Source organism: Labrus mixtus, chromosome 19 (genome assembly GCF_963584025.1).
Source record: "Labrus mixtus chromosome 19, fLabMix1.1, whole genome shotgun sequence".
Lineage (NCBI taxonomy): Eukaryota > Metazoa > Chordata > Actinopteri > Labriformes > Labridae > Labrus > Labrus mixtus.
The window spans coordinates 7,841,602-7,945,000 of NC_083630.1; the positions used below are offsets into that span (position 1 = coordinate 7,841,602).

Sequence of the window (103,399 nt, forward strand, 5' to 3'; positions counted from 1 at the left end):
AAACAATGCCACAACTAAGCTCATTACGTCTTTGTGCATTCATATTGATTCCGCAACCTTGTAATATTGTTGCCTAGTCCCTGAATTCACATTGCCTTACAGCCTTGCAGTCGGGTGACTTGCAGAGAAAGAGGGGGAACATTCAGACATGCACATCCACACAGCGCCGTTCTCTCCCCCTCTGGCTCCGCCGATCTTGCCCTTGCATCGCCTCTCTTATACCTACAAAGGCGGCACAGGGGTAAGGTCACTTCCTCCCTCCATTACGCCTCTGTGACAGTCACAGTATCGCTCTTCTAACTGGCAGTCTGTATAGGGCTAAAATGGGCATTTTAACATAAACACTCAACATAAAAGACAATCCGACCTCACTGGGCTTGACTGACAAAGTACTTTTTTTTTTTTTTTTTTTTTTACAGTTCAGCTCCATCTTGCCAGAACTGTTTCCATGGCCAGCTGAAGGCATGTCCTTCTAATTAACCTGGATTTAATATGTTGAGAAAATTTATGGGGTCAGCCTGGAATTAAATTGTACCAGCCCAGATCCCATCCATCTTGCAAAAGGTCAGCCCGCTCACACACACACACACACGCACACACACACACACACACACACACATGCACACACACACACATGCATAGTCTTTTTCCTCCAGTTAACATAACATTACATATACTGTAACCATTCATAGCATCATATATAAGGTAATTAGAATTATAACAGTGAATTGGGCTGGCAACTGGAGTGTCACCGGTTCAAGTCCGGGTGTGGCCCAAAGCTCGGTAGTTGGTCTGGCTTTTGGAGCGGTGCCAGGTCACTTCCTGAGTATACTGTCGAGGTATGCTACGTGCGTTGCAGTGTGCAGTCCCACTCTGGCATCTCTGAATTACAGTAATGCATGTCCACAGGTCCTGTTGGTGCATGCGCGTCATTCAATGTGGGTCTTTTTAAAGAACAAGGTGATCCTCTTTGACATTTTTCAAATTCAGCTCATGTTTTCATGGTTTTAAAACATGTTAAACAGCTTAACTGCAAAGACTTGAAAGATCTTACTTTCACGGCATGTTTTAAAACTGAAGCAAAGTTCACCTGGCTGAGTGTGTTTGTTCGGGGTCACACTACACTCCTCACATCCAATAGCATCTCTCGGGGGTGTACGAGCCCCCGGTGAGATAATGGTGTGTGATTGCTGCGGGACACACTGAAAAAGGAGCTTTGATCTCAAACTAAGCACCTCGGCTGGCCAACACCACGCAGAAGAAGGACAAAGTTCAAATCCAAGCAATGAGCAACACAATCTAAAGTTTTCTGCGCTTCTAAATTATACCCATTAGTGGACCTTGATAGCCTTTAATAGCATCTCATTTACTTATCCTGGGCATCTACTGTAATTAAAAACAGAAAATAGATTGCAGTGGTTGTGGATTGATGTCTCACATTTAAATGGTGCATTGTTGACAACACTATAATTTTCCACGGGCGAGTTTTCTCGCAGGTCATTTCTCGCTCTGGGGTTTGATGGACTCCTTCATCAGGTATGTGGGTGATGAAAAAGAAAGACATTTATTTTCTCCCGTTGTTTCTCTCATATGGACTGCTACTCACTCATCAACAGAAACATCAGACAGGACAGATCAGAATCAATACTGATGATGAACAATCCATCGTAAAGTACTGAAAGGGAATATCAGACGTGCTGAAGCCAACGTGCTTACCAAGCAAACAACGTCAGAGACCAGTCCAGAGATATAAGGAACAATAGAATAAAAGAGAGCTTGTTAGTGTATCCCCAGTTGCCAGGGTACACTGCTGCTTCGACCTCATTACTGGGGCTTATACTGGTCACACAGTTGACAAGAGGCGGAGCGGCACAGCTAAATGCCCTCTAAAGACACGACAGCACGAATGCCAAGAATGCAAACTCATTTGGCATGCAGCAATGAGACTGACCCACGCAAACTCCGCTTGTACATTGTCATGAATCTTCTCTAATATCAGCAGGCTTTTGCAAGAAATGTTATATTATCTTTTGAATTAAGTGGGTTTTTTGGGGGCAGATTACATAAGATTACTCTTCTTTCGGCTCCTTTTCATGCAACGTTTGAGATTTTATTTTTGCATTTAATTGTATTTCTTGGTCGATGAATGAAATAAATTTTACAAATAAATGAAATAAATAGTGTACAAATGAACCTCTGAACATCTTTCTGTAGACGTTAACATTTCCATCAGCTTTTGATGAACTTTGTGTTTTTTTTTAAGGGCTGCAATTGTTGGGATTCTAACAAAGCAAATTGGACTCTCGGCAGCAGTAGCTCAGTCTGTAAGTACTTGGGTTGGGAACCAGAGGGTTCAAGTCCCAGTGCAGACCAAATCTGGAAGTTGGTCTGGTAGCTGGAGCGATAGCTTCCTTAGCACTGCTGAGGTAGTGCCAAGGCACCAACCCTCCCCCACCACCACCAGCCCAGGATCACCCACCATGGGCAGCTCCCTCACTCTCCATTAGTGCATGCCCATAGGATCCTGTTTGTGCATGTGTATATGTCAGCCTATGTGAGTGTAGCATGACTCATTAACAGAGTGTAAAAACAGAATTTCAATAAAGTAAATCTTCTTCTTGAGAACCATGGCGAAAACACACAGTGCAAACCAACAGTTACGTTGTACACACAATCTTATGGGCCAATGATGTTTCCTCTAGAGACACAGTGAGGAAAAAGGTTTAATTTTAACCCACTTCTGGTGGTTCTAAGAACAGAAAGATGGTAGCTCACTGCATCCGGTCATAACTCAACATTCCACTGTGGGATGTATTAAAATAGGATCCTGTAGAAGCTATAGGGAGGATTTAGACTTTAACTGACTGGAACTTTAAGAATAACCTAGATAGTGACGGATGAGTCAATTGTAAATCTACATTCTTCTGCTCTTGTATGATGATGTGATGATGTTTTCCAGTTTGGTTTTCAGGCACCCTGTCTCTGTTTTTGTCATGTTATAGAAACTTGTGGTTGCCCATGCTGTTCAGCGTAATGCCAAACCCATGTATGCAATGTCACAACCTCAAAGGCGTGCTGGGGCTACATGGGTTTTCTTGTGCATCCAGTGCCAAATGGAATTGCCATCGAACCACTCCTGAAGTGCTGGAGAAGCTGGTCCTGCTTAGAGAACATAACAGGCTGTAATTCTGTCAAACCCAAGAGGTTACATTCAGAGCAGCAACATGGATCTCATGATAAACTCTCCCAGAGTAAAAAAAAAAAAAAAGGGGAGTATAATTTTGCTTCATCTTACTCAAATAAACCATAATGGAATATCTGACAACAATACTGACCCATGCAGGGGTCATCGGGCATTTAGGAAGGAGCGCAAACACACATACAAAATATTGAGTCCTCATATGACTTGCTGTGATTATAGTTTGTTAAAACTGCTTTGAAAGCTTTAACTTCAACAGCTTCTTTATTCATTTAGCACAAAATCACAAATTACAAACTATTCCTTAAGGCATCTATTAGCTGAGGCTCTGCATACAGGACCCTCCATGCCAAGACATCTTGTTTTATAGAAAAAAAAGGCCACAACAAAGAAAAGGGGGAAAAGAACATTGTAAAGAAACGTAAAGCTGCTTAAAAGAATATTTAAAATAAAAACCGTCAAAATGACTTCATTTTACCTGGACAGTTCAAAGTGAGGTACCAACAGAAAATGATCATCTTGCACTACCTCTCAACTTTTTTTCTTCTACATTAAGTTTATTTTGGGGCTTTTTATGCTTTTACAGTACTTAGAGACAGGGGCCACACACCAACCACTAGGCTAGATTTGATTCTGATTCTTACGAAAAGTTACAAAAAGTTTCCCCTGATGACAGGGAGCTAAAGCAATGTCTTAGTATGGATATTGATTGGTATTTACATGAGCCAATAGAGCTGACTGTGTGAATACTTAAAACACTAACATGGTGATGACCTGAAACCCCAAGTTAACTCTTAAGTCCAGTGCGTCATTGTTGTGGGACAAATACATTTTAGAAGGAGTTTGATTAGACAATGAAAAATATAGAACATGTTCTCAAGCAGGGGCGTGTCCAGACTATTTTTAAACTGGGGTGGCCCACCTGGGGCACTGACTTATTCAGTGTTGCCATGACATTTGTGAGAACTCGCATGCAAATGAATACATTTTTTTACCCTTTCTACCCCCACTAATGATATGTAAGAAACACAGTTTGGCAACATAGATCGTCTAAGCTGGACTCTTTAGGGACGCAAAAACAAAGATGTATGTGCAAAGTCACAATTGTAAGTACTTGCATGCAAACGCTTGTACACTGTCTGCCTGCAAAAATACATCTAATGGCATCTGAGAATTTCAAGTTAGAGAGTGTGCATGATTTTATTGTAAATTTCAATGGAAAGTGCAAAGTATTTATGTACAACTGAAAAGTACTTCTGTCATACACAGCCAGAATAGTTGATTTGTTCTTGAGTCCTCCTCTGTTTTGGCAAAAAGCCAATCATAGATTTGGATTTTGGGGTGGCACCTATGGGTGGCCAATCAGATTTCAAGGGGGGCCTATGCCACCCATCTGGACACGCCCTTGTTCCCAAGTTCAGGAGGATCTTCAGAATTGTTTATGTTTTCTAGGAAATGGGAAGCTCTAAATAATCATCCTTGTTTGGCCAATCCAAAATAGGAAATATGACTACTTCACAAGCTAATCACAACTATAATACTGTGTGTGTTGTGTTTACAGTTACATTTGTTTATCCAGATTGAAGTATCTTATTCAGGCTGCGAGAAAGAAAAGGTGAGAGGTCTAAAGAGAATGAGACCATGCAGTATCTAAGAGCTTTGAAACAAACAAAAAAGAAAAGTAGGACACCATTGTACAAATTGTATGCCTGCCTGGTGTCTTTTGGTTCAATTTGCTCTGAAACATGCAACACATTCTGTTCACTATTTACTGACACACTGTAATCTGATCTGCACAGTAACAGCAGAAGGTCATTTCTCCTTGTGTTGTTTTTCTGTCTGCTTTCTGTGTGTCTGATTTACAACTTTCACATCTAATTACTGGAATTTATGGAATGCCCTAAACTCAACATAGCTGTCATCATTTTCAGCTCGGTGAAAGGTATTTGGGAGCAGCTCAGCAGCAACAAAAGCATAATGTTGGGATTCCTCTTTTGTAAACAAAGAGACCTTTATCTTTCATGGCTAATACATGATTGAGATGCCAAGATAAAGATTACATTTGCAACCACAGCGCTGCATAACTTCGAATATCATCCCACTGCACTGAAACTAAAACTTAGAAGCCTTGTTAGCGACCTACACGCCCACCGTCTCTGCTCCCAATTAACTCTTCCTCTGTGTTTTCCATGTGGCTGCTGCTGAGTTTCATGTTCACTACAGGCTCATCAACCATTCTGACTGTGGTTAGGAATCATTTGTTTGCCCTTGGCCTGTTCCCCTTGGCAACATGCTTCAAAAAAAACTCATCACCTTGGAGACTATTCAAAAGAGGCAAAGTGAACAAAGAGAGGCGGCGACAAGTCAGTCAAACAAAGTGGCATGGTTACCTTTCCACCTCAGCAACTCACATCTGATAGAGTACAGAGACCCGAAAGTATGTCTCCTCTCAGTCAAACCACTAGAAAAGCGGATCTGTTCACTGCCAGCCTATTCCATTTTTACAGGCACATTAAGTGAAGGATTCAGAAAGAAGCAGCTCCAACATGTGGTCCAATCTCATGTTTATCTGGGCTTGCTTTTAATGGACAGGATGCGAGGACTGTTAACTCGGCCATTAGAGCAGACTGAGAATTGATTGTCCATTGCACTGCGGCTGACCCCATAAGTCACTGCAGGAACACTTTCAATGTGTTTGTGTGCGTGCATGTGAATCGCAGAGATACAGGAACCAGTGATGGGAAAATCAACAAGACTAGAAGAGAACAAATATTAAAAAAAAAAAAAGTTTCATTCTTTGAATCACCTCTTGCTTTTACAATTATTGACAAATACGGTATGAATCAAAATGAATCAGCTCAGGACATTTCATGTTAACTTGTTACTATTTTGCATTTTAAGAATAAGGTTGAAACTACAAAACGTCCCACTCTTTTAAACATTCTTACATTTTTTGCAATTTCACTAAATTTCCATGATTTAAAGTTTTTTTCTCAAGGTGCATGCAAAAACAAAAAAAACTTACACCCACACTACTTTGACTAAACGTTTTTGTCACCTATAATGTGACCACTGGATATTTAAACTGGATATTTTTTTTAGTAAATGCACAAGACAATGTACCTGCTGTGTTCACCAATCGTACCTTTTATCACAAATATGTGATCATGCTCATGCAGGGACTGTGTTTTGATTTAGTTTAATATTGTTCATATTGTTATATGTTGTATTTATTTATGTCACACTTGTTAGGGACTGTGTCGAGTTGATTGGACAGTCCTTAGGAAACACCTCACTCTGCATTGTTCAAGAGTTGCTTTGCAAAATGTCAATAATTTTGATTTGATGATAATGAAAGTTTGACTTTATTCTCGACAGTTTAGCTATCTTTGACTATTAATAGTCATAAATAGCTAAACTGTCGAGAATAAAAACTCTTTAATGCACTTTAAATGCAAAGACTGAGGACCTGAAGTACGCATGGCTGATTTATTGTAAAGCTAAAAGTAAAGGCTTTGCAGAAACATGCTGAAGGCTCTGCTTTGTCTGACCACAGGTGAATACAATGTAACTGGACGGAAAGGAGTCCGCTCCTTTAAGTGGAAAGAGCTGAGTCAAGTTAGAACAGTGAGATCAATGCTAAGGGAATCTGGCATTCAAAATAAAAGTCACTTTAGAAAAGAGTCAATTTCAGTGGATTGACTTAAAAACACGGGACGTACATTTAGTGTCACATTCATTCACAAGCACAATTGGGTCCACCTACGCTCCATTATTGTTTCATTCTATAAATTAAAAGACTCGAAAAGAAAAGTTATCAGTTAGATAAGATTAGAAAATATGAGATAAGATTGCACAAGACCAGAATTTAAAAACTTTGACACAATTGGCCTGCAAGTAAAAATCAAACAATATTGATAGCCTACCTTTTTCAACAACTTCAACTACAACAATAAAATCAACAACAAAGATGTCCTAAGCACACTAATTAAGCATCAACCTCCCGCTCATTGTGTAAATAGCACAAATAGGATAGGACAGTTTAGGATTAAAAATATGAATGAAGAAACATGTGGTATCCAAAAGTATTGAAGTATCACTGGGACAATCCTAGATAAGATAGGATACTCTGCTGGAGGATGATGTGATGAAATAAGTAACTAACAAAAACATAGACAAGGAAACAGGAAGTACAGTATGGCATAGGCTACTTTAGCATTAGAACCTATAAAGTACAAACCCACAAGTGAATCTAAACTTACACCAGGGAACATTTCTTCTTAATTAATAAAGACTTTTATTTTGAAAGTTTCACTCGGACACTCACCGTGTCTTCTCGTTAACTTGACAGAAATGTAAAAGTTTGCAGCAGGCGGATCTGCGTGGATGACAGAGAGTGTGTGTGTGTGTGTGCGTGTGTCCGCGGGATATTAGCTTGTGTTTGATGCTTTCACAGAGACAAGTTGTTTTCTGCTGGACAGCGTGGGTGAGTTAATATTTCTGACTGTTTGTGCACGACAATTCAGGTCAGTGTTGTTTTCATCCGTTTCAGAAGAGTTGACTGTAGAAAAAGAGGCGAGAAGACGAAGTTTGAAGTGTTATTAACGCGATAACTTGCTACATTGTGAATGTATCAGCTCACGTTTTAAACTCTCAGGTGGACGTTTTGTCTGGTTTGTAATTCTCAAAATGCTATCAAACTTGCACAGAAACATTTAGTCATTGTCAATCCAGGTGAGAGAGCCCATCCTTCCGACAGGTGGAGACTATTTAGCCTGTATTAAGCGACATCACCCACTTCATCCCCTCACTCAGCCAGAAAAGTAATAGACTGTGCAGTATAGTGACTCTTTTCGTTAAACTTGTGAAACTAGAGAACCAGGACCAAGACCACAACAGACTAAATGATTGTCTCTGAAAACAGGCCACGGCGCCACATCTGTTATGTTACACTGTACATGACTGACATCCAATACTGCCGTGGAGAGAGGAAAGGACATGAGGGCGTCTGAACGTGCTGCTAGATGAGGAGAGATCCCTCCGCCAAACTGCGTTGAAAAATCCTCTAATTGAACGTCTTCGTTCTTTCCTGAAAAAACACGTTGTCAAAAGATTTCAATTAAAGTCTTGCATGACTCACTACAATAATCTTCTTGTTTCGGCATATATCTTACACACCATACAATGATAGTTGAGGTAAAATGTTGACTTTTATTGAAGACTTGGAGGTTATCCAAACAGTGTTTTGACCTTTACATATCTTAGGGATGGGCTGTCACTTGCAGCTACCCAAAAGCTTAAAAACACGGATATCCAAAAGTAAAGTTCTGCTTTGAGGTTTATCTCACTGCCGAATTTACTATAAGATAGTTTTTGACGTATCATAGGAGTTACATTAACTCCTGCTTGTGATTTTCCATTGTTGATGGACAAAGCAACTTAAAAATGTAGTTTTTCAAATGGTGTTTTGCTCGTATAATGCAAAAAAAAAAGATATTTGAAGAAAACAGCACATTCGGATCGAAAACTGTCTTTATGTCACCCATGTGAGATATTTCTCAGAAAAGTTGAGAAAATGCAAATATTTTAAAAATGTATCTGACGCTTTCATACCCAAACACAAGCACATTTATAGTGCATTGTCAAAGGGCTTTATTTCCTTTCTTATTTGGCAGGTTGTCTGGTGACTCATCTGCCAATATAAATAACTAGTGGGTAATTGGGACTGCTACTTGTGTGTCTAAGCTCCACACTTGGAAGTGCATAGGGAAGCTAATTAGCGACCATTCCCCTCTGCCAAACCTTCCAGTTGAGAGGTCAATGAACCAAGAGGGATTGTGACAACACTTGAGTTCCTTGTGCTTGATCATTCTTGTGATTCTAATGGCAAGAGAGTGGAATGACAGATTTGTTCAGCTAATTCTCTTGAATCCTGCTCCTTTTTCTTCCTCTGGCTTGTAGCGCGGACCTGTGACTCCAAACAGAAAGTTCCTTACGCCAACTATTGTTTCTTCTCTCCTGGCAAACTGCGTGTACGCTGATCTGCTGAGGATGCTGATGTTTTTAAACAACTTTCAAGTGTTCTCACGGGCCTCATCAGGAAACCTTTCCCATTGTCCGTGCTCCTTTTTTCTTGATAACGTCGTCTTACTCAGGTTATATCCATCAAGGTGAATTCCTTATTTTTTTAAACTTGGAAGTTGTGCCTGCTTAATGTGATTTTTTTTTTTCTTCCTACCTTCCTACCATCTTAATGAAAACAGCACACTTCCGTTTTCATGTTGAAGGTCGACTTATCGGCCTGGCCTTTACGTCTGCATAACCTGAGCCAACAAAACAAGGAACAGCATTCTCAAACGTTCCTCCCTGAGAGAAAAAACTCTCTTCATTGTCTTTTGACGTCAGTGTCCGCTGATGTTCTGGTGGTGGTCATTAGTGTTAATATCTTTTTTTGGACTCAAAGGAGAAGAAGAAGAAGGAATGTTCCCAGTGAAGTCTGATGAAAATGTCTCCAACCTGTCTGCTGTCTTTGTAATTGTCTCCGTGCTGGCTAGTTAGCGTTGTAGAGATGGAGTTAAGCTGTAGCTTAACATTGTTTCTACTCCAGCAAACTGCTTGCTTGTCTGGAAATAAGATGACTCATTTTCACTTAACAAGGTTGATTCTTGTGTGTGCTCGATGACGGAGGTACTACGTATCAAAAAAAAGGTCTTTGGCAACATCAACTTGTGAATTAAGTAAACCGAGAGATAAGGAATGTTAGCATCAGCAGCAACATGTTAACTGTTTTCAAGTGTACTTCAAATCCATATCACTCTACTTCAGACATCATGGAATAATTTATTCAGCTTGATCAATATTTGATATTCTAAGCCATAAACCTCTATATAAACTCTAGAAAGCATGGATCAGCAGCAGCCCTCATTTAAAATAATGATTTAATTATAAAAGCAATTAGAAGACATTCAAACAATATAATATGATTAAAGGAAAATTACCAAATTACCCCCCCAAAAAAAGTGGCATCGTTGACTGGGAGCATTGGGCCCAGGTGCTCTGAGTCAGGCTGACTAGATAGCCATGCCTACAAATTACACAAACCTGCAACACAAGAAAAGAGAAGGCACAAACTATCAGGCCACATGGCCGTCACATAATTACTATACTCTGCCACCAGGGGGCTCTCAGTCAAAACAATTAAAAAAAAGATGATGTTGAAGCTGGGAAAGGGAATATGCTTACCAACGAGCTAATGTATCCAAGTATAATTTACATGACGTTTTTTATCACAGCATCACATACAGCCCCAGTAAGACAGCTTTCAGTAGAAGTAACACTCGGTGTTCCCACGGCAACGATAAACATGTAGGTGTCTGTCATGGCGGCCGCCAATACAAGACTGGTCCTAATGTTAAAATTACAGTTTTCATTGGCTCAATTTTTAATTTAGAGATTAGATATTTTAGTGTAACATTCTACATATTGAACCATCAGTATCCTGATGTGCTGGACCCCATTAACCCCTACAGTACCACACTAGAGCACTATACATATTAAACATAAGATTGGAATCATTTGTTCCTTTTGACTGACATTATTTTTCTAGCACTGTGATTGTACTTTTGTCATTTTTTTATGTCACACGATACCTGGAACATTTGTTTTTTTGTGGCCTATTGATTATAGTATTGTATGAGTGGATCAGCTTGCACTCTCTTCGATACTCGGAGGCCTGATATAGACACTAGAGAAGCTCCCACAATGTCAAGATGTTAGTCTGTACTGTCATCAGAGGGTTTATAGAGACCTAAACTGTACATACGATTGTGACTTCTTAAAGGTCAAAGAAGAAAGTGACTGATCACACCTCCTTATATCTGGACATATAAAACCAAAATGTATACATGCATGATAGAGGTGCAGGTTTTACCAACCCCAAAATATGATCCATCCACTGTGTCATTGCATGGAGTCTTAAGTGTTTGTGTGTGCACACAGTTCAGTGTTCTTGCTCATTGCAAATGTTCCCAGGGTCTCCACCTTCAGTATTCCTGAGTGAGAAACTGCCAGCAGAGGTTAGTTACATAAGCCTGTTGGGGTGTTACATCATTGATTTGGGGGCCCCCAGTCCGGAGAGCTGGGGCTCTGGCTTCAGATGGATCCAATGGGTGCACTGCCTGCCTCCCACAGACCCCCTCAGCAGACAAAGAGGAGGAGGGAGGGAGGGGGGGGGGGGGGGGGGGGTATAAGGTGGGTGATGCAGGGAGGCTATTGGAAGCAGATGGTGTGTGAGACTCTCCTGCTGGGAGACGAGGCTCCACCTGTAACTCAGTCTTTGCATGTTGTCTGTCGTTATCTGCTGATTAGCTGATGTTGGAAGTGTGGTTTGGGTGGGCTTGGTTGCCATGACATCAAAGGAAAAACATGCAAAACAGGAATGATTTATTGGTCTGTAATCCTCTAAACAACCCCACCTCTTTAGTTCACTGCCAGTAAATTAATCTCAATAAAACCCAGAAATATTCATAAAACATGCTGTGGTAAAATACATGATGTAGTAAAACCTGGTAGAGGTGTAAAAAGAAAAGAAAAATCTCCTAAATTTCAAAGATTTTGCAGGTTTTTACTCTTGGATATATCTGTGATCTGTAAAAACAGTCACACCATGCAATATAAAGCCCAACAGCCTGGAACAGCATACTGTTTTAGTGGCTGCGTGACCTTCTCCACACAAATGTTGTGTTCCAGATCACTAGTTTGTGAAATGAGGCTCTTGCATTACCCTCCAGTCCTCTTCCCTTCACAATAAGATCCCACAAAGTACTATTTTAAGAGCTTCTTTGAGGCTCAGTGGTGGAAGGTGTTTACCACGTAAATCAACAGTCTGGGCTCAGACGTGACACAAGTCTCCTTGGTTTTAGTCTCTGGCCCAATCTCGATGTCTACCCTCGCACACTCACTGACTCTGATGCTAAGTCTGTGAAGGCTCCGGGCTGTCCCACTGTAGAATCATCAGGTCCATGAGGTGAGGGATCTCTCCCACACTCTTTTGAGACCTTTATGCACCCTGTCCGCATGTGGGCAAATCTGCAGACTAAACCCTGATTTCCACTTACTCCCTGCATGCTGCGGTCTGTTACCGCCGCGCACTATGCTGCCGTTCAATGCCACTCTTGTCAATGATTGTGTTTCCACGGGGCGCTCCACAGTCCGTCTCATTGCCCTCAAAAGCGCACGCCCACTGCAGGCCGTAGTGCATTCATTGACGGCTCGTACCTACACCACAAGCTACCGCACGCTAGTACAAGCTAACCACTGGTGTTTGGCGACTCACTGTGTAACGGTACGGTACAGATGGCCAGTGTGACCGTGCCCCAGGAAGCAGGCCAACTCCGCATCTGCATGTGAATAAGCTTTATCAGCTCACTATGATTTGATTTTCTCTTCCTCGCTGCTATGTACTCGTCCGTCATATTTGACGGTTTGAATTGCGTCCAATCGCAGTATTGTGTCCACTCCTAAACTCACCTGCACGCTGTCATTGGCTGGAGGAAACACCCTACTCCCCACCCAGAAATGTCCTGAGTCAACAAAAACAAAAAAAACCCCATCAAAATCCAGGCAGAGGACAGGGTCTCCACCACAGAGGCCCGGATGTGATGATTGAGTGGCATTACTTTTGTACAAGTAGTCTTTATTTTATTTTTTGGGAAAGAACTACTGACTCTATCTTTGAGTTACAAATATGCCTCAGGTTTACATATGATGGAATTCCTTAAGTTCATTCACCAGATATTACCCATGTTTGTCACTGAATGTGGAGAGAAGGATGCAGCTTGTTGTCACTGATCTCTGTGCTGTGCAGGTATCAGGGTTTTGTTGATTTATTCTTGTAAGAGAACACAGCGGTCGATTGGTGCATTTGGATGCCTCTGCACTTTTCCAAGCAATTTCTAAAATCAAATGCAAATAGAAAGATCTGCCACAGCTTGAATATTAAGCTGAAATCACAAACATGCCGTGCTGACTCAGTAAATCATTTGTTTTCTAGGATCACGTGGCGTTCAGGGACCAGGAAACTGAAGGAAGAAAGTTAAAACGCTCCTGTCTCAATGGCCGTCTTGTAAGTACATCAGAATAATCTGTTTCTTCCTGTCATGAAAACAGACTCTTCTCTCAAACTTCCTGGATGTTTCATGGGACAGAAAAGACATCACCTGCAGCCAACAGGACATAGTGTACATTTCTGAGCAGCACGGCAGAGGAAAGGAGATGAGCTTTTTCTTTCAGGGGTCAGCCAGACATGTGCCGACCTTTTACAAGGCCTTTCTTGTTTGAACAACAAACAACACAACTTTTGTGCACATGTGTGTTTATAGACATTATAGAGTTTTTAAGTAGATTTGAACTCTCTTGATTTCATTTTATGTCCAGTTTTTAGTGTGTTTTTATTACTTCTCCAAATGTTTTCTTAAAGTAATGGCTCCCTTCTAGTTAAGCCTTTTTAGAAGGGGGTCGTATTATTTTATGATATAATAAAAAAACAACCTCAGACCATAAAGACTTTAAAAATAGCTTTATCCCCATAAATTCCACGTTTGGCAAGTAGTTTCCTATCCAGACATCATTACATCACAAATGTTACCCTGCCATTAAAACAAAAAGCAGTTTATGTACATTGTCATTTACCTGAACAAGCCAGGTTGTACATTTAATAGCCGCTGTAGCTGCTCAAAGCTGTTCATTTCGGGCTCCGAAAATTCTTCAAAGAATACTCTTTAAGAAGAAAAATGCAAAAAAAATTTTTTTTCTCATGCAGTAGAGTTTGGTGAGTGTTATGTAAGAATATAACTGCTATTCTCACATCCCTGCATTTACTTAAAGTTCACATGTTATGCAGGATACACTTCCCCCTGGTTTTCTAACAGTCTTTAGCCTGCTCCACATTTCAGAAAATGTGTGCTCAAACAGGCTGTCTGGAGATTTTCCCTTTGTGACATCACAAAGGGCAGTAGCCCCTCCCCCAGGTGGGTGACACTCCCACGGCTAGGTGTTTGTTCTGCCCTCTAAGTCTGACTTCTCACCGTAAACAATAGGACATGGAGCGAGAAAGTCGAGACACCCAAGCCCTTATAGAGGGGGCGTGGTCAGACACAGCTCATTTACATATATAAAGGTACAGACACAGAAACAGCCTGTTCTGAGCAGGGCTCAAATAGAGGGCTTTATAGACATGATCAAATACAGGATCAGAGTGGATTTAGAACAAGAAACTTCACAGACATGTTTTTGGGGAGCTCTGAGACTTATTTAAACTTGTAAAATATAGTATTACAGGATATGTGACCTTTAAAGTAGTTTCATACAGTAAAATATATATGACATAACATGTAACAATGAGGAGAGATAACTCTGCACTACAGAGGGGTCTCCAGCCAGAAGACCTAAAAAGATTTGCGACCATATCTCTTCAAGCCACAATACTTTACCCCCTGTGACGTTTCACATTCAATCTGAATGTCGCAGCGGAGTATTGTCGAAGTGGACAAAGTGATTCCCCCCTCTGTACCATCTTCAGAGGTAGCAACAAAGGCTTTACAGGGGCAAGACGATCTCAGCTGAGCCAGCAGGGGGAGCGCAGCGGAGCGCTGTGTGTGTGTGTGTGTGTGCATGTCTGACTGTATGTGTATGTGGAACTCCCGCTGTGCAGTTCTTTCACAACACCGAAACACGGTGTAAATCCACAGACTGGGACAAGAATATTAGTCGCAGAATCTATATAAATATACAAATACGTGGTGACAGCTGAGCTTCATGGGGCACTTTTGTGAGAAAAGCAGACTGAAAAGGACTTATGACAGCAACAGTATCTTTTTTAAAGGTACTTGACGCAACACCCGTCATGTTTAACATTTATTGTCGCCCATTGTCCGTTATACGTCTGTTTCTTCACCCCTGATGTTGCTCTGACCTGAGGAGAGCTTTTCACACAGACAGAACCTTTTGTGAATTTAATCACATCAGACTGTTAGGACTTCATACATTGTTTCAACCTGCTCCAAGAGTGGTGGATGGGTTTTGTTACAGGTGTGGTGGGGGCTGTTTTAGCAAATTGGCAACCATTACGCCTACTTCTTTTTGTAACTAGAGGCCTTGATGTGGGCACATCACACTGATAACTTTGTCTTCTAATATTATAAACAAACCTATTTGCTGGAACTGATGGACAAACTTCCTGCTGTTTTGTGTCAGATTTCTGTGTACATATTAGACATATTAGACCTCGACAGCTGCTGTGTTGACACAATAGGCAGTGTGTTGCCAAATACGCACACACACAAAAACAAAGGCTTGAGTGGCCTAATTGTGTCAGTGAGTGAGTGGCTGAGTGCTTTAGCGGAGACCCTGATGGACTTTGATCCACTCAGCAACATGTTTACTTCGCCAACTCCGGATCTCTCACACTGAGAAGCTATGCAAGGTTCTTCATCAGCGTTCTTTGTGCTCAGCTGAGTCTCCAGGCAGCTACAGCTATACACAGTATCTCATGTAGCATTTAGCATGACTCAAAAACAAGGATTCATGTAGTTATGGTGGTTGAGAGGATCAGGGCATACATCGTAAACACTTCCTTTTCTTTCTGGGGAGGCTGTTTAGAGCTTTTGATGGAAGAGAGAAAAAGTGGAGTAGCGTATTTTTCCATCCAAATGTAACGGACTCATTTCTTGTTCAACAGGAAAACTTGCCCTACTTGTTTCTGCTCTTTTCACAGAGAAAAAACGGATAATTCCCCTTATTTGTGGTGCAATGGTTTACTTAAGAATAAAGTGGATTGGATCACTCGTTTCTAAACTTGAGGTTTTGACCTCTTATACTGAAGTTATGCTTACTTCACATGTTGAGCAGTTCCAGCTAAGATTCCCCCTTATGGTATTTTTTGGGAGATTTATAGGACAGCTGAAGAGAGACAGGATTTTGGAGTTGGAATAGAGGGTGGGGGGTGACGTGCAGCAAAGGGTCGAGGTCAGATTTACATCCATGGATGTTGTGAGGACTGTAGCATCTGTACATGGGGCGTGCGACATGAGTAGCCTAGGGCTTAGTGCGCCTGCCTAATGTACAGAGAGGCGTTAGTCCTCGAGAGCTGGCAGGCCGACCCGGTTTCTGACTCTTTTCACTGTCCTATCTCTAAAATAAAAGCATAAAAAGCCCAGCCTACTTCTACTATCACAGGGCTGACATAAAACCAGCCACACTCACACCTACGGGTAATGTAGAGTCACCAGTTAACCTAACGAGCATGACTAGTGACTGTGGGAGGAAGCTGGAGTACCCGAAGAGAACCCACACATGCACGGGGAGAAAATGAAAACTCCACACAGAGCGGCTCCTGTCCGACGGGGATTCGAACCAGGAACCTCCTCACTGTGGGGCGACAGCACTAATGTAATGAAAGGTTAAGAAGATTGGTTTAAAAAAATGAATAAGTTGGGGTGCTGGTGGCGCAGTGGTTAGTGCGCGCGCCCCATGTATGGAGGCCCAGGTTCTAATCCCACCTGTGGCTCCTTTCCCGGATGTCATTCACTACTCTCTCTCTCTCCCTGATTTCCGACTCTATCCATTCTCCTATCTCTCCATTAAAGGCACAAAAAGCCCCAAAATACATCGTTAAAAATTCCATTCATGTGTGATGGATGTGGGCATAAAGCGAGTGATCTGTACCTGTGGCCTGAGGGGAGAAGGTTCTATAGATTGTAAAGTGTGTGTGTGTGTGTGTGTGTGTGTGTGTGCTGTCCGAGGCTATGTGTTGTCCCTTTAGAATAAAATATTATTACCTGTGGAAGTAATGATTAAAACTATAAATGTGCTGTGAAGGATGTTGGATTGTAGCTTTACTTTTTAGGTTCCTGCTGTTTGCAAAGAGTGTAATTTAATCCTGAGCCCACTGAAATCTTCTAGACTCTATACATACACAGACACACCTCCAGCACACACAAACGCGCCGTCCTCAAATCCACCCACATTGTTCCCTCTATAGATGAATCACATGTGCGCTGTGTGTCTACAGAACATCCCTTTAACCCAACAATTTCCTACAATTACCCATTAATCGCTCACTTCGGTGTGTTTCCCCCCCCCTCTTCATCCTCCTCTGTATGTCACAGCTGGCCCCTGATGAAGCATGTTGCTCTCAGTATAACATTGACATGACTCATACTGAAACGAGATACTCAGAGACCAGAGTGATGTCGAGGTTTTAAAACGGTTTCGCCTGTTGTTTCAGTCCAAATGTTTCAACTTGATTTTCACTTAGTCACTTCTAATTGACAGATTTATGGTTTTTAGTCTTGCACTGGGAAACCCCATACATTTTATTATTCACATGGGTTTAACTGTCCAATTAAAATTATACAGCATACCGTCAACCCTATGTGTAATTCCAATAACAGACCCTGATGCAGCAGAGCGCATGAGGTCATAATGTCAGATGTTGTCAGGTGATCCAGGTGCTGTTATTCCCCTTCATGGATAGCGCTGAACAGAGGTGGCTGATGACTTGGAGAGTAGTCATAGAGGGCTGAAGTGTGACTGTGTCGAGCTGACAGATGTACACACACACACACACACACACACACACACACACACACACCTACACCTGGTGCTGCTCATCATTGTTCTGCTCTGATGCTGCGCTGTGCCTGAGAGTTTGCCTTTTATAGAGAAGCCTTCACACAGGATGCCTTGGATGGTAGGAGTGTTTGTTTGTGAGTGTGCACAAGTGTTTGTGTATACACCCAGCCATGCACTGTTACACGTGAGCAACAAATGACTAAGACGCACAGTCACAAAGCTTCTGTATCCTTAACTATTATTAAACTTATACCATTATGTTATATAAAATAAATCTTTTTAGCTTGATGCATTTCTTTCTGCATGGACTCAAACCCTGATTAGTCCCCAAATACTTAAGACATGTAAGGTAGTGTTTATTTAAATGACTACTAACTAGCCATTGGCCCTTTTTGCTTTTCCCATTTAGATATTCTTCCTGAATGTCTCAAGTTGGACCTCTCCCAATTTTCTACTTTTGGATGTTTTGTATATTTACACCTCACCACTCTGTGGCAGGAAGAGTATGTGTGCATGTGTGTGCCGTTTGCTTTTCTACTGGTCCGTCGTCTATACCACAGCATTTTTAGTCGTTTTTGTGGATCCGTGTGCATGACAAACGTGTTTTCAAAACGTTGCTGTTTTTCCAGAAATGAGAAAATTATTCCATTTTCAGGGGATTGTTCAGGTGTAAACAGCCTCCTGTAGGGGATGTTAAGTGTCTAATGCTTAAGTTGTAGTTTTATATAGTTTTTCTTTGAACAGTCAAATGTAAAACTAGAATCTTTGCTGTGGTAAAAAGTAAACAAAGGTTTCTTCAGACTGCAGTTAATCACTTCTGACACCTATACCCTGCAGTAATGGTATCAAACATTGAAATAACTTGATAGAAATAGTCACTCTTTATGCTGATGGTCCGGTTGGCCTTTGTAGGTCATAAAGAAGCAGAGGTATTCATTTCAGTCTTTTTTCATAACCTGATTTAAAAACTCCTCACGGGAGCTTTGAGGTAAACAGGATCTTCTTTCTTTCTCAGGAACTGGAAGTAATAGGAGACCGTATTGTACTTAACATTCATCTAAGTTCTCAACAGTCGATTAATGCAAATGCTGCTGCATCAGCACTCTATGGGGTAAGCAGTTCAGTCAATGACTTGTGAAGTTGAAGGCAGCTTTGATACACCCTCTGAACTCTTGTTGTGGCTCTTTAACTTCTTTAGTTAAGTTGAGACTTTGACTTGTTTTTACACACATTTTAAGCATTTTGAACATGTTTTAAAGTCATGCTACGTGATGTTTTATCTCTGCATGTTGGCCTTTAGATAACGCTGTATATTTCCTGCAGGTATTTAAAAACAAAACCTTGAAGTCTGATTTATATCACAGCACAGGTTCAGAGCGTTTAACCTCTGACCTGTTGGGAAAACTATACCCCTCAAACTGTCACAGGAGCTCTGGAGCACGCTTCACTTTTATCTCCTGCTGGACCTTGACAAATGTTTGTGTCTGTGTGTGTGTGTGTGTGTGTGTGTGTGTGTGTGTGTCGGTTGCAGCCGTTGGTTTTCTGCCATGTGGGAAAGCAGTTCCCTCTGTCTCTGAGGCGGTTTCTTTTTCTGGTTTACTGTCCCTCTGTTTGACTCATTAGGGCCTCTGGAAGGAATAAAAAGGGAATTCCTCTCCGCTATCTTTGCTGGGTGACTCTCCCCAACCTCCCCCTCCCACCCCTTGGCCCTCTTGCTCCCATTTCTATTCATTGCTGTCATAATGTCCGTTAGTGTTGTTACACACACTCCAGGTGCATGCTTCTCCCTCCCAGGGATTATTGTTTGGCTCAGATCCTGGTGACCCACTCCCAGATGCCAGGCTGACTCTCTTAACTGTGCCTGTCGCTGCCTTAACAGGCCAACGCTTGTGTCACCGCCAAACCCACCCTGTGGTTTTGTGGGCCGTGGTTCCTGGTGAGCCGCCAGTCCCTTTCAGTCCTCCCCTCCGACAGTTCTCACTCTTCCTCTGTCCTGTTCTTCTACTCTATGTCCCTTCCATCTCTCTTCATTCCTGCTGTTTTGCATTCTGACAGCAGAAGTTTGACTTTTACTGGAGATAACAGGAAGCGGAGGAGCCATGAAAGGTACGGTCTTCGTTGACCCTCATCTCATCTCTCAGTCTCAGCCTCTGTTCTCCTCTTGTTGTCTGGCTTCAGCTGTGTGATTGCTCTCAGCGGTGGCAGTATCCGCTCATTAATGCGCTCTGAAAGCCTCTTTATCTGCCGGGAGCCTGGGTGGCAGCCTCTGGTGGGAAAGCTCTGGTTTGTGTAGCAGTAAATTAGCCTCCGTTGAGTAGACATGTAGGTTATGGAAGTGCTGGATGGAAAAGGTGAAATGGGGAGACAGGAGTGAACAGGCTGATAGCCTCGGCCCCTGTACTCCCTCCGTCTCCCTGGTGCTGTTGTTGATGGGAGCTGTCAAGATAAGGAGCTTATTGGGACGGAGCTTCCATTTTTGAAAATAAATGAACCTTATAATGTCTTATCTTTTTCTCTTTTCACTCTCTCATTACCACTCTTCTACCCACATTTCTTTTTTACTTCTTCTTTCACCCACTAACTCTCTTTATCTGCCCTCTGTGAAGCTCTTATCTGCTCTCGCTCTATTTGTGGCTGCAGAATGACACCTTGAAATGTTGTTTTGTGTGGGTCCGATGTACACTGCATCAGAGGTGTTGAGAGGAGATATGAGACTTTCAGAGGAAGAGGCTTTGATCAAACCACCACATCTGGATGCTTACCATGCAGTGTGGGAGAGCCTGTCAGACTGAGTCTGTTAAACGAGGTGGACATCAGGGCTGGGAATCTTTGGGTGTCTCACGACTCAATTCAGAATCGATTCTTTGTGTTCATATTTAATGTTTCATCAACAAACAGAAAGCACAACTTCATGCAATTGAGAGAGAAACTCACAAAAAGATTAAAAGATGTATAAAAAACAATATTTTTAAGTCATGTTACTGAGGAACTTTATATTAAAACTTGATTATTTCTGCACCAACAAGATTGGAGTTGGCTCTTGTAAAGTTGACATTTTCTAAATGGGTATGAAAGTGACTGAATATATATATATCTATATATAATAAAACCCATAATGTTGAAAATTAAATGGATTTGATTTTTTTTAAAAAGGACAAACCTGTTCTTTGTTCTTTGTGTAGCTGCTTCTCACTGTTATGTCTTCTTAAACAGACTTTTATTGTGTCTCTGTTTAATTGGCTCTTTAATGCTCAGTGCACTGTGTGAATAGCATCTCGTGCTGCTGGAAGGTGTTCAGGCCTGAGCGCTCAGCCTGCTCTCTCTACTGTTTGTCTCAGTCGTTGTCCTGACCCGTGCTTGTTGGTGTTAAAGGCTCTGCAGGATACACAGAATCTTCCTTCATTAAGCCGAGCTGCTGAGTGTGAGTTTGCCTGCGTGGCTGACCGTCATTCGAGCAGGCTCTAACAGAGCGGAGTTAATAGAAGACATATTTCCAGTTTTTCTGCATCCTGGGACATTGTTGTGGTCTACCTGCAACTGTTTATGGCAAAACAGGAGGCGACTTCTTTTGCCCTCACTCCTCTGTGTTGTGCTGACAGTACAGCTCATGTTAACAATCAACATCCAGCTCTCGCACTAACAGGGAGGCTAAATTGAATTCACAAGCACGAACTAATGTTTCTCTACTGCTAATTAGCTCTGAAGTGGCAGAACCCCGTTGCTTTTTTAAAGCGTATTCAAAGTACAAAGACCCCGCTGAGGGGACCTCAAAGCTTGGCCCCGTGCCCGGACCTGCTTCCTCCGGCATCTGAGACAGAGCATCAATCAGTTTGTAGGGTTCACCTTTTTCCACACAGCCGTAAACAAATCAGCTGGTGCGATATCTTTAAGAACAACGTTGTTTTAAGACTTAAAAAGCCAGAAAAGCAGAACACTGAGGCCAGGGTGAGTGCTGTGGTTGTATCTTTGATCCAACACTAGATGGTGCTCTTTCCTATCAACCTGCAGACTAAAGTGGAAGTTAGTTTTGTCCCTTTTATGATAGGTCATAGTGAGAACAGGCCACTTGTAGTTATTCTGTAGCCCTTTTTATTCGACTACATATGTTGTAAAAAAAAAATCCCTGCCTTCTCTTTTATGTCTCCACCCCCCCCCTCCCCTTTTCTCCTAACTGGCAGCGTCCCAGTGTCCCCTCCTGCGCCCACTCTGTCCTTTGTTGAGTGTCCAGCTGAAATGAAGCCCTGTCCATATCTTTTGGTCTTTGTTTGTGTTTGATTCCCTTCCTCCCTCTTCATCTGTCCGATTCTGTTCCTTCACTTTTCTTTTGAACTTCAAACAATAATCAGCATCATGAATGAGGCGATTGTTTGTTGAGTCAACTGTTCCGGTGTCCTAAAGCCACCTTTCAGCACTTATGAACTTTGATGTCTAATGTAAAAAGGATGCACTAAATCTACTTCTTTCCTTTAGGTAGACCCTAAACTACCTACAAACAGTATTTTACAGTGACTGGGTTGGATTTGATGGCCGTCCGCGATAGGGCTGTGCATCTGCACTGGTCTCTGGAATTTAGATTTGATTACGATGATCCTGTCAACGGTACAATTTGACTTGATCGATTATCACGATGGGATGCATCCTGAATATTGGATATTACTGCACATGATTACATTTTCATCAGTGAAGAGACGCAGTAAATGAATGAATGAAACCTTTATTGCCCCGAGGAGAATTTGCCTTGCACCGAGAGCATAAATACACAGGAGCGTCACATCTCTCTCTCTCCACTAAAGCAGTGTGCTGCTGTCTGCAGAGAGACGAGTCTCCCTCATGTATATTTGCACTGAATCGAATACCCAAATCGTGCCACCATTGCTGTTGCCACAACATTACTGTCTTCATTTACTGAGGTCAAGAGTGAATGAAATGGTCAAGTTTCGCTGAGAGCGCCCTCTGCCTGATCAAATTGTGAAGTTCTGATAGACTTTACATTTTGAATTTGAAAGGTTCATTACAAATCGAATGTGAACTTTCTCTCCCAGGTTTGAATGAATGTTTGAACTTTAAACATGACAGTCCTAGCACACAACAATCAATTATGTTCTGTCATTACATCGACGCAGAATCATCCACGACCCCGTCCTGATGCATCATAGAAAGGATTCATTTCGACACTCCTGTCCTCCTTTATCCCAGCTTTCTCTGACCCCCGGGGTAATTGGCCCTATAATGTCTTTTTGTCACTTTGGTCACTGGATTGATCTGGCTCTGACTGATGAAGTGGGAAAGCACCATTCTAAATTTAACACCGACCCACCCCCCTCCACCCCTCAGGTTCTTGAGGGGGGTGGGGGTGGGGGGGGGTGAGGAGGTGGTGGGGGGTTTGCTGGCAGGGCCTGTGGACCTGTCAGTCTATCTTTGTGTCCCAGTAGTCTGTCCCACAAGCCTCCACAGCGCTGACCTTCTCAGGGACTCGGGAACAAGCAGACTCTGAACAACACAGTTCAGGTTTTTAGAAAACTTTAAACTGTGTGTACCCACCTGAATCCATTTCAAGACTTAGTGCTCTTTAGAGGAGAATCCATGATCTAAAAAGGTATGTGACTTTGATTTAACGATTAGTTTAGAGTGGTTGAATGACTTTGATGACTTTAATGAGCGGACATTTTTGGGGTTGTTTAGCCGAGTTTCAAAGTTTGATGGATTAAGAATTCAAGCTAAAACAGATGAAATTCTTACGTTAGTGAAAATGTTATTGGAGTTTTGAGGGAAAGCCATCATGTGTTATATGGTCATATTTAAATCACAGTCTGATTTATTTTAATATTTCTAATTTATACCAAATTTAAATCTTTGTTAGGTTGTGCATTTTTGCTGCAAAATCAGAAATCCATCAAAGCAAACTCTATGTGCCTGTTCTTCATTTCATGATGAGATATTTAAATTTAAAAAGTTTATTCCAATCACTCGACCAGAATTGATTCACTGGATATCCGTACCTCCTTGAGAGCATTTATCTGTTTTAGCTAGAGTCGCGGAAAGGAATGGTTGCATTGAGATCTGTATTTTTGTGCTGCTGAAGCCCTCCATGTGTGCTTCATTCAGTGCTGAGTGACTGGAGGGGAGGGGAGAGTACAGTTGTTCATTGTGCTGCACCTGCTCTCTCTCAGTTTGGACGCACCGACAGAAATAGAGACTGCCTAACAGGGCAACACACACACACACACACACACACATGAAACAAGTTTTTCCACTGATTCAAGCCCTGTACTTAGTTATTACCCGGATCAATGTAGGTTTTAGTCAAGCAGCAATCTCTCCGCTGTTGAAAGAAGTGCAAAGTGCAAAATCCTGCAGTTCATCGAGTGTCCATTTGAGGCTGGTTGCAGAATCGCTAAGAGAGAGCCACATACACACCCATTCATAAAAGACAGTTTACAGCAGAGATTAACATGTTTACAGCCTGGTTAAAAAAACTAATCGGTCTGATAAGCACATGTCTCGATCTGCAAACTGTACGGGGATACATTTTTTTGATAACTCATCTGTTTAACTTCTATGAAGGATAAGCGTTATTCACAATAAGGCGTGTAGCTGACCTGATTGACAGACGGGCGCTGTGCAACGGTTCGTCAAGAGGCTTAAAACCCGCCTCAGCTCCAGCTCTTAGCCTGCCGCTAGGTTGACTGAAAGTTAGTTGAGACAGCATTTCAGGCATGGACCAAGCCATGGATGAGACTCCAAAAGCCGCTGTAGTAACAGTTGTGTGACGTCGCTCAGGCTTTGTCCAAAAATATTTACAGTCCATGGTTTTAGTGCTTTGCTCATCTGCTAACAATCTAAATGCGGGGCTGCCCGCATGGAGGGACAGTAGCCTCTTTACATGGGGGCATGCACTAAAAATCTGGGTCTGTCAGTGATGAAACAAGAACATTGCATAGAATTGAATTAAATCTGAGGTCATTTCCGCTGAAAGTTAAAGTTGCAACCATGGAAGCTTATTTTCCGGCTTCAAGATGAAGTGATCTATGGACCCAAAGACCCTAAATAGATATAAAATGCAGGGACTCATTTGCTAATACTCTTATTACCCTTTTATTTGTGAAGACTATTCTCATGAATTTCCGACTGTTACTGATTATTTCCAGGGAAATATACACCTAAATAAACTGTAACTGGGTCTTCTTAATACACAGGATAACTGATTGGTGCATGTGCTCTAGCATGAATCATTTAATCATGATGCCCTGAGTGATGGTTTTATTTATACCAGCGGCTCCAAATATACATGAGCCCTAGTTCACAGTTACCTCATTGGCTGAGGTCTGATCTGATTTCCTGCTGTGGGGGAGTGGCAGTCCAGCGGTGATACTGTCTTCTGTTTCATGTTGTCACTGTCACTTTTCTCAGCTGTTTGCCATGGGGTGTCGACTGTCTATGTCAGGCAGTATCACTGCGATTTTATTTGGCTCAGATCCACAGTAACTAATCCCTTCCTGGGGATGAGAGGAAGTGCACTGTGTTCATGTGTCAGAGGACTGATGTATCTGTGTTGTGTCTGGGTCCAGGTAATCATTTGGAGAGCTACAGTCAAGATTGTTTCATTTTCCTTTTGGGGAGTTGCGCTCAGGCTCTGATGGCTTATTCACCTGTCAGGTTTGGAGAGTTAGTTCTTCTCGGTTTGCTACGAGCCGCTCCTTCAAAGGACCCGTCACTAAGAAAAAGACCTACAGCAGTGTGGCCGTCAGCCTTCAGACAACGAAGATCACATAGGGGAATGGTTGTGCAGCTAATAATGTCCCAGTGATAGCAGGAACGATAACTGAACATGCCTCATGCTGCTGTTCAAAGCATTATTTTTAGCCAGGACGTCCTCTTGTCAACAGTCAGGTTGGACCAAACACCGAATGGACAAGTTGAAATGGGCTTTGACTGTTGATAGTTCTGTCACTATAGCTGGACACAGACAGTGTCTCATACCAGTTTGCTCTTCAGTAGACTTAAACATCCTTCACACTCACTTTTTAACTTTTGCTTGAATCCAAAAAGCCAATATATTCCAAGTCATTCCATTTGCATTTTGTGAGTAGACTGGTGATGTATTTTTTTTCCTTTACTTTCCTCCACATCAACATTTGAATATACAGTATGCAGAAGGATTTTCCATCCAGCAATGCAGATTACAACCTAGGTAAAGTGGGCAGCTGCATTGGACCACGTAGTCGCAACATTTAATGTGTGGTTTGTACTTTGACAAATTTCCATTTCATACCTCAAGGCAGCTCCTGCATTTGTAACCTATATGTATTTCTGTCTGTTGTTGTAATTTATTGTGCATATCCTCGCACAGGTTTCTTCTTGGGGGGGGCAAGTCAAGAAAAAATATCTAAAAATGTTATCTTTTTTGCACAGCCATCAGACAGCCTTGGCATGCATCTTAAGTTTTCCTTGGACACATTTGAGTCCATCACTACTTTTAGTTCTCCACCAAGAAAAATACCAAGCTCATCAGCTGCTGATGTAAAACACTGTATAGAGCTACGGGGACCTGCAGAGTTAGGTGCTTATTCTCCACTTCACCACTTGTGGTTCACTATCACATTACATCTAATATTTTCTCCCATTGTTAAAATATGAATACGAGTAATTGCAGCAAATACCAATGTATTTGGCTAACTGACCCAGGGGACCTAAGGGAGAATGGTTTGAGAACTGGTTGGTTTCTGGGCCTCTTTGGAAACAGAATGAAGCTGTGTGGTTGTGGTTCCCTTCGTATGTGAAAGGGAGGCAACAGGTTTCTTTAAACAAAGCAAAAGGACTGAGATAATTTGTGAGCCTATATATAGGGGCCTACAGTTCATATTGGAACCTGGCCAATCGATAGGTTGTTTTGGCCCAGCTACACAACAGTCTAATCCCAAAGATATTCAGCTTACAGATATCCTGTTAAACAAAGAGAGCTGTGTCGTTTCCTGTTGAATGACAGAAGCGAAACAAATGTTAGCGCAGGGTAATTAGATCGTTGAACTGAGCCTGTCTCAAACTCAAATGAGACTTAAGTGTCACTGTCTGCAGCCCACCATGAACCTGCTCCAAGGCTCTATGTAGTAGGTAGTACCCAGTTTATAGTAGGAGGCTTAATCCTGCTGGTCTCACGTGGTGGTAGGTCTTAAGTGTATATTTACTCCTCCATGACAGCTTTCCCTTTATTTTAAACCACCAGGCCACGTTTAAAATCTAATTAGAGGTGATTTATGATGAGCCACTAATAGCACTAGAGGACATTCAGCTTGTGTCTCTGCCCTTGGCTTTGACCTCAGACTTGAGCTCTGACACAAGCTCCTTCCAGCACTTATAGTCCACTGATTTCTGCACTCTTACTCTTGGAAACAAGGTGTCCTCCACCAGAAACTGATCTCTGCAGCTACATTTGTTTCAGTTCACCAATGGCAGCCTCTGCTCTGCTGGCTCTCCCTGCACAGTTTTGACTCTTGAAGGGAGTAAAATCTTTCCACTTTTTCTCCATCCACTTTAGTGTTCCCTTCCTCCAGGATGACAGTTCTTGGGAAGGTGTCTGCAGCATTCAGGGGTGGAAAAAAAAATGTCCCTGGCAAGCAGGAAAGGACTAAGAATTCTGTTGCAGAGGTTTTCTCTCCTGACCAGATGTGCTGTGTGTATCAAACTGAAGCACACACACATGTGTTTATTTAACAGCTGGAGACTCTGTATGAGTGCGTGCTGACTTGGGTATATATATCTTTCCCCGGGGATGCATTTGAATCAGATAGTGTAGACGTGTGTTTTAGTATTTTAAGGTGCATCACATGCCTCAAAGTTAACATCACTATTGAAGAGCAGATGGTGATGAATGATTTATATATTACAAATTAATCGTCATGCATTTATGTTAATGGCCAGTATAGCATTTCACTAACTGTTACATAGAGAGATACTTTATTGATCCTCAGGGAAATTCAAAGTTCAAGGAATTCAAAGAAAATGAGTTTCTTTAATGTTCAGGGGCAGGACAAGAAGAAGTTTTAAACAACTAAAGATAAAAGATTTTGTTTTTTTTGGCAATGCGATGGGAGATATATTTTTGATTACAATGGGTAATTGGCTTCAGACTGACAACATGACTTCACTTACTCTTATTGTTACAGTTAAAGTAGCAATATGAAAATATCTACTTAATTAAAATCATAAAATGACCTTACTGTCTCATCAGACATTAAGGAAAAATGCTCTGTTGAAGTTCTGGCTTCTCTAACAACAACGGAAGGTAGGCGGTTTTAAGGCAGCCCGACACAGACATTTAAATGCCCCTCGTTTGCAGGCAAACAGCATTCCAACAGGTGTTGCAGCGGTGGAAGCAGGCAAGCGAACTGTTTCAGATATAACGGATTCTAACCGACCTAAAAAGCCTCTGCATGTTTCTAATAAGCTCCACGAGCAGAAACGTGCTCAAACTAGGATCAATATTGGAGATGCTGTTGAAAAATGGAGAGAGGTTAGAATGCAGAAAGGTTTCAAAACCAATGCAGAGCTGGCTAAACACTGAAGCTTCAGTGTCCATGACATAGAAACCTGCCTTGGCATCCACTCTAGAGAGGATGGTGCAGGTTAGGGGGCAAGCTCTTGCCAATGTTTTGAATTTGGACTGCAGTACCAATTTTAAACGTTCATTTTCAGAGTTACACGTTGCTCCTTTAACTTTGAAGAAAAAAAAGGACTAAGACACTGACAGCACCAACTGCACTGTGAAACTACGAAGCAGTCATTCAATTGCTTTCTAAAGTTTGCATGGGATTGTATGAATGCCTTTAATGGTAGGATAGAAGCCTTTGACTTCCCAGATTTGTCATTCCTAATAAATTCAAAATATTTGAACATTGAATTGCTCTTGAATCTCCTTTACAAAGACAAGATATCAATTTTTTGCACAAAGGAGCCACCTCCAACCTTCAGTTGTTCTAGCTGAGGTTTAGCTGATTCCCAGAGCTAAATTTAAGCTCTGTGATAGGCCTCGAGTCTACCCAGCTGAACCTCTTGGAGTCATGAGTCCCCTACTTAAGACCCCTTATCTCTGTTTTATTTTGGGTAAGCCATGCTGAGGTATGTGTGTGTTTGACGGTGTTAATGCACTGGACAATGGTCAGAAAAGGTCAGAGTTGTCTCGGTGTATCTATTTGCAGTGGGGCTGTTCATAACTACAAGTCTTTGAGACTTGTAGTTATGAAAGGAAGTCGATAAAGAGGTCTTCAGTTTGAAGTATCTGACCTCAGAGGCCCTGCTGACGGCACGTAACCACAAGGATATTTAAGCTAGTGAACTTACTTTAACACTTTAAATTTATAAAGGAAGATGGACTGGAAGATTGGTATTGGTATATTTGAATCTGGTTGCAGGTTACCAATTGAATTTGACTTACTTTGCAGGAGAGTATGTTGTGACTCAATGGCCACATGGATCATTTAAACAGCACCGCTTTGAATGCTAAATCAAATATCTGCTGCCGCACAATTCTGCAGTTCATCCACTGTGGATCTTCTTGTCCTGTTTTTACAGATGTTTGGTTTTAAGGACAGTGATCACATCAGCCCAGACTTGCTGATACTAGAGTTCAAATATTGACAAGTTAAACCATAATAGAAGAGCCAGACCGATTAATTGACCGCACTATAATATCGGCCGATATTAGCATATCAAGTGATTAGCGTTATCTCGCCTATTTCATTGCAGATATTCACAGATATTACTAGATTTATTCAACAGTAAAATAGCATTTTATTTTAGTTTCATTGTATTAAACTAGCATGGATCACAACAAGCATTCTCACTCTCCAGAGTGTCAGGCGGTGATGAAGATACATGCACAGTTACCTTCCAGTCGAGTGACCCTCTTGTCCTCATTGTACTGTATATCTTTTTCACAAGTGTTTGATAACTGCACTTGAGGGATCAACACAATAAATATGTTTTATCTATATCTAGCTATCCATCTCCACAGATCGAAGATAGATCTAAGAAAGATGTCAGACAATATGTCGGGATCAGGTTGTTGCTCTCCCTAATATCGATATTGGCCCCAAAAATCTCATATTGTTCGTTCCATTCTTAATAGATTTCCAAAGGAATTGGAAAGGGCTGGATTCTGTTGGATCAAATTCTGTGTTCAGTTTCTTGTTAAAAGACAGACCTACATATTGAATCCACAAAGTTTTCACTGACATTCTTTAAAGAACATTTTGTTTCTCAACACACCCTTTGTGTACCCTTTTGAAGGTCAAAGGCCACGTATAGAATCTGTTTGCTTCATACTAAAATCCAATCATGCCTTGTAAAAGACATCAAACAACATTGCAAATGGAGTTTAATCCTCAGATTTCCTCCCTCCAACTCCCTTTATGTGTGCATATGAATATCTTTACCTTTCATTCTCTACCCCCCACCCATTTGAATTTATGACCGTGCTGCAGAGGCTCCTGCTCTGTTATGTGTCTGCAGAGACGACACGGCCGCGCACACAGGATCCCTCCGTTGCTCTCTTGCCAGACTAGACGGATATTTTTCCTATGGGACGCCATAAATCTGGACTTTATTTCTAGGATGGCTGTGAAAGAGTCTAGAGCAGGAGACAAGCCCTGCTAATACTTATCTCTCTCCCTCTTTCTCAGTGTTCTTTCTTATCTCAAAGGTTTTCTGACCAGGAAGGTTGAAGCAGACTTTGAGCTCTCCTCTCCTAGCAGACCTGTCGGGATGCCTCTGAGAAACTCGAGGTCATTTCAAGGGCAAACACGGACTGTCTGGAAGTGTTTATCTAATTATGACCCACTGACTGGCTGCACATGTGAGCCTGTCCAGCTTGAAAAAGCATCCACTCAGAGTGTGGCTGACTGAACATCTGGGGGGATGATTAGTGGAGAGGTGTGGCTCTGTTATTATTATTACATTTACATTCTGAATGATTGATTTTCTACATTATACCCGTCAGCAGTGTTGGGTAATGTTTCTTTAAAAAGTAACTTAGCACAATACAAGATTACTGCAATTAAAACGTTTTAGTTTATTCAACTTGATCTGCAAATTTCACATGTTCAACATTTTCTGCAAAGCTTTGATACATCACCAATACAAATATATACCACCAGAAAGCATTGATATGTTACCTTCATTCTTGGTATGTTTTGGCATGATAATGTCATCATTAGAGCCTTTTTTTTTTTTTTTTTTTTTTTTTGTTCAATCCAAAAATGTTTGTACAGTAATGGTATTTGAAACCCATGTGGATGTCAGTTTAGTTTCCTGGAATGCTCTCCTTAATGGCGTTAGGCTTCCAGGGACGGATCCATTTCACCACTTTGTCAAGGTTTGCAGTGTGGCAGCAGAGACGGCTTCAATTTCATTCTCATTGACCTTTGATCCAGTTTCTGCTCTCCGTGCTGTCATCCCTCTAACCAGTTAATGCTGCTTTATGGTCAATGTGTAAGTATTTACAGAAGCAGACTTAAATCACCCCCACAGAGTAGATGGTCCCCTTATGGGAAGGCTTGCCTCTGTCTAATACTATTTAAAGACTGAAAGGACAAGAAGTGGTAAGGAATAGAAGGTTTGAAACTCATCTCTATAGTCAAACTCTTACAAATTACATGAAGCATTGCAGTCCTTAATTATACCATTAATGCCAGTGGTAACTCTTAGCATTAACACTCAGCAGGTTTACTCAGTCTGCTTGTAGTGGGGCTTCCTGTTTGACTCTTTGGCTGTGATTTGTAATCAGTCTTTATGCAGCGCTACACATGCTCACATTCCTAATGCATGCTGCAGAACACTTAAATACTCTGTCAGTATGTAAGCACATGTCTTAGTGTTAAATAAATACCATGTACTTTCTCGCATGCTTCTCTGTTTACAAGCTCATCTTCTCCGAGGGGCCAACATTACTGTCTGAATAAATCCCACAATCCACCTCAGAGATTAGAGAACAGGCACAGCGTTGCATCAGCGCAGGGACCTGTTGGGTCTTGTCCGTCCGCAGCAGTAAAGACTCACCGTTGCTAATAACAGGGTAGAAACTGTCGGGTGGTTTTGTAGGTCTGATGTCATTCTCTGTAGAAGATGAGTCAAAGAAACAAACATTACACACGGGTCCGACAGCCAGGTGGTGAGGTGCTGAGGTGGTGATGACAGATGGTGAGACATGTTTTAGTTTGTATCTGATTAAAATCATCACTGATGGCATTTGACTCCTTAAAAGGTGCTTCACAGAGCATTTAGCACTACAGCAACACATATGTCTAAAGAATCAGTGTAGTTTGCTGTTCAATTGGATTCTGCTTATAGCATCAATAAAATAACTCATTTAAATACATGTGTAAGAAATATTTAATCTACCTGATTGAAATACTGAACTCTCTCCAACTGACTGAGGTAACCAAGAAGACAAGTCCAACATGAGTGCTCTAAAAATCAATATTTGGATTACTCAAGTTTAGGGCCTGACCGATATCAGATTTTTAAGGGCCGATACCGATATTAGGAATAGAAAAAAATCAGATACCGATATATCGGCCGATTTCATTTTAAGGTCTATAAAGATAGATAGATATAGATTAACACATTAATGTGTTGATCCCTCAAATGCCTCCTCAGTGTTCCGACTGATTGCAGCTGTTTCTACAACTTCTCAATTTAGATATGTGGCCCCCCAAAGTTAATGAGGTTCTTATTTCTTTGAAGTATTTTACAAGAAAAAAATGTTTTCTTCGGTTTGGATAGTTGATTTGGTTCTCCTTGAATTGTACTCTTGCAGCAAAACTCCACCATATGCCTCTACATACAACGGAGTTTGACTTCACTCTTTTATAGAAAGACATTACTCACCCATATATGTAGTTCATATATCTGTTATATTAATGTTTAGATTGTTGCACAGTAAACCTTTACCTGTGTAAGTGATGACAGCAAAGGAAAAATAAAGCCTTGAAAGCAGTGTAGCAGTTGTTTGAAAAGTGAGAGATGAGGGTTGAAATGATGTGTGACCTTTACACACTGTGTGATGAGTGACGTCTAAATAAGACGATCAAACTGAAGGAACGCTTTGTTTTATATTTTTGCCTCCTGAGCTAACTTATTTCTGTTCATTCGCTGTCACACTGGCAGTAGCTTGATGAATTTCAGTTTTCACCCTGAAGACTGCTGCTTAAAATAACCCGTTTGAAAGGGTTGCGTGCAGGTAGCGCTCTTTCCATCCAGCCACCCCGTGTGTGAATTGGCAGGTTTGTGATGGATGTGTGCGGCTCGCATGCTGAGCAGGATGAGCTCATCTCAGAGAAAGATCCAAACTTGACACCTCTAAAGTTTACACACACACACGGCCCAGAGACTTGGAGTCAGGCTGCATGTGAAGTTTGTGAACACACCTGTGTTGCCCTGTGATGGTGAGGCTGGACAGATTTATGAGATTTGACAATTGTTATAATGTGATAAGCCTGGTCTGTTTTTGAAACGGTCCAAAAACCTGGCTTACATTTCGAAGAACTATCGGGAAAGTGCAATGAGATGCATGTAAATCAGGAAAGAATAAAAAGCTTCTTCTGATAGTTGTTCCGGCCCTTCTGCAGCCACTAAATTGAGAAATTTGCGACTGCTTCCATCCAGTACATCTGTTTAATGTTTCAGAGCGGGTGTTTGCCGGTGACAGCTTTTGCTCTGGAGGAAGATAAGAACCGCTTGCTGTTTTCCCCACAGGGTCTGAAAAGCAGTGCAGGCTCTTTGCCAGCCTTTCTGCTTCCCCTATCAGTGCAATGACAAGCACGTCATCATCATATTAATGCATAGTTGAGGTGTGCATATTTGTTTTGTTTTTTTTAAAGTTCTTCTTGGCATTCACTTTGCAGATCAGTCAAACTGGGAAAAGGTTTTATATGCACCATGACTCACCGGGACTATTGCTGCTTGTTTGCATTGGATGCAGACACACTTTTGATGAGTGTGTTAAAAGGACGATCGTGATCCCTACCAGCTGTTTCAGGAGGAAGCAAAGTGTTAAACAGTGGTAGCAGAAATTCTAATTTGTGTCCCTCTTTTAACTAATTGCATGCTCTGTCTGTCTTCGTCTTCATTACTTTGCGTCATTGTTGCTCTCTTTCTCTGTCCCTCCCACCTTGCCTCTCTGTCTCTCTCTCTCTCTCTCTCTGCATGCTGCTCCTTTTATTTTGTCCCTGCTGAGAGATGACTGGAATTTCTCATCTGGCCGAGAGGGTCATTTTAACTTTCGCTTCTTCTCCTGCTCACTTCTTTATTTCCACTCTCATCCACCCTTTCTGTGCACGCTCTCTCTCTCTCTCTCTAACTCTCTCACCCCTCCTTTTCTTACGCTATGCACCGGTTTCTTTGGCATCCAGTTCATGTGTGTGAGCCAAGGGAAGGAAGCATTCTCCTGGGACTCTCTTAACTATCTCTGTCTCTCTCTCTCTCTCTGACACACACACACACACATTTGCACCGTTTTTCCTCTCTTCTCTGCCTGCCAGGCTCATTCTTAAGCACGCAGGACACTTTGCTACAGTCTGTAGTAGGGATGGGGCCTAATTTGCATGCCTTTCCTAATGAGCTTAGTGCACGCTGAGCAGCTTTCAACCCTGCAGGTTGCTGTAGTGGGCTCTGGTTAGCCCTTAGCAGTTAGCAAGAGGAACTGGAGGAGAGGAGTTAACATCAGAAGGGGCAGAGCTGCAGCCACAGAATCACAGCTCCTCTCTCTCTGCCTACCAGGACCACTTCTACTTGTACCGGCACTGCGGCTGGGACGTTTCACTCTACTCCCACCCCTCCCTCCCTCTGCCTCTTAAACACTACCTTACTCCCCTCTCTCTCTCTCTGTCTCTCTGTCCCGCAGCATTGACAAATTGCTTTTTGTCAGCTGCATCCCCTTCTAGCCAACTGACCCTCTTTTCAAGGCCTGTCCTTCCATCTCTTTTGCCTCTTTTCTGTCTTTCCTGTCTATTGACTTTTCTTTTTTTTTGCCAAAATGTATCGGAACCCGTGGATCTCAAATTACCTGACTCACGTCAAGTTTTGCAGCCAAGGTAAGAGCAGTGACTTGAGGCAGAGCTGAGATTTTCGGGCGCAGGCTGAGTTGATAGGTTACTCTGGGGTGTGGATTTTGGAATCCGAGCTCTTGGAAGTTAGCAGGACACTTACTGCAGACTCCCTTCCTCTCTGCTCACTGTCCTGCTTTGAGGCCAGCTGTCCTTGTGCTGCAGCTGTAGCCTCCAAGGACACTACGCAGCAGAGATGAGGGACTCTTACCAGCGCAGTGAGCTGTGTTGTTGAGGCAGTTTTTTTTCTAGGCTTCACAGCTTCTTGGACTCAGATTTAGGAAAGTGTGTTTAGATGTACGACTCAGGCTGAATACTGGACCATAACTATGATCACACTGGCATTTTTTATCCATCATTGACCAACATGTACTCTCATCCTCATTAACCAATTAAAACTCAAAACATACATTTAAATGTTTTTTTATTTAAAATAAGATTTGCAGCCCAGTCAATGTTAAGTCACAGGAACTAGTTAAATGGCAATAAAAGTGCCCAAAATGTACAGCATTATCCGTTAATTTCAGCCAAATTTCTGCAATCCATGAAGTTAACCTGTCATGTTGAATTTTACTGTCTGTGACTGTTTATTGACCTATAGCGAGTTGTTTTGACAACGATAACATATTGACTGATCAAAAAAGCCAGAGAAGCTGATTTAGCATGTTAGTTTTGTTTCTGATTAGTCCTTCTGACAGAGTTCAAACGCCTTCATGAAAGAACAATTCTTGGACACAAGATGAGAGAGGAACGTGTTGGTCATATGTGTCTCTCTTTTTCATTGTCCTTATTCTCCCATCAGCTAACTCACTGACAAGCTGAGCAGGTTATCTAACTTTACCAGAAAGCTAGCTAAAATGTGTAAACAAAGCTACTTGGGAGTTTTTAGTACATTGTCAGTAAATAAATAGTTCTGGAAATAGCTAAAATTCCTTAGGGGTGTGTGGAATCAGCTCAGTACAGAGATATTAGAAAGATGGTGTTTTTAAAAAGGTACTGTGACTAACCCGGAGCATTATTTATGTAATGCTAGCTAACTTTTAGTAAAAGCTGCTGCACTTCAACCCTGAGTTTTGTGTAATTTGCCAAAAGGTTTCTTTTCCAGTTTTTTGTTGTGATGTGGCTTTGTAATTTTGAAAACAATAATGTATTGCCAGATTATCTTTTTTTGATACTTTATTGATCCTCAAAGACATTATTTTAATATATTCCAATGTTTATTCATTGGCTCAAACTGCACAACACATTATAAACCCAGATACTATGTTGCTATATATACAGCATAAAAAAAAAAATCAGTATCATGTTTTCATATTCCTGTATTTCAAGATGTAGTTCAAAAATATTAAAGGATAAAATATCAATACTTTGACATGTCTGAAGTCCTATATTTAAATTTAGCCCCATATTGAGCCAGTGCATAGCCTTAAAAGGATACATCCTGCAATGATGTAACAGAAGTTACTCATATTTGTATTACTGTCTCAGTAAATAGATCATCTCATCCAGCACCACCTGTGTATCTAAGGATGATTAAACCCCACTGACTCGCCACAGATCCATATCTGTGTCTCAGAGTGCCCCTCATTCCCACACTGCTTTGTAATATTCCCTGATGGAGAGCTGAGTGTTGAGATACGGCTCATCTGTTCTAAACTGGCCGGGAATCCACAACAGGTGTCTCCCAGTTACAGGCTTTGACAGGAGAAGCGAGACCGGTTAAGGTGGGACGTTTGTTTGATGGGTTTAATGTGTCAGTGTACTTGTCCTTTGCACCCTGTTTACCCAGAATTGAATTTAAGACTGAACTGGTTCATTGTTAATAGTGTTAAAGGCCTAATTGGCTTATTGTCACATCATTTTGTTAAATCAACTGTTTGTAGACATCCCTTCACCTCATCTCTGATTCTCCATCTGTTTTTTAATGCTTAACTTCTTAAGCTTCTCTCAGTGGGGCTTTGGTTGAGTCAGGGGGAAGGCAGAGTAGGTGGGCAACTGTTGGGTGGGGATGATAAGACTAATACACGCACGCACACACATGCACATCTAGTGTGATGTAATGCAGACGGTTAAAGAGTTGACACATTTCCTATTGGGCTCACTAATCCCAGGAATTGAAGCTAATCCTTTGTCTCAACTTGGACATATGCTCAGCTCCTGATGCCTTTTTGGTTACCACACTGATTGTTTTTGTATGTCAAGACATGGCCTAAGTATTCCAGTTTGACAGACAGCCACTCCAGTCTTCTTGAAATGTTTAAGTGTGGTGTTTGAGCTCAGCACTCAGTCAGTGTCCGATTTGTCAGAGCAGAGGATTGTGAAAGACAATCTGTGACGGCCTTCCATTAAATAGATTTTCATTTGACAGTTTTCAAACGTGTTTCAACATAATCGCATTATCGTCATTGTCTTACGGTTATCAAGAAACTCAATGACATTGTTAAACCCATTGGTGAGCTTACTCCAGCACCCGGCAGGATCAACAAATTGGACTGTGTGGTGAACTTGTGGTGGACTCTCTGAGACTAAACTGTCATACACATTTCTTTAATGAAAATGACTCTGGATTGCATTTCTGGATGCAGCTGTTAGCTCTGATGAAAGTTGGAAGAACAAGGAAACAAATGCCTTGCATAATGCTGACCAGGCTAGCAACATTTCCTCAATCACAGGTCAAAAACCTCTGCAAAACTCAAGGGCAGCGATGGCTAAAAGCTGCTGTTTCTGTTCCATTGTTGGTTCTTTTTGTGAATATTCATGTGAAGGATTGGGGATAACCTCATCAGAGATCTACTTTTAGTAATGTACCTTATAAGATACAGTACCCAGCCCTTACAATATCCTATAGTCTCTGAAAGGTCTTAATGTGTTAAACTTGAGTTTTTAAAAGTCCTGGTTTATGATCTGGTGTATGGACAGTGTTGTGCATCAAACCTTTGATACCTTCACATGAAAGGCTTTCCTCACCTTAGAGGTTGAATGACACTTCACTGAATCATGAAATCATTGTATCTTCATGTTTTATCAGTGTCAAGCCGCCTTTTACAGCCTCTTCAACACACATGAGGCACAGAGCTGAGACATTCCTGACCCATTCCCTCCCGGCTATAGCAGCCACAGTGTTTCTGTAGATTACAGCCAGCATCAAAGGCTCTGCCACATCTGTGATCATTGTACAGGTTTTTATGCCGGTGTCTGGAATGACGAATGTATTGAGGCACTTTTTGGTACAGGTCTGGGTTTGGTAAATTCTATATGTTGGACCTGACAATAGCCTCAGACAGCTGCCCCCGAGGGATGATGCTTTTTGTTATGTTCACACTAGCAGCTTATTAACCTTTTCTGGGACATCTGGTTTTGTTTCACAATTCTGGTATTTGTCAACCTGGGTGTTTTTACCTTTATGCATGTTGATAATATTTTACTCTCCAGATGCATTTTAAGGATCTGGAAAACAGACTTGCAAAAATATGTTGTATGAGCCTTCAATACCTATGACTTACCCAATGTACTTAACTTGTCCTGGAGTTTGGACAGAAGTTAACACATACATTAATCTTTAGTAAACCCTTTGACAGTTGGAGTTTACATGCAGTTTATCATTGAGTGCATTAAAGAACATCTGTATACTTTCTATGCTTACAACAACGAACCATGTCAATGCATTAGCTTCTACTTTACTAGCATGCACACATGCAACATAATAAAGAACTAGAACCTCGCAGTAATACATAGTAATAAGTGTTTTGCACATGAGTAGACAGGTAAATCAGCCGGCAAACACTGCATACAGTAGCTAATGGGACCAGGTTGAGTCAAAGGTTAACAAGGTTAATGGACAGATGTTAACTAGAAACATGCATTTAAATCATCTTCATGCAAACCTGAACAATCATCATTCCTACACTGTCAGACTGACAAAACGTCTATAATGTCCGTATGGCCAAGTTGTAGGCAAACCACTTTAACTAGTTAACAAAGTGGTGCCGGATAGCCTAGTGCAGGCCTATTCAAATGGCGGCCCGCAGGGGCCAACTCCGACCAACTTCACATGGTGGTTTATGTGTTGAGTTGATTATCTTATCGTTGGTGCATGTAATACTCTCAAAACCAAGTCAAGTGTTTTAGTTGCACATACGTGGAGGTGTAAATGGGGAAAATTGGCGACAAATCTTAACCGATTTGACCTTTTCTTCTGCTATGAACACATCCAAAGTTATCTGAGGTGCAGTATGATAATGTGTTACTGTTTCAGTTAGTGAAGGATCTGTGTTTGCTGGATTCATCTGTACACTGATAATATCTACGAGAATGGTGTTGTGCTAATCTTTGGATTTATGTCAAAAGGAAACTCATTGCGCCCAGATCACCAGGATTATCATTTAAGTCTTGCAAGGAATGAGTTGTGTTTACCAGCCTTATTCCACCCAGCTGAAACAATACACGACTATCCCCAAACACATCCAGGCACGCCGCCCTCTTCAAATAAGCCTTCCTTTCTTCTCAAATGATGTTTTGCTTAAGTAGGAGGGACTTAAAGCATCAACCCAAACATCCATAATCAAAACTAACAGAGCTAGAATGGGTGGTTAGGGGTGGGCGGCCTCGGGGGAGAGGTTAGGTTTTCGAGGGGGAGTCGGGTATGGGGTGTCACGCGGCCCTGAGGTGAACTCGGAGAGGATGGAAGTGGGACCACATGTTTGTCCTGAAATTGCACAGCTCTGGCCGCTTGGAGGTCCGAGGGCAGCCAAACCGCACGTTTGAGGTTTGGAGTCAATGACTGCGGCGGAGGCAATAACACACACATTCCTTAAAGGGATGTTCTGCAGAACTCCCATTCCTCACATCACTGTTTACCAAGCTCAATCCCAGTCTCATTTTCTTGATGATGAGGCTGTATTTCTCTCTAGGCAGGTGTTTATGTCACATGTTGCTCTCATTTACTCACCAGCCTTACTCCTAATAAACAACAGGCATCATAAGGCTGGTTTGTAAAGGCTTGTGTAAGTTATTGAATTTACAAGTTTGTTTTGTATTAGCATAGTTTGGAGAATGTACTATAGTCACATGGCAGCTCTCAGGGTGGGAAGCCAAAATGCTGAAATTGAAAGGATGGTGTTGTACTGCAGTGGTCCAAATTTTAGGTTAATAAAAAGTAGAAATATTACAAATGTTTTAGCGCATGTGAGTGAAAAGTAAATGGAAAGACAAAGAGAATAAATCCAGAAGCACACCTGGCTATATTTCAAAACAACAGCTAATTTTAGCATTCATCTATCCCTATCTAATATTGCTGTTGACCATTAGCCTATCACTGAGACTTGTTCTCGTGCGAGGGTAAGATGGACCATGAGATTGACCATGAGTGTCTGAGCCTCGTACACTGTGGATGATAATGGTTTCTATGTAAATATGGATTTGTGATGATGGTTTGTCGGCCTCTTCATGCTGTATCTGTATTCACGGAGAGTATAAAAGTGCTTCTCCTGGCATCCTCCCAGCTGCACTGCAACCTTGATGTGTGATCAGACTTTACAGCGCCTGCCTCAGTGACACACACATAGAGTCACTCATCTATCAAGCCCTTTAAATATGACCTCATGCACAACACCATAGGCTGATACTTAAGATGGAGACAGTCACTCTCTGGATGGAAGCAGAGTAACGTGTTGTGTGTTTGCGGGGGTGGGAGTTGGAGGGGAGCCAGACTTTAAACTACAGGGGTCTCGTAGTATATGATGTGATTCAGTCCGACAGGCAGATTATTGTTTTCCACATCGTTTGTTTTCTCTGTGGAAGTCCGCTTAATGAACGTGGTTCTGTGCCAAGGGCCTGCACACAAACTGGCTGGTTAACGTCAAGGTGTTACGCTGTGATTTGTGTTTGTTCAAATATGGAGGTTCTGCTGTTCAAGTTTAACATGAGTTTATGTAACACATGACTTAATTTTACATACTTGTGTTTCCTCCACAGGACTTGGGAGTGAGACCCCCATTAAACTAAGCAATCCCAGATTGCTAAAGAAGAGAGCTTTAAGGTAAGATATTATGTTTGTTTGTTTTTAAATGCTTATCTTAGTCCATTTTTGGATGGAGATAGCTCAGAAAGTGCTTCTAACTGTAGTTATTAAAGCATTAAAGACTGTTCCTTTACAGTTTTTTAAATGGAGTCTGGAGCTCTGAAGAGAGACATGCAATGGCCATTTCTGTTGTCAGCAAAACATATTTGCCGACTGTACAAAAGGTTACCTCTGTAGGGATCTTTTTGTAATGTTGTCAGACACTTGGAATAATGATTTAAACCTGTCAGGGGCAAAAACAGGAAGAGTTATTGTTTTTTGGTTTTTTTGATAGGGTGAATCATCCCCAAGGAATTAAATTGCAACCTTTTTACAGCTTTTTTTGAGGATGATGTCTGACCGTTTGTTTCTCAACAAATCCTAAAATAAATGGTACATATATATATATATATATATATATATATATAAAATAAGGACTTGCTAGAATTTTAAAATCACCCTTCAGGCTCGTGGAGTTCCTTAGTGTGTAAACAAACAGATATCATGGTATCAGATAAAGCTGTGGTGCCTCTGACAGGCCAAGTGTCCAAGCTTCGTGAAAGAGTAAGAGATAAGCACACTTTGCTGCTTGGCAGTGTGAGACATCCCTGCTGGGGCATTAGCAGGATTGCTCAGCATCATGCTTTTGGCTGCGTGTCAAATACATCACCAGGTCTCCTTGTTAGCCTCCGTTTAGAAAGGTTACTTTATGGCAGTCAGTGTGGACTGTGTGTGAGTGTAGCTTTGACTTGAAAATATTGTGTTCTTTGGAACTAGATATTTTTTTTTAGATTTCAGTCATGAGAACAAATGATGTGGTGATAGAGAAGGCTGCACAATGTACAATATTGTTTTCAGAGCTTTGGTTGCCGAAATGAACAAAACCGCAAAGTCATGTTTTCCCAATTCCCAACATTCAAAATCTTCTTCCAGCTCTCTTCAAGTTGTATGGTAACTGTGTTTTTTGAATCAAATCCAGAAATTACTGCAGTAAGCCCTGGAGAGAGATATTTGCTGTGAATCAGTGTGAGGCAGAGGGTGAGGCGGGGTGAAACCTGCTTAGAATTTCTAGATAAATATTTGGGGGTTTAAGATTTACAGGTTGAAAACCAAATGTTTTGTTCACATGAATAATAGCTTGTTGTTCTTAGCTTCATCAATAATCCATTTGCTGGTTGACCAGATTCTTGAACATCAGTCAAAGAAGTCAAACTTCCAGCAACATTTTTGTATAATTTGGATGATTGTTTGAAAGTTCGAAAATTCAGATTCATTCACTGAGTCTTTTGCAACTGCGTGCTTTATAGATGTATAAACAAATCCTGTTTCCCACAGCTCAGCCCAGTTTCAATAACAGTTGGTATTTTTCCTGCACCCCTCAGCTTCCAGAAAGAATTCACCTTTGACGAAAAAGACGACCCAGCCAAAAGCACTAAGGATATAGATGTTAGTCTCTTGGCCAATCTCCCGAAAGGTGAGTAAGGTTTTTTTTTTTCTGCCTCGTTGCAAATGGCCCCTAACAATGTCAAGTTTCCCAGGGTTTTTGAAAGTCACAGTTGTGCAATAGCAGAAATCTTTGCCAGGTGGAACAAAGTCAAGATTTTCATTTAAACCTGTTTTTCTACAAGCACAGTCCTCGTATATTTTATGACTTGAACAGCTGCACTGTATTCTCCTTAAAGGCTCCATCTGCTGCAAAATGTAGATCAAATAAAGAGATAATGTCATAGAGAGGTTTGTGGTTCTCTCGAGCCCCACTGAATGGTGAATATAGGGATTGATTAGCTGTTGAAGGATGATTTAGATTAGCTTATTATGATTTGCAATTTGAGCAAAAAGACAATCTGTGATTGTGAAATTAACCTTACAGGACGACCTCAGATAAATTGGATTGGCTTCTCATGGCTGGATCCATTTTGACTTTGTTCCATATTCCCACAAACTTAGATTAGCTAACCTCAGACACTTATCTCTTATACAACTCATTTTGTCTATTGTTATAACATTTATTCATTTTTCAGTCTCTGAATTGAGGAAACGATTTGAAGGAGGAATAACCACAAGCTCAAGTGACTGGGAAATGAACAGGTGAGAAGGTGATGCTATGAGTATGAAAAGACTGCAAGCGTTTCTCCTAATTATAATTTTAATAATAATAGCATGTCTGAGGTTAAGTACTTCCTGCTTGTGTATGTAGAAAGGAGCGTATTGCTCGGAGGTTGGAGGGCATAGAGGGCGAGGTGCACCCGTCTCTGCTGCCTAGCTTAGTGGCCAATCGCCTTCTGGAGGAGGACACACCACGATACACCCGGGCATCTGACCCCTTTGAGCCCTGTGGTGGTGAGACATTTACAATTTGACTTTTTTCCTTTAGACTTTTTTTTGTGTTTCTCAAAGAAAAAAAAAACGTTTTCTCTTTGTCCTGTAAGTTACAGTACAGCGCTATGGCATGGAGGGATTTGAACCCCAAGAAATGCAGCTGACGGCTCCAGAGCGACAGTCCAGAGCCCGAGTCAGACCTGACCCTCAGTCCTCCATCCTGACAGAGCCTGTCTTTACCTCAGGCTCCACCAACGACACCCCGGAGCTTGAGTCCAAGGCTGAACGCATCGCCCGCTACAAAGCAGAGCGGCGACGACAACTGGCTGAGCGCTATGGCATCTCTTTGGATCAGGAACCAGACTTGGACTGTCCCTCTCGCTACACTCGCACCCGCAAGGATTCTGACGGATCAGAGATGAGGGGCAGAGGAGGGTCACTGGGGGAGGAAGGGAGGGATGTCACCCTGAGTACTTACACCAGTACCTCTGCCACCAGTCCAAGAGCTGGGCGCACAGCACCACAGCATGTCCACCCAGACCAGGGTTATGAGATGGGTCGGACCAGGGTGGACTCGTTCTCAGAGAGGGAGAGATTGATGAATCTGGAGAATCAGCGCCGAGCGGCCCCTCCTGAGCCGCCATCCTCTTCCTCATACATGGATGTGACAGCAATGTCCTCAGCTGCTAGGGTCCCCACCAAGGACTTCCCAGTCACTGGGATACCACCCAGTTCTCCCAAGCTGAGCAGGCAGCACTCGCTCACCTCACTTAAACATGGTGCATCTCCTGGTGACCTCTTCATTGATCAGCAGTCCCACAGCATCCTCAGCAGACAAGGGTACGTTGTTTTGATCGCTGTTTCTGTTTGACCTCATCTTGTTCTTTCCCTAGGTCGTTTTTATGACTTTCTCCAAATGCAAGAAATTGAGTCAATTTGATGCCTCCGTAAAAATCTGGCAACATCTCTTTAGGAAGCTATTTCTTTCCAAGGGTTTGGACCTTGCTTCCTGTGATATTCGTTTGAAACAGGGTTCGAGCCCAGTTTCTATATGGCTCAGAAAAACTGCTGTGTCATTCCCTTGAGTAGATGGACTCGCTGTGACAGCATTATTCATCCCTCTGACCCTCCCTCCCTCCAGCTCAGTCTCTACGTTTCTTCACACATCCACACATATCCAAGGTCATCCTGTTGGCAGGAGTGTGGTATCATACCAGGTCAGGCAACCTGATCATGTTCTAAAACAATCTCTAAGCACTTACCAACTCCCACTGAGGCCTACAACTGGGTTTTCAAAATACATGAACAGATTGATACAAAATGTGTTTTTTTTTATGCATCTATTTCAAAACTTCAGGTGCATCTGTTGAGAATAGCAAATTGCCGTACTTTCTTAATTCCCAGAGGTAGTCTCGTTGGCCAAGCTGTTGTTATTCTGTTAGGAGGAGCTCTTTACGAGGCTGCTTGGCTCAGTGGCAGATCCCACATTCTTAAAGAGAATTTATCCTCTCTGAGAATTTTACAAATGCTGATCAGAAAACCAAATGCTCCCTGAAAGGAAATTCCCAGTTTATAAAGACTTTGGTTTATTTTTCTAGTATTGACAAAGGTTTCTATGGTTATTTGCAACATTGAACCCCCTTATGCCAGCCATTTATTTCCATCATTTATTACTTCTCTACAGTATATAAATCATGTCTTATATATAGAGCACCTCCTTTCATCTTTGTAATTGGGCGATATCTGAAACGACCTTAGTTCTTATATGATATAGTATATATTATTATGGAATTGTTCTTCAGTTTGCATGGTCCAGTCCAATATCCAGTTTGAGTGCATTCTGAATTAGACACTGCTGCTGCTGAGGTTAAGAACTGGAGTGTTTTAGGCCCACTATTGATAGTACAGATAGAATCAGTGATTGCGTCACTCTTCTCCTTCTTTGGGATGAAACAGTTAGCCCAGTTCAGGTCTTGGTCAGGTTTTGGTCCTGTTGCTAATGTTGCAAACAAACAAATGAAGAAGACCCTATACCAACTACGCTGCCATTGCCTGTTTAGTGTTCATGTCTGCATCATTCTCTCTGTGTTCCTCAATCCCTCTCTCAGATTATAAAACTTTGCTCTATGTTTTCTGTCCGTGGGTCTAGGAGGTTGTTTGGTAACTGGGCGGCTCAGTGTGACTCAGACCCCTGACCACAGCTGGACTTTATCAGGACCAGTAAGGCCTGATGGGGAAAAAAGCAAATAGGAGATGGTATTCTTTGACAAGATCATCTTGACTAAACATAGCTTTGGCAAATACGCTTTCTATGGAGAGTATTTTTGTATTAAGTTGGACAGCAGTCGAGATCAAATCTGATTGGTAATTGGCAAAGAAAAAGATGTGCTATACTGTACATTTTGAAAAATGGAACCAGATAAAAATCAACTGGCTGTGAATGCCTGCTCAAACAGACATCTTTACATGTTGGCCTTGACCCAAAACCAACTTTAGGATAACCTACTCCTTCCAAACCTGCATACATTTATTTAGAAAAAAACCTGTTCTGAATTACTCTGAGAATAACTAGCCTTGGCACAAATCTATTTGACCTGACATATCCAAAAACAGAGGGAGAGGGGGTTTAACAATTTATGAATTGAGAACAAGCAGCCATGGTTAAAGAAGCAGCACTTTTCAGTTTTTCCTTTTTTAGGAAAACGGGGAGTTCTTTTTGTCAGTCATTACTTTAATGGAATCGACATTATGAACATACACATTTACGGTTCATGTATGTGGATTTTGATGCCTCTCCCAAAACTGCAATAACTATGAATGGTCTCATGTGGGAGCATAACTTGTATTGTTAGCAGGATCCTGCTGGTGGTGGAGCCCGTTCTCATTCTGGTTCAAGCTTAGTGTGATGTTATTGTTGTTCATAATGTAGTGGTGTATGTGTGTGCAAGAGATGAGACTAAATCCAGCATTTTACCCAACCTTCCACTCAAATACCTCCCATGGGTTTCCGTTGGTGCAGTGCAAGAGGGAAACTGAGCAATGATTGGTTCCTCCAGACTGATGCTGAGGGCGACACCCAGTCACCCATCAACTGGCCCTCGAGGTACACCAGAGCTGGTTGTGTCTCATCCCAACACCCCCCGCCATGTTTTCATCTGCCAGACTTACAAAATCCCATCAACCCCAATGAGCAGTGCTTCTTGAACTGTGGGCCAGAACAGAAGCCAAATACTGTTCCCTGTGTTGCTATACTCAAGACTCAAATGTTTAAGAAGCTCTGCTTTGAGCTTGAGATCCAGCTTACATCACATTGTCACCATCCTGTTCGCCACAAGCGCCTGTTCCTTTTCTTTAAACCATAACTTCATTTCCCTCCCATAAGTTGCTGTGTTCAGTTTAACCCCAGTGTGAGAAAATCTGTAACTTATTAATGAAGGATAAAACTTTGCGAGTAGTGTTTCATCAGAGTAAAACTGATTTTACATCAGTTGGTGCAACATTTTTTAAAATCTTGTTCTTCACACTTGTTATTCAGTCATCTTCTTGTATTTCTTTTCTTGTATTGTATTTTATTTCATGTTGGTGGTGATCCCTTGATCTGTCTTTCAGGGACTTGTTAGCCATGCAGACGCACATCCTAGAATATGAGAAATTCAGTATCTCCACAGTCAATCAAAACATTTATAAATGCACTCAATCATGTCCAACCAATTGACTTTGGATTCAAGTAAACCTGAAAAGCCCCTGGCAGCTCTACTCCAAATCAATGTCATCTCTTATTATTCTGTAATTTTTGCTTTTGGTCTCCTAGCTCTGATCTCAAACAAGACAAAAAAAATCATCTTTAATTCTAACAAAATCAACTAGATTAGTGTACGAGTCGATTGCTGTGTTTGTCTGCTCCTTTTTGATCAGGCCGATAAAATGATCAACAGTTGTCTTCAGATAAATCTCCTTTGTCTATTTATGTTTCCTAAATGCTAACCAGCCCTTGTTCTTCCTGAAGAATCAGAGTTAGGGAGAGGCTTTCCAGGGAGGACGGTCGCCAGAGGAGCCCAGAGCTGGAAGCCCCATCTTACCGCAGACAGTTTCAACAACAAACCCAAACCTCTAAAAACTACCACACAGACCAACCAAGCACCCAACAAGTTTATGCTCACCCCCACCATCATCCCCCAACTCATCCTTCCCGCCATGGGCAACCAGGAGGGCAAGAAGTTGGCAGTCATCCCAGTTACCTGTCCATGGCCTCTGGTCCTACATCCAAAGCTGGGCAGCAACAGACCCAAGAAGAAGAGACCGAAGAGTCCGAGGATGTGAAAACAGAGGGCCTTCTGACAAGTAGAAAAGCAGTGCTGCCCTCCGAGATCCGCCGGAGAGAACGGAGCACAGAGGACCCTCGGAGAGGAAGGAGGGACGAGGAATTAGGGATGTCCAGGGTGCATAGTCTAAACCATGCAAGGGAGGTTGAAGCAGAAGATGGACACAGAGGGAGAGTCAGGAGGGATGAAAAAGAGCGTCTGCAAGCATCAGAGGGCAGAAACAGAGAACAGGAAAATGCCATTTATGTTCAAAAAGGGATTTCTGCCACCCACATCCAGCCAAGAGTGCCGCATCCTGGTCCAGAAGGCTCCACCTCCAGCACAGCCCTGAGCCGCTCAGTATCAGATACAGTGGATCCACGAAGGCCAAGTCAGAGAAAGTTGCAGCACCAGGCCTATGACCCCCGAGAGGTCAGAGAGGGTGAAGGTCTCGGTAACCAAGAGGGTCACCAGGACACTCGGGTGTCTGTTGCCCAGCTCAGACACTCCTACATGGAGAGCACCACCACCCCACCAAGCAGGCGCAGGAATGAGCTGTAGGTGGAAAAATAAAGCACTTCCCCGCTGCTACTCACTGGTTGGCTTCTTCAGAACTTAGGCTGATGCTTGGTATCTAACAATGGCTGGCTCCCTCATGACTAACAAGCAACTAAGGAAGGCATGGAGTTAACATTAAAGTAGAGTAGAACTACTGCATAGTTTCTAATCTGTAGAAATGGCATTCATGCAATAATCACTTAACACTGAGCTTCCATTGATGTTTTATTTCTGACTTTATTGGTGCAGTGACTTGTTTGGTTGCTACCTTATGACAGGGAATGTGTGCATGTTTTAAATGCTGGTAAATCTGCATGGGCAGTTTTCAAAACCAGGGGTACTACCTCTGCTTTTAAAAATGTGTATTTTGCTACTGCTCCCTCATACTATGTGTTTTCTCTTTCCTTTGGGTCTCTATCTGTTGGTCCATCTCCTTGGGTGGCCCTCCCAGTGAAGTTGAGTGTGAAAGGGAACTCGTGGGCTACAATGTCCCATGGAGAGGGGAAAGGGACAGGGGGCGCAGGCCCAGGCCCAGGCAGTATATCTGTCCTGGGGAGAGTAGAAAGACCTCAGAGAGGTTTAGGACGCAGCCCATCACTTCTGCTGAGCGACAGGAAACTGATAGGTACTGCTCTGGTCGAAGGAACGCATGGCTGAGAGTGCGGAATGCTGGAAAAATATCCATGATCATGCATGTCAAAGAAATCATCACATGATGTTGAACTTAGAAATGTTGATGCATATAAAGGTTGAAGCATATTCCTACACCCAAGACATCTTGCTCAATGGCCCTGTGCTTTCAAATAATGATGACAATCTAGGTAATGCAATGAAATTACTCTGCTGTCATGTAAGTAATAGTAAACAGATTGACTATTTTTATTAAGTTGTCTTTAAAGCCTCAACCACTGCTGTGGGTAGGTATCTGATGAAGTGATTGACAGCATGCTTCAGAAATGGCCTCACAACTTCCACACCAGAGATTGAACATTGGTAAACTTAACCAGTCTGGTAGTGAGAAAGCACCAACACTACCTGGTTGTGTTTATTTAAAAGAAGGCAAGGAAAGTTTTTTTTACAGAGCACCATTCATACATAATGCAATTCAAAGTGCACCCTCCTACAGGGGCGGCGAAATCCACACCAGTCCAGTCTTTAAACCCAAACACTTCACCAAATCGTGGTTTGGGTTGCAATAAGTGCTACTGCATTGTGATAAATGCTTATTAACACATGGACTCAACTATAGTTCATCATGTAACTAATGTCACACATGTACCCTAATGTAGGCGAATAATGCTAACTACTGTGGAAAAAAAGTCAACTAGGAAGTCGACACTAACTCCTTGTTAGAAGTTAGTGAAAAGAACTCAACCCTTGTTTCCTGAAGGAAAGTACAGCCTCTGTTTGCTCCATTCAGCAAACCCCCCCCCCCTCCCCCCCCCCAATTATGAATGCTACATCACCTGATATGTAAGGTACATCAAACAATTATGCAAGAAGACAGCATCCAGTAGCGATGCTACAGGGATACCTACATCATCAGATTTTAAAGTGTTGGACCACCTACCTACTGGGCTGGTGTATTTGACGAGGTGGGAGTCTAAGTAACTGTGTTGTATGTACTGAGTCCATAATCAGATTAATAGCATGAGCTGGATCACAGCTTACCAGGGGCCATGACTGCTACACACACACACAAACATATACACACACACACACACACACACACACAGGTATGTACACCCTTCAGTCCTCTTGATTCGGCGTCTCTCTCTAACAACATTAGAAAAGAAAGAAGCTTAAAGGCCAAAGGTCCTGCTGATTGGGCCTTGGCATTGGTCATCACATGTGACCATACCATGAATCGGTCTTTGTTGAGAATCAGTCCATGCGACCATGGAGCTGAACAGACTGCTGTAATGCTATCTAATTCTCCAGCTTAGTCTTCTTTACTACAGTGTTCCCTTTTTTTTAATTATTTCTAATACTAACACTCGCTGTAACGTTTCACACATACCAGAACTGACTGCTTTTCACTGCATCTCCTCACCTCCTCTGTGACTGGCTCTCTTCTTTGTCCTGTCTAGAATCACTCACCACCCTTTGACACCACTGACTTAGGCATTGTAACAAGGAGACGGCTAGTTTTAGCTAATTTGCCTTTTTCTTTGTGCTACTTTTGAAGGTCCTGTGTGAGTTCAGATATCGCTTCTACTGAAGGTAAGTCGTTGTATTTTCTTACTTTTAAAGCACAACTTGAATGTCTGAATATACCTGTAACAGTTAATATATATTAGAATAATAAAGAATATGTAGTGATGCACATATATGCTTTACTAAGTCATGTACCATATGTACATAGAGTTACACTGTTCATGAAGTACTTTAGCTTGTGTACACAAGTGTGTGTGTACTAATTGATTAAGCATGGCTAGCTTAAGTGGTATTATCAGCAGGCCTGTCAGTATGTTTTAGACCAAAGGGAACACTTGGCTGGAACGTCCAGTTGCATAATAAAGGTAAATTTAAAGCTGTTAAAAGTGTGACACTTTTATTGCTAAGTCATGATATTGATATGTTTTTAGTTTCATGGTATGAATTTGACTTTTCATCACTCACATTATTTATGTTCCTTAAGAGTAAGAATTTCCGCACTAACTGGATACTACTCCTGTTCTTTGAAAAGTTTGAATTCCTGCAGCCTTTTCTCTTGGATGGGCTCAAATACGGCAAATGGGTTTTTAATTCATCGGAGATGCTCTTCATTTAAATGAAGCATTCTCTTACTCCTACCTGCAGGGTAGACAGTAGAGAAGTCGGGTCATGACTACGCGGAACACTGACCAATTAAATGTTACGAAATAAAAACAGCATCTGGAAGCTGACCACACATTAATAAAATGAGACTTTTTGTTGCTTTATATCAGAGCTTAAAGAATAGAACCGCAGTTGGAGGCAAACTGGCTCATAACTCTTTAACAGGGAATCACAACAATTGAAAGAGTTATTACTGCTGCTCACAGTAGCACTACAGCACTGCAGCTCCACTGAGGGCCGCTCATCTGCTTCTTATAAGAACCCACTCAGCCGGGACTCTTTTTTTGTACTGAAGAGCACAAGAGTGAGCAGAGCTCGGCTCAGCGGCGTCGGTCAAAGGGAATAGTTGTTTGGTGATGTCATGTCATATGTCTCGCAGAAAGCGTGTGTTATGTGTGCATGCGGCCAAGCCTCTCACACCTGTCTGTGTACGCTCCACTTTGACGCCAGTCCCAGGCCTTGTGGTTTGTCTTTGCTCCTGGCTACGAAGTCAGATGTGCTGAATGTGTGGGAGAAATGAAAGTGAACATTCTGACCAAAATGTTAAAGGGAGAGAATCTGCTTAACACAAGGAATGGAATCTGAGACACAACAAATCGTTTCCATTCATTGTGAAGATACTCTCTGTGTAGTTTTGTATCTTTGTTTTTTCTCTCAATTTTTGATATCTGATCTTTTGGTTATATTTTTGATTAAGACATTTCTTAAGTGTATCTGTTCATTATGCATGTTCATGGACTTCCTTTTGTCCCTTCAGCCGATGAAGAAAAGGTAGACGAACTGGCCAAGATGAGTGTAGCAGCCAAGCGCTCCCTCTTCAGGGTGAGCATCATATTCTGCCTGTTTGTCTCTCTCTTCCTGGTTCTCTTTCTCTACAGATGACATGATAGTTTCAGACACCAAGCACAGAGAAATGTGCTTTCAATCAAGGACACAAACATTAACATTCTCCGCTGTTATCCTTCCTGTGATCACTTAGAGTTGAAAACTTGGGAGTTATTCATAATGTGGGGTTGCATAAGCTTTCTACTGGAACGAGCCGTTATTGGAGTTCATTACACTTCCACATCTGTTAAATTGACCTCAAACATGCCCTGCAGTCTCAGTTGCTGATGCTCAATCCAACAGAGACTCACATTTCCAAACAGCTTTGATTTTGATAGGATGTTAATGTGCTCAATCACCTGTCTTTAATCACTCCTGTGTTAAATTCTTGAGCCACATGATGATGTAAAGTCCATGATTATTATACCAGTGTTCAAAGTCTGAAATGTGCCATTGTTATAAAATGACTTTCCATGTGTATCCACCACTCTTCCATCCAGGAGTTGGAGAAGAGCATCGATGGAGGAGCCCCTAAATCACGGTCCAGGAATGCTGCAGTGGACAGGAGACTAAGAAGGACACAAGACCGATCCAGAACTCAGCCGATCACCACCGAGGAAGTCGTCATTGCTGCCACGTAAGTCCTTGTTTTCTGCCAAAGGTACAGGAGTAGTGGATCTTTTTTTACCCCCAAATGAGTTGAGTTAAATTGCTTTTATAGATTGTTAACACTTCAAATTATGGCGCAAAATTAGCCGATACCGATATTGACTTGATAAGCTAATATCGACCGATATTATCGGCTGGCCGATTAATCGGTCGGGCTCTAATTTTGATCTGATAACTTGCTCTGATAGTCGCATAGTAAGCCTTTTAGAACGAGCCTAGCTATCTGTTTCCTCTTGTGTTCAGCTTTTGTGCTGAGATTAGGTAGCTAGCTTCATATCAAACCCACTCAGAGCGGATTCAATCTTTTCATCGAACTCTTTAAGAGAAAACTAGCTTGTTTGTAGGGACAATGAAACTTATATCAACATGCATTATTATGCTGAATTTCTTGTTTTGTTGTTATATGGCTACGGTTATTCTGAAATGATATGTTGTTTGTTTTCAGCCGACATCCTTCTGTAGAAATGTCTCTTCTTCGACATGTATTGTATTTCTCTCCCTCAGCTGGAGTTAACCTTTTAGTACCATGAAACATCTCTGTTTTCTCTTTCTTCTTTGTGTGTCTTTGTGTGACTTTGTCCCTGTCCTTGGCCACTGCAGCGTCCCCGCTCACGTGCCCCACGCGGTGTCTGTTCACACCTCTGTAGCACGCGTCCCTAGCCCGACCTTAGTTTACAGCACTGTCCCCTCATACAGGTACAAGGCACGATGTGAATGCTCACGCTGACCTCCGGAGTGTGACTAACATCTTCACTGAATGCTGCTGATTCACCACTGCATAGTGTTTGTTCAGAGTGGATTCCTCACCAATGGGATTAACCCTACAGCATTTGAATCACTGCAAGTTCCCAGTGGTGTAAAATCCTGATACACAATATTTTTTGAGTTTGGTGCCCTCCTGTGTGATTGCAGGAAACTACATAGTTACGCTATTGAAGGACGGAGAAGGCTTGAATGAACTGACTTGATATTGTGGTTTTGTTTGCAGTGACAATGACTCCCTCTGAATGTGAACACTTTCTTTATTGAATCTTTTTTTTTCGATGTCATTGGATGCATTTAATGCCACTCAGCTGCCTGCCATTAAGCATGTCACAGTCTAGTCTGCATGTGCTTATTCTATGCTTACCAGAAGTCTCCTACCTCTTTGTCTTTTTGGTGACACCCTGCCCACAGCCTGCAGGCATCTTCACAGCAGAGCTCGTCTGCCCGGGAGCAGGCACGGGAGGCCCGGCATGCTCGGGAAACCCAGGAGCTCCAGGTCTCCAAACCAGTTTCTGTGACGGAAGAAAAAGACCATCAGAAGATCCAGAGTCAAAGCAAGGACCAGGTGTCTAAACCGGTGTCCACAATGGTGGTAAAAGACGAGGAGAGGAGTCAGAGTGATAGCAACAGCAAGGCTCAGGGTCCGGACGAGCCTGATCTCTGCACCCTCAGCCTGGCAGAAAAGATGGCGCTGTTCAACCGGCTGGCTCAGCCTCCCACCAGGGTGACCCGCGCCAGAGGGGACGCACGCCAGCGCAGGGCCAACGCTCGCTACCAGACTCAACCCATCACACTGGGAGATCTGGAGCAGGTAGGAGACCAGATCTTATCTTATAGCAATCCTCTTTTCTGCTTTTAGTGTCTTTTGATTCTCTGTGAAACAAAAACTGTTCCAACTCTATACCTTTTTTCTTAATGTGTTTGTCTCCTCAGTTTATAATGCTTAGGGGGGTAAAGTTGATTCTTTAACACATTTCTATATGTCTATATAAAGTAGGAGTTTTAAAAAGAAATATGTTTGTAATGTAACTTGTAAGTTCTGATATTCTGGTATTAAGTTTGGTACATTTCCATCTCAAAATCATATTTTTTTAACAGATTCTTCTCCCCCATACAGTCGTCTCGATTCAAATAAGACAGAAACACAAAACAGATTAAGTACAGGGGGACAGCAAGTACACGGTTACAAAAACAAGTCGAAGAAAAGATGAATTATTTTCATCCATGTGGCGCTGCTCTGCGGCTGACGCGCACACGAGAGCTCCGTGTTTGTTTGATTGTAAGTTGTGCTCTCGGTGCGAGGCAAATTCCTTTAGGGGCAATAACGGTTTCATTCATTCAATTAATACAAAGAAACACTGATAGAAAAAAGCTTTATAGCCATTATCATAGTCAAGTCAGATAGAATATTCACTGAAATACCCTTCAGGAACAAAATCAAATGGTTTTATTACATGTGTAAATAAAAAATACTAACACCATGAATACATTCATTGATAAAAAAGTCATATTTTTTCACATTCTGCCATGTATTGGTGATGTATGACAAATGAGGAGGGCAATGGTAGCCTAGTGGTTAGTGTGCTTACTCCATGTACAGAGGCTATAGTCCTCTAGGCAGACGGCCAGGGTTGAATCCATTCCCCACTCTCTCTCTTCCTGATTTCTGACTGTCCTATTTTTAAACAAAGGCATAAAAAGCCCAAAAATAAACCTTTGAAAAAAAAAAAAGAATCTTGTGAAAAACATCAGTAACGTGTACAACTGTGTCTGGGCCTTTGTCGCTGAAACATATTTCTATTAACTAAAGAAAGATGACTTTATAATATTTACAACATATGATACCCTCTCCTGGTTATAAGGATCAGAAAATATCCCTCAACAGAGGAGCTATCACTTCTCTGTTATTAATAGACCTGCAGCAGGTAATGATTTAGGAACAAAAGAAAGGAAGTAAAACATTTTAAGTGTTAAGATACAAAAAAAAGAAACATCTTAGGTGTTTTGCGTTGTGAGTAAAACCCATTTCTGCTCAGAGAAAGAAAAGCTGAGCCATGCATCAAAGCATGTGCGTGTTTCTGCTCCAGGAGTCTTCAGACATAGACACCAGTGATGAACAGGAGCTCTGCGACAGCCCCGTAGAGCACCTACAAGTAAGGTGCATGTGAACAGTCACCATGCATTTGCCTTGACACAGTGGAGTCCGACACAGCTGGAGCACTCTTCTCAGAAATGACCGAATACATTTCTGTGAACATTACGTGCTGTTTGGCATCTCATTATCTATGTTGCTGTGTGATTTCATTATGAATGTGTACAGCGCATGGCCCGGCTTCTGAGCAAGATCTGACTCAGTTCTTCTGCTGTGTCAGTGAGGAGGCTGTGATTTGTGGATGGATCATTTATTTCAGTAAAGCTTGACGGCTTTTGAAGATGCCTCAGGGTTGGAGGAAAACAAAGGCACTTTATTCTTGTTCACCACCACATGGAGTGACAGCGGCTTTCTGTTATGGACTTGTTTGTGGCACCATAAGAGAGGAAATTGCGGCATAAAGAAAAAAAAGGAGTTGAAAGGGATTTATTCTCAACAAAGATTTTTAAAGATTTTTCTCAGCAGTTAAGCGCTTTCCATGGATCTTTATTGTTGCTTCACTCAGCGAAAATGTCAGGTCAGTGCGGATTTTTCAGTTGAGGCAATTGTTTTAAGTTTGGGAAGTGTGTAGTTACAGCTACAGCTGGATGCATTGTGTGCAGGGGGGAGGCTGCTGGCATGGCTTTGTGATGTGGGCTGCAACTGACCGGGCAGATAGGCTGCCCTTTGATGCTCAGGAAGTGCAGTGAGTCAGACAGGCGGTGATTAGTCAGCGTCATTCTCTGTATTTTGTGTGTGTGAGCACTTTGCACAACCTTTTTTTTCTTTCGGCCTCTGTAGCAAACTGACCCACTTCTTTTCTTTCTTTCTCTGTCTTTCGTCCCTTCCTGATACACAGCTTCAAAACGGTACTTCCTCCGGGTACAGGCACCTCCCTACCTCATCATCCGCCTCTGCTCTGAAGGCTGGAGGCACCGTCTCCACCGACCACGCTGGAGACATCCACATAACCAGAGCAGCACCCCGAGTCGAACCCCTCCCTCCTAGCTCTGACAGGCCTCTGCCTCCTCGCCAGCCAGACGTCCCAGCACTGAGATCCCAGGAGTCGACGGATCACCAGAGGTCCAGGACTTTATCGGTGGGTGAAGACGGAGCGAATCTGGGAGGAGGAAAGAGGAAGCTGCCTTCTCCTGAGAGGGCAGTAAGGCAGGCCCCTTTGCCCCAGCCTCAGACTGGAAGAGAGAGGAGAGAGGAGGGGGAAGAGGAGCAGCGGCTGACCACTTGGGGTGGAGAGAGAGCCGTGCAGAGCTCGGACAGCCGCATGTTCCACGAGTGGCAGGAGTCGTATCAGAGAGAGGGAAACTATACAGACAGCCAGAAGAACAGAGCCATCAGTGGAGGTAAGAACAGCAGAGAGGGACCTGAACAGTTCTGTTTCAGCTTTGCTTTCTTTTCCTTTTCTTTGTTCTAACAAATTTATTTAAAGGTGATATTCAACTTTTTCACAGTTTATACAAACTCTAACTCCAAAGAAAACACACTTTTTACTTTTACAAATGTAGTTTGTGATAAACTACTGTGGTCTTTTTTTAAGGAAGTGGAGATGATAGGTAAAAGAAGTGGGATGTAAATATTTTGAGGCTGAATGTTTAACACAAAAACTCTTAGACTGTTTGCCAGTTATAAAATGTAAGCATGCTTACAAGCACAATCAAAGATGGTAAATATTAAACCTGCCAAAAAAGCTATGATAGCATTGTGATAACTGCTTTAAATCAGGTTGAGTGAGTGATAAGTACATTGTTGTAGGATGTTGACTTTCTCTAAGAGAACATTTTCTTTTTTTAAGCGTACAAGCAAAGTAAATGAGCTCACACTAAAACATGTCAAACTCAGGTGTTAAGTTACTTTGCATGCTAGTTATCACAGTGTTAGCGTACCAATGGTACCATGCAGGGTTTAAAACTGGCTTTTATATGTTATAGCTATAGCTATAGTTATAGTTATAAAGTTAAAAACATACTGTCATTCCTGGCTTCTGAGCTAGCTAGCACACTTTAGCATGCTTAAACAGAAAACATGTATAACATGATAAATTAAGCTGGACATCACCATATGAGCATTGTTCTGATACTGCCATGTTAGCATTTAGCATTTTAGGAGTCAGAATTTTTCAAGTTGCCAGTTTAACCAAATAAGAATTACAATTTGACATAAACTTAAACATGGTGAATACCTGCTAAAGCTACCAATGTTAACATTGTCATTAACTTCTTCGTATTATGCTAGCAGTTAGCATTTTTAACTATTTTTAAGTATTTAGCATAGAAAAGGGAACAAGGGTTGTTTTTGTTCGTTGTCTTGGATTAACAGAAGAAATAATGCTTAAAGTGTGGATGTGCTTGAGGTATTTAAATATTTAAATAGCGAACGGTTGAATCTGGGTCTAAAAATGTATAAATACCATCATCTCAGTAAAGCACATTTCCTGTCTGTGTGTCGTCTGAGAAAATGTTACACGTTGAGATTGTGGTTTTCAGGCTTCCTTTATGTCTGAGCGGCAGTCACTTTATGTCAACGATCTGATTTGTTCTGTGTCAGTGAACAACCTTTTAAAGGGTTCAGAAATCAGTCGTAAGAATGTTTGGTTCTGTGGACAGAGAAATGCAGCATGGCAGCACAGAAAGAAACGGGCAGTAATGACTTGACAAGGGAGCCTATAGATTATTTGATTACAGCCGTTAAAAGTGTCTGCTTCTCACAGGCGGATGAGAGCCTCTTGGTGAGTATGAACAATGTTTACTCCTCTGCTGCTTTCTGTTAACTCTACTTAACAGAAAGTACTGAGTACTGGCTGTGCTGTTTTAGGAAAACCCTAAAGTCATAAAAACTTGGTATATTGTGTTATTTAGACGAGTGTATCCTCACAGAGCTTGATAAAAGGATCAGTCTGCAGAATGCGTCCTTAATCCTGTTTCACACCATTTTATTTCACCTAGGTCCTTCATAAGCAGCGTTATTATGCTTTCTTAAATCCAGTTCACCACTGAAACCGTGGAAATAGTCGTGGTTGAGTTATTGATTTTGCTCACTGTGTTACGTCTGCTCATGATCACAGAGCTGCATGAGTCCAGTGTGGTAACGTCCAGAGCGGCAGTGTGTCAGCCTCCTCCAGTGGCAGACACTCAGGCAGACAGCAGCGGACACACAGCCGGCCTAGTGGAGCCCGAAGACGGAGAAGAACTGAGCGACATGATGATGGCCAAAACCATGTCCATTAGAGACCGGTGAGCCCGCTGCTTTGGTCAAGTTTTTATTTTTTATGCTTAAAGGGGATAAAGTTATTGTTGTCTATTTGTATGACCATATGTACGTTTCTGTCGAATCTGAATGCCTATTAGGGCCGAAAATATTTTCATTTTGCATCAGATAATGAATAAAGCTTAAAAAAAAGTCCTCTCAACATGAGATGGAGAAGATCCCTTTTTCTTCTTTGCTTTAAATGTGGGTTAGTTGGAGCTAAAAAAAAAGTCATAATAAGGACAACTCAGAGTGAGAAAGTGGGTTATTAGGGTTTTCTATTCTCAGTCTCTGCTGCTACACTGCTGGGTGGTGTGTTTCTATAGTTTGTGGACATCAGTGGAGCTCTATGGCACAGAAACAGATGATTTGTATTGCTGTCGAACAATAAAAAACAGGAATAAGTTATAACCAGGACATCACTAGAAATATATCTGATGACACACAGTATGATCTAACAGCCTGGAAAGCTTGATGTGTTACTTGAGCACCCACCATCATGTTGTAAGTCATTTAAATGAAGTTGTAATGTTACTTTATTCTTTATAACTGAGGCTGAGTATTGGATTCCCAGATGGATGAAATGATTACGTAAGTGTCTTGTTATGTCATCTTTTGTTTACAGGCCCAGAACACTCATTTGACTGAGAAACACGCAGGCAGCATTCACACTCTAAATTGATTGATGACATAATAGATGTTAGATGGACATTCAAACTGGTGTTAGAGGGTGTGTGTTGCTCATTGCAGTCTGCTTGTTGTAGTAACTATCCCCTATCATCGAACATTTCAAAGGATTCAGGATACAGCTGGGGACATATTTTCAGCGTTACTGTCATCCTGCTTACTAGATTCATTGTAAAGCCTGGGGGGGCAGAACATGTCCTCTCTTTGGGTCACAGAGGGGCGGGTGTGAGAGGACACCACGACCCCTCAGTTAGAGGTCCTGTGTACTTCCTACTCGGGAATAAGATCTTGTAAATTGAACCTCTGTTCTCGTCAGTTGTGCTTCAGTTGGTGATGTTTTTAAAGTGTAATCAAAGATCTTATATTCAGAAGGCTGTTTCTCCTAACAGTTGCATTCGAAGTTAGCATTTGTCACTTTTCACTCTCTTCGGCCTACATGAACTTGCACAGAACAGATGCAAGCACCTTTTTATTGTCTTAACACCTTGTTGAAACTAAAGCCTGTCAGAAAGTTTCTCAGCACACAGCATGCTGTCTGATATCTCCGAGGGATCTTTTTCTAATTGTTCTTAAGCTGACACCAACCTGTTGAAACCTGAGAGCAGTTAATAGTACCTTTAAACATTGGCATGCTGTGTGCTTCTGTTTGTTGTCTCTAGTGTTCTTGTACGAGAGCTTGACCTGCAAAAGCATTAAGCAAAGTGTTGTGTCTTCAATTATATTCTTTGGTATTGTCTCGACTGATCTGACCTTACATCGGTAGCAGGTCCGATACTGAAGTAATTTACGTATCAGATATCAGACTGACGCCGCCGATCCACGTCACCGATCGAGAGAGATGTTTGGGCACTTTAAACATTCTCAGCTCTCACAGTCTCATATTGAAGACTTTCAGACTGAACTGTAAGAAGTGCCCACAAATTGTCTCCATGACGACGTTAGGACGAGGTGGAACAGCTCCTTCTATATGATCAAATTTACCAATTCTTCCACAATTCCTCCTTCAAAGATTTAATTTAAAAAACCTGAGAGCTGTTGCTGCTTCCTGTTTGTATGTGAAGCCAGCACAATGCACTGCTAGGTTTACTACAGCGTTATGTAGCCTTACACATACTACCAACAACAATAACATTATTGGTTATGATATAAAAATCTGGTAAATCTGTAACGGTATAAGAACATGCATCGGAACTGAAAAAAGTGGATCAGTGGATCTCTAATCTCAACTAGGGCCCAACCTTAATGATTTCCTTCATCCTTTCTTTCTGTATAAAAACAACTTGAACACCCGCGTTTCTCCCCTTGAATTAATAACGTATTTCTGATTCTTCCTCTCCCCTCTCAGAGTGGCCCTGTTGAAGAAGAGCGGCGAGCAGGACTGGAGGAACAGGATCAATAGGAAACAGGATGTGGCGAAGGTTGCTGTGGGTGACCAGCAGGCTGAGCTCTGGGAGGTGGAGCAGAGCCTCAAGAAGAAGGTAACATCCTGACCTGCACACTCACTGCTGACTGAACTGTGTCTGGCTGTTGTCTATCATGTCTGTTTTTAAAGAGCCGCTGTCGTCTCTCCACTTGTCCATCTTTGCTCATGAATCTTGAATGCAGCACTTATACAGCTGAAGTGAAGTGTCTCTGAGACATAGACATTTGATCTGATCCACAGTGTTGGGATTTGACGTCAAGTATTTCCAGTTTGAGCCTCTGAATCAGGCTGCTTGTCAAACAGAGTTTTTCAGGTGTTTTGATCTCGTAACTCTGGACTCACAGAAATCTGAGATGGAAAACAGATGTGGAAAAATGAGTTTTCCAGTAGAAACCTGCAGAAAAACATGGTTACAGTTGTGTATAGTTCTAAACAGAGAGGTTGTGTATTGTCCATGTCTGTGTCTTTTCATGTCTTTGTGTGCTTCCTCTTCTTGTTGCTGCTGCACGTGTTTGTGATTAGACTATATCAACAGATAATCCACATTCATTTCAGTCAAGGCAGCAGAAAAGACACTCTTCTCTCTGCATGTTAACTCTATTTCATGCTTCATGTCATCGATGCAGAACTGTGTGGATGCCAAGATTTCAAATTAAATCACATAGTTCAAAGTGCTTTTTCATCTGTGTGTGCATGATGCATACTAGTATAACTTGAACTTTTAAATTGGAAGTAGTTCATTACTGTCAAAACTGAAAATAGAATGATAACTCAGTCAAATGTAAAACTATATTTACTCTTCAGCACAATATTTCCATGATTAAAAATCTTTTTCAAATGTGCAGACTTAAGTTGAAAATTAAATTGGGTTTTAAATGGGGTCTTTTTAATTAAATCAAAGACAGAAATTAGACAGACTAGGGACACATATTTGTGTGGTAAAGTGTTTTTTTGCAAAATATGTGACCTTTAATTAGAAATGTGCTAAATTAAGGACATCATCTTGTCAACTTGTCATGCAGTAGATGAGTTTGCAGGACTATTTCACAACCAGTGAAAAAGTCCTCAGTATGAATATTTTTATGTGTCATTGTTCGGCTTACAAACACACAAAACAACACTTTTTTAACATGTGAATTTTGATAGTTGATAAGTACTTGCCAATGAATGTTCGGACTTCCAAACGATGTAATTGAACCTTAATATAAGTAGACAAATTAAAAAATTAACTTTTGATGTGATTAAACAATTAACAATGATTACTTGATGTAGCCTTCTATAGCAGCTTCAGTTGTCAAAGTGTTCTCTGTTTTTCATATCATAAAGGGGTTTTATTTGAGATAATCAAGATTGGAGGACATTTAGCTGAAATTAAAATCTAAATCAAATAATCTGCGCAGAGACTAAAAGTTATCCCTCTGAGAGAAGTGTTTTGTACTTTTTAAATCCTGTTGGACTGATTATGAGGAGGTAATGACGGTGATGACTGTTGTCTGTAATGTCGTTCTTTCTTTCTGAACTGAATGTTCCATGTAACCTTTCGCTCTTCTGCTCGCCTTTGTCTCTGTTTGCATGTCTTTTAATACAAATAAACCTAATTTCATCCTCTGCATGTTGACTGTGTTTCTGTGTGGGCTTGTTTTTGAAGGAAAGGTGGGGTTGGGGACTGTACAGGTACCTCTCTGTTTTAGAAATATCTACAACAGCTACCATCCACGTCAGCGAGGGTGTTTTTTTGTTTCCAGCTGCTTATCAGAGTTTGTTCAGCACGGCTCGACAATCGGTTCATGTGAGGTCAGGTCTGATGGTGTGGCCAATGATGTGATGCGGTGTTTTCTACGCACTGTTTGAGTTTTTTCCGACATGACGTTTTAATCAAATCAGGAAATGAAGAGGTTTTTCATCCAGTTCAAGTGACAGCCGAGCCGAGGTCATGGGGGAGAACAGTCGATGTTGTTAATCTAGTATTTCATCCTCCTATTCTTCAGAGCAACTGGACTGGATTCAGTCAACTTCCTGTTATTGATCAAAGAAGAGCAACACTCAAGATCTCAGCAGATATGAAAGTCTGCGGAGTCAAACAAGAGCCAACAGCAGAGTGAATACAGACTCCTATTGTCCCATGTAAAAACAAAGGAGTTAGTTGGAAAGCCTACTAGAGGTGCAAAACAAAGGATGATGATGATGACTTTGAATTGCACATAAATTTAGTTTAAATGTAAAACTCTTAATTTTTACATTTATTATTTACATGTTAAGATTATTGCAGTTAAGTTTCCACTCCTAGGCAGAACTTCATCACCAGTTAACAGGAAGTAGACAGCACGTATTGCAAGCATTAACATTTAAATCACAGGTCTATAAAAAGGGCTGGTTATACGGCCTCCTTGAAATATCACAAAGGTTTGCAAAAGAACTGAACTGTAACCCCCTCGGTGGTCTCTCAACCGGAAGGTGGGGGGTTTGATAATCAACTCCTGCAGCCACGTGTTCGATGTATCCTCAGGCAGGACACCCCTCAGTTGCTCCCACTGCTTTGTCAGCGGCGTATGAATGTGTGTAATTGGGATAAGTTACTTCTGATGGTCTCTTTACTCAGCAGCCTCTGCCATCAGTGTGTGAATGTGTAGGTGTGACCTGCGGTGTGAAAGTGCTTTGAGTATTCAGAAGACTAGAAAAGCGCTATACAAGCTCAAGTCCATTAACCATTACCTACATATCCTAGTCTTAATATTATCTGCGATAGTAAGCATTCAGCTACTTAAAGAGCTTCAAGAGGAGGGGAAACGTTAGAGAAGTCCAAATTCTCTCTTAAAATATTTGTTTGTTGACATACATGTTGTTGATTTTGTGATTTGGCCATGACATTATTACTTACGGGACAACAGAGCCTTTAGAAAACTTGTCCCTTCTCTCCTGCGGCTGCTTGTCTGTAGGAGGATGAAGCTCTGATGATGATCGATGAGTTTGCTGTGTCCGACCAGCTTTGGGTAAGGCCAGTGTGCAAACTGTGTTTGGTGTTGGTGTTGGTGGTTGTGTTCCCCCTTAAAATCGTGGTGGTGGTGTTGTTCTTGTGGTGTGTGTTCCTCTAATCATCCCAACTCTACTTATTGGCTCTCACAAGTACCTTGAGGGGTGCCTAAGTATGTCACCTGGTAGAGTATGTTAAGAAAACTGCCAAAGAAGGAAGAAAATAACCTAGAAGATACAAATAACTATCATCCCCTCAGTATGTCTACGATCCATGACAGGAACACTGCAGCTGCTGCACACTTCTTAATATCGTCTGTGTTTGTATTTTCCATGGTCATGCCTCTGTAGGAGCCAGTCTTTGCCTCCGCTCTCTCTCCTCCTCCTGAGCCTCCTTTCCTAACTCCTTCCCCTGATGAGTCAGCCAGCCAGGTGAGAAGTGGCCTCAGGTGTTGCTGCTTGCGTTTCCAGCCCCACTGCTTACATCGCCATCTCACATGCTTATACCTCACTAAGCTCTGAACTGATGAATGTTAAAAGGCAACGTCAATTATTTGATTTAACCTCACATATTGATGAAAGGAATCTGTCAAGAAACTAAGATGTCCAAAAGAGCTTATGCCAAACCTGTGTGATTCTTTGTCACTGATTCTTCCACATTGAAAGCTCTTAAAGCGCCAAACTGCACTTCCTGTCAAAGAAGTAATCCCTCAGCTTTAGCTGTGCATGCAAACAATCATTGCATATGCACATTATGAACAGGATATCTTCGCTGTCCATCACAGCCGCCCTTCAGATGTGTTATACTTCCCCATTCTGAAGCTTTGTTAATTGAAGTCTGCATGGCAGCCTTTAATGCTTGCACAGATCATGTTCGACCTTTTCAACGTCACCTCTTAATCCTCATCCTTTCTCACCTTCCTCATCATCCATGTGTCTGGATGTGAAGGTCATCAGATCACCCAGGCCCTCGCATGTGGATGAGCGACACCCCTGGAGAAGGAAGGTGACCCTGTCAATACCGTAAACAGTGCTTTGGCAAACCCCCACAAAACCCCCCCTTCCCAGTGGCAGCACTTGCACACACATACAGTTTCAAACTCTTAAAGTTTGCACCAAATAAGTGTTGTCTAGTTGGAAACTCAAAGACATTGTCTGGAATTTGTCTTGTATTCTCATTGTGAACTGATGTATTCTTATTAAACCCCATGAGTGACAGCACAACATTGCTGAAGTGACGCTCATCAAGGCAAAGGGTCAAACTCCTTAATTGTTCACATTTTGGTAAACAGTGTGTTTTAAATGTAACCGAGATTAGTGGGCTTCCTGTCTACAAATTTCCCCCTTTGGTGTCCTTGTTTTGCTTGGCTACTTTGTCTTGTTTGTGAATGTTGCTCTGGTTAAAGTGAAATTCCACATTGAACCTGTTATCAATGTCATAAAGTTTCTGTTTTGTTGTCTGCTGCTGTGTCTTTTCCTTTTGTTGCCCTTTTTGTGTAATAAATACTTTAAAAAAGCATCAATTACAGATACATGGTTAAAACAGAAAGTAGTTTCCACCTCTTGTAATGTCGTTTGAGAAAATAATATATGGATCAACTGATGATTTCTGACTTTGAAAAGTACCTTAAAGTGAACTATTCCTTTAATTTGAGTCCAGCAGAAGTATTGAATGTTGCTGACTGTCACTTCTCTCGACCCTCTCTCTCTGTCTCTCTCTGTTCTTAGCGGCTAGCTGAGTGTGAGATGGAGAGCCAGAGCATCGAGGCTCACATGTCCATTCAGGAGAGGAAACAGCTCATAGTCTCCCAAGAGGAGTCCTGGAAGAGTAAAGGCCACGGGGCCGCCAACGACTCCACGCAGTTCACTGTGGCTGCACGCATGGTGAAGAAAGGTGAAAAATGAAACACCACATACTCTCTCTACAATCCTGTCCCCCCGTCCCTCGTGCAACTCAACATGTATGCACCAAATTCTGAATGATTACTCTGATTACACAGCCTGAAGTCCACACCTCAGTGTCAGCTCTCTGCTCTGAAGGCCCATTCACAACAAGCAGTGAGGAGAAAATGATTCTCCTCGTCCCTGCACCAGGCTCAGACACACCCGGCCAGACACTCTGCTGAAGCAGAAAATTATTTTATGGTTGGATATTTTCCTCATTAGCGGCAGGCCCGACCGGAGGGGGCAGCTGATGGAAGGTTTCCCTCGTGTCTTGGGAGAATTGGGGCATTTTAAGGAAGATTTTGGCTAAATAGAAAGTGTCATGAGGAGGAGCAGCATCAGAAAAGCCAGCTTCAAAGGCAAAGAAAAAGAGGCTCTGTTGCTTTGGCTGCCCTTGAAGCTATTGTTGTTAGCGTCACACCCGGTACTGCTTAATGCGTTTTACTTGTTGGTAAGCAAACACAGAATGAATGTTTAAAGAATGATCCGGGCCCAGTGTGGGTGCACACTTAAGCCTGTCTATTGCAAACACAAGCACTTGGAGTTGATGTGCTTTGATCAGGTTTGTTTACCTGCAGGAATTAGGTTGCAGCTATTAGAGCCTATTAGACAACTGAAATCTTTTTGAGCAATCCCAAAACTCTTTATAGCTATTCGTAATTTAACCCTTTAGTTATGTAAATAAAAGGGCTCACTTTGAAAAAAAAACACAAAAAATCCCCTTGACTGTCATATTAACATAACTGTAATAAGATTTGTTTTTCAACATGTTTGATAGACATCACCATGATACAGAATACCTGGCTGATCAAAGGTCAAAGGTATCTACATGGAAATCGGTTTTGTTGCCGGAAACATGCAAAACACTTACAAGACTTATAGCAAATCCACGAACATTTCTTACATAATTACAGAAAAGCCCCGCAAAAGATCATCCAGCGTCTGGGGAAAGGTGCGGTGTGCAAAGAGCAGCAAGAAGTTAAACTCAACTGCTGTTAAACAAACAAATAGACAAAGTTGCAAAAGAGGCCAGATGCCTTTTTTTACCCTCAGGCTCTCCATACTGTCAGCCTGAGGGTAAGAAGACTAAACTCTGTAAGACAAACAGAATACGAGGTGCAGGTCCCCTCTTAATCCTGGTGAAATATCTGATTATAAATAAACAGAGCGCTGCCAGATCGGGACAATACACATGATATTAAAATAATCCCTCCTGAAAGTTGACATGTTGTATTGTAATTTGTCAAATGTAAAAGTGATACAGAGGTCCCAAATGTAACTTTGTTTACCTCTAAAGTTGGTGGCAAATGGAATAATGCAAGTATAACCGTATATGAAAAAATATAATATGTTATATAATAATTTTCACCTCCCTATAGGCTACATACCTTTTGCACTTTAACTTGGAGATAATGACAGTGTGTAGAATAGAGATGCTTTTTGCGTCATGAAACGAGTATTTCTGTCTGTGTTCCTACAACAGGGTTAACCTCCACCTCAGCTATGCAGTCTCAGCCAGCATCACCCAAACCCAAGAACAGCAGCCCGGCCATCTCCAAACCCCAGGAAGGTTAGTTTGATGCTCTGATTTCCTCTGTGACCACCTTTAATGCTCCTTGTTTGTCTCTTACCAGTCTGCTCTATCCTCTGCTGACCCGTTATGTCAAACTGCTGTCACGTTGAGCTGTTCACTTCATTTAGCTGTGTCACTCAGAAGTGAGGGGCGCGGCTGCTCCATGTGATCGAGACTTAGAGGTCTCATATTATACTCCATGTCAAAAAGTTTGAAGAAGTCTCAGAGCTCCCCAAAACATGTCTGTGAAGGTTTTTTTTTGCAAAAAATCCACTTTGATCCTGTATTTGATCATGTCTATAAACCCCTCTATTTCAGCCCTGCTCAGAACAGGCTGTTTCTGTGTCTGTACCTTTAAATATGTAAATGAGCTGAGTCTGACCACGCCCCTCTCTGGAAGGGCTTGGGTGGCTTGGGCTTTCTCGTCACATTCCCTAATGTTTACAGTGAGAAGGCAGACTCAGGTCAGAACAAACACCTAGCTGTGGGAGTGTCACCCACCTGGGGGAGGGGTTACTGCCCTTTGTGATGTCATGAAAGTAAAATCGACAAACAGACTGTTTGAGAACACCTTTCCTGAAAAGTGGAGCAGGCTAAAGACAGAGAGGATGGACTTCTCTCATGTATGGGGGTTTGTAGACAGACTAGAGACACATATTAGTGTTAGAAAAACATGGTGAAGAGTATTTTGCATAATATGTGACCTTTTTAAAAAACAAAGTCTGTAACCAGTTATTTACTGTTATATTGTTTTTCCACTAAGATGGTCACCTTTACATTACGACGTCTAACTCAAACTCTGTTTGTTTATTGATGCTAAATTAATGAATTATTTTTACTATTCTGGTTCAGATGTTGAGCACAGATGTGTAATGATCTTCTTTGCTTCTCTTTCAAAAGACATGGAGGAGATGTCTGATTTCGAAGGTGTTTTTTCCTTCCTTTCTCTCTCATTGTTGCACTGAATGCAATGTTCACCACCGTCACCAAACGACATACTTCATCATCGCTAATGTCGCTTGTGTTGCTGTGACTCTTCTATTAGCTTTAATGGCTAATAGAACATAAACCATTAGACATTATGTAGCGGTACATAAAATGCATGTGTCTGCAGTGTGAAGAACTTGTATTTCGTAGCAGTGAAGTGTTTCAAAATGTGTGTCAGTGATGATAAATGTGTTGATAGTTAAAATCATTGTGACTGTATGATTCTGCTCATGATCACTCATTGTACACTCAACAAGCGAACCTCAGAGTGCCTGCTTGCATCAGAGAGTGGACCTGTTCTCAAATCAAACACAGAGTAAATGTATGGCTTTAACTGCTGTGTGTTTGGACCCTGTTGCAGAGATCAAGGCCATACCAGACCTGAACCTGGAGTCTGACATGAAGCTGGATAAACTGGAGTCATTCCTTGGCAAGATCAACAGTAAAGGTCAGTGGTGTTTGGAATGCTGTCTGTAAGTCACTGAGTGTAGAGTCAGGCCTCAAAACTGGAAACAGCATGAGAAAACCATCAGTTCCTCATGATAATCACATGATCAGTTTTAGATTCAGGCACATCATTAAATCTTGTACATTTGTGATAACTATCTGAGACCTATATGGATGACTAGCATGCAACTTGAATTCATTGGAGATGACAGAATCCATTAGTGGTGCATGTTTAGAGGAAGATATTTCATACATTAAGTATTTTTTTTACTTATTTTTTCTAAAGCGGCAACCTCCAGTACTGGAAAATATGTCAATGCAGAAGTGCAAAATCATGCAGTTCACTTACCCACCCCCCCCCCCCCCCCCCGCTCAATGTGCTAGTCATAAAAATGTTCCATAACATCCTCTTCATCAAACTCTGGGAGGCCATTATTGCTGTTTGTAAGAAAGCTTTGGAACTGAAATGCAATGAGACTTTTTCTCCAAGTTGAAATGGAAGGAAACAAAGCCTGATGAGGACCTTGTAATTACAGGATAAAGACAACACATGTGCTTCATACAAATCAGAACTGCAACAAATGTGGAGCAACTTGTATCTTTAAAGTTTATGTGAAGTTGACATCATGAAATAGTGTGTTTTTGTCGCACAGTGCATGAACTGTTGAGAGTTAATGATTCTGACACGGCCTTGTCTTTTCTCGTCTCAGTGTCTGGACTGCCGGAAGCAACCATCACAGTAACAGAGAAGAAAGTAAAGGAAGTGATGACCCTCGAAGATGAAACTTTCTCTAAGTTTTACCGACAAATTGATGAACTCCCCGTCACCACCAACAAGGTGGAGATAGACGACGACTTTGATGCCATCTTTGGTCCCCAGGTGCCAAAGTAAGCTCTTTGTGCCAAACAAAGAAATGAATGAATCATCTATGTAAGACTGTCTCATCCTTCCTCTGTGGACCTCACCCACCTTTTTACCTCTTCCGTCTCTACAGGCTGACCTCAGAGATGGTGCAGCACAAGCGAGCAGTGCGCCCGGCACGTAACGTCCAGTCATCGAGGAACCCTCTAAAGATGCTAGCTGCCAGGGAGGACATCAGATACGAGTACACGGAGCAGAGGCTCAACATCGGACTGCTGGAGAGCAAGAGGATGAAGGCTGAGAAGAGTAAGTGACCAAAACACTCAGGAATGCAACAAGTGATGGGCTCCTGTTTTGAAAATGAGTTCTTAAACTTGCTCAATTTAAAACTCATGGCAATGTTACAATAAATGATGAAAAGATAAATCTGTATATTTTGATTCTTTTGAGTTTGGTTTACTTTGTATTGGCATCAATTAGTGTCTCATCTTTGCCACTGACATTAACATTTCATATGACTATGGGAAAAAGCAAGAGCTGGTATACATTAATTCGGGCATACAGCACATGCAATGACAAACATCTTAAAATGTTATAAAAGACTAAGTGCCTTCTTAGGACCTGTCTTTGTAATATTGGCAATCAGATGTTAAGTCTAAACATCACTGATGTTATACACTACACATACTGTCTCTTCAAGCTGTAAAATAACCATGTCGAGCTACTTTAGGACTAACACGACCTACGGCGAGGGCTGGAGTCTGTTTTCTGTCATCGTCCTTAGTTTAGCTGCAGCTTGTTGTGAAAGTGAAATAACAGAATGCACATGTCAATGTCATGTTCCTCCCATAGCTTGCACCATAACAACTCCCACAACAAACCCTTAAACTGTCTCCGGAGCTGTCTGGGTTTTTTTAGCAGTCGCATAGAGACCTTTAGTGTCATGCTTGAAAGGTTATTAACACTTGAGCTGTGTACACTGTACAGTATGTGTGTGTGTGTGTGTGTGTGTGTGGGGGGGGGGGGGGGGGTAATACACAGATGAAATGCTGTGGTAATATTTGTCTCATGTTCCCTCTCTGTGCTCTGTTTTGTTCCCCTGCAGTGAGTAAAAACTCGGGGCTCTCGGATGTGGCTCTGGCCGGTCTGGCCAGCAAGGAGAACTTCAGCAACGTCAACCTGCGCAGCGTCAACATCTCCGAGCAGATGTCCAACAACAGCGCCGTGCCTTACAAGAAACTCATGCTCTTACAGGTCAAAGGTAAGAGGAGTTAACTGGCGGCTCTGACTACTGGACATACATACACCCATATAGGTTGTAATGTTATTTCTGTCAACATATTTTGAGTCTACTGCACCATAATTCCAGGTATTTGTACAAAAACTGGCCGGATTTGAACCTGGGCTTCCCGCTTGGAGGACTATAAGCCTCAGTACACGGGGCGCGCAGACTAACCACTGCGCCATACCTGTTACTTATTCTTAAAATTAAATTTGATTCATAAGCTATAAGACATAAAAGTAATATTCCTCCTTGTTTTAACCCAGTCCTTGTGCCTTTTCAGCCCAGTTGAAAAACTGGTCAACCCTCTCCCAACTTAGAGGTTGTTTTTGTTTATGTTGTTTTTTTAATTCTGGTCAGAATGCATTAATGCAGTCTGGACTAGAGCCAGTTGTCGAGCAGCTACTTTATTGAAAAGCTTGCACATAAACTCTTAATGAATAATGGGTTAATGAGCTGTTGGGTGGGATGCTAACAAGGATTAGTCTTTTGGTAAAACTGCAGGCAGCCTCCTAGAATGGACAGGTTTGAGGATACTTATCACACAAACAAGCTGACCAAACAACATGATACCGAACATCTCTCCACATTTTTCAAACTTTTTAAAGTGACTTCTTTGTTTTGGAGAGACAAAAAGCACAGAGTAGATACAGAGCCAGTAAGACAGCGTCTCCACCAGCAGTTAGGTTCAAACGGTTTTCTGAGGATGGAAAAAAGAAATACAGTAGCTGCTGTTCTGAACACAAAGCTTCAGAGGATGCTGCTTCAGAGGATATCTAAAACGGGAGAGAAGTCTATTTTGGTGTCTTTGCACCTCCTCCACACGTCTGTCGGTGACAGCTGTGGCTCTAAATCATTCTCCCCTGGTCACCGCACACTATCCTGGGCTGATCCTCTCCTCCAAACCGCATGCAGCATAATCCCGAGAAAATCCACAACACCGGGGGTACTGCTTTGTCCCAGCCTGACAGCACTGAGTGGAGCGGAGGTTTTACAAGAGCTTCTGCTGGGATCACCAAAAGACACTTTGTAATTTGAAACATTTATGATTTAATGTAGGCTGCGATCTATTCGGGCCATGTAACAGCTCGGGGGTTTTAAAGATGAAGGGATGAGCACCTGACATGGCAGGCACACGTACAGACATGCACAGGGTCAAATGTTCTCCACTGACACATTGTTGACACAACACCCATAGCATGATAACCCAGGCGTGGTTGACAGTGATAATCAGAGCTGCCACTGATATGCCACCTGTTTTTGTCTGTGTGTGTTTTTTAATGCCCACGTAACACCAGGTCGGCGGCACGTCCAGACCAGACTAGTGGAGCCCAGAGCGTCCTCACTGAACAGCGGTGATTGTTTCCTGCTCATTACGCCGCACCACTGCTTCGTTTGGACCGGAGAGTTCGCAAACGTCATCGAGAAGAACAAGGTCTGGATTATGAGAAGTTGATAATGACACGTAAACAAAGAACAAGGAGTTTTGGTAGACTGGTGGAGCACGTAGCGTACAGTAATGTAGGTCACACGTTAAGCTCAGGATGTAAACAAAGCCTGAGAGGAAGCAAACGTTGACACAGCACAGGAAGAAGTGTGTGTTGTTGGAAAGGAAAAGGGGTGTGTGTGTGTGTGTGTTTGTCTGTGGGTTGTTGCAGGAAACAGAAACAAAACGAGGCTATTGTTCAAAGCCCAGATTGGTCTGATGACCTTCAATTAACTCACAGAGCGCTGACCCCTTTTGGACAAAAAAGGAAAACTCTGATCCCTTGCTCACATTATATATTAGGGCTTTTTTGAGTCAGTCCATTAAAAGTTGCACACAATTCAATTTGAATCTTAAAAAAATGCATGGATGTATCCTCATGTATTTTTCAAGCCTGAACAGTATGCAGTATATCTTTGTTTACTTTCTTTTTAACGCCCAGGACACCTGTGTTTTTGAAATGAGTTTCACAAACCGGTCTGTTTTCAGTATAAAAATGAACATTCTTTTCTGACTTTTGTTCAGGCTGCAGAGTTAGCCAACTTTATCCAGAGCAAGAGAGATTTGGGTTGCCGTGCCAACTATGTCCAGGTCATCGAGGAGGCCGTCAACACTCAAAGCCAAGCTGCAAAGGATTTCTGGAAGATCCTTGGAGGGCAGTCGAGCTTCCAGTGTAAGGATTGTGACCTGACATAAACCCAGCCTCCGGGAAACAGTCTGTTGAAACAAAAAGATGATACCCTTTTCCGTCTTCTTGTAGCTGCAGGAACTCCAGATGAAGACGAGTTGTACGAGGGAGCCATCGTGGAGACAAACTGTATTTACCGCCTGATGGATGACAAACTGGTCCCAGATGATGATTTCTGGGCCAAGATGCCCCGTTGTTCCCTGCTCAACCCCAAGGAGGTCAGTCAACCGGAAATCTCTCAAAACGCTTGGAAAAATTTAACATTGTATTTAGCTGAATCAGCATGTTTTTACACAGGGATTTAAAGCCACTATGTGAAGGATTCTTAAATGTTTCCTTTGGTGTCACCCAGTGGTCGCATAAAAATAAGACTCTGGGAGACAGCACCGTCTCCGGTTACTGCTGGGTTTTAAGAAAAACATCTGTGTTTCTGTGCAGGTTCTAGTGTTTGATTTTGGAAGTGAGATGTACATCTGGCATGGAAAGGAAGTGACGCTCGCACAGAGGAAGGTGGCCTTCCAGCTTGCCAAGCACCTGTGGAACGGCACCTTTGACTACACAAACTGTGACATCAACCCACTCGACCCTGGGGAGTGTAACCCACTCATACCCAAGTATGAAAACATAACATACAGTACACGTCATTTTTGGGATTTCCATTTTTACTTTTTTTGTGGCGGCTATGGCTAAGTGGTAGACTCTGATGTGTCCTTGGGCAAGACACTTTACGTGAAGTTGCTCCCCCTGCTGCATCGACTGCATATGAATGTGTATGAATGGAATTACTTACACCTGATGGACACTTTACATAGCAGCCTCTGCCATCAGTGTGTGAATGTGTAGGTGTGGTCTGTGGTAAAACGTGCTAGAAGTAGTCAGAAGACCAGAAAGCGCTATTCAAGCTCAAGTCCATTTACCATTCCCCTTCACAAAATCACAAACATTTTGTGTCTAGACTTTTGTTGCAGCTCAACAGATTTCACAAAGTTGAAGTTAAGCTCATGTAATGTCTCATAATGCACACTTGGTAAAGAGATGCATAGTAAAGTAATGAAAGAGAAAGTGTTGACTTTGGAGATGTTGCACAAAACTGTTCAAAATGCCACATAAAGTGAACAATTGTTACATTATTATCTGCACATACAAGGCAGAATGACAGAGGGGAGGGGAGAACATTAGCTTCCAAATGTAGATGCTAAGATGGCTGAAAGAGAAAGCATCTATTCCTGCTAACAGTTTAAATTATGTGCTTCTCTCCCAATGGTCTATATCCTCTTGATATCACTCATGAGGAGCTGAGTGCTCATATCTACACCAGTGTAGTGATGACATGTTCAGTACCTGGAGCCCTGGTATCCTGTCATTGACGTGATGTATCCTCTCACCTGTAGAAAAGGTCAGGGCCGACCTGACTGGGCCGTGTTTGGCAGACTGACTCAACACAATGAAACCACTTTGTTCAAAGAGAAGTTCCTGGACTGGAGTGACTCCAGGAAAACACCCAGTCCTACAAGAAACTCCAACGATCAAGTCACTGATCAGAAGGTAACAAAAAGTTCTTCATGTACGGCATCGAGTGCACACTTTCACTCTCTTACATCACTCTTATTTCTCATCTTTGTCTGTGTCTCTCACAGGAGCAGTCCGCCTCTGAACAGCCACATGCGTTGGATGCCTCCCTGATGCTGCCCCTCCATCAGGGGCCCATCTGCACCAAACTGGACGGGTTCAACGTGGGGCGGGGCTACGGCCTGGTGGAGGCAGAGGACTGGAGGAGCTATGAGATCAGCACCCTGGGGGTGGAGGTTTGGCACATCCTGGAGTTCGACTACAGTCGCCTGCCGCGGCAGAGCATCGGTCAGTTTCATGAGGGGGACACGTATGTGATGAAGTGGAAGTACATGGTCAGCGCTGCAGGTAGGTATCCCCTGACGAGAAATGTTAATTTGTGACACGTGTTTCCTTGTTTGATACAAATACATACTGTGTTTTAGTAGTTAATGAGAAAGAGTTCATCTTGTTTTTTACAATAATCTAAAAGCGAGGAATCACATCACTTATTGTCTTAATTAAGGTAAAAAACATTCTTTCTACCAGTGCTCTCAGACTCGTAGAAATATTGACATGACTGTGAAATCAGGTAGTTTTATCCTTACGCTGCCAAATTAAAAAAAAAAAAATAGTATTTGCAGTTTGATTAATTTGTAGCTATATCCTATTCCTTTAATGAGTCCATTAACACCTTCAACATTTCAGTCTCTTTGGTGCTCTGAGTTGCATGCATCTCCACCCTCATGAAGATGAATGACGAACAATGAGCTCCAAAATTATTCAACCAGACCTGTAACCACTGGAAGCATGGCATGACGCACTACAGTGAGAGGACTACATAGAATAGAATTACTTTATTGATCCCAAACTGGGAAATTGTGGTACATATAGTCTTGCGTACCTCATACACACTACACAACCAATGCAGCCACTCACAGTCAGTAGTTACAGGTCATTCATATTCAACACCAAGCACACTATGACAACGTTTTCAATATGCAGCACTGTGTGAAGACAAGGTTGTTTGCAATCTACTCTTGTTGTCTGACCTGTTGTGCCTTGTGGATGTGCTGATGCCTTTACACAAGTAAAGCTCCTAAAGGTTGAAGAGTGTTGCTTGGGATTCAAACAGAATTTCAAAAGCAGTCATAAACCTTCTTATCTCTTATCTTCAGTTGGAAGGAGACAGAACCCAGAGCAGCAGAAGACAGCGGGTCCCGGGAAGGAGAAGTGCTGCTACTTCTTTTGGCAAGGCCGCAACTCCACCGTCAGCGAGAAAGGAACATCCGCACTGATGACAGTGGAGCTGGACGAGGAGCGGGGAGCACAGGTAATGTGAAGATTGTGTCAGAATACTATGATATTTATCTGTCAGTCCACTTATAGCACATACAGTATGGTCGTGTGAGCGTCACATCTTGTGTTTCCTTTCGTTTGTTTCCTCCAGGTTCAGGTCCTGCAGGGTAAAGAGCCTCCGTGTTTCCTGCAGTGCTTCAAAGGAGGGATGGTCGTCCACTCAGGGAGGAGGGAAGAGGAGGAGGAGAACTTGCAGAGTAAGCACAAATCACCGTCTTAAAAATAAAAGCGGTCTATCAGCACAAACACAGATAATGCAAACACACGGTTTGTTCTCTAATGCTCATTTTCTGCACAGGCTAAATCAGCAAAATTGTCTGTTAAAGGATTTTTGTTCCCTGAATCACTCTTGAGTCCTGACAATTACAAAATATTTTCTGCAGCAGTCACACAAACCTGTCATCATCATCAGACATAATGAGTGGATCATTACTTTGGCAGCTGTGTTGAGCTTACAGAAAAGAATTGCTGATTGAGAATAGAAAACATATTGTGTGGTAAACAGTAGAGCTAAACTCTTTACGACCTCAAATGACTGAGCTGGTGTTATTTAGGCTATATGTGAAAATCTTCCCTCTTCTTTGTGTCTGAATTGTTTATTCTCATCATCCTCACCTCTCACTCCGCCTCTGTTCCCGCTAGATGACTGGCGCCTGTACTGCGTGCGTGGAGAGGTGGAGGTGGAGGGCCACCTGCTGGAGGTGGCCTGTCACTGCAGCAGCCTGCGCTCCAGGGTGTCCATGGTGCTGCTGAGCGTCAGCCAGGCTCTCATCTACCTGTGGCACGGCTGCAAAACTCAGGCACACTCAAAGGAGGTGGCGCGCACGGCCGCCAACAAAATCAAAGAGCAGTGAGTGGAAGATTAATTTTTCCTTTTTTAAAGGCTCAAAAGAAAAATTAAAAACAGAGGGATTTTTGTCCGGACAAATAAGCAAAGCAGCTCCTGAAAGCTTTCTGATGAATCTTGGAAAATGTCTCTCTTAGTTCTACTTTGTCTTTCACACGTCTTTAAGCACTGAGTCATGCATATGAGCGCTTGGACCATTACTCATTGTGACTTGTTTGTTTGCAGTTGTCCTCTGGAAGCAGGCCTCCACAGCAGCAGCAAGGTTACCATCCGGGAATTTGACGAGGGAGCGGAGCCCGCGGGATTCTGGGAACCACTTGGGAGGAGAGACCGGAAAGTGTATGACTGCATGCTGCAAGGTTAGGAAAACAAAGTCCATGTAACCTTAAGTCCGATGAAAACTGTTTAATTAACGTTGAAAGAGCTATGGGTCGTGTTACTAACTAGTGTCCTTTTGTGTTGTTTGACAGACCCGGGAAGATTTAACTTCACACCTCGTCTGTACCAGCTGAGCAGCAGCTCGGGGGAGTTTTCAGCTGTAGAGTTTCTGTATCCTGCCAGAGAACCCAAAAAGGTCAACTCCATGCCTTTCCTGCAGGAGGACCTCTATGCAGCTTCACAGCCAGGTACACAACTCCATCAGTCAGAATCATTTATCAATATCAGCAACACTGAAATGAGTTTATACCAACCACAGACTGTATATAAATATGGATGATCTCTTCCCAATGTACAAAAAGATGCCAAAATGTCCAACCTGCAACATGCACTGAAGCAGTCACTCCTAGTTATGGATAGTTCAGTAAAGGAGCCTCATATGTCAACAGAGCTGTCAATCATCCCCCCTTTCTATAGCATCAAGTAACACACTGAATGTAAACTTCCCAGAAACAACACTTGGACATAAATCAAGACCAGCTATAGCGGAAGAAATGTTTGAGAAAAAGGTATTTGACATGTATTTAGATTTTAAAGCTTGACCCTTGTCCCAACTGTTAACATGGAAGAGGAAGGCTATATGAACTATGCTGCAGCCAGTCAGTAGGGGGAGCTCCAAAGGTTTGGGTTTCACTTTTATGAGCTCTGTCATGTCATCAGGCTTCAACAGCCTGTGATTCCAACACTGAAAAATTGTCGACAACATCAAAGTTTATTGATAACTTTTTGAGTATAAGGTCGGCTTAGACCTAAAGCCAACTCCTGGTCAGAAATGAAAAATAAATGCTGAAGATGTCCTGTGTCTTCATCTTATCTCTAGCCCTGTTCCTGGTGGACAACCACCATGAAGTGTATCTGTGGCAGGGCTGGTGGCCTCAGGACAGTGAAAGCACCGGCTCGGCCAGGATGCGCTGGGACTCAGACAGGAAGTGTGCCATGGAGACTGTGCTGCAGTACTGTAGAGGTATGTCTATTCATTCTTTGCATTTTAAAACACAAATCTAGTCGTTGCTGCTCTCAGTGGACAACACTAAAATAACCCATGACATTTGATAAGGTTTGTTAGGGTTCAACATGTCTCGTTTCTGTTTTGTTTCCACAGAAAAGAACGAGAAGAAGCCTCCCAAAGCGTACCTGATCCACGCCGGTCTGGAGCCGCTGACCTTCACCAACATGTTCCCCAGCTGGGAGCACAGAGAGGACATCGCTGAGATCACCGAGAGGGTGTGTGCAGCTAATCACGTTAACTGATTACTTACAGCCGCATCATCTGATATGAACCACTATTACTGACACAGTCTGTCTGTAGCCATTAGTGAATACACTGTTTGGAAAAACATGCTCTCACTGAGCAAAAATAAGACTTCTTCTCTGGAAACAAAACAGACCAGTCCAGGTGTTAGCTATCACCCCTCAGGGATTCTCCTTATCTAATGTGTTATATGCTATCTTACTCTCTAGCGGAGTCATTAGATGACATTGTATGTTGTATATGTCCGTGTGTTGTCAGGAGGCAGAGGTGTGTAACCAGATTATCCTGGTCGAGGACGTGTTGGCCCGGCTGTGTAAGACCATGTACCCCCTGTCAGATCTTTTGGCCCGACCGCTGCCAGAGGGAGTGGACCCTCTTCGCCTGGAGGTCTACCTGTCTGATGAGGACTTTGAGGTGAGCATCTGCAATGGAGTGCTGCACCTTTGAATGACAAAACTATTGCTTTAAAGAGATGGCTTACCAGCTAGGTATGGTCCTCCAAGCAGACGTGGATCAGGTTCAAGTCTGGCCTGTTGCTCCTTTCCTGCTTGCCATTTTCACACTCTCTCTTTTCCCCTGGTTTTCTACTCTCTCCACTGTCCTGTCCAATAAAGGCAAAAAGCCCCGAAACAAAAAAAGGATACTCTCTGATTGTCACACAGTTAATTAGCTAGACTTAGAAGAACTAATGTCAGACCTATTGTTTTATTCAGATTGAAGTCTTTTTTTCTTTACTCACTTTGTCTGACAGAGTCGTCAAATCAGTCTCTGACTCTGATTTAATGTTGTGACAGTCAATTTTATGTTTATCTCTCTTTCACACTTTATTTCCAAACTTTGTCTTTCATCATGTTTTACTTCCATCTTCTTGTCTTTTCCTAACTCAACTCTTTCATTCCTCCACCCTGCAGGGTGTAGGGGCTTATGGGAAGGTGAGTCCTCTGACTTGAGCATGGACGGTCTTGGACTTGTGCTCTGGTTGCACAGCATCCTCACTCCACTTTTTAACATCTGTCTGTTTTTCTCGATGCACTCTATCTAATCACTGATTGAATATCCTCTCAGATGAATCATCTTACACACAAAGCCCTCAACCACCAGACCCCCTCCTTACTGTACCTCACTGATCTCCTTCCCGTAGCCTCCCATCTTCCAATGCCAACCTCCTTTCTCCACCACACAAAAAACTTTAATGTGTGATTGTGCTGTGTGTTCTTTTAATGTGTGGTTTATATGTTGTTACTTATGAGTGTGTGTAATGTTGTGATGTTTGTTCTTACTTTGTTTTCTTGATCATTTTTACCAGTGCACAGCATCTGAGTTCTTGCAAAGCGCTTTACAAATCAAATGTAGTATTATTATTATTATTATTATTATGTGTTCAGCATGTTGTTCACTCATAATCTAAAAGCTGATGTGGACACACGAGTTCACTTCAAACTTTACAGGAGGTGTGAACTGAAGGAAGAAGGCTGCGTTGCAGTGTTGTATTCAAGACCACACTAACCCAGACAGCATGCTCGGAGACCAAGACAAGACCAAGACATTTAGGGATCGAGACCGAGTCAAGACTAAGACCAAGGCAGGGCGTGACCGAGACAAGACCAAGACCATAAGTCACTCACTGGGGCTGTAACCGGGGAATTGAAATCAAGCTACAAATGAATTGAAGTTATTTATTCTTTTAGGAAAAGGCTCGCTTTTTTCGAATCAGAGTAATGACGGGTGAAAGGAGCCTTTCAGTGGTGGTCTTGACCAGTCTTGATTTAAAATCTGGAGTCCATCCAGTCCGAGACTGAGACCTCCAAAAAATGGTCTCGAGACCGGTCTTGGGACCAAGCCCGGTTTCGAGTACTACAACACTTCTGTGTTGTGACTTTCACTGATGCATGACTTTTTTTCTGCCATCCCTCGCCGTGCCAGATTCAGGATTTATCGGTTTGAAGTTCTGAACAGTTTTTGGAATAGTTCATGATGTGATCGTGGCTACTTTAACCTGACTGTGTGAATGATCTCTCTCCCACAGAAAGCCCTGGAGATGAGCAGAGAGGAGTACGGGGGTTTGCCTGCCTGGAAGCAGGTGAAGTTGAAGAAAGCCAAAGGACTTTTCTAACAGAGAGCTGAACTGAAGAGACCAGGAAGGAGAGAAAAAAAGCCACCAGGAGGTTGTTTTGTCTTCTCTTTTGTTTACGTCCAGAGACTCAGGGGCGGCCTCTCCTGAGTTTGCTCTTTAGTGGTGGGATTAGGACGAAAAGGGGGAGGAGTAAAGGAGGTGTGGAGAAGGTGATTGGTGAATGAGAGAGGTGCAGCAGCATGTTTGTGCAGCAGATTTCCTTTCCATCTGTTCTCGTGTTGGTATATTGGTTTTTATAAGTGGGAGATTAGTAGAAGCGGATGCACCTCTGAATGAAAGTGTTAATAGTTTGTCTTTACGCTTACACACTCTTGTTAATGTTTGTACATATGTACTATACGCAGGACAGACAGTGCTGTCACATTGTCAGCCAATCTGTCAGAGTGGGAGAGCAGGCCGGTCAGCCTGTTGAACACACTCTACATCTATGCTTGTGCATTCAAATAATAATTTATATTTATATCAGATCCATATAGGAATTCAAATAAGAAAAGCTACCTGAATATTCACTGAGCTAGAAATGAATAAATCATGTGTAAAGTCATGTGGAGGAGGTTGTGTGTCATACATGGAGATAAACTGGACATCACAGACTTCCTCTCTCTCGCTGTACAGCCGTTTGCCATTTACACATGTAATGATGCAGCTTCTTCTGAATGTAGTGTCGTTATTGTTTCAGATAGGAGAGGGGATGCTCTGTAAAAGGTCAAGATAGAGTTGTGATGAACTGTATGTGATTTTAAAAATCCTTCAGTGTATAGTGCCTTGCTTTGTGTACAGTTTATATAAAGATCCTAGTCTGCATTTTGAAGACTTTTTGTGATATAAAGAAATGTTAGAGAAATAAACCAGGAAAGTTGGATATCAGAATGTCTTTTTTTTTCTTTTGTTGGTGTCTTTATGAAACTATTCAATTCAAATAGAAAATTTACTTTTTGTAGATTCTATTTAAACAACCATTAAACAATGTATTACCCTCCTAAGCATTTCAAATGCACACATAATAAGCAGCTCAGCTCTGATTTAATAGATGGACATAGATGGATAAAAAGATACAGTACATGGATAGGTACATAGATGGATAGATATATAGATACATAGGGACATGGATAGATACATGGATACAATATCTGATAAAAACAAGTATAGTTGCATTTACACAATCAACTGAGTGTCTACAGTCCAAGTATAAATATACATTAGCACAACTACCCCCCCCCCCCCCCCCCCTTATATTTAAGCTATTTATGAAAAAATTGTCAATTATTAAAAATCTTAAATTTGAGAATTCTTTGTGGCCACAGTATCTACACTAACAGTCCAGTAGAGGGCAGTATAATCCTGACTTCTTGATTCCGTGCTGGTGGGAACACAGATGAAGGGACAGGAATGTAAATCTGAGAGCAGAACTGATGATTGTAGCTTTACTCCTTTTTATGCCGCTCCAAACTATGTGTCTTTTTACCACTTCGTCTTTGTTTTTGGGTTTTTATAAGTACAGGGGACTTTAACCTACAATGACCTCTGTGTTTATCTTAGAATTAAAGAGAAGGAGACTCACATGAGTGTATTTGTACAGTGACTTTTTCCAATATTTTCGTACATTAACCCTGTGATAATGCTACTTTTACTATAATCACATTTTAAATGTGAGTCTTTTAAAAGCAAGAAATCATTTTAATATTTTACAATTGCTGCTTATCAGAAATTCTTTGATACAATCGTTCATTTATTTTAGACAGTGTTGTGTCACAACTTCACTCGTGTAGAATGAATAGCTCCTACATCATAGCTACACACGTTAAGCTTAGTTTTTTTTTTTTTTATATTTATTTTGGGGATTTTTATTGAAGAGGACAGTGGACAGGGTTGGAAATTGGGGGAAAGAGAGAGTTTGGGGAATGACATGCAGGTATAGAACTACAGGTCGGATTTGAACCCGGGCCTCCCACTTTGAGGACTACAGCTTCTGTACACGGGGCACATGCACCAACAACTCGGCCACCGGCGCCGCCTCAACATGTTTTAACTACACAGCAGTGACATGGACATGAATTTTTATTAGTTTTTAAAAGACAAAAGTTTAGTGAGTCATTTGTGTATGAAGTTAACAACTAACAAACTTAAATAAGTTGCTCAGTCACTTAAGACAACCAATTGATCAACCTTTGTATATACTCAAGACATCATTGAGCCAAACGACCTCCGTTCACAATAATATCGAGACAGTTATGGAATACATTTACAGACATTAAGATGACATATAAGGCTGCTAATATGTCATCTTAATGGCATTAAAGGCATTGAATGGCATTAAAGGCTGCTAAGATCATAAAGCTGGAGGTTTATTCTGATATCAAGTTAAAACAATTACAGGTAACATAAGATAAGGTTTATAAAATTAAAGCCTTAAATGTACATAAATATTCAAAGACAAATGTAAACACATTCTCAGGGACTTTGGAACACGAGGACAGACCTATCTGTATAAATATAAGTCAATGCATTGAGACTGCTCATCATACTGAGCTGGTCACTACAGTATTTCTCTCCTGCTGGTGTCTTATTAACCTTTCTGTCAGGGACGATGATCCCTACCTCTCTTCTAGGGTTCTATTTTTGTAGTAAAGGCCTCACATCCAGCCCACAGATGACAGCTTTAAAACCCTGTTAAAATCTCCATTACCTATGTGAAGTCACACACACACACACACACACACACACACACACACACACACACACACACACACACACACACACACACACACACACACACACACACACACACACACACACACACACACACACACACACAGGTGAAGGCTCCAATCAGCCGTCCAACCTGTCAAATATCACAGCCTCATTTTCCAGGCTGTCCTCCAACTTAGCACTCACACACACAGACACACACACAGGCTGAAAGCTCTCAGATGTTCTCAATATCAGCCGTTGGCCTGCACTGAGGAACAAGAGCAATTAGAGGGGAATTTCATGCAATCACAGTAGAACAATATACACAGCAGGTTTCTGTTCATCCAACTGTTGCTCAATGTTTTAACAGCCTCACTGACAGGCTGCCCCGAAACAGAAACAAGAGGAAGAAGAAGCTGCTGCCTGTTCCAAAAAGTGGTTGGCAAGCCTCCGCGTGGTTCTCGCTGTTTTTCATCTGCTCGCCCTCTCTCGCATGCTAAGTTGTTGGTTGCTGAGTCTGTGCCGGATTATTCTGTTACACATCGTCCTCTGAACTCCTCTGGCCTGCGGGGAGTTTGATGTGTGACACTGTGCGTATCCGCCCACCCTCTCCACCACACCCACTCAGTGCAACAAGCTGCAACCCCCCCCCCACACCACTCTCCACCACCTCCCCTCTCTATCTCCAAGAAGACAGTAGGATGTACAGTACGTGTCTGTGGGCACACACACACGCACACACACACACTGTAAAGGGTGTGTAGAATCTCTGAGCCTGTTTTGACTCTGAGCCCAGTTTCTGTGTTGAGCTCCAGAAAGCTTTTCTTTTGATAGAATCCCTTTATACGATGCAGACACATGAATGCAAAACAACCCAACACACACACACACACACACACACACACACACACACACACACACACATTCACACCTGTATCGTACTGTACTGTAGTACTCACAGAAGCTATGAATAGTAAATGGTGTAAAGACAAGAAGAGAAAAGTAAAGATAAATGACAAGATAACCAAAGAAGTGTTTGCCTAATCGAGTCCTGATATATAATACTCAAAAGTCAGCGTACAAAAAAAGGTTTTGGTTGATTTTGCTGCCTCCACCTAAACATGGTGTAGTATGAGCACTGATGTGTAAGTTTAACTGTAAGGAGAAAATATTCGGGGGTTTTCAAAGGGACTTGAAGACATATTTTCCTGAGGCTTAAATCCTCGAGAGCAGGTGGCCCAGGTTCAAATCCGACCTGTCGTTCCCCTCTCTCTCTCCCTGGTTTCTCACTCTATTGTCCTATCTCTGAAAAAAAGGCATAAAAAGCCATAAAATACATCTTTTTTAAAAAAGTATCACTTGGTTAAAATATTTAAAAATCACCTTGTCAACACCAGTGTTGTCACAGTGAAACACACCTGCAATCAATTGTAATGGCTCCCAAGCACATTTAGTAAAACTGGTATCAATGAGAAATCCTTAATTCAAATTTCTCATACTTCTATGTAATGCTCTACGATTTATTAGTCAGGCCAAATAATGTACACAGGACATTTTAAAGTAAAATCATCGTGCAGGCCCACATGCACACATATAAACTACCTTAACGTGAGAAACAGTTTGCTTATGTGAATGCACTGCACTTACATTATAGTTTTATGAAGCACCTTTTTAGTCTGCCAACCCCTCAACGTGCTTTAATCTACATGTCAAATTAACCCTTTCACACTCATATTTATCCAGCTGCAGTGAAAGGTGCCAACTTGCTCATCAGGATCTGATCTCATTGCAGGTAACTTTCCCGATGACACGTGAACATGCAGAATGCAGGAGCAGGGAATCAAACTGCTGCTCTTTTAAATAAGTAAAGACCCTTTCTACCCCCTGAGCCACTGCAGCCCCCCCCCCCCCCCCAAGAGATTTAAGGTCATCAGGCATGTTGTCCCAAAAAGTAAACTTTAACAAGATTGGAACTGCATTTTTTGGCTCTATGAAGCTTAAATAAAGGACCCTGATGACATCACCCAATCATTTCCTGTTGATGTCGTCAGTATTATCTTTTCAGACTTTATAAAGCAACCAGAGAGATTAAAATATAACTCTTTTAAAAGGTAAGTTACAATCCAGTTTGGGCTGCTGTTGATAAAGCATGATGCTGCCCTACCTCCAACTCGCTCCCTGCATGTGGCCTTAGGAGACCCTATTAAGGGTTATTGCCTGCTACAACAGCACTCCCAGGGTCTCTGGGACATACAACCCCCTGCACTCAGATAACCATTCTTAGATGGGCCTCGTAACGAAACATAGTGTGTGTTCAGATAGTTATTAGGTTGCCTCCTGAGCGCCTCCCTTTGGAGGTTTTCTGGGCAAGTCAAACTGGGACCCTGAGGCAGGCCCAGAGCTGGCCAGAGGTATATTATATCTCATCTGGCCTGGGACCATTTGGGATCCCCTAGGAGGATCTGGCAAACACTGTGGGGGAGAAGGACTTGCTTAGCCTTCTGCCACCAGGACTCAGGCCCCGGATAAGTGGAAGAAGAGGGGTGGACGGGTTGATGGAGTTACACTTACTAAGACTAAAGTGTTGGAGGGATTGAACATGATCGCATTAAAGGTAATATACACTAATCAGCCATGACATAATGACTCCTGACAACTAAAGTGAACACCATTGATTATCTCTTTACAACAGCACCCGTCAGTAGGTGGGATATGTTAGGCAGCAAGTGAACATTTTGTCCTCAAAGTTGATGTGTTGGAAGCAGGAAAAATGGGCCAAGGAAAGAATGTAAGCGACTTTGACAAGGGCCTAACTGTGATGGCTAGAGGACTGAGTCAGAGCATCTCCAAAACTGCAGCTCTTGTGGGGGCAGTTTCTGCTCTGCAGTAGTCAGGACTTACTGAAAGGTGGTCAAAGAAATGAAGACAGGTGAACCGGTGACATGGGCAGCCAAGACTCATGGATGCACGAGGGGAGCAAAGGTTGGCCCGTGTGGTCTGAACCAACAAAAGAGCTACTGGAGCTACAGATTACTGGAAATGTTCTTTCTGGTTCTGATAGAAAGGTGTCAGCAAACACTGCCTTGACGGGTCAGGGCTGTTTTGGCGTCAAAAGGGGGGCTTACACAGTATCAGGCAGTTTGTCATAATGTCATGGCTGATCGGTGTATACCATAACTCTAACCAGCTGAACATAAAGTAGTTCAAATTTGTTCCATCTCCAACCAGTTGCTGAGAGAAAGTCCTGCTTCCAAATGAACCAGTTTTAATGATGAAATCAAACATGCAGCTCATATGAAATAATGCAATCAGAGCTGCTTATCCATTTCATTATTTCTTAAGCAGCGTTTTCATAACATCGAATCACGTCTTTAGCTGATGTAATGGATATGAATTCTTAATGAAGCCATTAAATATGAATGGAAGCCGGACACAAACATCACATGCTCCATCAGTATGTGACAGCACGTCACACTGAGTCTCCTCTGAGTGATTTTGAAGCTCTGCACCTCGGGTGCAGCGCTGTAAAAAAAAAGGTGAAACTGTAATGTTTGTGATTAATTATTAGATTATGCAGAGGGTAATTAAAATATCAGTCAATATTTACCGGGCCATATGCCACGGGTGCTTTGCAGGCGCGGCTCTGCGGTGAATGTTAATATCCCGTACAGGGGGTGAAAGGCCCCTCTGGCAGGTATCTCCCTAATGCTCTTAACCATCTGTCGCCGCTCAGCCCACTTCCACACTCACACAATGTTTTGTTTATGATAACAGTGTTAATTCAACACAGGCTTAGGTGCAAAGTGGCACAGTTGAGCTTTAGCACCATTTATTCCACGGTATTTGCATTTGGCGGCGTGCCGGCCCAGCAGCACCTCCTCGTCCCCTCTCTTCCTCTCCTCCTCTCCTCCATCCTCGCGGGATGACAAGCAGCAAACAATAAGAGTCCAAATAAGGCTTAGCTTATATTCTTCTGCACGCTGTGTTTCCTTTTTGTTCTCAGTTTCTATTTATGTGTGGATTATCACTGGATTCAGCATCACAATGGAGCTCTGCGTTAACTCCTCTCTTCTCCTCCTCTCCTTTACCGACTCATCTTCTCTTCTCGTTCCTCTCATCTCATCCCATGTCGTCCTCTGACTTTCCTCATCTCCTCTCCTGATCCTTTTCCTCCTTCTTAATTCTTTCGTCTACTTTACTTATATCTTCTCTACTCTTTCCTGTTTCCTCCTCCTTTCCTTTCCGGATTCCTCCTCTGTTCCTTTCCTTTCCTGTCCTGATTTTCTTTTCTCTCCTTATTCATCTCCTGTCATAATTCCTTTCCTTTTTAACTCCTTTTTCTCTCTTCTCCGCTTTCAATTCTTCTATGCTCTACTCGCATGATCAATTCTTCTGCTCTACCCATGATCTATATCTTCTCTGCATTCCTTTTCATATCCCTTTCTCATCTCCTCTCCTCTCTTTATTCCTCTCCTGCCCCCTGTCCTGGTCCCCCCTCTTGTCCTCTTTATATTCTTCCCATCTCCTCATTCCTTTTGTGTTTCCTCCCTTTTCTCCTCTGTTTTTTTCACCTTTGTACACCTCTCTCCTCTCCTCATTCTTTCTTCTCTTCTCCCTACACCTCAGCTTTCTTTTCTCTGAGTTCTCTCCTCATTCACCTCTTCTCCTTTTCACATTTTTATCTTTGCCTCTCCTCTGTTCTCCCCTTTTCTTTGCTTATTCCTCTCCTTTCTTGATTTCTCTCATTTCCTTATCTTCTCCCCTGATTCTTGACTCCTCTCCTCTCGTATGTTTTCCCGTCTTCTACTCGTTCTTTCATCTCATCTGCTTTCACCTAGTCTCCTCACCTCTCCTAATTTCTTTCCTCTTCCCTCCTCCCCCCCCCCCCCCCCCCCCCCCCCCTTCCTTCCCTCCTTCTTCAGGTAGGAAAAAAGCTCTAAGCTCCACACTTCCTGTCCAAAATCTAAGAAAGCCACTTCAAAGACTCTGGCCAGAGATGATTTATGGGAAACGAATTTCAGAAAGACGACTTTTTTTTCTCTTTTCTGGTGCCCTGGGCTCTTAGTGGTAAGCTCTGCTTGTTAACCCAGATTTAGATCTCTTCGCTGTTGGAGCCCATTAAAGCTGTGTGGATTTATATATAATGTGGCGCACAGCCACGCGCCTCAGGTCCCCTCGCTCTGAGTCTCAGCTCTGTCTGCCGTCCAATTCAGACCTGGACTGTCACTCTTAAGGCTGGATGGAGGCTCCGCTCCACCCGAGGCCCATCAGCTCTGTTAGACCACACAGTACAGGGTGAGCTCTACTAAAGTTCAGGTTTTATTACTCAGGTTTATGAGGAAATTAACCTTAAGATGGGGGAAAAAAAGAAGAAAGTTAGAGGTAAGTTGTGGTCAGGGCTGCAACTGAGGTCTATTTTCTTTGACATAATGATCTTAAACTTGCAGCTTTTTCCAGAGCTATAAAATCCACCTCTGACTATGACGAACATTGCTTTCATCTTGCCAGATTCTGACAAATACAAATTATTTTTTGAACAAAATGTTCTAATTTTGTGTCTGATTTAAAAACCTTACATAACCATCGCAAATGTTGAACAGAAACAACACTTTCACGAGCTTTCTTCTTCCAAATATTGGAGTCCAATATTGGTCTTGTTAAAAAGAATTAAATGCTGATGCCATTGTGATGTTCATTTTAAAAGACATATCTAAAAAACAGGCTGAAAGAGCGGAAACTTGACTTTTTTTTACAGGGTTGTCATGTCTTAACAACTTCCTGCTTCGTTTCTTGGGCATTTTCCTAGATAGCGGTACACTTAAATGGAACCAATTACATGCAGGGAAATACATAAAGAACTTAATTATTCCAGTTATTAGTCATTCATGACTCATTCAAGTCGTTAACTTACTCTGCTTCTTGTTAAATTCTTTGTTCTCCTTTGGATACAAGCCGTATCTCTGCATGTTCAGTTGACCTGCTGTGCACCGAAGAGAAGGCTTTCTAGGTTATAGGCTGACACTTAATTGATTTAATTCACTGTAAGTGTAACAAACTGAGCACGCTTCCCTTTTATAATTAGTGCCCAATTAAACAGTCCTTCAGAGGAAATTTCAGTGGATCTATTTAGACCTCTTCAAAAACACTCAAGTATTAATGACAATGAAAAGTATCTGCTGAGAAGACGTCGAAATGAGGTTGGAAATTTTGCAGAAAAACAGATGAGTAACACTAAGATGTCAAACTCAATCATGAACATATGTTAAATGGACTTTGACTTGTGAGCGCTTTTCTAGTCTTCTGACTACTCAAAGTGCTTTTACACCCATTCACACCCATTCACACTGATGGCAGAGGTTGTCCTCTGTGTCCATTAGTATTAACTAATCCCATTCATACACATTAACACGTCGCCAGCAGGAGCAATTTGGGGTTTCTGTGTCTTGCCCAAGGACATATGTGTCCTAGACACAACTGTCTGGAGGTCACGTTTTCGGGGTCTGGGCATGCTGGAGCTAATCCCAGCTGTCATTGGGCGAGAGGTCTGGTAAACTCTGGACAGGTCGCCAGTCAATCGCAGGAGTGACAATTGGAGGAAAATGATCATTCACGCTCACTACAACCGACAATTTAGAGTCAACAGTTTACAATGAGCATGTGTTTGGTGTGTGGGAGAAAACTGGAGTACCTGGAGGTAACCCACATACTGTATGGACAGAGAGAACATGCAAACCCCACACAGAAAGGCCCCTATCGGACCGACATTTCTAACCAGGAATCTTCTTGCTGTGAGGCGACCGCTCACCGCTGTAGCCCATGTTTAACCCATTCAATCTTTAAACATCTCATGATGGTGAGACAGTGCTCACAGACGTCTTTTCAAGTGTTTTTTTTCTTCTTGCCCCTACGATCCCGAGCAGTTGTTTCCCTATAGGATAGCTTGTTGCTCTTTCTTTTAGCTTTTCTCTCGCTAATTCCTCCACTACTGTAGTCAAGCGCACCAAAAACATGTTCTTTCATATTCTACCTCGATGCTCCCTGTGCATGGAACTGCAATTTTGACTAACCAGACTTCTGTCCCATGAGGTGCAGATAGTCAACATATTACAAAGTGATGACATGCTTCTTTAGGGACTTCTAACATGACACTAACTCTCATACTCTCTGTGAGCTCTCCCTGCTTCCTCAGCACCTGGTCATGACGCCACCTATGACAGTTCTGAGCAGAGGCGGTTTGCAGCCACACAGGATGTGGAGGAGCTTTTCCTGCACTGTTTCAAACAGGCCACAGTTCTCTTCTGAGCCAAACCACCATGCCAGATTGGCTGGGCTTGTAAAGGTAGCACACATGGCCCTGATGAAAAACTCAACCTCATCTAAGCAACCTCTGATAGGATACATCTCTCACAGGCCTTGGGAGAATACCATCTGAAAGCAATGATTGAGCTTCTGTTCAGGAGTCATTATTTTCTTCTCTAAACAAACAATACTTTATCATTTAGTTAAATAAATGTCTGTTGAGTGTCTTTCTTTGCCAAATAAGAACACACTAGTGACTGAGCGAATGGGCTGATACAGCCCTTACATTTACAGTATACTTAAGTATCATCAGCTGAGTGCTGAGCAGCCATTAACTGAACACATCTAAGTGAAGTCCATCACCCAGCAGTACTTTATTCACTAGAATGACTTGATGGAAGCAGAGTACGGTTTCTTTCAGTCTCAGCTTAACGCTCAATGTGGACATGGGCATCGCCAGGATTTCTGGGCCCTGTGAAAAGAATCACATTGGGCCCCTCCACCACAGCCTCAGTCAGCTCTGAGATAGTGGTATAACCACAACTCCAGCACACAAATGGTTTTCCTACCAGACCCCTAGTAAAGTAATTTTCTGTGCAAAGTGTGTGTGAACTGATGTGAGAACACATTAGATACATTAAAAGTACATTGGTGACCTTTAAATCCTCTGACTCTCATGGGACAGTTGCGATCTTTGTGCATGTTATGAAACTGCTTCCTTTTATCTTCCGTCACCAGTTCTTCAGTCACAATACTGAGGTTTTTGAGATAGTTACAGTTACTTCTTGGTTTGTGGTTCTAAAAATAAGCATTTCCTCCTCGAAATGTGAGTGAAAGTTGAAAGCAGTATCCCTGGGTCACATCATTCCTCAGCTGTACTTCAAGATTCTGCCAATCACTGAATCAGTCAAAAGTATCTTAGCCTTTTAGTGGAGCTCCCCTACGACGCACTTCACCATTAGGTGTCACTCTGTGTTTGTGTGTTTGTGTGTGTACTTCCGAGTGTGCATCACACTTCAAATCGAAGCCTTTGGACCAGAGTCAAGAGACTGCCCTCCCACCGCCACCTGGCATCATTAGAGGCTCTGATCCTCTAATCAACAGCAACAAACACCCCCTCCTCCCTCCTCAATCCAGAGGCCCAGCCCCGGGCCCGGCCGCCTGCTGTGGAGAGAGGACTGGAGGATGGTTTTGGGGGGGGGGGGGGGGGGGTGAGGGTGCTACTAACCAGGTGGGTGATGATGAGAGCAGACCCTGCAGACAGCATGCTGGGTGGCGGAGGAAGCATTTAGAGAAGATTTAGAGAATTGTGCTGCTGTTCCACTCACGTACGAGACACTTGTGCTTGTTTTTCCGTTCCCCATGCTCACTGCAGGAGTTATTTTCTGCCCGACCAGCCAGAGGTGGATTTTTGGATTTTGTAAAGCAGGAAGGGGTTGCTTGTGTCATCTAGCAAACATGTGCGGGTCAGAACATAAATGAGTTGACATCAAACGTTTTCGTTGTGTGTTCGCGGGGAAAAGAGGAGGGTCAGGTGTATAATTGTAGACGTACAGGGATCCAAACAAAAACTCAAAAAGCCGTAACCAAGAAGAGAGAGTGACTCAGCCTCGGGACTCGCTGTTGAGCTCTCCAAAACCCAAAGCTGAGGTGGAAAAAAAAAAAAAACACTGCTTCTCTCTTTAGTTCAACTCCAAATGGGATGTGTGTTATCCCGCTCCAACTGCTCGCTCCGAGTGCAAAGAGTGATGAAGAGACAACATGAAAACTCTGGGGCTCCTGACAGCACATTTCCATCACTGTTATGGCACAGTTCACCCTCAGGTAACACACATCCCCCCCTGACACACACACATGTACACACATCAGCACACCTAGACGCTAACTGCAGGGAAAGCTGCAGCCTGCAAACATCTGGCTGCTGTCTGAATCATAATGAATGATTAATAAAGAAGGCTAATGAGGCTAATAACTTCGGTTTTCAAAAGCTAAATGAAATTAGTCGGAGAGGAGAAGAGGATCAACAGCGTCTGGTTTACTGATGGACAGATAAAATGTTTGACCTGGACCTGTCCTAGAGAGATGATTACCTGGACAGCAAACTATTTCTGTTCAAAATAAACCCCTACAGACAGAAACGAGACTGTGGCTGTAAAGTTGAACAAAGTTGAAGGTGGATTTAACTGTTCTGAGTTTCTGCAAAAAGCTTTATATGTAGGTAACACTTTGTACTGTTAACAGTGACTTTTTAGTCCTGCAGCGAGCATCGTTTTAGAGATGGTGATGTCTGTCATTCAATCACTCGGCCCACGACTTTTGTTCAGTTTCGAAATATTCAACAATGATTCGATCGATCGCCATCATTTTTACAGACATTAACAATCCACAAAGAAAAATCCTACCGACCATGGTGATCCTCCGTCTTTTCCCTCCAGCTCCATAGTGAGGTTTACTTTTTTGGTTTTCTCTTGAAATGTCTCAACAACCAAATGACAGCATCCTTTTAGTCCCACGTTGAACAGTCTCGGGTGAACTTTTAGCAGATATAAGTTCGTTAGGACAGGGGACAACAAGGGACAACGCCACAGATCTGCAAGTGAAGACACACTAATAAAGAGTTTGGGTATTGTCTGATTGAGGTGATGCCTTAAAAGTGAATTGTCTGTATTAACATTGCATGAACTCATTTACACTGATTTTTCTAGAATAAAAAAGAGAGGGGGGGGGGGGGGGGGTGAAAATGACAGACAACATCATCATAGTACTGTACAGTACAAGTTGAGGAGAGGGATATGTCCATCAAAAACTCACAGGTTTCTCACTGCATTCTCCAGTCTAACTTGCAAACATATATTTATTAAACACTTATCAGTACCAAACCTTCATCTGGCAAACAGTTTGAGGCAGGACTAATAGTAAGTGGCTACAAGCCTGCAGCCAATCATCATCATGACGTCAGCTTTGAATCAGTACCTTTTTTTTCTAAAGTGTTAAAGAAGATTAAGTTCATTATTTATTGTAGGAACAGATGAAAATGTGTATCTGTAGCTCTTGGTCCTGGGCAGCCTGTAGCTCTGACCAGAGGGGAGCAGAACAAATTCTTCCAAGAGAGGATGGTCAGAGCTGGACAAACATGAAGGATTCAAGAGCTGCGCCGTGACTTCTCTTAACCAAACACTTCATTTCACCACACTAGTGTGTACACTCATCAAAGATCATAATCGTCTTCTATAGCTATGAAATGGTGTGCTCTGAGTTCTGTGTGCCTCATATCCTCTGAGCTAACATTTCCTTACTCGTCCTCTTACACTGCCTCTGACTTTCCATCACTTGGCACAAAAACACAAATTCCTCATCATTGCACATCTTCTCCCATATAAATTATTACCTTTGCAGTCAACCTAGCCAGGCAGAGGAAAGAAAACATCACATGCCGTGATTTGAATGTACATAAAAGAGCAAAATATTCCATTACAAACAGTATGGTACATTAACATTTCAATGTGCTGTAGCTGCCACACATTATAACAGTTTTTCAGTCTTCGCTGCATCATGTTCTAATTAGATTAATAATCATGGAGAACCTTATCATAATGACTCTCTAGACACTTCATCAGAGTTATTGACTGTTAAAGGAGAAATATATAACTTTGACAAGTAGCGTTTCAAATTGGAACTGCAGTCCAAATTCAAAACATTGGAGGGAGCTGTCTCCCCCCGCCCCCTCCTCCCTAGAGTCGAGGCACACTCAGGTTTCCGTGTCACAGACAATGAATCTTCCATGTTTAGCTCTGTATCGGTTTTTCACAAGCATCTCCAATATTCATCCTAGTTTTACCAGCTCGTGGAGCTTAATGAAACATGCAGAGGCCCTTTAGAATCAGTTCTATCTGAACCAGTTTGCTTTCACGCTTCCATTGCTGCAACACCTGTTGGTTTGCCTTTAGCCTAGCAAACCGAGGGGCGTCCTAAACAACGATGTGGGGGTGCCTTAAAACCGCCTCCCCCTTCTGGTAAAAAAAAAACATTCAGGACTGGAACCTAAACTTAGAAGGAGGATATGCTGGGTGCTGCATTGTTGTCAGAGAAGTTTCCTTAATGTCTGATGATATGAATTAGTAAGGTCATTTTATAATTTACTTCAGTACATATCTTATTGGTCCTTTAAAATATCAAATGACATCTCTCCTTCTTTTCTGTTTACCCACCCATTGCATTCTTTTAAAGACACCCAGAAACTCTAAGTAAAACCTGATTGTGTCCACTCCCCTGTTGTCCTCAGTGACCTCCTGCTCTGACCACACCTCAGATCTGCTCCGTGTGTTCAGCTCCGCTTGCTGCAGTACCCGCTCTGTTGTGTTCCCTGTTTATGTGGCCGTCTCACAGCCTGATCACTGCTGTGATTTATCCTCTAAACCTGCAGCCAGAACACATAAATATATATTTAAAACCTGTAAACTCCCACCATCCATTAAAATGATTCAAGTCCCTATTTTGGTTAGCTGTGCCCTCCCACCACAACTGGCTTTGATTTGTCGGAGCAAACCAGAAGCAGGTGATGTTCCTCGCTCTCTTCCAGGGTTGCTTTAGTTCAAAACCAAGGACTGACTAAATCTGATGAGCTCTGCCAAGAAGCTCAAACCCACTCAGGTCTTGGTCAGGACGTGCAGACATACCTGGACTTTCAAAGGAGAATAGATGCCTCTCAGAGCCATCACTCTTCTGTCTCCCGAGCTAAATGTTACAGCCCACAGTTGTTTTATTACCACCTTGTAAGCACTAATTCAGCCAGAGACGCAAAATGATGCAAGCCAAAGCAATCGGCTGAGTGTGGGTCGCTTTCATCGCATTTCCATTTAGCAGAGCGCTGTGATCCTGCGCTGTCAGCTTAAAAAAGCTCAGCAGGGGAGGCACAGGAGAAATATTGGGATCGAGGCACAAAGAAACCTACTTAGCTTTGAACAGTTCTAAAAGTTCAACAAGAGTTGCTAATTTGCTCCTATAGCCTAAAGATTCCTTACAATAATAATAATAATAACACAACTACAGGTAACATTTTGTGCCATTAAATCTGAATAGTTAGAATGATTTAACCACAGTCAGAGAATCTTTTAAGGCACTTGTCATTTAAAACGTCACATATCTATTTTTTTCAGCAAACAGTGTATCTACATATTTGATGTGAAAGATGTCCAAGTAATGACAAATTTAAAGTCTGTTATCAGCAATCTCTGCAGTTCTTCTCAGCTCAATGCAATGACTGAAAATGAAAATGGATGTAAATAATGTTACAGCGCACACTGGTTGGTGTTCTACCATTTCTTGACATGGTCTTTCTGTCTTTCTTTCTTTCTTTCTTTCTTTCTTTTTTTGTGGCCTAAAGTGACAATACTTTTCCCAAGAGGTCAAGTTCAGTGTCTGAAATTCGCTTACCACCACCCACCTGTGACTGGACGCAGCCACAGCCTTTGTAAGGCGCAGCGTAAAGCCTTACTGTGACTGACAACAGTGAGTTATACAGTATATTCACCAATAGAAATTAACAGAGACACTTGAACATTTTATTTTATGAGACAGTAAACATGTTTATGTCTCGCTGTTAAGTTGGATATTTTAACATGGGGTAGTAAAATGACTGACTCACTTTGACAGACTCAAGTGGCCACTCCAAGAACTGCAGGTCTTGGCACTTAAATTGGCCATATTATTCCATAGAGATGGCTGCACCTCATTGTTTTGTTGTTCTTTTGTGTGTGTTTTAACCAAGCGACAACCTCTGGGGTTTGAAAAATTAAGTCAATGCCAAAGTGCAAAATACTGCAGTTCCTCCATTGTCCACTTGAGGCTGGCTGAAAAAAGCCACATTAGCACCCATGTTAAAATGTCAATTTTTACAGTAGAAATAAACATGTTTACAACCTGGTTCAATAAGCAGTTATGGTCTGAATAGCTTTGTGTTTTTATTGGAACACACTGTTTCCTACTGGGGGACTCATTGGTTTTGACTTCATTAAGACTTAGAGTTGTGCATAATTGCGAGCGTGGCTGAGGTTTTAACTGTTAGCTAGGAGGCTAAAAGCCGGCCTCACCTCCTCCTCTTTGCCTGTGTCGAAGTTGACTGAAAGTCAGTTAGAGACAGCATTTCCTATAATCGATGAGCCCAAACTCCTCTTCAGAAACCAATGGACGGTGTCACTGAGACACTATGTTTTAAACTGTCTATAGTTTGAACTCACCATACAGCTTCTCAGAAATATGTCAGACATTAAAGTAAGCATCCAAATCTAGACGATTTAAAGAAGTGTTTTAATAATCACAATCTGATGTTACTTCATTAAAAGTTTGGATTAAGAATGCAGTTTTTACACGGATGTACGACAGGAATAACATTCTTGTTTTGAATGGAGACACACCTTTAAAAGTGTCTGATTTTTCAAAGTATGAGTATAACTTTATAAATGTTTTATACCAATCATCATCCTATATGCTATTTAAATAAATGTTTGGAAACATCTGACACATATACACCTACAAACAGCTTATCAGACAACCTATATTTAAGGCAGAGTAAATTTAATTCCTGAATCATGTCCGGAGGGGATCTTTAATGTGAGCTGCTCACCTTGTATTTTAAGTCAGTCTAAACTGAGACATCCTGTTTCACAGGAAGGTGTCGCTCGCAAATCATCCTGGATTGCAGGAACCAGGAATCTGGCCAGTATCAACATCCAACCATACAGATACATTTTCTAAAGCCTTTACATCAGGGAGTTTTATCTGAACTTATTTTTTAATTAACTGTCAATGAATTTGTAGTTAGATGTGTCCCTGAGAGAAGATCTGGTGATGCATCAGATACTGTAAATCCTTCGCTGCCACGTTATAAAGGGAGTAAGTCACAGGGATACATTTACACAAACATGTCAGTCAGCAGAAGGACTGTTAAATCAAGGATGACAGAAAAAAAACTCCTCCGGCGATAGAAGCAACAGCACACAAGGATTAACACAAGCATCACTCCAGTCGTGAAGCCTGTTCTCCACTTTATTGGTATTTTTAAGTCAGGATAAACCTGAGGAATGGAACAACCATTAAGACAAACAATGATTCTATTTTCTCTGGCAGAGAGCTGATTTTTTTTTTTTCAGGGAGAAAGAGAAGAAGACGAGAAGAAAAAAAGAGGGGAAAGAAAACAACTGCGGCTGCTCTTCTGGCAGGGCCGTGAGATGCGGTGGTGGTAGGGAGCCGAGAGCGCTGCTCGTGCCAGCACATCCACATGTCATCTCTGTTTAGACACACCTTGGAGAATGTGACCTCTTTCCAAGCCTGGCCTGGCAAGGGGTCCTCGGCAGAGGGAGGAAAAAGCAAACCGGATTGTGGCTAACCTGCTCCAAAGAGAGCTGCCTCCCACCGTGTCCATGCATGCATATGTGTGCACATGACTCACTTCATGGACGGTATGTTTGCATTTGCGTGCAGGGTTGCAGATTAATGACGTGGGATCTGGCACGTACAGCACACACACTGGCTCTATTACTTTATCATGAACCATTCGTGGGCCATGTCATGGGGTCGCATTCTATATTAGCTCAAAAAGACCCTTTCCTTCTGCCAAATTAGACTTATTTTTCAGCAATTATGATGCATGTTTGAGCACAAGGGTGACATGAGTGAACACACCCTCACCAGTGGTAGAATTCTTCAGGGGGAACCATGTCAGAAATTACTCATCCCAAAAGTGGATTTGAGATGGCAGTTCTGCAACAAGGGGGGGCACCCATGATGTCCTGAGGGGGGGGGGGGGGGTGAGCAGACGGACAGGCAAAAAGGCATCACCTGTGTATGGGGATTAGCAGGCCCGCCAACCACACAAAGTACACGCACAGCAGAATCCTCCTCCCTGCCCACCGCTTGGCCTCCGGCAGCGAGGGATAACTGAATTACAGTAGCAGAAAAAAAAGCTAATCTCACTTCCTCTGTGGGGGTCGCATGTGTGTGCTCTTGTATGGCCGTCTGTGGGGCGTTTGTGAGTGTTTGTTCGAGAGGCCATGTGCATTCGTTCAGGCTCAGCATGGATTTTGGAAAGCATGTAATCCTGACAGAGAGAGAGTGTGTGTTTACTAGACGGAGATGAAGGCTCACATCCAACCGTCCTGAAGGGAGCAGAAGGTGAGGAGTAGAGGTGAGCAGCACGCAATCCTCTGTGTGTGTGTGTGTGTGTGTGTGTGTGTGTGTGTGTGTGTGTGTGTGTGTGTGTGTGTGTAGCAGCTTGTTTACCATTTCTATGAATTTGACAACTTGTTAATGCACACATATTGCTGAAACTCAACTTGACGTGTCGTCATCCAACAGAGGGCTGAGCATTTGTAAAGCATCCTCGGATTTCCAGGGAACAGACGTAAACAGGCAATCCATAAAGACAATTCTGATGTTTACTCTCATTTTAAACAGATTTTGTTACATATACTGTATAGTTGTTCTGCTTCATGCACTGTTTACTAGCAAACACTGCTCAAGTGGCCATGGGAACAGTGAATTGTTTGCAACAAAATGTCACAGTTCATCGATATAAAGCCAGTGATTGAAAGAAGTGGCAATAGCTGCTTGGTATGAAAACGTTAAGCTCATGTAGAATCGCCTAAACCTTCAGTTATTCTCATGACCAGCAGAGGACGACTCCATTGGTTGTAATAAAGGAGTCCATGCTCTGGAAGGAGCTAAGGAGTTCTTTGACTCAATCACTTTCGAGTAGCCTTCATGCTGTAGCGTGATGTTCATTTTGTAAATTATGGTGCCATTTGGGGCGGCTGTGGCTCTCAATGAGAGGGTTGGTGGTTTGTTCTTCAGCTCCTGCAGTCCTCATGTCAACATGTCCTTGGTCAAGACACTGAACCCTACATTTCTCAGTGGTATAGCCAGCAGTGTGTGAATGGGATTGGTTAATACTGAGGGGCAGTTAATATAGCATGAATGTGGTGTGAATGTGACATGTAGTGAAAAAGCACCGGAGTTGTCAGAAGACTAGAAAAGGGCTCTACTGTAAGTAAGTACAGAGTATTTATCATTTAAAGAAAAATAGACAATAAAGCAGGGTACGTCTCAGGGGGTCTCTACCTGTGTTTGTCAAACCTCTACAATAACAACCAGGGATGTAGTAATAAGTATCCACTCTCTCATCAAATATGGTCACTTCTGCTTCCAAACAAATAGCACAAATGCCAAAACACCAACTTAGAGTGTTTAGAAGGGTTGTCAAAACAAAAAATCAATGGGTGGTGTCTCGGGGGCTACAAGCACTTAAATACAGTCTGAGGGTGATTCTGTTGGATGCTGTCTCATAAACCTTTGACAAATCTGAAGACGAGCTGAAATCCACAGGCAAAACTAACTACATTTGTATAAAGTTTGCACCAACTTGCACTGACTTTTTTTTGTCTCTTTCAGACAGGGAGGAGCACAAACAGTTGATGAACCTGCAAATCCAGAAAGACCACCAATTGTCTCATAGTCTTGATTAAAAAAAGAAAACATGGATGGAAACAACAGAGCCCTTCCATTTCACAGTCATCTAGGCCGAATTATTAATATTAAATATTATGTGATCTTGTTTTGTTGTCATAAACCATAAGCAGAAAGCATGTTCCTGAAATGTCTTTTTAATGTTAGTCCATTGCATGTTACTGCTCTGTAAAACAATAAATCTAATTACTTCGATAATGAAACTAAAGGGTCATGTGTTCGGCCTGTGCTTTACCCTGGGCTGGGTCTGTGGTTCCTCTGGTTTCACATCAGAGAAAAAATGATGTCTGGAAGTGTTTCATTAAAGCAGCGGTATACACCGGTTATAAGATGATTAAAAAAAGGAACTTCAGCACCGATACGATGCCATTATTGCAGTGATAAGTTGCATTTTGGAGCTCTAACAAACAGAAGACCTTTCATCACCTCCTCAGCCTCACCTTGGAGCCTGAACAGCACAGTGTTCCTGTTCCCCATCTGCTCCAGCCACATGTCAGACCCGGCTGACTGGGTTAGGCTGGAGCCCAGGTTGTCATCCAAACTTTGAAGAAACCTAACATCAGTTTGTGTGTGGTGTTCCTCCACAGTTTGCTGCAGTCATAATAGGGGTTCAGTTTGTGATGTGGCAGTGATACAGAGGTAGAACACGTCAGCGTTTTCCCACACTGAGAACTGGGCTGTGTGTTTGTCTACGCGTGTGTGTGTTTACATCTGTGTGAACATTGCGAGCCGTGATGTTTGCTGCTAAATGTCAGCAGCTGGCGGATCATGGACGTGAGTGAACGGCACTGAGCTCCCTCCTGCATGCCAAACAGTTTGGTTGGCAGAGATACAGTTGGCCGTCGAGTTGACCATCTGACTTCTGGAATGTTCCGATACGATGAGATGAGGGTTAAACACTGAAAACTGAGCAGAAATTTGATTACAGCTGCGGGAAAGCCTGTTATCAGGTTATTTCACAATTTAAAAACACATTACCACAAATGTCTATTGTGACTCTGGACTGAGAGAAATCTTACTGGTCTTATTTAGACAAACTTAAGGGATTTTTTTTATTGCACTGGCCTCTATTTTTACTAATAATTAGCAACTTGTGCCTTATTTTTTGCTTTTAATAATTTGAAAAAAGAAGTTTATATGGACTTGTCAGGTGACTTTGGCTTACAAGGTTAATGAGATATTTTGGACTAGAAATTAGACAAACGGTAATTGTTATGCCCTTGGCCACATCCTCATCATGCCCCCTGTGTTCTCGTGTTTCCCCATCTGTCCGTCTGTTCCTGCCTGTCTGTTCCTGTCTGTCTGTTCCTGTCTGTCTGTTCCTGTCTGTCTGTGTAGCAGGCGTGGCTCATCCCTCTCTAGTCCTGCGTCCTCGTTACCTGATCAAGCCTCTAAACCTCCTCCTCCTTGCTGCACACCTGCTTCCCATTCACCATTAATTAAGCCTGCAGAGTTTAAAAACCCTGGGCCCTTTCCGAATTGTCACAGTTCAGTATGCAGTACGTACTATTCAGTAGGGAGTTTCAGTATACTGAACTTTCGTGGTCATTCAGTATGCATTTTTTGGGTCCACCTCAGTATACTGAACATTTCAGTATGGATACTAACTTCCGGGTTTCATGCAGTATGGATCGGATGCGTGCTTTCAGGAAATGAATTGTATTTTACCACCCACAATGCTGTGCGAAATTAAACGTAAATCGGCATGTCACGTGCGCCTCCAAATCAAAACAAACGAGCGTGGATTAATTGAATCAGTTTTTAATCTAGAGTTAAAGTCCCGACTGAAATCACTACTTTTAATTAACAACAGAAAATATAACAAATGTATACATCATTATAAAACCTTTCCCCCTCTATTTAAATAATGATTTCACTATTTAAATGTGTCTTTATTGGTTTATTTTATATTCTGTATATTACTGTCTTTCATTTCTACTTTTCTTTATGTACTGTATGTGAGTTAGTTATTTAATCTGCCTTTTACTTGATTTACATTGTGATATTGTTTTTTGTTTACCTGACTGTATATGAGCATTACTCTTCTTGAATAAAGCTAAACAAAACAAAACGGGAAAAAAAACGGGTGGATGCGGCCGGTTCTGGAAACGTAAATGACGTCACTTTCATACTGAATGAATCAGATGAAGTAGGCACAAATATCTGCCTACTGTATGTGCATACTGAATAGTAGGTACTAACAGTATGCAGCACGGATAGTAAGTACTGCCTACTGCCTACTGAAAGTTTGAGTATGTACTTGGCAATTCGGATACGGCCCTGGTCTTTCATCCACACTTCACCAACAGTGAAGTTCTCTTGAAAAGTTTTGCAGAACTGTAAAACTTGTCTTATAGGTTGAGTTTACCAAGCTCTTAATTAGTGATTTTATGCATCTATGGAGTAAACCACATTTGGATGGGACTCATGCATCACTTCACACTGAAGAAAGTTCAAGATGGACTGAAATAATTACATTTGTCTGTTCACCATAAAAGAACCTAAACATGACTCCTGTCTGTATTGTTAATGTTCTCTATGTGCAAGTCCTTTCCTGTTAAATCTACAATTTTCCTGACTACCATAACAAAGAAGAAGATGCAAATGTGCCCAGTGTGCAAATCTTGGTAATAATTTAAAATCTAAAACCCAATGTATGTATATATATATATATATATTTGGGCTGTCAGCATTAACTGGTTAATAACAATAACATAAGGTCGGTTATTCATGCATTACTGTTTTTTACATTATTAATCTCATGCTATTTTGTCCCTTTTTTGGCGCACCGTGGATAATCCTCTGCATTGTCTCCCTGTAGTCACAGTGATGGAAAAGGACACTGCTGCATCTTTGAATGTTTCATTTCATTAAAAAAAAAAACTCTCAGACAGCTCGGCTCACGAGTCTAAAGTAATATCCACCTTATGACATCAAACATTTCACACAGTTACCGCTCCTCTTAGCTGTTCTCATTTAGTTTTAGATTCTTAACCAGTTAACCTTTTTCTGACTTAAAGAATGAATGAATAAAGTTGTGTTTCTTCCATCGTATTGTAGCTATCTCTATTATAAAACTCTTCAGATTAGTAGCAGACTCCTTTTCATTCACATCATAAAAGGAAGCAGAAATAGTGAAGGAGTTTGTATATTTTTCTTTGATATTTATGCTAAATCTTTGTCATCTAATTTGAATTTTTTTCATTTAGTTTAAAATAAACCCGTTTTAAAAATCCACAGCTCCCTCCTTTCAGGTTTAAAGAGGAGCACAGAGAAGCCTTCTGTGTTTTTCAAATGTCCAGATTGAAGGCAGAAATCACCAAAGGA

The 103,399-nt window shown here is 42.1% G+C and overlaps 1 protein-coding gene across 18 annotated transcripts; it reads left to right on the forward strand.

Moving 5' to 3' along the window:
* The first annotated feature begins 7,587 nt into the window (after positions 1-7,587).
* On the forward strand, positions 7,588-81,433 carry svila (supervillin a). Of its 18 annotated transcripts, XM_061064627.1 has the most exons (44): positions 7,588-7,685; positions 13,251-13,322; positions 40,903-40,966; positions 42,370-42,461; positions 43,009-43,075; positions 43,185-43,327; positions 43,417-44,146; positions 47,313-48,164; positions 48,617-48,790; positions 50,354-50,388; positions 51,743-51,807; positions 52,311-52,447; positions 53,080-53,175; positions 53,656-54,055; positions 55,332-55,397; positions 56,235-56,736; positions 58,455-58,623; positions 60,669-60,801; positions 63,683-63,736; positions 64,068-64,148; positions 64,666-64,722; positions 65,445-65,610; positions 67,144-67,230; positions 68,134-68,160; positions 68,582-68,668; positions 69,378-69,555; positions 69,663-69,835; positions 70,635-70,790; positions 72,110-72,246; positions 72,823-72,970; positions 73,058-73,203; positions 73,424-73,599; positions 74,377-74,530; positions 74,623-74,902; positions 75,712-75,866; positions 75,984-76,089; positions 76,535-76,742; positions 76,965-77,098; positions 77,210-77,365; positions 77,998-78,141; positions 78,280-78,401; positions 78,688-78,843; positions 79,341-79,361; positions 80,456-81,433. In XM_061064627.1, exons 5-44 carry the CDS (start codon positions 43,068-43,070, stop codon positions 80,540-80,542), a joined length of 6,906 nt encoding a protein of 2,301 aa, XP_060920610.1. In that variant the 5' UTR covers positions 7,588-7,685; positions 13,251-13,322; positions 40,903-40,966; positions 42,370-42,461; positions 43,009-43,067; the 3' UTR covers positions 80,543-81,433. The 18 variants fall into 18 exon arrangements, with proteins under 18 accessions (XP_060920610.1, XP_060920597.1, XP_060920598.1 ...); XM_061064614.1 differs by lacking the exons at positions 7,588-7,685; positions 13,251-13,322 and adding an exon at positions 34,710-34,917; XM_061064615.1 differs by lacking the exons at positions 7,588-7,685; positions 13,251-13,322 and adding an exon at positions 34,710-34,917 and having other exon boundaries at positions 43,423-44,146.
* Positions 81,434-103,399: the final 21,966 nt, after the last annotated feature.

Excerpts from the sequence above, each read along its gene's own strand:
- svila (XM_061064614.1), top strand. The coding sequence starts at position 34,860 with ATGTATCGGAACCCGTGGATCTCAAATTACCTGACTCACGTCAAGTTT. Across the intron at positions 69,836-70,634 it reads GAGGATGAAGGCTGAGAAGA|TGAGTAAAAACTCGGGGCTC; the intron begins GTAAGTGACCAA and ends GTTCCCCTGCAG. Across the intron at positions 73,600-74,376 it reads TGTAACCCACTCATACCCAA|AAAAGGTCAGGGCCGACCTG; the intron begins GTATGAAAACAT and ends TCTCACCTGTAG.